A 144179-nucleotide genomic window follows, 5' to 3' on the forward strand; every position below is an offset into this window, starting at 1 on the left:
TATCTTTTTTAAATGTTCTGTTCTGTTTTGATATGGTTAACCTTACCCTCTTTGAGATGTAAAACAAATAGGTGGGACGGATAATCATATTATGGAGCTTTTGTTCGATCATAGGGCAAAATGGTTTGTAGGGTCACTTTTTTGAATATCATTCTAAATACTCTAATTCTATAACCTGAACAGCTATTTCGAAGATGACAATTTGTAACTTATCAACCGGCAATTTCTTACCTTTTGTTTGTCTGTAATTTTGTATTATTTCTACCCCTTTTTTTTTCTCTCCATGTATTTTTTTTCTTTCTCGTTTCCTTTTCTTTAAATAAATTTTTAAAAAAAGATACAACCACAAATACAAACACACTCAACCACCTTATCTTTGATAAAGAGCAAAGCAGGTTCACTGGAAGAATGACAGTCTTTTTAATAAATGGTGTTAGAAAAACTGGCTCTACATTTGCAGAAAACTAAAACTCGACCCAAGCCTATCACCATGTACTAAATTAAAATCTAAATGGATTAAAGATCTGAATATTAAAACAGAAACACTAAATCTGTTGGAAGACAAATTAGGTAGAAACCTTGAAGACATAGGGGTAGGTAGAGAATTCATGAACAGGACTCAAACCGCACAGGAAATACTTCCCAGAATCAATAATTGGGACTACCTCTTATTAAAAAGTTTTTGTAAGTCAAAAAAAAATCTCCAGCACAGTGAAAAGAAAACCCACAAACTGGGAAAAAATCTTAGTGAACTCCCTCTCAGACAAAGGACTTTTGTCTAAAATATATAAAGAATTAAAAAAAAATCAGACCCCCAAAATTCAAAGACCTCATCCAAAAATGGGCATCTGAGATGGATACACACTTCTCAGAGGAAGAAATACAAATGGCAAATAAATGCATGAAAAAATGTTCATCATCATTGGTTATTAGGGAAATGCAAATTAAAACCACACTGAGATACCATCTCACTCCTGAAAGAATGGCCAGGATCAAGAAAACCAATAACAACAAATGCTGGAGAGGCTGTGGGGAAAAAGGGACTCTCCTACACTATTGGTGGGAGTGTAGACTGGTACAACCTTTGTGGAGGTCAGTCTGGAGATTTCTCAAAAAGCTGGGATTGGAAGTCCCATTTGTTCCCACTATTCCACTACTACAGTTCTTCCCAGAAGAACTGAAAGCATCATACCAAAGTGATATATGCGCACCTATGTTTATAGCAGCACAATTTGTAATTGCTAGATCATGGAAACAACCCAAATGTCCATCAACCGAGGAATGGATAAAAAAGCTGTGGTACTTTTATACAATGGAGTACTACTCAGCTATAAAGAAGGTTCACATTGAGGTATTTATCAATAAATGGGTGCAGCTTGAAACCATACTCAAAACTGAACTAAATCAAACTCACATCTGTGAACTCCAAATAGTTTCCCTAGTGTAGGAAATGAATCAACTATATAAAAGTATGTGATAACCATGATTCCCCATTATATGACCTTGAAGCCTTATAAAATTGTCACTCATTACTTGGAATGGCTTTATTCTGGGCTGTTTGATATCATGGCCGGTGATGCAATGAACAGCCACTTTGAAGAAAATAAGACATAATAACAGCTAGTGCTGATTTAATAACATCTTGTCTTAAAGCCATACCAAACTATGGTTCTTCTGTCTCCATTGATTTTATTATGTTGTAACTTGCTGGACTTTATCGTATGTGGTAGTATAAACAAAAATTGTTATAGGCAAAGAGATAATATTGAAACCATTGATCATTTTTTTCTGTTAGCTGGTTCTAAATACTGTACAATGCTTTCATCCACTTGAATGGTATTACATAGTCTTGATATATTTGATGCTATAGCATGTGAAGTTATATTCAAATATTTCAAAGAAAAAGACACTATGGCAACTACTATTAAGTCGGGTTATTTGGCAGTGAAGCACTAGATTGCTGAAAGTGTTATGCTTTAACCTGTATTGTTATGTTGTTATGCCCCCTTTTATCTCACCCTCTCCCTTATTCATTAAAAAATCATTTAATTTTTTTTAAAAAATATATCAACCAATAAAAAATGCTCCTGGTTCTGTAGGGAAAAAGAAACCCTTTACAACTGTTGGTTAGAGAGTAGATTAGTACAAACACTGTGGAAATCAGTGTGGAAATTTCTCAAAAAATTAGGATTAGAGGTCCCCTTCAACCCAGGTATTCCCCTTCTGTGTATCTTCCCAGAAGGATTGAAAAACATCACACCACAGTGACATATGTGAAACCATAAGGTTCAAAATATACAATAGTCACTGTGAAATGGAAGGAAACTGTTTAATAAAAAGAAAAAACTAAGATAGGGGAAAAGAGAAAGGATAGAAGGGAAAAGAAAAAAATGCAAGTTAGTTATACCGTTAGTGTCACTTAGTTCACTGAATAGGAAAGGTTGTGCTAATATTGATTGAAGTAATTTTTATGCCCATATTTTGTACTTGAGTGACGAAAGATAATGTTGTGCAATTTATCAATTGTTACTTTTTTATTATTTTGTTGTGAAAATTTGTTTTACCTTTTCCTCTTAATATTAACAAATAAAGTAATAAATTTTAAAAAAAGAATGACAGTATTACAGGGTATTTAGAATAAACTAACAGAAAATGAACAATGGTTTCTGTATAATCTCCTTGTCTATAAAAGTTTTTGCTTATACTATCATATATAATAAAATCCAATAAGATACAACCTGTTTAGACCAATGGAGACAGAAGAACAAAAGCTTGATGAGACTTCAAAACAAGATAATACTAAATCAGTATTACTTCTTAAGACATCATTTTCTCCAAAATAGCTGTTCCTATCATCCAATCTTCTCTGCCTCATTTCTGTTGAGCTCTTTTTCTGTCATTAGTTGTCAGTTTGTCTTCTTCATTTTGTTTTCTGCTCCATTCATTGTGGCCTCTCTGCCACTATTTCTGGATTCTTCGTATTTTTCTTTTTTAGAATATCCTGCAGTATTCTTTCTCTGTAGAGTTGAATTGGTGGTTGCATATTCCCCTAGTTTCTCTTTATCCTGGAAGCACCTTGTTTTTCCATCAACTTCCAGGGATAGTTGTGCAGGATATATCAATCTTCGCTGGAGATTATTATCTTTCAAAGCTTGAATTATTTCCCTCCATGCTCTTCATGATTTGATGGTTTGTGCCGAGAAGTCTGCTGTAATTTTGATGGGTGTCCCCTTGTAAGTGATCTGTTTCTTATCTCTGATGGCTTTTAATATTCTGTTCTTGTATTGGATTTCTGGAATTTTAATTATTATATGCCTGGGTGTTGCTCTGTTTGGGTTGTAGGTGGCTGGGGTCCTGTATGCTTCATACCTCTGAGTATCTTTACCTTTTGCTAAATTAGGAAAATTCTCCTGGATTATTTCTGTGAGTAGCTTTTGTAGTTCATTTGTTTGTGTCCCTACTTCTTCTTTTATGTTCTTAATTCTTAAGTTATAGACCCTCTTATCATCTTCTAGTCTTTGTATTGTTGCTGTTTGTTTCTTTGTTATTTTTAAGAAGTTTTTCATTTCATGCTCCCATATTACAAATCTGCCCTCCAGTTCAGATAATCTGTCCTTAGTTTCTTTCAAGCTGTTATGCCAGTTTTTGATAGAGTTTTTAGTTTCCTGGTAATCTCTTTGAACCTGCTTCACATATTCTATGCTTTCTCTATTTTCTCCATTAAACAATTCTCCCCTCTTTTTCTGTTTTTCCATTCCACCATCTGTTTTTTCTTGGGTGGTGCTTAGCATTTCTCTAACTATTCTGCTTATGTCTAGCTTCAGGTCATTAATAACTTCATTCCTGAACTTGTCTATGAGGCTCTGGAGATAGCGCTTTATATCTATTGGTGCTGTGTCTGCTATTGCCTCTTTCTCAGGATTGGGGGCTGAGGAGCCTTTCTTGTTGCTGCCTCTTCCCATATTCTTTGTTCCTTATATATGCAAGCGTATATAGGAGGCCCAGCTTCCTTCTGTGTCAGCCACAGTCTGATTGAATTGCGCCGGCTAGGTGTTCCCACCCAAGGCAGCACACCAGGAAGTTGCAGACCAGGCAGCCTATTCGGGGCCCGCCCCTTCAGGTCAATCTATCTTCAGGTGCTGGTACCTGGGTTGTGCTAGCCTGCTGGGTCTCAGCCAGTAGCATCACGTAGGCTAGGCACTGCTCACCAATCCTGCTTGAGTGGGGGATACGTGACTGAAGTCAGTGCAGCGCCCTGTTCCCACAAGTCTGCCCAGTCCCAGAATGTCCTCTGTTGGAGTTTCCTAGATCGTGGAAGAGTCCCAGTTTCTCTCAGTCACCGCAGGTCAATGCACAACTCCCTGCCCGTCCTGCTTTCAACTCTGTTCACCAATTCCCATTCTCAGAGCTTTCGCGTGTCTCTCTCCCTGCCAAGCTGATGTGGATGCAGCAGCGGCGGCGGGAAACCCAAATCGCAGCTTCCAATGGCACGGGCTCCAGCTTCCACACTGAGGCTTTTCTGTTCCTGTTATAGCACCAGGATTGCATTCCCAGTTGGTTTCTCTCAGCCCAGTTCATTCTTGGGTCAGCAGGACATATCTCCTCTTGCTTATGATTCCTTACTCCGCACCATTCCTGAATTCTAAGCTGGGTCTTTCAGAGAGCCTCCGTAGCTGCTGCTATCTGTCCGCCATGTTCTCCCCAGCCTCTGAGCATTTCTTTTTTTAACATATGTATGCTAATACAACAATGCTGTGAAGCATTACCTACTAAAAATTGCACAGTGGAACCACACTGTTATATCCCATCGTCTTTCTATTACTACTTTTCTACTACTAGAAAAGTCCCAAAACCTTTACCACAGTAAATAAGGAAGTAAGCGAGAAAAAGAGTTACATTCTAATCTTGCCTACATATTGTATTTGGCTCCTTCTGCTGCCACTTCTTGCTCATCCCTTTGGCCCAAAATATCAAAAAGAAATAACAGCTAGTCCCTTCAGATAAATTAACAGAAAGAATTTCTAAAATGACAATTCCTAGAGAGCTCCTCCACAAACACAACTCCAGAGGTCAGCAGATGGCAGTCACTTGTGAGTTTTAGAATGAATTAATGTTAAGGGTCCAAGCCACCTTCACAATTTGCTGACCTCATTCTGCACCTTTCTTAAAGCCTATTTTGTCATTTAGATCTCCATGGATTTTCAGTTAAAAATAGCAAAGATAATTTTATGCTCTAAAACAAATGACCATATTTCATTCCTTCATTTTTACCCATTCTCCCCTCCCTGACATTCTTTTCTGCTCTTCCTGAGTTGAGATGATTACCGTGTATCTTATCAGAATTCATAACATACAAAACCAATTTGCTTCGATTTACTTCTCCAAATATTTGACTTCAAAACATTTAGAATGTGTGTGGGGAGCACAGATTTTCGTTTGTTGTTCTTATGTCAAGAATACCTATTGTGATAGTTTTATTCAAATAGGAGGCTCACTTCCCTTGTATGAGCTCCATATGAAAGACGAGTTCCCAGGGTTGGGAAGAAACAATACACAATGTGAGTATTTCCCATGGAACAGCCCCATAGAAACCTGCACACATTTTTAATAGAATTTGTTTATTTGACATTTCCTGACTGTCCTAATTCAGCTCCTCTATTTAGTCTCCGCTCCTTGCTCTGCTTTCTGTTCTTCATAGCATGACTCATTGTGTTGTTGTTAATATTATTTCTTATGCATTACGTTACTTGTTACAGCATGCCTCCCTCAACCCTGCTGGCATAGAAGCCCCCTGCTCTTAAACTCCACTGACTCAAAAGAGGTTTGAACAGTATCCAGTATTTGACAGTGTTCAGTACAATCGTCCTTACTATCTACAGGTCACTGGTTTCAGGATCTCTGGCAAATCAAATATGTTTGATCCTAGGTTGATTGAATCAAAGGATGCAAAAGCCATGGAAATCATGGACCAGTTGTATATTTGTTGAGTGCAGCACACATAATGGATGGTGTTATTGTCAATACATTTGTGTCAACTTGAGAAGTCTAGAAGCTTAACTAAGTTACCCAGCAGCTCCACATTTCTGGCTGTACAGAACAAGCCATGACTGCTCTAGTTCTTCCTTGTGTCAATTTGAAAAGGTCAGAAGTTTAAGTAAGTGATTCAGTAGGGTGGCCAGTGTGCTTACTTTGTAAACATCCTCAGCCTGTGCAAAAGGACGGCAGGCAGATGGTGTAAATGTATACCCACCCAAGCAACATAGCCTGCTGACAGTCCAAGGCAGGAAAAGAGGTTTGCTCTGCCCCTCCACCACCCCTTTCTGCTCCTGTTGCTTCGCTGTCTTCTGCTGACTTGAAGTGTTGCGCTGTGCCGTGCCACCCTGCCTTGGAGCCAGTTCATTATGGACTGAAACCTCTACAAACTGAGCTAAAGAAACCTTTCTTTCCTTCCTTAATTTTTGGTGTTGAGTATTTTGTCCCAGCAATGAGAGAAAAGTAACTGAGACAGATGTGCCTTCCTGATCCCATTATATCTCTGATATTTCTGTACATCTCTTTTGGTGCCTTTGGTACCAAAGACCCCATCCATTCTGTTGACTTTGTAGCACTGCTCTGGACTCCTGGAGCTGCTGGCTACCTCATGCAGAGGACTGGGGTCCATGATGCTTATGTTTTCTCTAGGCAGCCCTCAGCAAACAACTGACTGGTGTGTGACTCCAAGACCCTAATCTCCTGTCCACAGTCCTCAGCTCTGTCTCGGTTCTTAGGATATCGAATGTTTGAATGAGGTTTTACACAAACTCAAGTCACTTCTTGAAAATTTTCATAAGAAATTTTCCACCTCATCTCTCTTGGTTCTATTCAAAACAGTAATGGATTGAGATTACCACCTGAATCTATGGTATAATTAATTACTCAGAAAGCATTTCAGAAAGGACTCAGGGGACAAAAAGGACTCGGCTTCAAAAACAATTTCACGAACAGTAATTATAAACCACTGTAAAAAAAAGAAATGATTGAGTCAGTTCCCATTATTATCCAGAATAAAATTTCTTCAGATTAAGACTATGACTTGAAAAGCATTGCTCCTTTAACAGCTGTAACATTTGCTTCTCATAATGCCATACAAATGTCTTTATTTCCCAGTCAATATGTAGGTAAGTTTACTCTACCTCCTTCAGAATATTATTAGGAAAAACACATGCATATTTGCATAACTAATTTTAATTAAACCTTGCTTCCACTTAATACTCTATTTCTTCAAGTGACCTTTAGTTAGCTTGTCCTGTCTTGTGCAATCCATTGTCTTTCATTTTAGCCATGACTTTTCTTGGTAATGCACAGGTCCAAACTTCAATATCTGATTCAAATTATTTTTAAAAATCTTTGATTATTTCTTTTCCCCCCACCTTAGGGAGTCTATATTTCTTCTGGGAAGAATGATCCCTAGCTATTGACCCACAGAGATTTAACCCAAAGACACTCTGTGCTGTCAGAAACCAAGACTCGGCACCTGCCCTTACCATCGGGCTGTCCCTAAAGGGACACCTTGTTGCTCACTTGTGATGGAGTGATAAAACTTGGTGGTGCACACCTGTAATCCCAGCACTCAGGAGGCTGAAGCAGGAGGATCGCCTCAGATTCAAGGTCAGCTTGAACTACTTAGCAAGACTGTGTCTCAACAAATCAAACAAACAAGCAAACAAATAAAAATGAGAATTTAACAGATTTGACTCTCATGGTATTTGAGATATACAGTAAAAAGAAGCAGCTTATTAGGGAAGTGTTTATAACAGTATGTAAATAATTTATAGTTTTATGTACAATTTCGTTTTCTCATTAATGCAAAATTTAAATATATTTAGAAATGATTCTCACATGTTATATGTTCATATACATATGTGCATACAATATGTAAACAAATGATCAGTAAGAAAGTATAATTACTTCACAGTTATGATCAATCTTGCCTACTAATTTACCCTTAACATTTTCATAACAGTAAGTATAAAAATAAGATTCATAGGTTTAAGAGTTGTTGGAGCATGGCCAGGAAATTAACTATTTCAGCCACAAACCACAGAATGACTCGGAGATTGGTTTTTATTCAGGACTAGCATTATTTGATACCAACTAACTGAAAACACTCAAATCATCTCAAAAATATACCTCAGCTCTACTAAACAATATGAAGAGCCATATTATTTCTAAAATGCTGGTAGAAATATTAAGCCCCAGTGCCATTAAATTTTTTCAAAATCAGGTTCTCAGTTCTTCACAAATACAGTAAGAGTTGCTTACTTTTTTTTTCCTGACTATGTACAAGCCTTCCCCCAAGCCATAGCGACTCATTTCTGGGGTGATTTTTCTCTGAGGAACCCACTCCTCCCAAAGGGACACACAACTGAAGGGAGGACCTGGAAGGGCTGAGGCTGAGGCTACGGGGCTGCAGGCTGCACCGACCCCGCCAGCCTGGACTGACAGCATAAGGCTGAGCTAATGGATGGCTGAGCCGGCCTCAGGGAGGCAGGAAACCCTCCAACTGGCCCTCCTCTTCAATCCAGCGCAGGCCTGCAATTCCAAGACTAGCGATTTATTTTCTTAACATTAAGAGTCTCCCTGAGAGAGATAAAGTATTTGAAGTTTTCTGTCATTCGTAGCCAGTGGAATTGTATTCAGCAGCCTTTTCCCCCAAGATCACTTAGAGCCCCACTGCCTTTGAGAAGTATTTTTGCTCCCTCCTGCCACCTGGACCTACTCTGCACAGTGTTACAGTCACTTTTTCTTTGCTGGGACAAAATACTCAACACCCACAGTTTGAAGGAGGAGAGTCTTATTTTGGCTCACATTTCAGACCATGGTCTGCTGACTCCAAGGCAGAAATGGCGTGCAAGAAGCCCTGGGTAGAGGACAGCTGCTCATCCCGAGGGAGCTGAGAAGCACAGGAGGAGGAGGGCCGGGGAGGGAGGGTCTCCTCTCCAGGCCACACCCCACGAACACACACCCCCAGCCAGGCCTGGCATCCTAACAGCAGTCAGCCAGGAACACATCAGTGGACCAATGCCCTGAGTACAGCACTCCCAGGATCCAGCCACCTTCCAAGAGCTCCAACTCTGAACACATGAGGCTTTGGGTAGGACATTAGGTCTAAACTACAACAAGCAGTTTCATTCTGAGGTCCAGTGTACCTCTCGGGGTTCTGCCAGGAGGCCCTTCCTTCCATTCACACTCTTTCTCTTACTGTTCTCAAAGCACTGGGTTTCGGGGTAGTATTTTCAGTCTAGGAAAAAATCTTTTTTAATATTACTTCTGAGGTAGGCAAGTTGTGTTTCCCATAATCCTCTTTACTACTGATAAAGTTTGGGGAACCAAATTAAGAATTTCTGTTTTCTTACCTCAACATTCATCTTCTGAAGCAATGAGCACAAACCAAAACCCCTGAAATACACTCCCTGGTATCACACTTTAGCCATATCCCGTGATTATCAGGAACTCCAGGTCCTTAGCTGGCCCCCACTCCCAAACGCAGGTAAGGTTACCACGCGGGCCTCCCACCATGAATTGGAAGGAATGGAAGCTGAGTGCGTGGGTGATGATGGGGCAGAGCAGCGCGTGGTAGATTCCGACCCGCAAACCTAGAACTTGCTGTTATTGCTCTTATAGTCTTGGAAGTCTCAGTCAGGGACAGGTCATAGATGATTCCCACTGACACTGAGCTGCAGTGAACCGTTACCATTAAGATGCTCGGCTAGGCCCAGGGAATGGCTGCCCAGCTGAACAATGCAGACTCACCCTGAGCGTTTCATGAGCCATAAAGCAGCTCCTCAGCTCAAATTCTGAATATTTATTTTTTTGTAAAAGGTTTCTTTCTTTACTTCCTCTTTCCTCCCATTTTCTTCTTACCTCTCTCTCCCTTTCTCTTTATTTTTTAAATTTTATTTAAAGAAAGACAAAACAGAAAATGGGTAGAAATAATACATACTTTCAAAGTAAAAATAAAACGTAATAAATCACTAGTTGATGTTTACATATTGTCCTCTTACAAATAATTGTTCAAGATACAAAAATGGAACATATAAATGAGAATTCAAATAGCGAGACTGCAAATAGTTCTGTTCAACTATCTAATAAAAATGTAGTAACATGGCTATCAAACCTATACAATTAAACATACACACATTTATCTGTATCTTCATTTATGTTGAGATTAAATGAACCAAAGCAGACTAAAATCACTCTGAACAAAGAATAATACTATTGCTGGATTTCACATCATGACACTCTGGAATCAGCACTGGGTACTGTAGTGCCTTTTTTTCCTTCAAAATATTTGTTCATTTCATCATGTGTCATAAGATCAATTCTCGTAAATGGTTCTACGCATGCATGAGTCTTAACATGTATTTCTATCCTTTCTGTATTAGAGGGAGAAACAGAACAAAGTAGGACATAACAAAACATATTTCTATAGACATAAAACTAAAAAGACATATAAAACTGCTGTGCAAGGAGTTCTACCATTGGTTACTGGGTTGTCTTTTGTTATCACCAATAGAATTGGCTGTATCATCAGATATAGTATAATTGAATCTATCAGTACATAACAGTATTAATAGAAATACAATTTTGTAGATAGTGTAGAACTACAAAAACAAATATTAATCAAAGCAGAATGGATATCATAGTGAATCACTGTCATTTTCAGTATAGTTGTCTATACTCTCAGACTTAATATCAACCTTAACAGCTATAAAATTTGTCAATAACAAACAGCTATCAAACAAATCATATTTAACTAATATCAGTCATGATATAACAGTATAAGTTATATAGGGATCCAGATTAAGTTAATAGGAAATTAAAGATGATTACTGTGCTATATCCTGATATTTTTGGGACAGCTGTTTGTACTCTCAGATCTAGTGCTTGTATACAAACTGGGATGGAATAAGTTCTATCTAAGCAGAGTGGTGCAAGTAATATGGGTTTTAATTCCTGATACATTATTAGCAATATCTTCTGCTGTCTTTTTTAAGACTATTCCTCCCCTTTCACCTCCCCCCCAGGGTGTACTGTGCATTTTTGGGTCTCCCCAACACCCTCGGTTTTATATTGCGGGGGGCAACCTGCTATTTATCTAAGTGGTTCCAAAACTTCTTACTCCTGGACTTGATCTCTAGTTGTATTTCTTTACCTATTAAAGCCTGTTTTCCCAACCTATCCATATATACTGGTCCAGTTGCCCCTATTACTCTCTGGTTCCCTATCACATAGAGTACTGTTTTCTCATATTTGATTTTCGGTCCATATACCCTTTGTCAGGTTAATTATATTTCCTATAAAGAGCACCTTGGTGGACCTTATCTCTTGATCCACTCTGCCTGCGGTCCTCTCTTTTTTTCCTTAATTTAGTGTATCTAGGCCATCTATATTAGAAATTATATCCAACCTTCTCTGCCTCATTTCTGTTGTTCTCTTTTCCATCACTAATTTTCTGTTTGTCTTCTTCATTTTGCTTTCTGGTCCACTCATTGAGGCCTCTCTGCCACTGTTCCTGAAATCCTGGCACTTTTCTCTCTCTTTAGAATGTCCTGCAGTATTCTCTGTAGAGTTGGATTGGTGGTTGCAAATTCCCCCAGTTACTCTTTATCTTGGAAGCTTCTTGTTTCTCCATTAATTTCTAGAGACAGTTTTTCAGGGTACATCAATCTGTGTTGGAGGTTACTTTCTTTCAGGGCTTGGAATACTTTGTTCCGCACTCTTCTTGATTTGATGGTTTGTGCCAAGAAGTCTGCCATAATTCTGATAGGCTTTCTGTTATAAGTAATCTGTTTCTTGTCTCTGACAGCTTTTAATATTCTGTTCTTATATTGGATTTCTAGGATCTTGATTATTATATGCCTGGGTGTAGCTCTGTTTTGGTTGTAGGTGGCTGGTGTTCTGTATGCCTCATACATCAGAATATCATTTCCCTTTCCTACGTTTGGGAAGTTTTCCTTAATTATTTATGTGAATCGCCTTTGTAGTTCTTTTGTTTGTACTCCTGCTTCTTCATTCACATTCTTTATTCTTAAGTTATAGATCCTCTTATCATCTTCTAGCCTTTGTATTGTTACTGCTTATTTCCTTGTTATTTTTAAGAAATTTTTCCTTGCATGATCCCACATCAAACCTGTCTTCCAGTTTGGATAATATATCCTTAGTTTCTTTCAAGCAGTTTTACCAGCTTTCAATGGAGTTTTTAATTTCCTGGTAGTCTCTTTGAACCTGCTTCATGTATTCTATGTTTTCTTTATATTCTTCATCAAATGATTTTCCCCTTTTTTTATGTTCCTCCATTCTTCCATCTGTGTCTTCTTGAGAGGTGCTTAGCATTTCTTTTATTAATTTATTTGTATCTTGCTTTACTTGGTTTCACTTTTGAACTCGTCTATGGGTCCCAAAGATATTACTTTATGTCCACTGGTGTTGTGTCTGATATTGCATGTTTGCCATCCTTAATCTCCTTTGTATTTACCTTTCCTGGGTCAATGTTCTCAGGGTTGGGGGCTGGGGAATTTTTTTGTTGTTTCCTCTTCTCATATTTTTTGTTCCTTCCATACAAGTATATATAGGAAGCCCCAGTTTATTTCTTTGTCAGTTACAGTTTGTCTGAAGTGTGCTGAGTAGGTGCTCCTGCCCACTGCAGTGTACTATGGAGATACAAACAGGGGCAGTGTATGCTGGCTTCTCCCCTCTGGGTCAGTCAACCTGTTGAGGGCTTCAGTGCATTAGGGTGCACTGCCAGGCATAGAGACTTGGTTTGGGCTAACCTATTGTGTCTCAGCCTGGGGCGTGACCCAGGCCAAGCACACCCCACCAATCCCACTTGGGATTGAGAAAGGAACAACTTCTGAAGTCACCACTGCCCCTTGTTCTCACCAGTCTGTCTGGCCTCAGAATGTCGTCTGTTGGCGCCCCTTTTTCTGTGGATTGGTTTTATTCCTGTCACTCACCGCAGGTCGATACAGGTTCCTCACCAACTCAGCTCTTTGTTTGGCTCGCTGAACCCTGACCTCAGTATGAGTGCGTCTCCAGTGAGTTGAAGCAGGGGGCTTTTAGGTAGCTCGGTAAGTCTGCAGTGGAAGCACCGAGCCCTTAGTTGTTCCAATAGTAGCACCGGGACTGTATGTTTAATTGGCTTCTCTCAGCTTAGTTTGTTCCTGGGTCAGGAGGATCCATCTCCCTCTATTCGGGACTCCCCACCTTGTATTATTTTTGGAATCTAAGTTGTCTATCTCAGGGAGCCTCTGTAGCCTGCTGTTATCTATCCACCTCTTTTTATAGACAAAATTTTGAATTTTTAGATTCCATTCACTTGGTAGAAATTTAGTGCAAATATTACCACAAATGATTAAATGGGAAAGGAGAAAAGAGGGAAATATAGGAGGAGCTTACATTTTCTATCTCAAATGATATTCTAATGCAACAGCATGTGAGGAAATTAGGTAAAATTAGGCATAACATATGGGCAACCCAGACTGGTGTTTTGCTCAGGGGCACGATGAAATGGACATACTGTATTCTGAAAATTACTTTGGAATTAAAATAAACAGAACGTGAGGTCTGTTAGGGTTTATACATTGTAATGATTTGAAAAATCTAAAAGCTTAACTAAGGGATTTAACAGCTCTACATCCTGGGGTGTAGAGCATAAGCCATTGCTATTCTAGGATATTGTTCATTGTGTCAATTTAAAAAGGTCAAAAGTTTAACTAAGTGATTCAGCAGGGAGCCAGGGTCCTTAGTTTATAACATTTGCCTATGCAAAAGAAAAAGACATAGATGCTGTAAGTGCTACACCCACCCCAGGGAAGTGACCTGCATACAATAAAAGGCAAAAGAGGAGGGACTGAGGGCTGGTTCTTTGGAGGAGCTCCAGTCTTTGCCTTCAGCTTGGATGTTGGTTCCTGGCTTCTGTCCCAGACTGTTGGGCTTCCATCTATGACTCTTCAGGTTTCATCATAGACTCTTCTTCAGTGTTCCATCACAGACCCATTGACCTCCTGATACAGACTTACATGAGACACTACAATAAGCTCCAGCCCTTGGGCTGGGTCCTTCAGCTTCCAGCATATAAACACCCTCTGCAAGTGCCCTCATCCAACTTTGTGGCTGACCATTATAAACCAATCTTATAGCTTCTTATATGTTTATATATCTTATTATATCTGTCTCTCTAGTAATCCCTGGCTGATACTAGGTCATTTGGATGTGGTTTGTCAGAAGTAAGCAGGGTTAAAGAGAATCCCAGGTTTCTTGGCATGTGTGTCTAGGCAGATGGTGGGGTCATTAACTGAAAAAGGAAACACAGGAAAAAGAAAGGGTCAGAGAGGGGGAATGATGCACCTGTGCACCCCCGGTTCTGAGATGTCAGTGGGACATCTCAGCAGATTTTGAGGACCCTGCTGTGAATCTGAAGAGGAAGAATCCAGCTGTGAGAATAGTGGCAAAGACTCTTCATTCTCAACAGCCATAGAGGCCTCTTGAAGAAGGGCTGCCTGTTGAACTACAAGAGAGCAGAGCAGACCTCGTCCACAGAGTAGCTAGGAGTCACCAACAACTCCGCACCACTCTTACATTGACTTAAAATGAATCATACCTCTGGAAAGTTAAATACCAATTCCACATCTAATATAATCCTGTCTTTCCATAATATGTAGAGTGAAACAAAATGGCATTCAAGGGCATGTAAGCAATTATTCCATGCTACATCATATCAGAACTCATGGGTTTATTTTGCTGTTCATGTCCCTCGTGAGGTATTTCTTCCTCGATGTTCGTTAATCAAGCAGCCTCATTCAATCCATCATTCTAAACCCAGTCTAGACTGTGCTTCAGTAGAAAAGGTGTAGTCTAATGCTGTGTAGTATAAAACTCTTCTCAGTATATCTTTTGTCATATCCTCAATAGCAATGTCCCTGTGCAGACATGTATCCTAACATAATCACTTTTCTCTTGAAATTAAAAAAAATTATAAGTTGAAAAGTATTTCTATCATGCTAATATAGGGCAGCAATATCAATATTTCAATATTGCAAACCTTCCTAAAATGATTTGGACAGTCAAAATTATTGGAGTAGAAGTTTACAAGGTCATCTCTACAAACTCACTTCTACTGCCCATCTCCCTCTACAGGATATAAGTTCCAACAGTATATGCTTCAGCTATTTTGTCTGTTGCTATCAATCCATTGCCTAGCACACAATGGACTCATTTGGTGAATGAATAGGTTAGAAAGACCAGATGGATGGATGGATGGACGGATGAATGGATGGATATAGGGAAATGTCAAAAAGCAGAGTGGCCACAATTCAGAGATAAACTGGATGTGAGAAATAAGAAAGAGAAGGCACCAAGATCAGTCCAGAGTTTCCAGCTAAGTTGCCTGGGTTGCTGTTGATGCCATTGCCAAAAGAAGTAGAGCATACGTGGGAAAAAACGGGGCATCGGTGGAGAGACTGAGTAAGGTTTTGGATTTACCAAATTCAAGGTGCCTGTCAAACTTCCCACAGGAAGTGTTCAGAGGGCAGCTGGGAACATGAACATAAAGTTAAGGAGAAAGGAGCTGAGCATGGAGAGACCACCCAAGTTTGGATAACAGAGAAATCAATACAATTTTTCCAGGGAGAGGCATCACATAAGAATAAAACTATGGTGGCACCAGTAGAGAAGAAGCACTCTGTAAGGGGCTAGAAGAGAAAAAGAGTTTTATCAGTGATAGTCAGAGAAGAAGTGAATCAGAGAAAAATTAGGCCAAGGAAGTATATTTGCAATTGAGCAAATGCCAACAACTTCAGATGCAACAGCAAGCTGTAATGGAAGGACTGAGGAGGGACTCCCAGAGATAATTTCTAAAATAGTTCCATGGAGACTCTCGTTGTCTAACGCTGTACACAATTTAGAGAATTGCTGTGACCTCTATGACATCTTTTCTTCTTTAAAATTTTCTGCCAGCCTTATGGTAACGAGATTCTTAGATCTGAAAACAAAAATTCTATTTCCACAGTTGAGTGCCTCTGCCCTGTCTCTGAACAGATAAACCCACGCTAAAGGGGATAGTGGTCCGAGTCATTTTAACAACCACACAGTTACAACTACTTGGGCTGATCATAGTGTATACTGAGTAGCTGAAGAGCCCCTGCCTTGGGTAATTATGGAGACAATATGAAGTCATTTTTTGGAGTATGATTTGTGAACGCTAATGGTTTTCTCTGCGTTAATTGAAATAAATGAGGCATCTCAAGGGAGTCAGCTGTGAGGTCTTGGGTAAAGGTGGTTTTTAAAACTGCAGTCTGTGTTCTCTATTCTTTCACATCCACTCTCTTCTCACCGGGATATCTACTCCTCCCGAAACTGCTCTCTCCCCATCAGCACCAAACACTTCCTGCCTGAGGTCAGAGATCTGGTCTGCATTCTCATTTGCTACATCTGACTGACTGCCCGCCACCCCTCTGCTCTCCCTCGGAACGCTCATCTCCTCTGGTTCCTCTGATGCCAGTGTCATGGCCTGGAGGTTTGTGTTCCCATCTGCAGCCCCACCTCCAAATCCTTCTGCTGCAATCCTAACCCCGAGGTGTAAGGAAGCAGGGACTTGGGGAAGGGCTTGGGTCATGGGAGAAGAGCTTCATGAATGGAGTCAATATTCTCACACAAGAAGCTTTGAAGAACTCTTCTCACACTTCAGGCATGCGAGGACACAGCTAGAAGACAGCATCTGCTAACCTGTGCGCAGCACCCCTCAGCCCCTGCAGACCCCAAATCTGAGTAAGCTTTGATCTTGGACTATGCAGCCTCTGTAACCACCAGAAGTAAGTGTTTGTTATTTAAAGCTACTCAGCACATGGTATTTTGTTCTACAGTGGCCCAAATAGTTTAATACAAGAAGGTTCTTCTGATTCTTCATAATTATTTCTTTAAATACCTAGATTTCTCTTCTACTACCTCTACCAATATTTCCTACAATTTATTCTTCAGCATTTTCACTGTACACATTCTTATCTCCTCTACTTTTCTTTCTGAAGGTTTTAAAACAGATAAAAATACTTTGTACCTTCTTCAAATGTTGTTGCATAGAACACTAGCATGTATAATTATATACATAATATTATATACACTATACTAGTAAGAGGATGGCCCATTTGAGTACGTGATAAGTTTAGAAGATTTTTTTATATAAGAGCTGAAGACAATGTTCATATGTATATATATATATAATACACACACACACACACACACACCAACTTGCAAGGTAATAACTGAGGTTTATCTATGGATGGGATTGAGCAGAATTTAATTCAGACCAAGGACATTTCTAAACTAGTTCAATTAAGGAAAAAATTAACTCAGAAGGAAAATTACATTAAAATGAATTGCTAACTTTAGGGCATTTTGCTAGGTGCTCATTTATATACATTTTAAAATATAGTTGTACTGAAGCCAATTAAAGCTCTTTCTAGAGAAGTCATTACTGAGGTTAAAATTTCATTATTTATTTTACACATTTTCTTTAATAAGAATTTAATTACTCTACTATGACTTGTTTGTTTTGCTACATGGTAAGTATATCTTCTTTTTCAAGCCTGAAGGCTCTAAAGCCTTTGTGTAAATCTTTCAGAATCTGAAGTATCAGTTAAAACTACCTATTAGCAAAATTACTAAATTTTCAGTCCTTTCTCTCCTGTGCTTAGTTTAATCTGGCGTCTGCTGTCAGCAAATCCTCAGCGTCAAAGTAAAACACTGATTCGTTTGAAGAAACAGAACATGTGAAGTCAGTCAACTGCAGTTTAAAAATAATAAGTAAATAAGTTTCTAAAATCTTGAGCCCAAGGCGCATGAATAATGTTGAAGAAGTTGGCCTTCATTCAACTGGATGCCTTTCCCAGATTTCCCTTTTTTACCAAAAGTGTCATTTCCTAGGTCTGCAGACTTGACACTTGAGGGACCTTTTGTCTCTGTCCGCACCTTTCCTACTGACAGTGCTTGTCCAGTTGAAGGGTCAACACCGTCAGCATCTCCACACTGGGCTGCTTGGAGGTGAGGAAGGGAGATAGTGGCAGCTGATTCCTTCCTGGCTTCTTCAGTGTCTTTTCATTTTATTATACTGGAAGCAGACGGTATGGGTCTCTCCCCTTATTTTCTTAGCTCTTGAAAAGGTACACTGATATGTGAACAGATGTTCAACTTGTCAGGCCTCTGGGGAAAGGATCCCTGGAGGATCTTTGCTGTCTTGCCCTGCCGCTGATACTCCAATTTAAATGTGGTATGCTGGTTAGGGGAACAGATATCTGGAGGAACAGATGTATAGATAGACATAGAAATAAAGTATTAAGGGAGATTTATTGGGTAAACTTATAGGATCAGAGGCAGGATAGTCCTTAGTGGCCATTTGTACACTAGAGAGCCAGAAAACCAATAGCTGCTCCATCCAAGAAGCTAGAAGCCAGAGAACCAGACGAATCAAATCTCCAGTCCAAAGTGAAGTCCTGGGAGCTCCCTGGAGAGTCACTGTCCTGAGTGCACATTGAAAAGCTAAAGAAGCTGCAGCTTGCTGTCTACAAACCATAACAATAGCAAAAGATGTACCATTCAGGCAGAATGGAACCTTGCAAATAAATGCAGGCCAACTTTCTCCCTCACCCCCTTTCCTTTCATTTGGGCTCCAAGACTATTGGATGATGCCATCCGTAATCAGAATGGGTTTTCCCTCTCAGTTTGCTGGCCTGCATGCCAACTGTCCCTGGAAACAACTGTGCAGACTCACCAGAAGTGTGCTTTATTGATCTGCTACATGCTTCTTTAACTTAGTCAAATTGAGAATCACCATTAACAGCCACTGTTTAGTTTGTATCTAGATGTCCCCCAAAGCCTCATTCACTCATAGGTGGGGTTTAGGGGAGGTGGCTGGATCGGGGTGGATCAGTCCTTGATGAGTTTATAGCTTAATGTGGTGCTGAAAGGTGGAGCCGGTGAGAGGAGGTGGTCGCTGGGGCGCAGCCTGGAAGGGTATCTTCGCTCCCTCCTCCTCAGTCTCTGCCTCTCCTGAGGTCCTCTGCCAGGCTCTTCTTCCATGCCACTCTGCCGTGGAGCCAGCCGGCTGTGGGCTGAAACCTCTATGAGCCAAATAAACCTTTCCTCCTTTAAATTTTGGATGCCATGTATTGTGTCTCGGTGACAAGAAAGTAAGACAGTCATATACAGTAGTCATATGATTTTCAAAGCAGAACTGAGGAGACCAAAGGAATAAAAGCCCCTCTGGTATTAATTCCCACTACTTCAATACCATTAAGAAGGAGGACTTTCTAAGAAAACCCACACAGCACGCCTGTGGGGAAGCAGAAAAATTTCATGAAGACACAAAGATCTAATTTACTTTTATTTTAAAACTATTTCTAAAACCTGAAAATCATATCTCATTTAAAAGCTGCCAGTAAAAAGAAACTTGCTTATTTTTTAAGTGATAGCTTGATGATTACATGTTTGCTGTTTTTCTGATATTTATATAATAAAAAAGCTCAGAGTACCAATTTTTTATTAAACACTGTATTTTATAAATAGATCTTTTTATAACACTTAAAGTTGATTTCAGCAAAATCTTCACCAAAAAGACTTTTCAGTTCCACTGAATGAAAATTAACCTTGTAAAATCTAATCAAACATGTTATGTCAGCCTACTTTTTCAAAAAGAAACTTAACCTGTTATTAAATATTAAACTGGATTAAGGTTATAAAGCAGCTCAAAATTTCAGCAGCTTGACTCACTGAAGCTATATTTGCTGCTCGCAGATATAATCAGCCCAGGTCAGTGGGGGAATTCTGTTGATCTTAACCTTTCAGGAGTCTGGCTGACAAGGTTCTATCACAATCCCTGCTTTTAAATTCTCCACAAACAGAAGGAAGTAACATGGCACATTATGGCAAATTTTTTCAAGTTTTATTGGTCAAAGGAAGCACATTATTATCCCCAACTTCAAAGGGAGTATAGAAATATAGTCTTAGACTTGGCTCATAAAGAAAGAATTAGGGTATTTACAGCCAACCCTACCAGCTACTTCCCCTGCATTGGCTTTTTGTCTTCTGTTCTCCTTGGCACCATACCGTTACCCACACTCTTCCTGTGCCTGGAACTCGTATTATCAATCAAACAAATTTATATTATCAGCCCACCACCAATAAATATTTTAGAATCATTACATTAAAGCAAAGTCTCGTTTTCTTAAAACTATGGTCTCTCATACGTCTAAGCTGGGTGGAGTCAGAGTTCTATTAACAGATTTTTAAGAAAAGAGAAGTTGGTGGCTCAGCTGGAGCAGAGATGACTGGCCACTCACCAGAGACTGGTGAATTCCCCTCCACCTGGTCGCCACACACCCATCTTCAGAGAGTCACTGCAGAGTCACAAAAGGGGTTCTACTTACCAAACCCCCACCCTTTCAATAGGTGTAGTCAAATGACTGATTTCTAATCAATGAAGTGTAGATTAGGGTAACACTATGACTTTCAGACCCAAACCATAAAACCTCCTCTACTGCCGTCCACGATCACCCTGTGGATGGATGGATGCCCCTGCCACAGGCTACTTTAAAAACCATATTTTGAAGGTGGCAGAGATCCTGTCAGCCTGCTCTCCAGATTTTCCACCAGGCGTATCCAGCTGACAACAAATATAATCTTCTAATTTTAAAAAGTTTTATTTTGACAGTTCATAAAACTAAACTTTTATTATAATAAGTAAACTTTAACAGTAAGGGGTTAGAAAATAAATTAGTAAACCACTCCATAAGTGTGCATGCTAAAAAAAATATTCTGAGGTCGACCTTGACAATGACATTTACAAGTCTCTCTTCATTTTCTTATGCATATTCTCTGGATTACCTGCACTGCGTGATTAAGACAGAATTTCCTGCCAAGTGAAGGAAGAACTCCATTGTTGCAGAGAAATTGAGAAGAGATGACAGAGTAAGACGACCAGTTTCTGGCTTTATAAAAGCCTCTACTAATCCCTACAACTCAATTTAGAGACTAGATATAATGACAGCGTCAATGGCTGCGTAATGACTGGAGGACCATATTCTAAGTGTCTTGTGATAGAAATAATTCATGATGCATGAAATTAGATGTAGTTAGTACTTAGATTTTTATCATGCTCATTAAAATTTTATTGTCTATAGTACATCATGGTAAACACAAAATGCTATGGGTTTGCCAAATATATTTTCTTTCCCCTTGGGCACATAGACTATATTTCCAACCATCCCTAAGGTTAGATGGATCATGTGACAGAATCCTGGTCACAGTGGATCAGACTCTATAGAGGACCCAAGGCCCAAGAGGAAAGCACAACCACTAATTGAAAGGAAACAGGCTGTGACTGAGTCTTAGACCAGCACCTCCCTTACCCAACCTGCATGAAACTGCAGGGGAGACAGAAATACAGCGCTCGGCGTTACAATCATTAGCACCTGGCTGAACCCCAGTGAGTACATTCGGACTATTGTATTTGTCTCAGAAGTCTACACGAATGGTTAAAACCAGAGGGGATGGTGTGCTGAATACCCATTAATAAAGCCACTAATCTGGCAAGAAATCAGAGGAAACTTTAAAGATGTAAGTCCTACCCTATTTCGTTCATTTCTTCCTAGTTATTTATCGTTTTGTGCAACATAAAGGCCATGCTCCTGTCATGGAACGTGACATAAAGGCCATGCTCTTGTCAGGAATCCTTGATTTGGCTGTAGTACATCATCCCTGGACCTGGCCTAGATTCAGGACTTCTTAAGTGAATTTCATTCTTGTAAGCTTTGGCTGCATTGTACAGTTCCCTCTGTCAGGACTCGCTTTCCTGTGCCCTCTACCTACAGGAGTTCTGTTTTCTCTGCAACTGTTGTGGAGGACTTCCCTCTGGGAGGGCAGGCTGGAAAGGATGGCATCCAGCTCCAAACTCCTAATTTGGATGGGAGATCACTTTCCCTCTGATTCCAGGAGTGGCCATGTTTGTTTCATGGCATTCTGCTTAATGCCACAGCTCTCTGGCTACCATAGAGACAGAGATCAGAGAGGAGACAGGACTGCTCAGAGCTGACCTTAACCCAGAAACATCAAGATTCACATAGACAGGAGTCACCAAAGTGAGGTGGGAGTGGGGGACAGAAACATTCATAATTGTATAAGTGTACATGGGAAGGGCTGAACTTTTAGGCATTTATAAGTAATACAGCACATATTAAAATCACGACTGTAGATAAAACTAATTTTCAATATTGCCACATAAGATATATATAAGAAAGTGACCAGTGCTGTGCATCTTGCTGAATTTATAAACTGATCACAGTGAAGCCAGCATCCCATTGAGAAATCACAGGACAAGAGACCCAACCACCCTCCTCTCCAAGTCAGGGAATGCTGTTTTTAAAAGAAAAAGAAGGGAGGTACAGAGGGGAGGGATGCTGGGAAGGGAGATGCTGTGGCATCTATTTGAGAAAGAGAGGGGATAGAGTGAGAGAAAGATTAGAGAGAGAGAGAGAGAGAAAGAGATTGAGCCTTCCCTATGACACACCCAGCAGGTAGAACCTTCCCATCTGTAGAACCTTCCCACACCATGACACAGCCACATGCACACAGGGTCATTCCAAACAGAATGGCAAGTTTGGAGGTACAAAGGACTCCCAGGAATGGCACAGATCAAGCCAAGTCAACAGAGGTCCTGTCTCTCCTGCATCGCTCACCTGGTGTCCACCAGGTCACCTTTGCTGCTGAGCCTCAAAGTCCCTTGACTGCCCCCACAGGAAGGCCACACAGGGCTTTGGTTCACAGAGGCCCTCTGCCAGCACCACCACCCCTCCACCAAGCTCAGCCCCAGCCCCTGCCTGCACCCTGTGCCCTTTCTGTGATCCTCATCTTGGCTTCCTTCCCACGGGATGTGACTGCTGCCAGACTTTGATGAGAACCTCGGCTTGGAAGGAAACACATTCCTCAGGAAAGCCTACAGAGCAGCTCCAAGGATAATGTCCCTGGAGCCTCAGCTCCAGGGCTCTGGCAGCAGGCTCCATCTTAGCTGGCCTGCTAAGTCTTTCTCTCTGCTGCAACTCACAGCAATGTCCTTGCGCAGGAAAAATTACATGAATGGAGAACCACAGTTAGTTAAGAGACCATACTCTTACTACGGCTTGGTCTCTATCAGGATCACATCTAGTTTCCCCAAATCTTCATGCACTCAGAGGTGGGGCTTTTGGAAAGTGATAGGGATTATAGATGATCAGCAATTAGGAAGTGGGGTCTGCTCAGAAGAGGTGGGTCACTGGGGATGTGACCTGGTAGGGTGTCTCCTTGGCCAGCTCCTGGCTTCACTCTCTGTCCTCTGTCTGCAATGTGACCAGCTGTCCTCTGCCATGCTCCTCTGCCATGCCACTTGGCTTTGGGCCAGCAGCCTATGGACAGGAATGTGAGCAAAAAAAATCCCTCTCCTTCTTTAAGCTGTGAGTATAAGGCATTTGTCCCAGCAACAAGGAAGTGACTAAGTCAACAGTAGAGACAGGTGGGGTGACTGGGTAGGTGTGAACAGATGGGTTCAAAATCCTTGGCAGTCTACAAATAATTATGAAAGCAGAACCCAGGCGTTACCCACTCAGAGCCCCAGGGACCTCTCCTCAGGTCCTTGGTGTCCACACTCACAGAAGCAGCACTGAGGGTGTAGGTTTACTGACAGAGCGAAAAGGTGTGCTCCACAGGGAGACAGCAGGCAGGTGAAGCAGGCTCAGGAAGGCTCGGGAACCAAGGAAAAGTGACCTTCCGTGTCCAAAATACCTGGACTGGTCCCTGTCTCTGCAAATATGGCATAAAAGTGACAGCTGTCCTATCAAAAACTCATTTGGCCTCACATCAGATAGAAATTGTCAAATCAGTTTGTCTTCTCTGCAAATGTAAGTGAAGAATCGGAAACGGTGTCTTTGGATTGGTCTTATTTGTATGTAAATGACAGATTGGGAACAGTGTCTTACAAATGGTTCTTCAAACACTGTCAGATTCAAAGGAAGGATTGGGAACAGAGATTTTTCTGATTGATCCCATGAAGAGTGCTAAGGAACCCAAGCCTGGAGTCATTTTGCATCCTGGGTTCCATGTATGTCTTGTCTTCTTTAGAAAGCATCTCACTTAACCATTTAGCTGTGGGTTACTATAACTTCTGACACATTCCACCCGGTTGGTAGTCCGGGTTGTTCCAGCCCCAATCCCTTAACTCACAATGGGGATCTGTGTAAACCCTTATTTGGGAGGAGGTCTTACTTATTCAAATGTGGTGCAGGCAGCCTTTGAGCTTAGAGTTCAGTCAATATTAGCAAGGGCAAAACAAATAAAACTAAAATTCTGGACCCACAGAAGGGCTGTAAAGGGGCATTTCCTAACGCATTAGGTCCAGCTAAGTTCCCTACTAGATTCCACACCCTGCAGACCATTGTCCTCACAAGTTCCGTTTCCTGACATTTAACGGGAGGGGGCAGATTACAGGGCTTCCAGTAGAGTGGTCTCATGGAAGGGAGATGCAGTCTGGGTTTTGCTCGGTTTGGACAAGCTTTAGGAACACCATTCACTCCCACAAATTCAAAAGAATCCAGTGAGTTTCAAAAGACAGATACCCAGTACAAAAGATTCCATAAGTATTTATGAGTCCCAGTTTCATATATGCCAAGTCCTGGGAAAGAGGGTCTCAAAGAGCTCAATCATCTGAGGAGGACCCAGCTGAGAACACAGCTGCCTCCTCCCACCAAGGCATTACCATGACTGCTGCTGGCCAGCTGTGGACCCGAGGCAGCCACTTAACCTCTGCTTTCATCATCTGTGAATGGAGATCATTGTGGTGCAGGGCTCCTTGAGATGATTGGAGGATTAAATGAACACACTGAAGTACTTTGAACCACATAAGAAACAGAGCTACACAAGAGTATGTTTTTGTGGTGGTGATGTTACTGCTACTGGGGTGGTTACCAGTGGGAAAATCTTCCCTAACCCTGTGCTTTCCAAAACTAGAAAGCCTTCCCAGAGGAGGCTGCTCTATCTGAGTATTGACAAAGCAAGTTGAAGGGATGGAGAAAGGAAAGAGAGAAATGGGAAGAGGGGACAGGGCACAGAGGAACAAATGCAGGGGGCCTAGCAAGTGTGGGAGCAGAGATCAGCTCCATTTCATTGTGGAGGACAACGCAGAGTTAAGGACTGATCATAAACGTTCTAATGTAGCCAAGAAACCTGGACTTCTAAAAGTCAATTTACAGAAAAAATTGTTTCTAGAAGTGTCTACAGTGTTTCCTATGCTGTGCTGGCAAAGTTAAACTGAACAAGGAAACAGAGAAAAGTGCTCTTGATGACCACATTCTGCTAAGAATAAAGAAAGAAGTGGAATGTTCCACACACACTGGCCTCGCTGTGGAGCCTGGGTCTTCACTGACAGTGACTGATTTCCTGTAGTTTCTTTTCTCAGAATTCAGTGCTTCCCCTCTCCTCGTGTGGCATGATGACACCCTGCTGCTTAGTGGCATTTGAGGCTGTGGCAGAGTCTCCTGTGGGCCTCCTCCGTCCAGCTGTGTCCTTCCTGAGTCCTGAACTTTAATTCTAGTGGACATCATTCCCTGACAAGGCAGGAGCTCAGGCTTATGGTAAATCCTGATGAAATTAAATCATTACAGCAATTCTTCCCTTCTTCCACTGATTGGCTAGGTAGAATGAACACTTGCCACAGCTCTGGGCCAAGACATAAGAGAACCCAAGAGGCTTCTGGAGAAGTTTTCCACTCTTTGAAAAAGAAGCACATGCAATGACCCAGGCTCTTTTACCCCTGCGTACTGTGTCATTGGTATAGGACCCTGGAATTGTTTCCCTACAGCATCTAACACAATGCCTTACATAGTAGATAAGTTTTTTCTGTTAAAAAAATTGAAGATTTATAAAAACTTCTTAGGAGATAAGCAAGGTAGCTGCCATCCTTACTATAAATTAGGAAGCTGGGAGAAATAAGCTGGTATATGTTAGGCCTAAACAGAGAACAGGAATAGACCTAGTTACATTATGAATATCAGGGTACTTCCCTTTAATCTTATCAAATACAGTCCAAAAACTGTTGGACCTACCTTCATAAAGACTTGCTTTTGTGCCCCAAAACAAAGGAAGGTTATGAAGGCGAACTAAATAGTTATGTCAGATTAAAATGTCTTTCTACGTTTCCTAATGCAGTTAAATCACTGGGATTCTATAATGGTCACGTTGCTCATATTTTTTATCTGCATAATTTAAAAAGGCATCTGTATGGTGTGCTGCCTCTCCAACTGGACCATACATAATCGTTTTGGTCATGCTAAAAGCTTCTTTGTAGCAAACAACCAGTTCTGAACCTGCTTCTACATCGCTGACGCATCCTAGTGTGCTTCTGCTTTCTAGTATGTTCCATTTTGTCATTCCTGTAATAGTTAGATGTGAAATAGAAAGTCAGACTCTATTTTTTCAACCAAAGTGATTTGCATGTCCATGATGTATAAACACAGTGCTACAGATACGGAAATCCACAGAAGAGAAAAATTAAGAAACATTGAAAAACTGAATACTGATGAGACCTAACAGTCTATTAACCTACATATAGTGGGGAAGAAAATTTTTTACAGTAAAGACAGACTGGCCTGGAGGAAATACTAACGTAGAGGAAGGAGACACTTGCCATGACTTCTCTCTGAGAACAGTCACTCCACATAGTCAAATTTTAACGACTATATTAGGATTTGGGGGAGAGCAGGGTAGTTTTAATCACAAATCAGCCATAGAGCTTGAAGTATTTGCAAGTTCATACAGAGAACAGACAACATCTGCATAATTGAACTTAACTGAATAGTTCCTTCAGAAAAAAAGAAGACCCAAGAGCCTGAGACTAGCATTTTGGAGTTGTGTGTGTGTGTGTGTGTGTGTGTGTGTGTGTGTGCATTGCCAGTCAGTCTGAGAAGGAATCTAAGGAATCTATTGAATGGTCTGGGGACTGGGATGGGTCAAACTCCCAGTTCTTTTGAAGCCAGCCCTCCCACCAGAAAAACCCCTCCCACCTCAATCCAATCTATCACGTGAACCTTCATATTACTCAGTGCTGAAATCCAGGTTGGCAAATCCCTACATTGTGACTTGGTGGCCATGGTGCAGTGGTTTTCCCGCCAGACCAACTCAAAAGTCAGCCCCAAGGCTTCTGCAGCTGGTAGACTCCAAGGGAATATTGCTACACAGGACTACACCTTGGAAAGCTGAAGACCCCCCTCTAAAAATTTGGGAAGCAGCCTTTGAATAAGTGACTTTTCCTGCCGATGGCAACTACTAGGATACTATTAAAAAGTTAATACTGTAGGAATCTATGTGGAGGGAGATCAAACAATCATCTACCTTGATATAAATCCAGAAGACTTGTGCGGCCAACTCCATCCTTCTGTCTCTGGAGTTCTGTTAGGGCACATGAAGCCCAGAGCAGAAGACGACCTCTGGTGTTAAGAAGCCTGAGATGGAGAGAAAGGAGCAGTGGTCTAGGGCCTGAGTGTGTCTGGAAGTTCCGGAAGGAAGTGAGGTTATCAGGAAAATACAGAACTGCTCTAAAAAGGGCTCTGGGTGGTTTTCTTAATGAGTTCGCTACTCCCTTGGGAATCCCGTGCCATCCCCCAGTGGCTGCCTGTGAGATGCTGTGACAGCATTTGTCCCTACCCCAGTCTTCTCCAGGATACCAGCAACCTCCTCTTTGGTCTGCAGTATGTCCACCCGTGCTCATAGGCAGCCTCCCCCTGCACATACACCAACATGCACGCACACTGCAGGACTTTAGTTTGAGCTCATGATATTTTAAGTCTTAAATGCTCTGAAAAAAAAAAAAAAAAACAGAAATCTCTCACCAAGTAAAGGAAGTGAGTCCCCAGACACTGCCTTTGGGAACATCCAACTCGAGTACTCCGCCCTCTGCAGCACTAGGTTACTCAGCAGCATATGAACCAGGGTGTATTTGGTTTTCCATAAGGGTAACAAGTTTAATTGAGCTTTTAAAACTCTTCCTAACAAGTTGTCTAATATTGTGACTCTAGGCTTTTTCTTCTCCTTTTAACTAATCACAAAAATATTCGATTTGGTTTTTTTCTGCTATATTTTTGATCTGGATTTCTGTAATTTTTATTTATCTCAGTCCCTGATAATCTTTGGAAAATTAATCCAAAGTCAATAAATAAATAACTGAATAAGACAAACACTGCTTTCACCCTCCATCTCTAGGTCTCTGCTATAACAGGAAATGCATTTCTGACACTTTTAAAATGAGCAATCACACGTATAATCAACTTGGTTAAAACTTCCTTCCTGGTAACTGCAATACTTCCTCTGCATCTGGATACGAAAGGAGCCCAGAAAAGCGGAAGAACTGAGAAGCACCCTGGGTAGGTTTGAATCTGTTTTGTTTTCAATAATTAAACAAATGATCCTTCAGCATCATCGCCTCCGCTGCTCTATCAGGTATTCCTCCCTTCTATTTTTGCCCTTTCTTGGGTCTGATTCAGAACAGTGACACTTCCTTCTCAGCCAGCATATTTTTATCTCCAGCCGCTGCTGGTTCTTACTATGCTCTGACCAGTGAGTGTCTGAGTTTCCCTGTATTCCAGTGGAGACTGTGGACATCCACGGTGTTCCGGCCATAGTTTGCAGGTGCACCAGCTCTTTTCTGTTTTTGTTTGGGAGGAAGAGGGAGGGCCTGCAGCCTGTGAAACCCAGGCTTTGAGGGCTTACAAGTGTACACTTAGAAAATACTGTACTTAGAGTGGTTCTAACGCTTTATAAAAGGAGAAAGCATCACAGACTCGACCATGAAGGAAACCAGTGAGTACTTGCTAGCCTGCTTTCCTCTACATCTTGACTCTTACATGAGTGATTGGTGTCACTGAGGCAAATATCCTGGTATATTTGTATGTTGACTTACTTTGAACAAATTTTATTTCAAGTTAGTGTCAGTATCAATGCATCTTATAGTTCTCTTTTTTGTTAGTTATCCTAGGGTGTAGCTAAAGACCAAAGTGAATGTTTTAAACTGTAAGAGACAGTTGTTTGGGACAGTTGGTTTCATTTACTTACTAAATATAACCTCATTATGTTTTAAGAGAAGGAATATTGACTTTAAAAAGAAGTTAAGCCAAAATGTGAATATAAGTTTATATCCAATGAAACTTGTCTTTCTTAGATTTTAATCAAACTGTTTTTTGGTATCTAGTAAATGTGCCACTACTTCTTAATGGAATAAAAAATGATTGGTGTCATTAACATTAATTACTTAAGAGAATACATGATATATTCTGAAACATTAACTTTGTTTCAATGGTTGATTCTTTTTTTTTTTTTTTGGCAGGAAGGATATTTTTGAGACAGGTCTCTATGCAGTTTAGGCTAGCCTTAAACTGACTTTGTAGTCCAGGGTGGTTTTAAACTTACAATGATCCTCCTGCCTCGGCCTCCCAAGTGCTGGCATTACAGGCATGTGCTATCATGCACAGCCTAATGGTTGATTCTTATTAGACTGTATTGCACTGTTGTGATAGTAAATATTAAAATAAGAATACCTTATTATTTATCTTCCAATTTTAGTAATTTTCGCATTTCAGTCATTTGAAGTGTGTCAAGTATAAAACTTACATGCTTTGTGGAAGAAACGTACTTATTAAATATTTGCAGACAGAGTAGGTAAGTTAGTGAGTGGAAACAAACTTGTGAACTTTTGATATAGAGATGAAAATATTAAAAGAAGTCAAATAATAGTGGTATAGACAGTTTATATAGTCTGGAATCTTTCCTTCTAGTCTGCAGGTCCTCAACTAAGGCAGATGCAAATTTAACCACACGTAAATGAATTGGTTAAAGTTTAAATTAGCTAGATACTTACATTAGGTGAGGACAGCCTTGGGTGTCCCCACTTAGATGTAGCCCTAACATAGCAATGACTGCTAGAATCTTCATACATTTCACAATTCAGAATTTCATATATCTTCAAATACTTTCAGTTGCAAATTGACCAGTTCTGGTATTTCTGAGTTTTATGAATGAAATGACTAGCTTTCTTAAGTACAGGGTAAAAAAAAAAGAAAAGAATAGAAAGACAGGAAGTTGACTGGGGAGGGAGTCCTGGGTCCAGACAGTTTGAAAATAGAGAACATGAGGCTTGGTTGGGTAAAGCGTCTAGTTAAAAAAGACGTGTGAGACTGAGCAAAGGCAATAAATTAAGGCTTATTTTCAAAGTGTGTCGCTTCTGGTGTTGCATCTTCTAAACTAGGACTTGATCCGTAACGGTACTGCTTTACTTATCTGTGAATTTTGGTCCACGCTTGAGAACAGTTACCATTTGGGGCCCTTCAAACACAATGCTAGGTGACTGCTTTACCTGTCCAAGAAGATCCGGCCCTAGCCCCAGCCTGGCACTGGGGATCGAACCCAGAGCCTGCACACTGAGCTGTCCCCAGGACATTTTTTTTTCCTTTTTTTGAGACATGCTCTTGCCCTCTTGCCCAGTTTCTAAATTGCCCAGGCTGGACTCTACCTTTCAATCCTCCTGCCTCAGGCTCCCAGGGTGCAGGCACTACAGCTGCACCTCCATCCTCAGCTTCTTATATTAATAATAATATTGCCATTATTATTAAACTTTTTCAAACACATACAAAAGTGGAATCAACACTGACCCCCTCACCCATAAACCCATTGCTTTTAAGCCAGTGTACCCCCTTTTTCAACTTCAGCCTCCACCCTCCGAGGTATTACCAAGCAATCTGACAGATAAGAAATGGGATCGGAGACCAAATAGCCCAAATCACCTAGAGGAGTAAGTAACAGAGGGCCCAGATGCATGTGCCTAACTCCAAAGCCGGCTCCGACCCGCTGTCCTGCCTCAGCTCCACGCACCGGGTCCCACGCGCAGGTCAGCCTAGGACACCCTCCCTCCCCGTCTCGTGGGCAGATGCAAAGGGCAAGGCCTTTCCGTGACAAAGCCCTCTGCTTCTCCGCTGCAGGTCGCCTGGGGCATGGAGCTGGAGAACGCTGAGCCGCCTGTGATCCTGCGGGAGGACAACCTTCGCCGGCGCCGCAGGATGAAGCCGCGCAGCGCGGCCGCCAGCCTGTCCGCCACGGAGCTCGTGCCCATCGAGTTCGTGCTGCCCACCAGCCAGCGCCACTGCAAGACCCCCGAAACCGTGCTGCTGCACGTGGCGGGCCACGGCAACGTGGAGCAGATGAAAGCCCAGGTGTGGCTGCGCGCCCTGGAGACCAGCACGGCCGCTGACTTCTACCACCGCCTGGGCCCGGACCACTTCCTCCTGCTGTACCAGAAGAAGGGGCAGTGGTACGAGATCTACGACAAGTACCAGGTGGTGCAGACCCTGGACTGCCTGCACTACTGGAAGGTGCTGCACCGGAGCCCGGGGCAGATCCACCTGGTGCAGCGGCACGCGCCCTCGGAGGAGACCCTGGCCTTCCAGAGGCAGCTCACCGCGCTCATGGGCTATGATGTCACGGACGTGAGCAACGTGCACGACGACGAGCTGGAGTTCACGCGCCGCCGCCTGGTCACGCCGCGCATGGCCGAGGTGGCCAGCCGCGACGCCAAGCTCTACGCCATGCACCCCTGGGTGACATCCAAGCCCCTCCCGGAGTACCTGTCCAAAAAAATCACCAACAACTGCATCTTTATCATCATCCACCGCAGTACGACCAGCCAGACCATCAAGGTCTCTGCCGACGACACGCCCGCTGCCATCCTGCAGAGCTTCTTCACCAAGATGGCCAAGAAGAAGTCGCTGATGGACATTCCCGAGAGCCAGAGCGAGCGCGACTTTGTGCTGCGCGTCTGCGGCAGGGACGAGTACCTGGTGGGGGACACGCCCATCAAAAACTTCCAGTGGGTGAGGCACTGCCTCAAGAACGGAGAAGAGATCCACCTGGTGCTGGACACGCCTCCGGACCCCGCTTTGGATGAGGTGAGGAAAGAGGAGTGGCCCCTGGTGGACGACTGCACGGGGGTGACCGGCTACCACGAGCAGCTGACCATCCACGGCAAGGACCATGAGAGCGTGTTCACCGTGTCCCTGTGGGACTGTGACCGGAAGTTCAGGGTCAAGATCAGAGGCATTGACATCCCCATTCTGCCCCGCAACACGGACCTCACAGTTTTTGTGGAAGCCAACATCCAGCATGGGCAGCAGGTCCTTTGCCAACGGCGAACCAGCGCCAAACCCTTCACGGAGGAGGTGCTCTGGAACGTGTGGCTGGAGTTCAGCATCAAAATCAAAGACTTACCCAAGGGGGCTCTGCTGAACCTCCAGATCTACTGCGGCAAAGCTCCGGGGCTGTCCGAGTCCAGGGGCAAAGCTCAGCTACTCTACTATGTGAACCTGCTGCTCATAGACCACCGCTTCCTGCTGCGCCACGGAGAGTATGTCCTGCACATGTGGCAGATATCCGGGAAGGGCGCAGACCAAGGCAGCGTCAACGCAGACAAGCTCACCTCTGCCACCAACCCAGACAAGGAGAACTCGATGTCCATCTCCATCCTCCTGGACAATTACTGTCACCCAATAGCGCTGCCTAAGCATCGGCCCACCGCTGACCCTGAAGGGGACCGAGTTCGAGCTGAAATGCCCAACCAGCTTCGCAAGCAACTGGAAGCGATCATTGCTACGGATCCACTCAACCCTCTCACAGCAGAGGACAAAGAACTGCTCTGGCACTTCAGATATGAAAGCCTGAAGCACCCAAAAGCATATCCTAAGCTGTTCAGCTCAGTGAAATGGGGAGAGCAAGAAACAGTGGCCAAAACATACCAGCTCTTAGCCAGAAGGGAGATCTGGGACCAGAGTGCTTTGGACGTTGGGTTAACCATGCAGCTTCTGGATTGCAACTTTTCAGACGAAAACGTCAGAGCCATTGCAGTTCAGAAGCTAGAAAGCTTGGAGGACGATGATGTTCTGCACTACCTCCTACAGCTGGTGCAGGTAAAAGATGTCCGTTTTAGCAACAGAACCGTCTTTGTGTTTATTTAAAGGAGTTTATTTGCATGCACACAGGCACTCAGTTGAGTCCTCATCAGATACTCTTTCTTCACAGCTTCCTGAGTAGTCAGAATAGATCTGATGATGCCACCCAAAAACACAGTAAATTCTTCCATTTACTTTCTTACAGACTTCGAGGGTTTGCTGACGAGCATTTTAAAGGCATCAGTGCTGTGCTTCACTTTTTAAGAGAATTGTCTCTGGGAGAATATTTTGTTCTCATTGTTTTAGTGAAAGATGCGGCAGTCAAATGCTCCTGGTGCCTGGGTTCCAAGTGATTTACATGTTTTTTGTGTATTATCGCATTTAACTCTCCCAGCCATCAAATTAGCATTTCCTTGTTGTGCATAAGGAAACTGAGACACAAAAAAGACCAAATCATATGTCCACACTTTGAAAGAAGCAGATAATTCAGGAGATGTGACTCCAAGCCCAGCCCTTTTCCTGCCCCCAAATATCCCTCATCACTCTGGTGTCAGGATAGTGTGGGCTTGCTTACTTTCTGCCTATGTCTGTTATGATTTATAGAATAGCGTCTCATGGTCCGGATAGAATTTTGAAAACTCCTTGCTTTAGAAAGGAACAGAACTTTATTTCCACTGGGGTTCCATGATGTTCCCTGGAGTCCCAAGATGCTAAATGATGTGTCTGAGGTTTAGCTAGGAACCAAGAAGTAGCAGTGCTCCTGCATCCTAATGCAACCCTCAAATGATACTGTATTGCTTGAAGAGGAAAAGGAAGAGAAGGAATTAGAATAACAATGTGATCTTACAGCACAGACCTGATCATTTATTAATTCACATGTACCGAAAAGACTGACATTGAGTACACACAAAAAGCCTTTAATTACAAACTGTGACAGGCGCTTCAAGGAAAACCGTAGGGTATTATCAAAAAACAAAGTCAGCAGCACTTAATTTTAACAGTTTGGAGTAGGTGATGTTTGGTCTGAGGTCTGTAGAATTACCCAGCCTAAATTTTGGAAGCCAAACTGTCTACCCACTATATTTATAGGAAGTCCCTGGAGTTTTCTAATAAGCCTTTTTAATATTATGAACTTTGAATCTTTGCCTTCCCATTAGTCCAATACTTGAAACATTAAATCTGGGCTTCACTTTTATCTATAAAATATACTCAATATTGTTTTCTGCCCACTAGTTCAGATATTGGCATAACATTAAAAACTTTTACAATAATTAAAGGACCTTCCATGTTCTAGCTCTCTATAACAAAGTCAACATAAAGAAAACTTGCATCCACCCTATTTCAAATCTCAGTATTATTTCTTACTGTCATTTTTACAAGTAGATTTGCAAAATTAGAAGATAAATAGTGTTCTTCTTGGAAATGTTTTAAATGAAAGAGGTCAATAAGTTATATTAACAGCAAATTGTGATCTTAAATTTGAAGGAGAGTAGTCATTTGTGAAACAATTTAAAACACTGTCAGCTATGCCTAAATGACTCATTCTTGATTAAAATGTACTCTCAGTTGAATTCTGCATTGCCTTTACAGAAGCGAAACATGAAGAAACATTCACATTTAGCATAGAAACTTAAAACATATTTAGAGTACTTATGACCAAATAACCACATTCTCAGAATTAAGGCCTTAGCTGCAGCTAAAGTGGCACCTATTTGACCACGATCATGCAAAGCATGCTTAAAAATGTAGATATAATCGAAACATTATGAAGTCAGTATTCCTTTCTGAGCTGGAAAGTCAGAGTAAGCATTGCAAATCATACCAGCAAGACTCTGGATCCCAAAATATAAACCAGGATAGAAATGTCTCCTGTTCCTTGAGAAGAAAGGATCAACTATTTCTATTAATAAAAGGAAGATTCTAAGATATCTGATTTTAAGCCACTCTTGAGGTTTTGTATGACATGTTCCTCTAAATTTATTTTTACATTTATTAGTTTTGTTGCTAGATGTCTACCATGTATTCTTCCCTAGGCTGTGAAATTTGAACCATACCACGACAGCGCCCTGGCCAGGTTTCTACTGAAGCGTGGCTTAAGAGTAAGTATAGCATGACTTGTGAGGTCATCGGGAACTGCCTGGTAGCCCATTCGTCATGATAATTTCAACCTTCTTGTACCTACCTCAGAACAAAAGAATTGGTCACTTCTTGTTTTGGTTCTTGAGAAGTGAAATCGCCCAGTCAAGACACTATCAACAGAGGTTCGCTGTCATCCTGGAAGCCTATCTGAGGGGCTGTGGTGCCGCCATGCTCCAGGACTTGTCCCAGCAGGTCCACGTCATTGAGATGCTGCAGAGGGTCACCATTGAGATCAAGTCCCTCTCCGCTGAGAAGTATGACGTCAGTGCCCAGGGTACAGTGGCTACGTTTCCTTGTCCTCTTTCCAAATGCCGTCACTGCTATGATTCTTCCTTTGGGAAGCGACATTATATCTTCCTAAAAGGAGCCAGGAACACATATTTTAGTGTCTTATCTGCATGGAGCAAGCAGATTTACAATGGTTCTTTTGCAAATTAATGATTTTCCTGAAACTGTAAATTGTTATATTCTTAATAATGAGGTATGGTCATAAATATGAAGCTCTCTGAAAAATTAAAAATCACTATGTAGATTTTAGATGCCATCTTTAAGAATAGCTTCACACACAGAGACTGATTTCCAAATCTGTTCATTTTTCTTCCCATCTCTGAATATGTGCAGATAATTTTCAAATTTTCAGTCTTTTAATGTAATAAGTTATTGAGAGGCTATGTTAAATTTTTTGCATATATTCATATTTGTCTGTATGAGTAATATATATATCTTTTTTAGTTCTTTGTTTGTTTGTTTTTTCTTTTTGAGACAGACTCTCACTATGCAGCTCAGGCTAGCTTTGAGCTCACTTTGTAGCCAAGACTGGGCTCGAAGTCACAATGATCCTCCTGCCTCAGTCTCCCGAGTACTGGGATTGCAGGCGTAAACCACCATGCCTGGCAACATCTTTTACCTTTAAACACACACACACACACACACACACACACACACACACACACACACACACACGGATGCTCTTCCTAATTATCATCATCCTGTCTGTGTCCTAGGAAACTTAATCTCTCCGTGTGCCATAAGTTTAAATTGATACTACATTAAAATAGAGTGATTAGTACATCTTTCTGGTCTGACAAACTATATGAACCTTGAAGCGAGGGAATATTTCTTATTTATTATTTTCACAAACCCTTACCTAGTACTGAACTCAAAATCAACACTTGCCATTGTGTTCATCCAGTGTTTTAAACTTTGGATTATTTTAAATTTCTATTTCTCCCCTTTGATTTTTCTCTAGTACACAAATACTACTGTCTCCTAAAACTGATAATGGCAGTAATTTTATATTTCTAGTGACCTCCATTCTGCTGGCTAGAGTGTAATTTTTTACTTACGTATTTTGCCTTTAGAATTTTGAAAACATTACACTTTCTGTACACATCCTGATTTCCTCTTTTGAAACAAATTTACAGAACCCTAACCAACTGCTACTCAATGCTGGCTTTAAATCAGATGGCAGTTCAGAGTTTCATTTGTTGGGGTAAAAAATACAGTTACCAATCCTTTTGCACTACCTTTAAACAGCCCCCTTTCTTGGCTGCATGGTATCTGTGTGTCACCCCATACATGAGATACCATCACGTATTTTTACCACTCGTTGAGAGTCGGGTGGACGGTTATGTTGCTTTGCTAGTTTCCCCTTTTCTGCTGCTCCACCCAGACCAAATATGTTGAACGCAAATAACTATAGCCTCAGAACATGCTGCAGATAATGTCGGTAATTTCTGGAACTGACGTAACTGTCATGTGCTTTTGACAATTGCAGTTATTTCACAACTTAAGCAAAAGCTTGAAAACCTGCAGAATTCTAATCTCCCAAAGAGCTTTAGAGTTCCATATGATCCTGGACTGAAGGCTGGACCCTTGGTGGTAAGTGTCACCTGGATGTCTCTGCATGGTCTGTACGCAGTGTAAGAGACTGGCGTGCTCTCTAGGGCCCTGGCCTTCAGAATGACATGGATATAAAGGCAGAGCCCCTGGAGAGGCTCTGTCAAGCCCTTCTCTAATCAGTAGCCCTGAAAGCCTCAACACCAAGTAATTTCCTTTCTGTTCTATTTTAAGTCAGCTTACTGAAGTATGCTTTCTATACAGTAAAATTTGTCCTTTTCAAATGTATAAGTCTATAAGCTCTGACAAATATATGCTGCCATGTAACCACCAAGGTACAGATCATTTTTGTAAAAATATTACCCAAAAAGACCTCTCAAGTCATATAGCAACTGACTACAGTTATATGTGGGCCTGTACTTAGGTTCTCTATTTTGTTCCACTGGTCTATTCCAGTCCACTGTCTGAATGTCTGTACCCACACAATCCTGATTAAATTCAAATAGCAAGCCACTGTGAGTACAGTTGGAAATTCTGCAACAGATCCATTAACCCCTCTTGTCCTTTGTACTGTTTGTGGCAGACTTTTGACTTCCTTATATGTTATAAACCTCACAGCACACCATTAATGTTTTTGCTTTAAATGAAGATGCATTTAACAGACTTAATAGATTAAACCACTTAAAAACATTTCCTCCTGACCATATTTGTCATTTTTGGTTACTCTTCCCATTTTGTTTAAGCCCAGGCTGACATCTGGCAATGCTTTCCTTTGACTTTAAACATTTGATACTGCAGGTCTGCTGACAATAGATGATTCCAGTACTTGCTTACCTGAAGCATGTTCTACTGCACCTTCTGTTTGAAAAATGTTTTCACTAATGTAGCTTTAGATTAACTAGCTTTGTTATTTTGTTTTGTCTTCAGTTGCATCCTCTTCTGAGCCATACATTTTCTGATGCTAAGACCCTGTTCTTTTTATCTTTGATTTTCTCTACATAATGTGCCCTTTTTATTTAGACTTCTTTTAAGATTTTCTTTTTTCACTGTTTTTTAGCAAATTGATTGTGAGGGGGGTTGGTATGGGTTATGTCATTGGTTTGGTTAGGTTTGGGGTTTTTTGGTTGTTTTCTTTTGTGGGGGATTTTTGTTTGTTTTTTTTATTTTTTGTGGGGTTGTTTTTTTTCTTGTCTGCTAGAGTGTATTGAGCTTTTTGGACCTATGAATGTATAGTCTGTCACATTTGGAAATTGTTGAGCCAATAATTTTCCTGTCAGGTCCTTCCTCTCCTGTTTTTGAGACTCCATCAGTTACTGCATTTCAAATTACAAGACCATGAGCTCAGTCTAGGTCTCTGTTCTCTGTCCTCCAGCCTAGAGTCAGTCCCCCAGAGTAAATTGAGGCAATCCCCAGGCTCATTTGATTTGTCTCCCTTCTCCGCAGGTCACAGAATTCCACTCGCTGTCTGTGGCCCAGTGTCTGAAGAGAGTTGCTCTGTAGATCTTGCCTAGTTCTGTTCTCTTAAGCACTTAAAGCTTATGGAAAGAAGGGAAAGTTTCTCCCTTCATGCTTAATTTCACATCCAATTACCAATAGATGGCCTCCATAGCAAAAGCACACGCCATGCACTGTCCTTTATTTAGATAATAGCATGAACTGTGGCACATCGATACAGCTTCCAAATTGTTATCTTGTTTAAAGATCACATCACAGTTTCATTCCGTAGTGAATTCACCTTTGACTAAAATGTCTAAGGTTTTAGTCATTGCTAGCCACATTTCCCTTATCTTAAAATCTTTTAGATGTGGGAGGGACTTCAGCAGGGGGTTGTTGTTGAGGGCCAGACTTCCCATTTATTTCTATTAATTTTCATCCTGTTAGATTTGACCTGCTGCATCTGATTCTGCAATCATTGCTTCTTAGATCCTGTGGCAGCACCACAACTCTTATAAAATTTTAGGAGTAGGCTAAATATTTAAACAGACATTTGCACAGTTGATCTGAATGAGAGGTACCCCACAGGGGTGCAGGTGGCAGGGTGGGATCCCCTACACCACTTGGCATCTTCAAAGACCCTTAGGGTGCCTTGAAGTACTGCTGGTTGAAAAGTTGAGAACTTGCTGTCATGTAGCCTTTCCAGGTTTAATAAGAACACTATCTACATTTTCACCCAAATATGAAAAGCCGTCTTGTTTATAATGTTTCTTATAAAGTTGTTTATAATGATTCTTTGCAAGAGAATTTGTCTCCACAGTGTGTACTCATTGCATGGAGGCAACATGTACCCATTTCCTTACAGATTGAAAAATGTAAAGTGATGGCCTCCAAGAAAAAGCCCCTGTGGCTGGAGTTTAAATGTGCTGACCCCACAGCTCTGTCCAACGAAACAATTGGAATTATCTTCAAACACGGTGATGACCTGCGCCAAGACATGCTTATTTTACAGGTACACTGATGTTAAGGAACATTTGATTACCTGAAAAAAGCATTCTGCATTAGATCTAAAGCATGTTTTCCACCTATTGTGTTCTCATTTTCTTTCTTTCTTTCTTTCTTTCTTTCTTTCTTTCTTTCTTTCTTTCTCCTCTTTTTTGTATGGGAGATCAAACTCATGACCTCACGGTTGCCAGGTACACCACAGAAGTACAACCCCTAGCCCCCTATTTTCTTCTTTCATCTGATTAACAGTATTCATGTGTTTCCTAGCACAGAATTATCATTTAGGGAATACAGCTGTGGATCTTAGAGGTGTGATCTAATCCACATCACAGTTCTGTTCAGCCCTTCAAAGGTGCACAGCCAGCATTTCCAAGTAACCAGATACACTCTCTCAGCAACCTCTTTTTATGTTCCTTGTTCTGAGCTCAGTAAGGTAGACTGCAGCTATAATTACATCCAGAATCCAATTTATCTGTTACTCTACATCTACACATCCAAAGGCATTCTCCTTAGGTATATCTCTGATGCACACACAGATGTGCACATGCATACACACACACACACACACACACATGCACACACGCATGCACACAAACTCAAATCCACGATCAAATGCAAAGGAGAGAAAAGCTGAGCCAGTAGATCATGGAAGAAACTGTGTAGCTAAGTAATCAGAGTGAGTCTGTTACTAGGGCAGAAGACGAACAGCAAAGGTACCAGTGCTCATTGTTTCCATAGTTTCTGACATTTCTGTATAAATTTTAGCTTCACAAATCCATAAAGCAATATTGTCCAGATTCTAGTTTCTCAATATTGTGGAGTCAATAATTTCTGAAACTTAGTATAACTTATTCAAAACAGACAAATCACATTGACCTAAGGTAAACTATTTAAAAACTGGTTGTGCTTTCAGTTTTCTCTGAGATTGTCTTTATTTATTTATTTATTTATTTTTAAGACTTCAACTTTTTATTTTAGTAAAATAAGAATCAACACAGCACATGCGGTGCTACCATCTAAAACCAATACAATAAGCAATTAAACGTACAGTGAATTCAGATTCAGTGTTTACATTCAGCAATTCAAATCTATTATTTATTGAAAATATTGCTGGCTGATAATAAAACTGAATGTATAAATCACTGATTATGGAGATACACAGATAACATGTTTGAAGACCACAAATATGCCAGACAATCATTGCAAACCAAAGCAAACACATATTAAACAAAATTCAGAGGAACTTTGAGAATGCAAATGCCTCATATCGTTTTAGAAGTATTTTCATTAATTTCTTAAAGACAAGTATATAAAAACCTTGGCATATACTAATTTTGAGTTGCCAATTTTATTTTAACTTTGATTGTAGAATTCTAACCTCCAATGGCAATGTGAGTAATTTGCTGTAATAGGACTTAACATTAAAAGCTTAACACTACCCTGAAATATATTATTTCATAATGGAAACATTCAACATTCAAGGGCTGGTGTTTTTATATTGCCTTTTGGTCAAGTTTCTATAAGCTTTCAAAGAATCACTTTTAGGCTTACAAAAATAAATATTTGTCAAAATGTTCAATAAATATTATACAAAATAGTGGCAGAAGTATCTAAGGTCTATCCCATGAAAATAGCCCTTTTAACTATCATCCATGGTCCCAAGTAAAGTCTTAGAAACTAGCTCTTGATGAGTTCTGTTCAACAGTCATGAGACAAAATAAGATTGGAAATTTAAGGACTCACATACAAGACATATATATATAAAATTCTCTCAATGTGTGATAAAATAAGTACCTTGTAAAAAAATTATGGGCAAAATGTGTATACAAGAGTCTAAACCTACATTAATTGAAATAGCACCAAAACAAATGACCTCAATACTGTCCCTTACTTTGCTGTACCTTCAAGACTAGTATGTGTGTTGTCTAAGAAGCATTTTTTAAAAAAGAAAACCTTTGATCTTTTGTTAGATTAATTCAATTTCAAATAATCTGTAGAAACTTTTGAATTGTTCAGAGATGAGGACTTCAAAAACACAGAAATTATTCTGTTTTCCCTCTCAATTTGAGGGAAAGTTTGCATTTATCTTTTATGTACTTTGCTTCATTGTTTGGGCTCCTAGTTTGAAACTAAGAGCAAGTTATGTAAGCTCACAAGCTGTTATTCCTTTATCTGATGCAAAGAACCAGTAATCATATTCCCAGGGTAAAGTGAATGCAAAGATAACATAAAAAATTCAGTAAATATGAGCTATTCTTATCATCATTGCAGTTACTGCTGCTTTGGCTGGTGCCTAAAAGTGTCTTGATTCTAGAATAGTAAATACGTGAAAAAATGTTAGAGTTACTGTGGGAAAATATACATATTGGAATGGATTGTTTTGAACAAATAGGTAATGAGATATGTTTAAAATCTACCTCAAAAAAAATCCATTCATCCTCTTCCCAAAAGTCCATTCCTGAACTGGGATGGAAATTAACAGACTTTCCATGATGAGAAACTTTAAACACCAAGTCAATTAACAAAAGTTGAATTGTCACTTTCCTATTGTACATTTATTCATATATTTTGTGTGTCCAGATAAGAAATCCTGTTTTTAAGGGAGAAAATGTATTAAATTAATATATATATATATATATATATATATATATATATATATTCATAATAGAAATGTTTCTGTGTTCTGATACTCAGATTCTACGCATCATGGAGTCCATTTGGGAGACTGAATCTTTGGATTTGTGCCTCCTGCCATATGGCTGCATTTCAACGGGGGACAAAATAGGTATGTGGTCATCTCAAGAGATGAACGCACCACTCAGCTAGTTTCCCAAGATCATAATCCCTTAGGTGTGGCATTTAACAACTAAAACTTACAACCACAATCTATGTAAAAGTGAAGAAAATATTCCCCGGCTGGTGAATGCAGCTTGCAACTTAATACTGACACATAGAAAATACATGAATGCCCAATTCAAATCCTTATTACTGGGCATGGAAACAATTTTAGTAAGCAGTTGTTCCTTCTGAATCCATCTCAAACTCTAAACTCATTTCATCGCTCATTAAACTTTTCTCTTGCAAATAACATTTAAAATGAGACAGAAAGATCTGTCACTTATTTTTAAATTCCAGAAATCACATTATCAAAGCTATTACACACTCTACTCTTAGGTACTTTTATAGATGTTTAACATTCTAGTATCAATCAAATATATTTTTACTCAGGTCTCTGATGTGAGAACTGCACAAAACCATTTTCATTTGATGTTGTAATGTAAAAAAGGAAAGGGACAAATCACCAAATAAGCAAGGCTGTGCTCAGCACCTAAGTCCTTTCACTTGTCACTACTCAATGTAACCTTTCCTTTTCTCATTCAGTGGTACTGCAAGAATAGCCCTTACAACTTCCATACCCTCCTCTTCTTTCTCTTCCCAAAGCAAAACAAAAAGAGCAGTACAGACCTGGAAAGTAGCCACTGATTTAAAACAAAATCAGAGAAAGCAAACACCTTCTGCACGCCACTCAGAGACCTAGTCATTCCCCCTGTGTGTCCAGCCTTAGTCACCAGTCTCCATGCAATTCTCTCCATCCTCACCTAGGAATGATAGAGATTGTGAAAGACGCTACCACCATTGCCAAAATCCAGCAAAGTACGGTGGGCAACACTGGCGCATTCAAAGATGAAGTCCTGAATCACTGGCTCAAAGAAAAATGCCCTATTGAAGAAAAGGTGAGCTGGCACTTTCCCACACGCCCAGGTTCCATACAAGTTTCTGTTTACATAGCAGTAGTGTTCAGGTTTTCAAAGGACCATCCAACATCTTGCCTCCTGACAGATGGGTGTAGCGTTGTACTCGTGAGGTAGTAGGGACTTTCAGGGCTTTCCCACGATGTCACAGTGTCTCTGTGTACAGTGAGGGGCTCAGTGCCAGATTCCACTAGCATTCGCTTCTCCTTTGATTAACAAGCTTGCCTTGCATAGAATTTGGCTTTGTAAAACAGTCTCTCAGCGCTTTGGATGGCTATCTATTTTTGTTGCACAGCACAAAGATTTAGTCACCATGCATAAATTCCTCCCTACCTGGGAAACACTGCAGAGCCATCAAAGTCATTTCTAATTGATCACCGTGCTCTAATCTGGATGGTAAATTATGGATGCTGAAAATGTCAGCTGCACCAGCCTCTGAAGTGCATATGCTGAATCCTTCACAAGCTGTGTGGTTAGGCTGTCTGGCTGTCATCTAAATTTCTAGTGCACAGGATTAGCACTTTGCATTTGCATGGTTAGCAGCCTTTTGAACAGGAAATATAATTAGCAGCACTTAGTACTCTGTTAAACATGAGCACTTGTGAACCCAGGCATACCCCCAAGTGGTCTCAAGCAAAACGAGTTCAGTAATGAAGGAGAAATTGCTATGGGTTCGGTACAGTAGTGGGCAAGGATGCACGGAGAGGATTTGAACCCTGTGATTAATTTACTGCTGCCCCTTTGACTCTTATGTCTTTGTGAGATTTGATTCATTGAATCATCACCTAAATATAAGCAGAGCAAAGTGAAAATTGGCACTTAATAGATTCAATGCTTACGAAATCAGGCACAACTTGCTTGCTGTCTGAAAATGGTTCCCAAAAGTATTATTTCTGGAATCATTTGGAATAAATTCATGTCATTCTGTGTAGTTAGAAAACAATTAATATTAAGATGCATTTTAATCAGTTTCAGACAGCAGTGGAGAGATTCGTTTATTCCTGTGCAGGATACTGTGTGGCAACCTTTGTTCTTGGAATAGGCGACAGGCACAATGACAATATTATGATCTCAGAGACAGGTGAGTTTATCAGCAGCTGGTAAGGTTTTTATTGTGGTAAAATACACATAACACCCAATTTGCTAGCTTAGCCATCTTTAAGGATGCAGTTCTTTGGGATTAAGTACACTCCCCTCGGGTAACCATCACCATCATCCATCCATCCATCCATCCATCCATCCATCCATCCATCCCTCCATCTTCCCCATCTGAAACACTTGGTCTGCATCCTCATCATTAAACATTTTCCCCCATTCTCCCAGCTCACAGTGATTTCTAAAGGGAATTCAAGGTAGTGAGCACAAAGTTAGAAGTCATTATGATCTAAGAACACTAATGTGGTGAATGCTCCAGAAAGTACCTAGAGGCAGGAAACAGTTTTTAAGAAAGGAAAGAGAGAGAGAGAGAGAGAGAGAGAGAGAGAGAGAGAGAGAGAGAGAGAGAAACAAGGATAGTGCATGCCCCAGAATTTGATGAGGGTAGGAATGGTCAGTAATGTCAGACAATGTGGAGGAGCCACAACAAAAAGCCCAGAGAGTCGGTCTGCAATGTTCTGTCTCTCTGATCTCCTGCCTCCTGGCTCACTGCCCACTCTAATGGTGGCCAGTGGTGGCCACCACATCATGAGATTTTTCAACACGAAATCTGAACCAGTTTAAGAGTAGGGTCTGAAAAGACCTAGAGTGAGGCAATTGCTTAGTCCCGGTGAGAATAGGAAAGTATAAAAGAGGCGTCACATTTATCAACCACTGTATCAAAATGATAAGTAGCCAACAAGAAAAAAGAAATGAGGCGGTGGTGGTAATGGTAGTAATGGTAGAAACTGACCCAAAGGAGATCCAGGATGATTTATTTTTATTTTGTGCTACTCAAGAGTAAAAGGTGAATGCCCCTGCCCGGGCAGAGGGCAGCATCCATCTAAGCCGGGTTTCACCAAGGACATAAGAGAGTCCTGAGGCTTAATGCTAACATATTAGCCAGAGAACTTTGATTTATGCTTCTGAGAGTAATTTTAAGGTCAGAATCTTTTTTAAAGGCTTTGGCTGTCATCTAAAGAACACCAGAAGGTTACCAAAAAAAAAAAAATACTTGCTTCAGAGAATGCTTTGTGGTTACTAATACTTTCACACACCTGCTAAGATAGAAAATACTACAAGTTAATAAGCAGTGTAAAAAAATGCTCTCACCCAAGACAGCTCATTTACAGGTAACTCAAGAATTATTTCCAGAAATAACCAAGAGTTGGTACAAGCACACGTGCTAGTGTAATAATGTCAGGTGTTTTCTTTTCTCAAGGAAACCTATTCCATATTGACTTCGGGCACATTCTGGGGAATTACAAAAGCTTCCTGGGCATTAATAAAGAGAGAGTACCGTTTGTGCTGACCCCAGACTTCTTGTTTGTGATGGGAACTTCTGGGAAGAAGACGAGTCCACACTTCCAGAAATTCCAGGTATGTCTCCTCCCCTTCCTGGTCCGCGGAGAACACTTGCCTGGTGGTGTGTGTGACACCCTGAGGTCCATCTTTCCTCCCACTTGAGGGCTGGTCCAGCCTCTGCCCTGACCCCTCCTGGCATGACCTCTCTACCACCTCGGTCCATGCTCCCAGTGTAAAATGATGCTTCTGAGAAGTCGCCCCACCCAAAACCAAACTGCAAGAAACTCAATCCGTGAGCAATAGGGCTGTGGAACACCGAACACCAGGATGACCCTGGTACTTAAGAGAGAGCTCTGAGGAAGGGCGCCCAATGAGAAGGTGGCCACTGGGTAGTTTTCTGTGCAGTGCATTCACTACAAGACCCAAACTTCACACCTAGTTTCCAGGCCTCTCAAACAATGTTGAGCCTCACGTGGTTTTTGCTACACGTGTGCGTTTATTGCTTTGTTGACGGAGGGCCTCCTTGCTACACCATAAAATGATCATCTTGTTTCGGTAAAGTATAGTTCCTCCTCTCACTGGGAATCTTGTCAGCGTGACTCCAAAGAGCTCTGGTTTGAGCTGGGCATGGTGGTGCACCTCAGTAAGCCCTCATCTCTGGGATGCTGAGGCAAAAGAATCTCCAACTTGCAGCCCAGCCTCGGAAACTTGGCGACTTAGTGAGATGCTGTCTCAAAATTAAAACTAAAAAGGGATGGGATGTAGCTCAGTGTGAAAGCACTGGATTCAGTCTCCAGTACTGCACCCAAAAAAGGGGGGCCCTCCGTCCTTCTTACCTGTAAACAAGATCCCACATGCGTCTACCGTTTCCCAAGGGGATGGGGTTCACATTTGACTTATTTTTTCATTCCTGTCTGGTCTGTGTTCAGTTTTGTCTACCAAAGTCTCAAATAGATGAGAACACTTTACACTTGCAAATTTAATAACTGTTAATGAACATAATTCAGCAAAGTTGTAACTACACCTATTTTGTAGCAATATAAACACAAGACAGACGTAAAGAGTAATTACTTCTATGCCCATTTGCCTGGGTTGCCCTTAAATAGCCTCCTGCCTTAGTTAAGAAGACATGGCTTCCTTTGCATTCACATCTCAGGGACAAGTGCTTCTCCCAGGTCTCCTCTTGAGTCCGCTATGCCACTTGAGAGCTGGCATGGGCCTTTCGCTTCAGCAGAACGTGTACTCGGGTGGATTGTTTTGTAACCAGTGAGTTGTTTGTTCCCCTGGCTGGTTTTGGACTTGGTAATTACAAGACTCACCCTCCCACAGTTCCAGTGGTGTTATCAGAGAAACTGAGAGCTCTGTGGCCACGTGGTCTAAGGATTTTTAGCGTGTGTGTGTTTCTCTGTATCAACTCACTTAGGTTATAGACTATTTCCAGGGACTTGACACATTTCAGTCCTGTTTTTCTTAAAAGTTAAAAATGGTGTATTTTAACAACTTCCTGGAAGAGAAAAATGGTCCAAAAAAAGAACTTGGAAGGATTTTGCCATTGAAAGAGGGGAAACACTCAGTTCAACTCTCCTGGAAGGTGGGGTTCATCTGTCAGCTCAGACAAAGAACAGCGATACACTGAGGTTCACAGACTCAGCGGCACGGACTTGGCCTTACCGACTGGCGCTTTCTCTCTGGGGCTGTGTTCTCTTCCTTTGCCTGTGCTGTTCCCAAGGACACTGCCCCGTTCTGTGCTGTCCCCAGAGACCCCTGCAGTGCGCACATTGCCCTATACAATCCTAGCAGCACTTCACTTCCACTTTCTGTGCTTCTGCTTATTGGTGTGTTTATTTTTCAAGCTTCAAACATTTATTAATGGAAAGACCTTTGGTTTGGGGAGGACCAGGAGAAGTTGCCCACCCTTCCACGGCTTCCACCCAGCAGTCCAGGCGGAGGGAGCCTTTGCACATTCTGTCCTCTTGATCTGACCGTATTTCTCCATCCTTTGCGACCATCAGCACCACCTCCAGGCCATGTGCACCAGCGGGAAGGTACACCTTCGAGCATTCCGCCATTCTTGCATACAGGAGGTGATCAAAAAATATGGTGACTATTAAACCATTTTTAAATTTATAGTAAAAGTCACACTGCAAGAACAATAAGGCAAGTGTTTCTGAAGCGAAGGAGAGTAATTTAAGTATGTTAAAGGTGATAGTGACAGAGTGTCTTTCACTGTAATAAATTCTCATTGTACTAGTTGTCTTTTTTTTTAAAGGGTTCACCATATGTTAGATCACACCACGTGTATCTATGTTTTGGAGGACCCGCCTGCATTTTCAGTACCTCTGAATGTGCTCACATTGAGCCTTAAACGCAGACAGAGTGTGACATGATAGGTGAAAAGACAGCCCCTTGGGGATGCGCACTTGACATTGAATCCTGGCCTTCCTGCCCAAAAGCAGTGCGCATCATAAAAACTACTCCTCCTTTCATCTTTACAGAAGGAATTAGACCCACCTGGTGCAGTTTTTCCAGGCATCATTTACTTTATCTAAATTCATATATATATATATATATATATATATATATATATATATATATTTGTTGAAAAAAAGATATATGGAGCCTGGCCTGGAGGCTCCCGCCGAGATCAGGCAGCCTGGTGCCTTTGGGCCTCCAGTAGGAAGCACTTGGCACAGCACAGAGGGCTTTGTCTCAGCCAGGAGCCAGCGCTGGGGCTCATTTAAATGAAATATGCAGAATGCTTAGCCCAGCGCCCAGACCACACCAGAGACCCGCTGCCTGTGTATACATCCTGGGAAGGTCTCAGGCGATCCATGAAGTGTCACAAAGCAGCACGTCCCGGTTGAAGGGTGAACGGAGCCCCACCTCCGCCTGTGCACTTCTGCTCCCTCCCGTTGTCTGTTCTCCAGTCCTCCTGTCCCTTCTGCCACCTTTGTCACTCCCAAGGGAAAGCTGAACACATGATGCTAAATTATACGCACAAAATTTCCAGTCTCTGCTTGACAAAGATGAACTGCAAAATCTGCATCAATTAACTTTGACCTCATCAAGTGGTCTTCCTCTTTTCCTTTTCTTTCTTGTTTTTGGCATACTGCTAAACCAAGATTTTGTGTCTTAGTTTTGTTTCCTTTCTAATGTTCTTCAAGCACATCTCCAAATTCTCTCAACAGTGTGTTGGAATCTTGCATAATCAAGCTTCCACGCTGAGGCAAGCTGGGAAATGTTGTATATATTTCCATTTGGAATGAAAGCTGTCCTCCTTTCCAGTGAATTGCTAATTTTGATCTGATAATTTGAATAATTCCGGAGGAAAGGTGGAGAAAAGTTGACCCACTTGCACAAAGGGAGAGGTAAACCTGCTCCATGAAGAATTAACCCATGCACTGCCAGTGGCCCAGAGGCAGAAGCCCGGGGACTGAAAGAGAAATGCTATGCTTTATCTGTCTGCGACTATTAATGCCTAGAAGAGAGGAGAGTTCCGGACCAAACTATAATTAGGCAGACACAAAACAAATCAAAACAGGCCATGATTTGAATTTAAGACCCTGTAAAGTAGCATTTGACACAAGATGCTAAATACACACACACACACTCACACACACACACACACACACACACATACACACATAGTCTTTTTGAGACAGGGTCTCACTATGCAGCTCAGGCTGGCCTAGGGCTCACTTTATAGCTGGTCTCAAACTTGCAGCAATCCTCCTGTCTCAGCCTTCCGAGTGCGGGAATTACATCACACCCAGCCTTGTATGTATATTTTAATAATGACGATTTTGATACATTAATTCTCAAAGAAAATCTCTCTTTTATGGAGGATATTTAAAAATAGTATTTAACCCACTGGTAATTGTTTTAGACCACTTTATTTTAAATTTCAGTGAACACTTACAGATTATACATAACACAAACACATTTGTATCAGGGACAAATGACATTTGACCTCTCATGTTATGGCTTCCTTTTCAAGTTTCAACATAGTAAATGCTTTTTACTAAAAACAAAAGAGAGTAAAATATTTTAAGACATGTAAGGTGTCAGAAACTTATTGCTCTGCTTTCCAAAGATAGTGTCATCAACCTATCAGTGTTTTGCCTTCATTCTGTTGTTATATTCAGCCTTTTAATAAGTTATAGATTAATCAGAACTTAACAACCAAATTTAGGAATTAAGATGTTAGTGCCTTGCTTCAAACAGAGTAAAGTTCACTGACTTCCGGGCAATGATGACTCTGTCACTTTGCATAAACTCTGAGTGTCTCAGCTGGCCCCCACCGTGCAGCTGCTGCCACAGAGCAAACCTTTTGCTGCTCCAGCGGCTTGGTCTGTGGAAGCCTGCTCTCTGCCTGGCCCCACCTCGCCTGCTGTCTCCGTAGGGCCCTTCCACTCCACTGCTCCTAAGGCCTTCAGCTTCGTGTTATTTCTTAGGGTGGTCTTCTGAGATCCCCTCTGTCTTACTTTCTTTGTTAATTTTTATCAGTACATGTTTGCAGCATCTAACAGTGGCATTGCTCTCAGAGAGCTGCTGCAGGTACATAGCATGGCATCATTCTTACCCATCCATCTTTCCCCTACCTCCTCTCCCTCTGTCTCTTGTTCCCTTTCCCATTTGCAAAAGCTCTAGCTCCCTCTTTGCTGTGATCTGTCTTGCTTCCTGTTCCGGGGCCACCCCTCCCCATCCTTGCCTCATGAGTACTCCTAAGCCTAGCTTCAAGGACCTGCAAGACCTCAAGCCCTCTAACACTCCCCTGGGTATCTATGGCCAACTCACCATTGTCCCCTGAGTCCATGCTGTCTCCTCTTCTTTGGCCTCTGTGTGTCTGGACTTTCTCAGTTTCCTGTTCCATTCTGTTGTCTCCAAAACCCTATTCACCACATTCAGAATAAGACAGGCCCTGAATATGCACATATTAAATGCTTTTTATTTAATAAGCATCAAGTGTTGCCCTTGAGAAGGTGAGAGAGCTTTCCAGTTTTATCTCCTTCAAATATAATTGTTCTCCCCAGCCCTCCTGATTTTAAAGTGGTGAATCTTACCCAAGACTGAACTTGGCTTCCACACACGAAGCATCCTCCCACAGATTATTTATGGCATTCTAGGCGCAGGCCATACAGAGCAGAAGCAAGGCGAGAGACGGGCAAAGATTCCTGCCAAGGAATACTTTGTGCTGAGAGCAGTTTGCAGACGGAGCAATTAATCCCGCCCTGCAGGAGAGAACAGAAAGAGAAGTGTTTTTATTAGGCCTTTAGGGCCACATTCAATTTTATGTCGCCAGGCAGATACCAGGTGAGGAAGGAAGGAATGGCCAGGTAGAAAGAACAGTGTGAGCACTCAGCTGAAGTTAGAAAGTTAGGAAAGTACACACAGCCAGTGTTTGGAAACAAAAGGTACAATTGCTTGGTATGGATGGAGCACAGGTGTCTCCAGGGTGTGTGGCCGAACAGGAGTCAAGGAAAGAAACCGGGGTCTAACAGAAAATAGTTCGCAGGTTGGAGAGGTGGGGCAGAGGGAAACAATTAATTAACCACAACTGAATCTAAGTAAAGCCTATCATGGGCCAAGTGGGAGGTAACAAGTTCATTTGTCACGTTAGCCGTGGACTGAGCTGATGGAGGACTTCCCGCTGGGCTTTGCACCCTGACCCACTTTGGTCGGGCGGGCTCAGCCTCCCTCCACCCCAGCAGGTCAGGACCCACCTGCCGCCAGGTTGTCTATTAGAAGTTGCCCTCAGAGAAGGGTGAGTGTGTTCCTGCTACTTCTCCCTCAGCTGCAGGCTGTCACATTGTTAGGACTTGGTTGAGCCTGCTGAAATGAATCATCCCTCTTGGAAAAGAAATGAATCCCAGACGGGAGAGCCGGCTCTCCATGGTATGCATGAGTCAATCCACTAGTGTGTGGCACCATTCAGTGCCGTAGATAGCAGACTTGTATTAGTTTCCACATTGGTCAAGTGCTGCCTCTCATCTGGAGTCTCCTCTCAATGGCTTGTTTCTTTTAGAGAATGTTTTTTCTAACATAAAAATACTACCAAGGACAATGTGCACCACATTGCAAACTGTGCTCTTTAGAAAGATTCTTTGTGAACTTTCTATTGGTTTTTGTTTCTAGGAAGGCAGAGCTTCTTAACAAACAGATTTTTTAAAAAATCTACTTGATAGCGAAATGTATTAGAGTTGCCTTTTGGCTTAGAGATACCTTTAAAGGACCTTCATAGCAGCTACGTAGGATTTGCGATATGTAGGTTAAATTAGTTTCTTTCCCTTGTCTGTTGTAGGTCATTTCCTTTGTTATTCCCTCTCCTTTCTCCATCCACCTTTAATTCTATTTTGATTTTTATGTATTCAGACAGTTCACTTTAGATCTCTTTTAGAACAAGACTGGGAGATAAATGTAAGAGGACTCTACCTATAGGCTATTCAGATATTGATTAATGTACAACAGTTTACTCTGTGACCTTTTTCTCACTAAATATTTGAGAAGAAAGCCCTTTCCCGGACAGACAGCAAGTCTAAGAATAATTTCAGAGTTAATGAAGTAAGAATCCTAACTCACAGCCCATCAGTGCATAGTCAATGTTGGACTAGCCCACCGCCCGCTTTGACACTTTATTAAGTCACCTCATCAGTGACCTGCCTTGATTTTCCAAAATAGCTACTAACAACACTGGATAGCCAGCACTGGATTTTTTTTAAAAACAAAATATAATCCTTCACCTTGGGCTGGAGGTTTTTTTCACTATGTCCAGACAGAAGTCACATTGCTATTCAGGAAAAATTAATTGGGTGTGAACATATTTTTTCATTGATGAATATTTGTGAATTGTTTTTCTCTATCTTCAGCCTTGGAATCTTTCTCTGGAGTTTCTGTTCTATGTGCCTAATGTTACTTCTTCATTTTTATGAATATGTACAGTAATTTCTAGATAGAACAGAGGATGTTAGCTGTCAGAAAATGTATTCCCTGTGTCTTTGGACAGTCTAATGTTGTCACAGATCATCAGTAAGAAGTTAGACAATTATATATAGAAATTGTTTTCCTTTTAGTGAACTGATCCTGGGGGCAGTTTGCAAATCAAGTCAAAGTTTGGGTACAGAATTGGTAATGAATTCTTTTGTTTCCAAGACTCATGGAGGTGGTAGCTTTATAAAAGCAATCCTTTCTTTTGGTACTTGGATGCTATCATTAAGGCATTTAAATCAACAATGAAATCCAGAGCAGATGTACCATGTGGGCTCAACCTATTTATTAGCTACTAATGAATAGTGCTCCAGCTAATGACATTAATAATAATGTAGTGTTTTCCACATCCAACTCATTAAAATGTACATTAAACCAGGTCCCCAAATCAACTTCTTCCCCTTATCTCTTAAGTTTCTCTATTCAGTAATGCAAAACTTCCAACAGGCAGTTGAGAAGAATGTTTGAGAAAAACAACAGGCAGTCCTGGCCAAAGGGAAAATTCTGTTTGTGCAGTCAGTAACTTCTGTGTTCTGGGTTTTCCCCTGAGCTCCCAAGCCACATCCTCATGGTCCCTCAGACCACAAGCTCCTGGGCCCAAGCAGAAGGGTTAGGACACACTTTCAGACCCTGCAGCTGAGTGGAGAGCACAGAAATGAAACTTCTGGGGCTTGAGTGGGTGGAGCAGGTGGACAACCCCACCCCTGCAAGGTAGGAAGCCACCTGCAGATAGCCTCTGTTTTGCTGCGCCCCCACAAGGGCCCCAGGGTCTTCACCCCCCAACACACCACCCCCACTCAACTCACCACCCCCTAGGTCTTTACTGGGTAAGGAGACATTTTGAATAGATGCTCCAGACAAGAAAGTGACCTCCTTAGCATTGAGAAGTGTGTATGTTCCATAACACAGTTCTGTATGGGATTAGTAATGAGTCACCCAGTTACAGAACATTAAATCTCACCACAACCACCCAAAATGAGTATTGTTAATATTACTGTTCTCATTCTATACATAACAAATCTAAGGTCAGGTGGCTTCTTCGTTGACAGTTTATCAGCACGAAATCCCAAATTTGAATCCATATGCACTACCTACAGCAAAGGACAATTCATGCACACCAGATTTCCAAGTCTGTGCATTCAGGTAGGATTGGGCATTGTGTCTGAAAGCATGGGGCATGCAGGTCAGCAAGGACATTCCCGTTTCTTAGAAAAGATGTTGACGTATGAACATGAGAGCAAGCTGAATTAAATTAGCACTCATAAAAGTCACTCAGATGGGCTGGGCTGTAGCTCAGTGGTAGAGTGCTTGCCTAGCATATGTAAGGTTCTGGGTTCAATCCATAGCACTGGGGGGGGGGTGGATCTTATTGGATGACCTTCCAGAGAAGCAAGCCAACTCCTCTCCCTTCATGCATCTGTTTGGGTACTGCCGGGGGTGGCTGAGTCTGCCTGTCACCTCTTAAGTATTTACAGGAGCACCTATGGATCGGTGTGGTAAATGCCTTCAGGTTAATTTCCTTCCTTGAAAACGTTCCTTTAAAAAAAGATTGACCACACAGTGGGCTCCCATAGCAGGCAGCCCCCAGTGTGCAGAAGGATAGGAAATAATTAAAAATCGGAATGCACACAAATTCAAAATCAAAAGGCATCCCTCCCATGACGCCTGTCTGCATTAATGAGACCGTAGCCTGAGGGGCAGGCTGTACTTATGCTCCGTAATTACCAAGAAACGAGAGACCTCAGTGGGTCCTAGGTATGAGCAATAGAAAATGATTCCGGACATCAGTGACCTCATTAAGAATGCAAGAGCACTAAAGATTGAGGCAGCATCCAGGCGACAGCCGAGGCCTGCGCTGCAGCAGGAGCAGCCCAAACGGTCTCCTGCTTCATGGTAAGCAGGGAAGAGATGAAAGTCAGAGGCAGAAAAAGGACTGACAGGTCCCAGCCCTTGCTACAGGCTGGCCTCTGTGCCAGGCATTATCTATCTATCTGTCTATCCACAGCCTTGTTTAGAAGATGCCAGAATAGTCCATGGTTGGATTTGGACTTTCTTTTTTTTAACTTGGATGGGGAGATGCATCCAGAGTCCATCCCCAGTATACACCATGACACAGGCCTGACCCCTGTCACTGCTGTAGTTTCTCTACCACACAAATGATACAGATGAAAGATGAACTAGAAGCAAAAGGAAAAATCACTGTGAACCTTTGAGCTGCCAACATTTATTTTTTTTTCTCATATAAATGTCTTGGGTTAATTGACCAAAGTGAAATGATAACATGTTGCTGCTGTTGTATTGTTATTTTTCAACACAAACACATTTACATGCTTTTAAAAACACTTTTACAATATTTTTGCAACTGCAGACATGCAATTCATAAAGCTTTCCTTGTCTGTCTCCTGTTGAGGGCATTTCGGTGGCCATCCAGGTTCCACAGTTTTAAATGAGGTCCTAGTAAACTTTCTTATAGATAAACTGCTGCAAAACTATCCAGTTTTTCAAAAACATAAATTCCTAACATGGCAATTGCTGAGTTCAAGGATGCAGATTTGTTCTCGTCTCTGTCTCGGCAGTACTAGGGATTGAACCTAGGGCCTTTGTGCTCTGCCCTACCTCCAGCCTTTCTTTCTGTCTTTCTTTCTTTTTTGTTTTCTGATCTTGAGGCAGCCTCTCGATGAGTCACTAAGACTTGTATGCCAGGTTCCGACTTGCAGTTCACCGGCCTCAGTTATGCAGGGATGACAGGTGTGCACCACCACACCAGACTTAGTTTTAAAGTCACGTCTTTTGAGACTGAACTCATCTATTTCAGGTCTACAGTTCTTTCAGTGCTGACGAATGTTGACAAATGCCATCAGTTCAGTTGCTGCCATCACCATTCGGTTCTATAATATTTATTAGCATTGGAAAGACTTTGTGCAAGTTAGCAGATGATTGGCTGAGAAAGTTAGATCTGTCCCCATCTACCATGAACATATTAAAGCTGGACGTTGGGCATTATCTTTAAAGAAAACTCAAAATCAATTAAAAATTTTTAAATTTGTAGGTGACTATTTCCATCTCATTTGATGTTTCATTTATTTGATCACTAAGGAACTGGTTGTTTTTCACAGGATTGTTACCTATTTTTATGTCTTACTGTGTGAATTCTCATATATGTCCTTGGCCTTTCATCTTGGCCAACTATTTATCTCTTCCTTATCTGTTTGTAGTTATCAGCTTGTAATTATCAATTTGTAATTATCAGTTTGTAAGAATCATGTTGCAAATGTATTTTTTGTCATTTTAATAATTGTTTATAACTTTCCTTTTTCCCAAGAAGTATTTAAGTTTTTATAGCTTCTGCATGTTTTCTACCTTGGAATTCTTCTTCATTAAATATTTTCCCAATCTACAATTATTTAAGAATTTTTCCTTTTTTGGGGGGGGGTGGGTTTCTGGGAATCAAACTCATAACCCTGTGCTTGCCAGGCAGGCGCATGTGCCACTGAGCTAAATCCCCAGCCCCCCATTTTACATTTGAGTCCTTAAATTATCTGGAATTTATTTTGGCAGATCACATAGAGTAAAACTTTAACTTCTATTCTTCTTCAACATGATGAGCCAGTCTGGCTTCATTTATCAGATAATAAACCTTCTCCTTGCCAGTTTGAGAAACCATCTATAGATCAGATTTCCATGCCTTTGCACTTTTTGCTATGTTCCAAAAATTTTCTTGTCCTTTTGAACTAGAATAAATACTGTTTCATACTGTTCTGTGCTATATAGTTCTATAAAATGTCTTAATATCTGTGGTGGCAGGCACTGGTTTTTATTACCATTCTTTTTGAAAATATCCTCCCAGGCCCTAATGATTCTGGATGAACTAGAAACCACATTTGAGTTCTGAGTTTAATTGAATTTAATTGAAATTGTACTGTTTATAAATAATCTGAAAATATTTCACATGTTGGAAACAAGTAGTTTATTTCTAAGTAACCCGCCATGTCATTCGCTGCTGTGTAATTTCCTTTTATGTGACTTTGTAAAGTCTTATAGTTTGTTATAAAATAGGTTCTGTTTGTTTTTTGTTTGGGTTAATTCTAGATATAATGCTCTTGTTATTACAGCACTGGTTTTTACAGTACATTCTCCAGTTGATGGCTCCTATTTACAACATTGTATTTGTTAATTTTTATAAAAAGGTAGTTTATTAAAAAAAAACAGTTACAGTATTACTTGAGTTTTTCTTCCCTTGGTGTCCTAAGGAAATAGTTATGTCACTTGCAAATAGTAATGTTATCTTCATTTTTCTGATTTTTATACTTCATTTCTTTTTCTGACATTTCATTATGCAGAATTATTTTGATAATATTAGATAATTCTTCACATGGTTACATTTCAGTTTCACATGAATTTACATGTTACTTTTTTAAAAAAATAAAAATCAGAAATGGATGTTAATACAATATTTTTAATGAACTATTTTTGGTTTGGAGATTAATCTATCTGGTTATGGAATGCTATTCTTTTAGCATTTTATTCATTATTTAAAATATTTATAATCATTACCCTTAGTTCTCTTTGATATTTTGTCTTGATCATGTTATCACAATAAGGTTGGATTATTCTCATGTTACAAAGTTGAAAACCTTGCATCTTTTCCTATACTTTGGGACAATTTAAATGGTATAATCATACCTATTCCTTTAGAAGTGGTCATAACTCACCTGTGTCACGTGCTCCGAAGTTTTCTGCAGAAGCATCAGCTGTCATACTTTTTTAAAGCCCACCCTTTCACACAATGTTCAAAATTTGCATTGAAACTCCAAAGATCAATAATTTTGAGAATCCAACAGAGAAAACCCTAATTCATCTGTTTTCTTAGAAGAGAACAAAGTATAAAATAAAGATGAACATCTAAATCACAGGCACTCTGTTTCCTTCGTTGTTGTGGATTTCATTAGCTCCCAGCAATCATTATTTTTGCTTACATCAAGTTTATTGATTCCAGGATGATGCTCAAAAGTGAATCACTCCTCTTTAGAGCTACCGATAGTTCTACCCTCAATTTCCTAAGAAATAAATTTAAAAGGTAGGCTAAGAAATGAGGTGAAACTTAACTGAATTTTCTAGTTTTTCTTGAGCATAGCCTAGATCTACGTAACTACACAAATGTGTTTAAAAGAGTCTAAGAATAGATTTTATTCTCAAGTTTTTCATCTGTGGTAGAGACCTGGCTGGCATGTAATGGTTTCTTCTTGTGAACAGTAATGCCACATACATTCCAATAAACCAAGATGAAATAATCATCTTGCTGATAACAGAATGACAAAGGAATCTATTGATATTTATCTTACAGTGCACACGCGTAAGTATTTGCTTGTCAAATGAACCAGTTCTTCCAGCCTGCATTTACTGTAACACTAACAATAGTGGTGTCTTTTCTATCCAGGATGTCTGTGTGAAAGCTTATCTAGCCCTGCGCCATCACACAAACCTCCTGATCATCCTGTTCTCCATGATGCTGATGACCGGAATGCCCCAGTTGACAAGTAAAGAAGATATTGAGTATATCCGGGATGCCCTGACAGTCGGGAAAAGTGAGGAGGATGCTAAAAAGTATTTTCTGGATCAGATTGAAGTTTGTAGAGACAAAGGATGGACTGTGCAATTCAACTGGTTCCTACATCTTGTTCTTGGCATCAAACAAGGAGAAAAACACTCCGCCTAGTGCTTTGGACTAGAATGAAATAGTGTTCTACAGCTTCCATCAGCATGCCAGGCACCAAAGTTGGAATTAAAATGCAACCAAGCAAAGTGGAATCTGGCACTTAAGAAATACAGCTCTTTCCCTAGATGAACTCCTCAGTGGAAAAAAAAAAGTTGGTACTGCTGGTTGTTTGGTGAATATCGAGGCTGGGTCTACTTGCAGGTCTGTTTCTTCTCATTTACTGCAGCAGGGTTGGAGAATATGCTAAGTTTAAACAGACTGAGAAGTTCCTTTTTGTGCATGACCCTCTGACCATCTTACTACTGAGTCCTCTGTAAGTTCTTTAGAGTATTTGATGACACTTGTTTTCTGTCAATTGTGGTTATCTTGTATTCTTCAAGTTTGCCTTAATCACTTTTTTCTCATTGCTGAGACAAAATACCTGACACCCAAAGTGAAGAGAGAAAAGGTTTTGTTAGCTCACAGTTTGCAGAGGTTTCAGTCAGTCATCAACTGGCTCCAAAACAGGGTGGCATGGCAGAGGGGCACCACAGAGGAGAAACAGTTCAGGTGGGCAGGAGGTAGCCAAGTAAGCGAGACATGACCATAGCTCCGTCTGTCCCCTACATCTCATCCAGGCGGACAGCACTAACACCACGGGTAGGCCCCAGCGTCACACACGCTAGATCCAGCCACTTCCCAAAACAACCCCCGTGACCAAAAGAGGCTCTGGAGAGACAGCTAAACACAAGCCATAACAAAGCTCTTTAGAGAGACAAGATGTAATCTTTGTAACTTTTGTCTCATTCCTTAAAGGATGCTTCCAAACACTCCCATCCTGTGTCTGCAGGTATACTAAAGCCCAATAAGTCTTTTCGGTGTGTTCTGCAGTTAGCCTTTTACAGTACCCTGGGTTCAAATATGCAACAGAGAAGAGGCTTTTTATCTCAGCTCTACCAGAGTGAATTACCAAATGTAATTCCTGTAGCCTTCTCCTCCGTCCCCACCCCCGCAGGATCAGGAAGTAACTAAAGGGGCTTTACCTGCATATTTTCTCTCTCCCCCTTTTCCTGCCTGTCTTCTCCCCCAGTGGCCACTGTCCCACATCCCTGTATGGACTTGGGATATCTGCGAGGATGTCTTTCCGTAGAACTCAAAAAGTTAGTTGAAAAGAATCTCTACCCCAGGATTAAAAGTGTTGTAGGTTCATAGTTATGAAGACATTTTATGGATTTTTTATAAGAAGGATATTATTAAAAGAGCTAGTCTGGAAAATACGAATTCATTTCCAAATACCTTAATTTGAAATTTTTGGCATGAACATTTTTTTCTGTCTTTTTTAATGCAAAACGCTGTTTGGTATCTAAAAGGTATCCCCCGTTCAGAAGAACACTACTTGCTTTCAGTTTAAAGGACTTTTAAACTTTGATACATTCCTAAAAACAGTTATGAAATCTTTCTCTCAAAAATATCTTCATCTCTTAAACATCTTATCACTTATTGGAAATGTCTAGCAACCTTAGAGAGATCCTTAAATTATTTATCTGATATCATTACCTACTGTTAAGAAATTACATAGAAGTGACTATGTTACTTGAGTCTGTATTTAAGTATAATCAGTTGTAAATCTTTCACACAGATGACACTTGGCCCAGTGATATAGCCCAAGCCTATGTGTCTGTGTGTGGGTGTGGGGGTGGGGTGGGGGTGGGTGTGGAGGTGGGGGTGCAAAAGCCAAGTGCAGTTTAACGCTGGCTATAAACAATAAGAAGTTTGAGGGACACCTTTTAAAAATACGCTTGCCAGAGCTCCACTCTGAGATTATGACTTAATTCATGGGAGATGCAGCTAGACACAATACTCCGAGCAACTCCAACAGCCAGGGGACCAAGCCCGCGTGGTCCTTGAAGGTGCAGGCAGCTCAGCCTCCCGGAGCCTCCCCCAGCTCATAGGTGTCTACAGAGATTTACTCTTCCAGGCAAATCCTTCTTTCACAGTCTTACTTTACCCTTTGTACAGAGGACTATCCATGTAGTGAAATTTTATGGTATTTCTAGGCCATAATTCCCTACCATTCTTTTGAAGAAAGCCAGAAGGATTATGCTAATTTAAAAGAGCATGCTTTATTTTTGTTTAACTGTGTGACTTGACTTTTAGTACATTCTGCTTGGTGGTTGGTACTCGCCACATTTTGATCATATTTTCACCCCTGTCTTCCTCTCTATCCTCCCCAAAGCCCTCTTCCTGCCTCTACCAGGACTCCGTCCCTATTCCTTAAGATGGCTATTTATTTTGCTCTTTAAATCGTTTATATTTTGAGTCTCTCATATTAGAGATGGCATATGATATCTAACCAGAGTGTGGTCCCAACACTCTGTGAGGCTGAGGCAGAAAATCATAGATTCCAGTCCAAGCTGGGCAACTTGGTAAGTCTCTATCTCAAAATGAAAATTTTTGTTAATTTTAAAAGATTGAGCATGTGGCTCAGTGTGAAAGCCCTGAGTTCAACACCTAGTCCAAAAAAAAAAAGAGTAGCCTAAAGAATAGCTAAGATCAAATCTTCTAGATTCTGATTTTCATTTGAATTGCTGAAATAATCATCTTGATGATGAAGCAGTTACAAAGGACTGTGTTTATGTTTAGCTTATTGGTGTATATAAATATGTGCTCATTGTTCAAATGAACCAATTCTTTCATGAAGCTGAAATATTCAGCAAAAGGGAGAGATATGATCTCATCTTGAGCTTTATTCTTCCAGATTCCAGTGAGAGTGTAATTTCAACTCATCGACTTTTGGTTAAACAAAAATCACCTTCGTATCGTCCTTCCTTTTCTCGACAAATTTTATGACCAACAATTTTTATATTTTTTGAAGTGTTTTAAAACTAGAGTTATTCTGCTAGACAACTACCCACAACTCCATTTTCACTGCCAAATGAAAACACAGATCACAAGTCAAATTAGATTAAGGTAACTTTTATGTGTATTCAGGACTGGCCACATAACTTGCAGAGTTCAGTGAAACATACAAACAGGGACCTCTCATTCAAAGATGCTTAAGAAATGTGAGCTGGTCACAGATTAAACTGAGTCAGGTGCCCATGTCAGCGTGGGACACAGCATGGGTGATCACACATGTTCCACGCATCTGGTGCTGTGTGTCTGAACAAGGGCTTTGGGTCTGGTGCTGTCCCTGGAAACCATGTCTGCGTGAGTACAGATAAAGTCCCTGGTGGAACTAAAACACGTCATCTCTGTGACTGCACTCTGGGGCCTAAAACATTGCTTGTGGAGGGGAATTCGAGGCACTGAAAGGAAGGAAAGTAGAGGTTTTGGACCTAGTCCCGTAGGACTGGAACTGTCTGGCATTAGTGAAACTGGGGGGGAGAACGGAAGAGGATGCCAGAGATAAAATATATCAACCAAAAATAATCTTGATTTCTCAAAAAATTAACTATGATAAACATATCTTTTTCAGAAAGTGATTTTTTTAAAAAATAATGTTAGATACAGGAATTGTATAACATGATTTGGAAGCTATTGGTTGTGTATTAATAATGAATTATTTTTTGCAATAAACTCAAAAATTTTTTTTAAAAGTTTCTGGAGCAAATTTTTATCTTTGATGTGCTGGGTTTGCTTTTCATGATTATGTAATATATTGGTAATTATATTTAACAATATGAAGGAAACAAAATAAGTTGGGATTTCTTAAGGGTCCTGGTCTGTTCTGAGGACTTAGTTTCAGTTTCATCCAATCCGATAATTCTGTACCCCAACTTACTATTAACCAAACAAGTGCAAATTAAATTCATTTTCCTGCCAACTTAGCAAAGATCTATACTGCCCAAAGTTGGTACTAGAGAAAAGGCACTGTATCACACATTGAAAGCTTTAATGCAAATTAAAAAATTGATGTGTGGCATTTTGACAAAATTTATCAAATTGAGAAAGTAGCTACACAATGACCAAGCAAGTATCTATATAATAAAGTACACAACCACTCTGAAGAATTTCTCTTTCAGAAATGATTGTGCAAATGTGCAAACACTATGGTCAGAACTAGTTACCAGCATTCTAGGTAATAACCAACAAGGAGAAGAGCCTAAAAAATCTCTCAAAGGGCCTTGGTTAATTAATCACATTCATACCATGGACCATAATGAAGACTCTGAAAAGCCAAACCAGATCCAAACATACGAGCACCAAGGTAGATCTGTCACCACCTGAGGAGTGAAACAAGGTGGTTACAGCACAGTACCGCACTGTGATCACATTCGATTTTAAAGGTAGGTTTATCTGTACATTAAAAAGCTAAAAGGCCGAGTGCGGTGGCACACATCTGTACCCCACTACTCTGGATGCTCAGGCAAGAAGACTGCGAATTCAAGGCTAGTCTGGGCCACTTACAAGAGCTTGTCTCAGAATAAAAAATAGAAAAGGCCTGAGGGTGTAGCTCAAAGATCAAGCACTCCTGGGGTCAAGCTCCAGTACCACCAAAAAAAAAGTAAATTAAATTTAAAATGGGTTGGAGGATATATCACATCATACTATTAAGAGTGCTTTTACTTTGCATTTATTTTTATCTTGGGTTTAAAGAACTTGATTTTCATTATTTGAATTTCTTAATAAGGAGGAAAAAATTAAATATTTTCATTTTTTAAAATGTAGTCTGCATTCTAGTTATATCCTGTAGTTTAATTCATTCCTCATTAAAAGCTTAGAGAAATTTGTTTCTCAAATTTAAAAAATCCTATGGAGTCAGTAATTATCAAACAGTAGTATCAGAGCTATTGTAGTTTTTATTGTTTCTATTCTATTCTGTTCTGTTTGATTTTTACTATGTCCGAAGGTATCTGCAGAAAAATGCATTAGGGTTTTGAAGTCTTGTATCACTTACACTGGTTTGTTTAGATTGGTTTGGTTCTGTTTTATTATCCTTGGTTTTATCCTCTTTAAAATAAAATTTAAAAGTAAAAAATAAAAATAAATAAATAAATAAAGCTGTTGTGGGCACTTTGGGACATGATGACAATTGTGTTGGAGCTCCCTGCCTTACTGGACCCTACCTGACTGTGACCACATCCTGCCATGCAGGGCTGACTCCTCCCCCAAGAGTGAGGATCTGGGCCGCTGCCTGTTCAGCCCTGAGGACTGCTGCCCACCTGGTGTGACTCTGGGAGGTTCTGCAAACCTACTGCGGCTTGGTAGCCATAATAAGCCCTCAGCTCACATTTGGGGTTCCCGCTGGGAAGTGCAAAGAGCCTCATTCTCACAAATGTCAGCCTTTTCTGTGTGTTTGTTTGTTAGCAGGAACAATTATGGGTCTCTGCCTGCTGCTTTGCTAAGAGCCCTCCACTGCCCTTGGTATGCTGACTTGGAGGATGCAGTGGGGATCGGGACACCCAAAGGAACATGGGGTCCATTGGCAGCACCACAGCTGTGTGTCCTTACAGTTCACAGCAGATGAGCAGCTTCTGAGACTCCAGCTCAGAATCTTTTCATCACACTAAAAGTTAAAATAGGTTCCTACTCTCTAGCAGAGATCCATCCACCATTATCTCTAACTACTATTTATAGTCAAGTGCCAGGTTATGGTTGAATAGTGCCTTAAATCACCAAATGTATATGGTAGCCAAAGCCGTACTGAGCCCCAGTACCACTTCCCCCAACACACACACATGCACAATGTGCACACACACCCTGCACCTTTCCTTTGCATAATCACTAAGCCCTTGTTCTACAAAGCAGCCAGCCGTGTGATTCCTGAGGGTTTCTCCTGGGGAAATCCCCAAGCCACAAACCACTGCCAAACCTCTGACTTCTTCCTGGCTCTGCTCTGTTCAATCCTTGGCTCAAGAAAGCAGAGAAGACAATTCCTCCACTTTGAAGCAACTCCTTGCTCTTATTTTGATAGCCTAAAGGAGATCTGCAGGCTTCCAGAAAGTAGGTTGTCTTGACGTACTTAATCTACGTCAGAGACTTACAAAATCCTGGAAGAAATACAGAGTAAATGTGTGTGGCGGTAGACATGGGTAAATTGTCAGCCAGCAACTTGGAGACAATCCATTGTAGACTCTGAGAAAGATTTAGACTTGACGGTAGCTAAGTGACTTAGCCACATGATCATCCCAAATCCAAGCACTAATCGTCATCTGAATAAGCTGCCCAGCTTCTCTAAGCTTCTGTTCTCTCTGAAAACTGGAGAGGACAGCAGTACCTGCTTTATAGAATTGCTGTGCAGATTAAATGAAATAATAAAAGTGAAGCAGTAAGTAGGCCCAGGGTCTGCCCTGGAGTGAGTTAGTGCTCCACGAGTGTGTCTTTCCTTTTTAAGGACATCAAAAGTCCAGTGGCTGCATCAGTGGAGTGTGACTTTGAGGAGCACTTTAAAGTAGGGAAATCTTATGATTTTCTAATATGGTGTCATCATCCCAGCAGAATTTCAAGCAAAATAATTTCCATTCTCTGTGAACACCAGATACCAAGAAATCTTCTAAATAGCACCCTTCTTTGATGAGTTATTCTAATCAATGTAAATTAGTTCCTGGGTTCTCCAACTGTAGAAACTCAGCACAGCTAGAATGGGTTGACAGTGCTAACTCTGATTTGCTTTTCTGTTAAAATCAGCTTTACTGAAGATCAATTTCTGTAAAATTTGCCAATTTTTAAATATGCAAGCAATCCTGTGGGTTTTAATAAATGCGTATTTGTCACTATAGTCAAGATAACAATTTCATCATTCCAGAAAGTCCTCTTGTGTCTCTTTGCAATAAATTCTCTCCCACCTCTCTTAATCCTTGAAAGCTACCACAATGCCATCTCTGGAGTTTTGCCATTTTTAAAATTTCATTTCAGTGGTTTCATACAATACATTGTCTTTTAGGTCTGGCATCTTTCACATAGCTCAATGCTTTTTTGATCTATTTGGTTGCCTAAATAAAATATAATTTAGGAAGTCTCACTTTCTGGACACCTTAGCTGCAGTGCATTCTAGAATCAAATGCCAACTTTCAATTTTAATTGTCTATGCTAATTGCTCCAGGTCTATCTTATTGATAACGACTCCATTATTACCTTGTTGCTGCTTATACAAGATGAAAGGCAATAAGTACTTTCATTTCTTCTGGTTTTGGAACAATGCAGGGCCAGCAGAGGGAAGGACAGAGGGACATGCAACATTCGATCTTCGCAGAGAGCCCTAAAGAGGACATTGTCTGGAGCATTTCCCAAATATTAATGTGCACACGAGCTCCCAGGGATGCAGACTCCAACTCCATGCAATGGGAATGAGGCGTGAGAGTCTGCATTTCCAACAACCTTCCACGGAAAGCCAGGGCTACTGGCTCCAGCCTCTATAGGAGGGAGGGTAGATGCTGTGAGTGAGGAAAGTCAAACAAACAAGGAGGCTCAGGATGTCCCAATCTGTGCCTGAGAAATGCTACTCAAAGACATGAATTTTATCTTACATGATGCAGTACATACACACCTGTTTCACCTACAATCTCTGATTTTTCAGTGGTGCTTCAATTTTCTTATTCTGTAAAATGAGAAACAGACTGTCTATCTCTGCAGTAGGTAGATCTCTGTTACAGTGCCCAGTGATCACCACCTCCTGATATTCTTGCTTTTGTGTGATCTCCTTTCCTTGTGTATGGGATGGATCTAGCAACTTGTTTTTGATAAATATAATACATTATAGGTGATATAACATCACTTCCAAGATGAGGTCATAAAAGCCTCTGTCTTCCATCTTGCTGGCATCCCCAGCTCTCTCATGCTTAGCTTGATGGAGCTGCCTGTCATGTTCTGAGATTCTCTGTGTGTAGGGGCATTGTCCAGCGACATGTGTGAGTGAAATGGAAACACAGAAGTAAGGAACTTTTGGAGCCACACACTCAAAACCTCCTGGAATGCATGGTTAGAGGTAAAAAGAGAGTCTACAGGGCCACAAGTCCAAGTGAGATCAAGATGCACTGTCTTAAGAAATGACTGCTCTGGCCTTTGTCCTCTCCATACTCCAATTTGTCATTTAGATTAGTCTCAAGCTCAGTCATTTAACAGACCACCCTGATCATTCCTTGTCCTTTCTTTGTCTTCTACATGAGTTCCTGCAGAGATGCCCTTCTTTTTCTTTTATCCTTGCTTCCTGGTTCTGTCAATAAAAAGCCTCAGAGGCTCCGGTTCTCTGTTGCCTTTGAGATTTGCTCATGGTGAGGCATCTTAGTTAGGGACAGCCCCTCTGGCCCCTCTTGGAGTTTGGATTGGACATTAGCTTTGAGTATTCTTTCATCCATTGCACCATGCCACAGTTGTGAGCTATAACCCCTGTGGAGAAGTCTACGAGGCCGGGAAACCAGGAAGGTCTCCAGCCACCTGCACAAAAGGAGTTGACTTTGGTCAGCAACACCTCCGTACATGAGGACGTGTGTCTTTCCAGTACAGCCTTGTGAAAGATCCTGCACTAGAGAATTCAACCAAGTAATGCCTGAGTTCCTGATCTGTGGAAACGATGATGAGATAGCAAATATTGTATTTTGATGTCACTAAGTTTGAGGGTAATTCATTAGGTAGAAGAGTTGTTTGGATGATTAAAGAAGACAGAATAATTAATGTATTTGAAAGCACTTAGCATAGTGCCCAGAACAGAGTAGTTGCTTGGAAATATCAGTCACTCTAAAACAGCATAACCACAAACATCATCAGGATTTGTAAACAGCAGTCATAATCAGTAACGTAGTCCGTGTGTATAAACTCTACTAGTTTCAGCTCGCTGAGAAACCTTCCACCCAAAAGGCCATACTTATACAAATAAGCATGGAGATAATTATGTATCCAGTGTGTTTTACATAGACATGCAGACAATCCCACTTTTGTCTAATTGTATTCCATACAACCCATTTTTGTAGGATTGTTTTTCCTCAGTCTTAGAGCTGGACCAGGTACCTCTGCAGGCACTTGGCTGATGATGAGGAGGACAAAGAGGAGGTTGACAATGGTGACAGAAAAGGAGCTCCCATTACACTAAGCCCTGTTTTGCAAAACAGTGATCCCACATTTTCTTACTCTTCTGCTTCTTCTTTCTAGTTTTTCCAAAGGTGCAAATTCAATGTCTATTCCAAACCGAATAGAAACCATCAAGAACCATTTAAGGGAAACCAGTCCCCAGCTCAGAGTGCCACTTCTAACAGCTATGACAGCCTTTCATCTCAATGAGAAAAAGATGTTAATCAACACTCAAACGCCCACCTGAAGAGCTGCTGGCCATGCTTTCACTCCTTCTTCCAATTAGATTTTAACCTTTGCTCCACGGGTCTCTCAAAGGCAGCTTCAACTGGCGGGAAGCTAAGAGGTGGCAGTGAAGGGTGAGGAATCACAGCTGTGAACACTGAAACTGGTATTTGAAACCGGTTCAATACTACCAAAACCCATATGAAAATGAGTGTGGAAGCCCCTGAGACTAAATGCTCTTTTCTTACCATCCTTCGTTCAGTGTTACTATGTGCAAAACACTCAGCTGTGCTAGTGACCCTGGGAAAACCCACACCAGCCAGGCACCATCTGGTGGAAAGACCAGGTATGTTCACACCTGACTCTAGTGAAGGAAATCCTGTGCTAAATCACCACCAACTGATGCCTGCTTGGGCGTGGGACCGGAATACAGAGCAGCTCTTGACTAGGAAGACAAAACAGGATGGAATGTATTATAATAAGGGTTTACTAGGGTCTTGGATTTAGCTCAGCAGCTCAAGCACATGCCCGGTAAGCATCAGGTCGTGAGTTCAATCCCCAGTTCAAAAAAAAACAAAAACAAAAAAAAATTAGGGGTTTAGACAAAAAGTCACAAAAATATAAGGTAGCAAGAGTTTGTTCTAAGGCACTGGAAAAGGCCTGTTAGAGGTGATATTTGAGTTAGTTTTGATGGATGAGCATTCTTTATGGGGTGAGGCTGGACATATAAGTGCAGGGAACCATTCAAACTGCTTCAAAGCTCAGAGACATCTAAAAGACACCTAAGAATGTAACCCCTGTGTCTAGTGTAAGCGTACAGTGGGATACGGTTTTATAACAATGACTTAGCACAATAAACATGCGTGTGATGATTACAGCCCTATACCAAAACATAAATATATGATAACAACCAGTATAAGAACTATACAGTAAGATGAAGGCTGCTCTTGTGCTCTTGCACTGTGCTCTGTGCATTCTTTAACCTGGGGACCTCACCTTTGGAAAATCTCCTTTGGGCCCCTACTTGAGCTAACACTAAGCCAAAGGCAACATCAGGTAAAAATACAAAAGGAATCAAGAAATACAATGGCAGAAATATCTTCTGAGGGGTAAAAGAGTGGAAGCAAAAGGTAAAACAGGAAAAATCTAAAAGGTCCTAAAGCTGAGCAGAGGGAGTTGCATTTATTCTGTATGGAGTTAAAAAGCATAAGAAACTTTTAAGGACAATAATGATAGACCACACTTCAGATTGATAGTGACTGAAACTCAATTCAAAATGATCCAGCTAAAAAAGAATGTGTTGGTTCATTTCACTGGAAAACTCAGACATGCACCTGGCAGCCGGCCCAGCTGATCCAAGGAATAAACAAAGTCATCAGCTCTACTTTCCCTTTCTTTCTCAGGATTGTTCTTTCCAAAGATGAGGTCAAGATGCTAAATTGAAAGCTGGAGGCTATAGCCTAATAGCTTGGACTCCATGGGAGAAAACACTGCTTCCTTCTCACCGGTTTCATCAAGAATCCAAGGCTGAATCTCAGTGAAGACTCTAGTCAACCAATGTGGAGGTAAACACACTAATCAGAGGAAGACAGCGCCCATCCTTGGAGACAGAAGATACAGTCAGTGTCACCCAAACCCCTTTTCCCTTAAGAGGAACTCAAAGGAAAATCCAAATGCTGTTTTCAAAAGGAGAAATAGGTACAAAATCAACCCCTCCTATTATGATTTAGATCTAAAATGTCCTTACAACGTTTCATGTATTTGGAAAGTGGTTGGATCATGGGGGCATTGCAGTCAGCAGTGGATCAATCCAGGGGTGAGTTCAGTAGTTGAATGTGCTACTAGGAGGTGGGGCCTGGATGGAAGTGGATAACTGGGGGCAGGACCTAGAACATATTCTTGCCCTTGGTCCCTCTCTTTTCTCTCCACTTCCTGGTTGCCATGGCATGAGGGTTTCCTTTGTTATGACCTCCCTCCATGCCATTTCTGCCTTGGAGCTGACTGACCATGGACTGAACCCACTGGAAACTGCGAGAGGGATAAACCTATCCTTCTTTGTGCTGCAGGTACCAGATATTTTGTCGTAATAAAGTGACTAATATACCTGCAGAAAAAGGCTATCCACTATAACATAGAAAAGTAATTCTAAAGAATTATTGGAGAATATGAAGGGGAAGTAGACAAGGACAAACTCTACAATGGACTGTATAACAGAGAAAATAGAATGGACCTGGATGGTATCGTGGGTATAACATTGACAAAGCAGCTATGCAAGATCTCACACAGAGAAGTTCCAAGATGTACTGGGAATCATCTGTGCAATGAAATGACTCAGGGACCACGTGGTACACAGACAAAAGTTAGATTGAGCATATATATCATCTGCTTAACCATGTTAATTAGTTCAGGTGACCTTGGTGTGTGATGTCTCACAAGATATTAAGCAAGCAAAGTCTAAGATAGCTTGGTTGAAGTTAGACAAACTCTATACATACAGGATTAGAAAGAAAATAATCATTCACATTATCTGTAGATTCATATTTTTCAACTTGTTTTAAAAATAAGTGACTTCAATTTTACCGTGAAGACATAAAATCCAAGATACATACTATACTGATTTTTCACAAAGAAGAGGTGAAGCTGAACTCTATGAAAGCTTCCTTCCACATCTACCCAACAAGTCCTCCTAAGCCTTGAAGTCTCCCTGCAAAGACTTTGGATCCTGCTCTGTTTCAGTTCCGTGAAAAACCCCCTTGACACACACACACCTATCCAAAGCCACTCCGTGACTAGAGAGCAGCATTCCCGTGTCTTCTCTGCCCTATCATTCTCTGTGTGTTCTTCAGGATCTCCCCTTACATAGCTCTTTTCCCTTGGGTGAAGCAAGTAAGTCATGGCTGCCTCTCATCTCTGGTTTTATGATCTAGTTTAAACCCCCATCGCCTTTGTTTATTTTTGAGACAGGATATCACCATGTAGTGCAGACTGGCCTTGAACTCACTATGTAGCCCAGGCTAGCCTCAAACTCACAGAGAACCTCCTGCCTCAGCCTCCTGAGTGCTAATATTACAAGCATATGCTACCACATTGGACATCACCACTTTCGTATTCCAGGGAAATTGCACACGCTTGCTTGGTCAGGAATCTGCCTTAGACCAATCTGTTTTGACTGAACATGTGGACTTCCCAGGTAGAAAACACAACTGCCAGGTTCTACCCCAATCACAATGGAAATAAGAACAGGGGAATCTCAGATTTTTTTCACCATAATGGAGTCAAGTGGGAATTTTTTAGTCAAGTTTTCTGTGATTTCCTCACCCAAGTATTTCTGTGCATATTAACAAATGTCAATGAAGACCTTCTGGTATTTGCCTTGTCTACATAGTTTAACGTACTTAGGGCCTAACTGGGAAGATACGATTGCTCAGTCTGAACATGCCTGCATTCACCAGTAGCCATCGTAGGGACAGGGAGAGAAAGAGTTAATTCTCTCTTTCACCCCACAAATGAACCCAGGTCATTTCATTCTCCCCAGCTGAGTATGCAGCTGACATTTAGTGAGGAAGGCATAAAAACGGTTTCTGCACATGTGGGTGTGTTTCAGGCAAACACTTTTCTTCAGCAGCTTCTGATTTCAAATGAGAACCTCAGGCACTAGCAGGCACGTTCAGTGCTTAATACATTTGAAGAAAAGGAATAAAAGTTACATGGTTTCCCTGGAAACCTTTTCAGAAGGGCTTGCACATGCATCTTTTCAAGAAGCAGGTGCTACAGCCCGGGGACTGTCCCTGCCCTAGGCCATCCGTAAAAGGGTCCAGGCCAAGTTTCCTCTGCAGTAGTTCCAGAAACAGTGGTTGGACATGTTTTGCTTAAGGTTATTTAATATCTATTAGCTTCATGAGATCAGGTTTGATGAGAAAAATGTCCTCGGGTTTCTTTTGGCATCTCTGAATCACTTCTAAACTCTGACATAATCAAAGATGAGTGGAGGAAGTCCTTTTGTGACTATCAGAATGGGTGATGGGGATTCCTCAGGGGAAAAGAAGAGAGAGCTCTCTGATTATGATAAATTATTTGAATTTCAATGGAGTCATGTTCAGACTATGTTGGAGATTAGAATGAAAATGACTTGGAAAGGTCATTGCATGCACATAATATCAGTCCCAGAACTGTATTCACTATCTGTAATCTTATGAAATTCTTGGATAAGGTTGGAAAGAAAGAAAGGAGGAAACAAGGAACAAAGGAGATTGTAGAATTTAGGATATTATGTATTGATTGCTCTATTCCCAAAGTGCCAAGGGAATTCATTTGAGAATCATTCTTACTTGACGTAAATGGTGTAAGTGTCTCAGTCCATTCAGGCTAGTACAGTAAAACATCATAGACAAGATAGACTATAAATGACACAAATTTATTTCTTACTGTGTTGGAGACCACAAAGTCCATCATCAAGGCACCCATAGCTGCGGTCTAGGGAGGGCTCACTTCCCAGATCATAGATGACTGCTCGCTGTCCCTCACACAGCAGGAAAGAGGAGGGTCTCATTCAATAAGGCATCGATCCCATTCATGAGAGCTCTACCCTTATGACCTAATCACCACCCAAAGTCTCCGCTCCAAATACCACCAGGGATTAGGGTTTCCACATATGAATTCTGGGAGATAATAAACATTCAGACAATAGCAATCAACAACTCCTCGCTCCACCAAAACACTTCATGAATTCTCCTCCCAAAACCTTCCCCCTCCTACCTGCATAACAGCCAGGGTTTTAACCGGGAGAAGTCAGATAACCTCTGTGCTCTTTGCCTCTAATTTAAGGGTCCCTATTTTAGGAGGTCCATGTTACTTCTTCCTTGGAAATGCTGGCATTTTAAGGCGTAAGTTTAGAGAGCTTGGCATCAAGATCTCTGTCCTGCCAACATCAATAGGACACATGCAAATCATGTAGGAAAATCATCTAAGATACGGAAGAAACTGCACGACAGTACTAAAGAAATCAGGACAGGCAGTGCAGCTATAACACTGGCAAATCTTGGATAGACAAGGAAAAAGAGTGTTATCCAAGGAGCACATACTCCACACTTCATCGTTAATCAACACCTTCAAGCCAGCATCCTCCTTTCCAGCTGAAACCACGCTCAATTCTTTGGAGTCCATAAAGCTGCAGCTGAAAGTTCCCTGCGCTTTCAGAGCAAGCTCCCATCTCTAAATATGATTAGCAAACGCTTGTGTGCCAGGAACTATGTGAAATCTTTGGAAGTCAGAATTAACACAATTTCTTCAGGGAAGGGTAATTTAAGGTCTTCTGCCTGTATGTTTTCCAGGCTCGCTTTCAGGAAAAGTCAATCATGTTGCTTAATTAACCCGGGTAAAATATTACTCTCTCAAATCCTCTTTGGAATATTAAGCTTTCTAAAACACAGTCTCAAGTTCCTCAGCTGTTCATCACTGAAGAGTGATTCTATGTCTTCCAGCCTTCGCCCTTCACAGCACTAAAACAGAGCTAGAAATCCAAACCTCGGACTGGATGTGAACTGTTCTTGGTCCTCCTGCGCAGCTCAGAAAGGTTCTGTTTGTGGCCCTGCCCTCCAAATTCAATCCTCTGTCTCTACAGATAAATAAAACATGCCCTGGTTCACAGGAGAAAATTATATTCTCTTTTTAGCAAAATTCCCAGATCTGTCTTTAAGTCTTATATTTATCTTATACGGTAAGTAAAACATTTTGAATAGTTGGAATATTTTTTCTTAACTAAGTAGGTAATTGACTAGAGGATATTTTGAAGTTACATAAATCTGGATGTAAAAAATACAGAATGGAATGAAAGACTTCAGAATGTCTAATTAATTAGGCAAAATAATCAAATGTTCCATGTTTTCTGACACCTAGAATTACTGGGATTTAAATGTATGCAAACTTTACAAATCCTTCCTTTAACCTCCCCAAGGCAGACAAAGTATCCATAGACACTTCACCAATCTCATGTCCAAGAGTCCGATAATCAAAGAGCAATTCTTTAGCTCCCTAATAAATACAAATGATCACTTTTTATAGGAAGCCAGCTTTGAATCCAGACTTTGAGACCGATGTGAGGGTTGAGGCATTTAGCTAATCAGTGAGTTTTTCTGACCCCTGATAGTCTTATTCCTACTACTCATTTGTGTGTGTACCACTCCCCATGAAGTGAATTTTTTAAATGGAGTTTTCAAAAAAAAAAATCAATCCAACTAAATAATGACAGACACTAGTGCTGGCTAAAGCAGGGGAATGCAAAGTAAAGAAAATATAGGTAGTGATGATTCTAAGGTAAAATTATACACATAGATGTTAAATTGAATTCAACATTGGCTCGCTTGTGTGATGTGACCAACTCCGTGACCATAGTCCATTGTCGAGGTCGCTCCCGGCCGGCAGGAAAGACACACGACAAAGTCTGGCGGTGTGCAACCTTGCCTTTATTTATCTCCGCGTGGGCCCCGCGAGGCCTCCACTCTGCCACCAGCCCTTTCTCGCCGGTGGACTTTTTCTATCTCTCTCTGTGCTTCCTCTGTGCTTCTCTCTTGTGGCGGGAGAGGCATTTACTTTTATAGGGTAACAGTGGCCAATCAGTTCAAAGCGCGCGATGCGGGCTGATTGGCTAACATCAGTTGTTGCTAGGCAGACTATCTTACAGAGCGGGTTGTTTAAGTCGCCAGCGCAATCAGGGGGCAGGAAGCAGGCGCCAACTTGACTCACTCGATGGGAGGGGCAATCTAGCTCAGGCTCCGCTCCCACCCACAGGCCCTACGTCCGCCAAGTAAGGCGACCGGTGTCGGCGGCTCCCAACATCTCCCCCTATTTTATTTACTTTGAATGAATGTATGCATCGCAGCCCGCCCTGGATCGAGTGCAGAGGCTTATGCCCTGTGTTGAGGCCCACCGTAGGCCCTTGGCTTGGACCCTGGTCGGCCGCCCCCGGGTCTGCCAAGGCCTTGAGACCCTCGTCCTTTTTCCAGGGCCAGGAGTGAACTGGACGGAACCTGGATGCACATAGGCATGCACTCATGCCCCTCCGTGTGATCCCCTCGGAGAGGCATCTAGATCTGGTTAGATTCTAGTAATCCAGCGGCTTTCGTGCGCCATGGGGTAGGGCCTGGCTTAGGTCGAGTCGTGCTGGGGAGGCACGCTCTTACCCGTCATTGACTCACCCACCCTGCTGTGTAGTGTCAATAGGGAAGGAGTGCGGAAGACCCGCCACATCTAGACCCAGTCGTAGGCCAGTCGAGCGAGCCATGCGTAAGCCTGGGGGTCATTGTGCCCATCACGGGCTGCTGCCAGGGCCGCATGGGCAACCAGGCGTACTTGATGCCAGGCCGCCGCAAGGCGCCCATTAATAAATGATGTAACCCATCGGAGCAAGAATGGTCCTACAAGTAAGAGCAGAAGCAAGGAGCACAGGGGACCTAACAATGGTAAAACATAGGGGAGCAAGCCATTCCAGGCTCCCCAAAAAGGGATTGTCCTGCAGTTTTTTTAGGGCTCATCTTGTTGTTGGGTCTGCGGTTGGCCTCTGGTGGAACAGGCCTGATCTTTAGTCGAGGGACTTGTCGCGTCAACCTCTCTGGGACCCACAGTGGTTTTCGTCCCGATTCCTGCAGAAAAACACAAACCGCGCCTCGGTTCCAGCTAACCACCGGATCCGGGCCCATCCATTGTCATGCCATAGATAACCGCGCCTTTGGAGGCAGGCCTTGGCTTACTCCCCCTTTTTGTTTTTTATTTTTTATTTTTTATTTTTTTTTATTTTTGGTCTTTTTCGTTTTTTTTTTTTTTTTTTTTTTTTTATCGGTACCAGGGATCGAACTCGCGATTGCCTGCTTACAAGGCAGGCGCTTATGCCGCTGAGCTAAATCCCCAGCCCCCGTTTCCTCGACCGGCATTTTTCTCAGCCTGCTCGGCAGAGTAGCCGCCCATGAAAATACCGTCCGCCCCGCAGCGCAACGTCATAGGACGGCGGTCGCGACAGAGTGGAACGGGGCGTCACTTCCTGTGCCGGCTGAGAGAAGGGAGGGTTCCCTGTAGCGGCCTCTCGGCGGGGAGCCGCTTCTGGAGAAGAGCTCCAGGGCGGAGCGGATGGCTCTTTATCTCCTCCCCGCCAGAGAGCGCTCGGGGGCCCTTTTTCCTCTCTCTGCTTTTTTCGAGCGGCGCACGCACACAATTCGCGGCGCAACTCGGCATAGGAGTCAAGGCATGCATGTATCATTTCCCACAGGGGGCGAATAGCCGGCGAAATATCCCCTTCCAATTCCGCCGAGGCGAGGTCCCCGCCTAACTTCTCCCATGACGGCAGGTTTAAATGCCCCGTGGGTAAAAACCAGGGAGCCACTCTATCTATCTCTGCTATGAATAGTTCCAGTGTTTTTTGACCTACCCTGAGGTCTCTAGCTCTTAAAAGCTTTCTAAGGGCCTTTACCAAGGGCCGCGCCTCCGCGCTCGGTAAATTACCCATCCTCAACCTCTAAGGGCTGTAACTCACCGCGTGTGACTTAAAGAACCCGTCACCTACGCGTGAGCCTGAGGGGAGTCTAAAAGCCCTGTAGGTGCGCGCCACCCAGAGCCCAGGCTTATCCCCAACTCACCTGTCCGGCAGCACCACGCTGGAGCGTTGCACACCACCGCCGTGTCTCGGGGTTGATCAGTCCCCGTGCGGGTCACCAAATGTCGAGGTCGCTCCCGGCCGGCAGGAAAGACACACGACAAAGTCTGGCGGTGTGCAACCTTGCCTTTATTTATCTCCGCGTGGGCCCCGCGAGGCCTCCACTCTGCCACCAGCCCTTTCTCGCCGGTGGACTTTTTCTATCTCTCTCTGTGCTTCCTCTGTGCTTCTCTCTTGTGGCGGGAGAGGCATTTACTTTTATAGGGTAACAGTGGCCAATCAGTTCAAAGCGCGCGATGCGGGCTGATTGGCTAACATCAGTTGTTGCTAGGCAGACTATCTTACAGAGCGGGTTGTTTAAGTCGCCAGCGCAATCAGGGGGCAGGAAGCAGGCGCCAACTTGACTCACTCGATGGGAGGGGCAATCTAGCTCAGGCTCCGCTCCCACCCACAGGCCCTACGTCCGCCAAGTAAGGCGACCGGTGTCGGCGGCTCCCAACAGTCCATATTCTACTATTTATATCCAAGCATACCAAATGCCTTAATTGCTTTTCTCTCATTGCTGAGACAAATACTCAACAACCAAAGATAAAAGGGAAAGGTTTATTTAACTCACAGTTTGTGGAGGTTTCAATCCATAATTGGCTGGCCCCAAGGCGGGGTGGCTTGGCAGAGGGGCATCCCAGAGGAGAAAGAGTTTGTGTGGTAGAAGACAGAAAAAGCAACAAGAGAGGAGAGGAGAGAGAGAGGGAGAGAGAGAGAGAGAGAGAGAGAGAGAGAGAAAGAGAAAGAGAGAGAAGCCTCTTTCTGCCCTTTTGTCTTATCAGAAATGCTGGGATCATGACAGTGCCAACCCAATAAGTGAACTGATCCAGCCATCACTAACCCTTAATCCCAGCATTGTACTACAAATCAGTCGCCAACTCTAGAAGCCTGCCTCCATGACTTCACGAGGGTTTAGGGTAGGGTGGAGGGCATCTAGACGCAAACCATAATCCCAAGGATCTCTCTACTCCTTAAATTCAGAAACTTAAAGTTCCTTTTAGAGAAACAGATTATTTCACACAGCGATGAATGACTCAAGTAATATGAGGATTTAGGGTGCGATAACCAAATAGTCTCAATTTCTTTTTAAACACAACTAGTGGCTCCATTCACAATTGCAAAACATGTTCTGGATAACTTATAAATCTTGACATAAGCATGAGAAGCAGGCACAAGGGTGATGTCAGTATCTTTTGTTTATTGCTTTGCCATGATTAGTAGCTTTCTATATGCTTCTTGTAGTTGAAAAATCTATTCACTTGTACACCAAAGTTTTTTATAAGAAACTGCTATGTGTCAGGCACTGGAGATTCCGTAGTGGATGAATACCAATCAGGGAAATTTTCTATTAAGTGATAAACAAACAAAATAACTATGGATTGTAAAAATCATGAGGAAGTAAACTAGAGATGTGCTTCCAGTTAACTATAGGACAACCGTTGGTGGATGAGCCAGGAAAAGCCTTCTGAGAAAATAATTCTGAGTTGAGAACTGAAAGAGAAGAATTAGTATGCAGCGAGTTATTTGTTGTTGCTGGAGAAAGTTAAGTACATACAGAAATAAATGGTATCATTCAATATTCTGGGGTACTGTCTACAAAAGCCATCCACAGACAGATAGGGCATATTTAAACACCTTGACATTATGCACCTGTTTTTTAATGAGATATTTCAGCTCTCAGAATAAAGTAAAACAACTGTTTGGGATAAAATGTCTTATTCCATTAGCACAATCTATTTAAAAGAAACAGTATTTCTTGTAGCGAGCTGCTTTCTCTTACCAGTTTAAGACCAACTTTGGAGCAAAAGTACAGCAAGCAACCAAAAGCAATTGTATTTGAATATACTTGGTGCAATGAGTGATTTGAAAATGAAATCTAGAAAATAACTCCACTTATAATACTCAAAGAATAAATTACTTAGGAATAAATTTAACAAAAGAAGTATCAAACATATTTTTCAAAATAAAAAAAATTAGAATAAATTTTTAAAGATCAAGATAAACTAAAGGGCATCTATGCTCAGTGATCAGAGACTGAGTGTTCCCAGACTAACAGTTCCCAAACTGATGCCCAAATTCAATACAAACCTCATAAAATCCCAGGTGGCTTTACTGCAGAAAGTTACAGGTTGATCTTAATATGGAGATTCAAGGGACTCAGAATAACTGAAGCAATTCCAACAGCTAGAGGAGCAATGTTGGAAGAGTCCCACTTCCTGGTTTCAAAACTTACTATATAGTTGCAGCCACCAAGATCATGTAGTACCCACATAACACTGGCCATATACCTCCATGGATGAGACTCAAGACTCTGGCAATAAATATTCACCTTTCTCATTAAATGACTTTCAAGAGACTGGTAGGATAACTCCAAGGGTAAAAGAGTATTTCAATAAATTGTGCTGGAACAATTGGTAAATATATGTAAATATACGTATGTAAAATAATTAGATTGGACTGCTATCATATACAAAAATTATACCACATACCATATATAAAGTTATATGTATGTGAAAATTAACTCAAGATGGATCTAAAATCCAATCCTAAGAATAGCATCATAAAACTCTTAGAAGAAAACAAGTATAATCTCATGACATTAGATCAAGCAATTTGCTTTTAACTATAGCACAAAAAGAAAAGAAAAATAGATTAACTAGACTTCATCAAAATTAAGAACTTTTGTGCTTCTAAGGATACTCAAAGGCAACATGCAAGATGAAAGTGTTTTCAAGTCGTATATCTGATAAAGGACGTGTATTTAGAGTATATAAAGATCATTTATAATTCAACAATAAAAAGAAAAATCATTCAATTTTTAAATGAGTAAAGGGTTTAAAGAAGCATTTCTCCAAAGAAAGTATTAAAAAATCAATAGGTACATGAAAAATTGCTCAATATAATTAACAATCATGCAGTCCTTCAAACTTACCAAGATGGCTACACTCAAAAACAGAATAAGTGTTGGGGAGAGTGTTTCTCATTTCCTAAACAAGAAATTAAAAACCTTATGTGTTGTTGGTGGAAATGTAAAATGCTGCAGCTGCTTTGGAAAACTACCTAACTTCGTCAAAATATTGGACATCAAGTTATCTTATGGCCCACCGATTCTGCTCTTAGCTATACACAAGAGAAATGGAAACGTATGTCCACAAAACACTGTTGCATGAACAGCATCATTAGCCACAATAGACGAAAACTGGAAACATCTCAATGTCTATCAGCTGATGAATTAATTTATAAAATGCAGGACAGCCACACAATGGAATACTAATTTAGCAATAAGCAGAATGGAATACTGATGTATGCTACCACATCGAGGAACCTTCAAACAATAAGCCAGTGAAAGAAGCCAGTCACAAGAGACCGCATATTGTCTGATTATTTATATTAAATGTTTAGAATTGGAAAGTCTATGTATAGAAAAGGTAGATTAGCAGTTATGTTAAGCTTGAGGTTAAGGGTAGTTAGGAGGAAATAAGAGTAACTGTTTTAGCAGCTATCAGGTTTGTGGGAAGAAGGGGGTTAAATGTTCTAAAATTGTGATGGTTCCCCAATCCTGTAAACACACTAAAACCACACATTTTAAGAGGGTAAATTGCATGGTGTGCTAGCTGTATCTTAAAATTTTTATACTAAAAAAAGTCAAAGCAATACCAGGAAATATCAGTGCCCCAATCACAGATGCTTAAATTTAGAAGAGCCACTGAGAATGTAAGCTGATTTATCCGTCTCACTGCCAGGGATGCTCTCTGGGTATAACACTAGGTGACAATCTGCTCTTTGGGAACTTTCATTTAAAGAACATCTGTCAAGAGTTTCAATCCACCATTCCAGTCCCAACAACACCCAGAATCAAGTCTTGCTGAACCTCATGTTAGATTTTAGGCTAATGCTTGATTAACTGCCCTTGAGGAAAGCAGATCAATATAGTAATTACTGTGTTTCTTATTTTTCTGAATATCTTTCCTTCCATTCTAAAAGTGATTCTGGTATTAACATACCATACCTCTGTTTTACTGGTTCCTTTTCCAACTTTGTTGTTTATTGCAGAGAACAGAAGTCTCACATTTTAATTCAAGACAAGCAACACTGTACAAAACGACTTAATTTCCCTCTGCTTTCATTTCTCCCCTTGTTATTTCTAAATCAAGATCACTTGATCCTACCAACTTCATGAGGAACTATGATTAATGAGATCATACACAAATGCGCAAGTATTGTTCAATAGCAATAGTATATTTTTAAATGATGTAATATTGATTTCCACTTTACCTTATTGCCAAACCCAAAAGGTCCTTTCCTTCTTTCCATTAGTGCTTCTTCTAAGCACCTTAATTTGAAGTTATTAACTGCTCTTTGCCTAATTCCTTACTTTATTATCAACAGATTTTAAAATACCACAGCCTTCTGAAGGTCTGAACAAGTAGCTGGAGGAGGTGAAGAAAGGGGCCATGAAAACAACCTCTTTTCCTGGGGAAGGAAGCTTCTTTAAATCTTTATAGCCCAGTTGACACATTTCCCATTTTTGTCCCTCCCTGGTTTGTTTCCTCCATAGTGTTCATCAAAATTCATAATCATTTATTTCACTCCCTCATTAGAATATTCATTCCCTTAGAGTTGGGCCCATGTAACCCTAGCACCTGTGGCTGGCACATAATAGGCACATGTTTTTTTTTAAAAAGATTGAAAGACTATTGCTGAAGGGCACTCTTTGTTTCACAGTCTTAAATAAGATCCGCTGGGTTGTTCACCACTGCATTCCTGAGTCACACCGGAACATGGACAATACCCAAAATACTCACAGGCTTCTACTTTGCACTGTTTTATTTAGACTAGAAAGTTTTTTTGGCTTTAGCTCATAACAACTGAGCTGTCTATCACATTAGGGATCTTTTTGTGTTACAGCTGTGATGTTCTATCAGCCAATCGCTGAATATTTGGACTCACAGGGGAAATGTTCTTTGAGGATTTTTAGAGATACTCTCAGGCAATCTTATGCATGATCTGCATTTGATATCAATACTGATGACCTTACTAACTGGGGGACATGGCTTCAGTCAACTATCACTTTCACAAACCTAAAAATGTACTTCACGAAGAAATAATCTCCACTAATGGGTACACAGAATTCTTTACATCCTAGGCCCGTGTTCTGAATCCTTTTCATTCCCACACTTCCCTTGCCTTTTCAAAAATAAAATTATAAGATTTTTCGTGGAGCAAAGATGGCGGATAGACAACTGGTTACAGAAGCTCCCTGAGATAGTCAACTTACAATTCAACATAATACAGAGTGGGGAGCCCCAAACAGAGGGAGATGAATTCTCTCATCCCAAGAAGAAATTAAGGCAACTTGCCCACCATCTGAGGTCCCGCCGCAACTGGCCAACTCTGTGACTTGCCAGGTCCTGCCGTGACTTGCCTAGGTGCCATCGTGACTTGCTGAGCTGTCCGAGGTCCTGCAGCTTTGACTCACTGGAGGCGTAGTTACATTGAGTTCACGGGTCAGTGAGCCAAATGGAGAGCTGAGTTGGCAGGGAGCCTACATCGACCTGTGGTGAGTGAGGGGAGTGGAGCCATTCCATAAATAAGGACCCCCCCCCTCAGACAACATTCTGGGATTGGGCAGAACTGGCAAGTACAAGGGGCAGCAGTGACTCAGTCAGTTGTTCCCTTCCCCAACGGGATTGGTGGAGTGAGCTAGACCTGGGTCACCATGACCTGGCTGAGACCCAATGGTGATCTGAGGTCAAGTCCCAGCAGTGGGGCGCACACTAACCACAGTAGCCCAGTGGCTGGTCCGGACGAGGCCGCACAAAGTAATACAGTAGTGCAGGCCACAGCAGCTTGGCTAATCTGGAGGGGAGGGGACAGCATACACTGTCCCTGTCTGCAACTCACTAACATACTGCAGAGTGAAGGGTCATCTAGCCAGCACACTTCAGAAGAATTGTAACCAACAAAAAGAAACTGAGGCCTCCTGGAAGAAGCAAAAAAATATGAAGAGGAAGCAACAACAAAAAGTCCCCAGGCCCCAAGCCTGAGAACATTGACCCAGGACAGGTAAATAAAAAGGAGAAAGAGAACACCAAACATGCAATATCAGACACAGCACCAGTGGACATAAAGAGATAACTTCAGGACCTCGTAGACAAGTTCCAAAGTGAAATATTTAGCCAAATAAAACAAGATACAAGAAGATTAATAAAAGAGATACTAAACACCCCTCAAGCAGACACAGACAGAAGAAGGGAGGAACTCAAACAAAGAGAATCATTTAGAGAAGAATATAAAAAAAATATACAATACATGAAGCAGATTCAAAGAGATCACCAGGAAATTAAAAACTCTATGGAAAGGTGGCAAATCACCTTGAAAGAAACTAAGGCTAGATTATCCAAACTGGAGGACAATTTTGCAATGTGGGAGCATCAAAGGGAAAACTTTTTAAAAATAACAAGGAAATAAGCAGTAATAATACAAAGGCTAGAAGATGACAAAAGGATTTATAACTTGAGAATAAAGAATGTAAATGAAGAAGCTGGTATACAAACAAAGGAACTACAAAGATTATTCACAGAAATAATTAAGGAAAACTTCCTAAACATAGGAAAAGGAAATGATATGCTGATATATGAGGCATACAGAACTCCAGCCACCTACAACCTAAACAGAGCTACATCCAGGCATATAATAATCAAGATCCCAGAAATTCAATATAAGAACAGAATATTAAAAGCTGTTAGAGACAAGAAACAGATAACCTATAAAGGAAGGCCCATCAGAATAATGGCAGACTTCTTGACACAAATCATCAAGTCAAGAAGATCCTGGAGCGAAATATTCCAAGCCCTGAAAGAAAATAACCTCCATCCCAGATTGATATAACCTGATAAACTGTCTCTAGAAATTGGTGGAGAAACAAGATGTTTCCAAGACAAAGAGGAACTTGGGAAATTTGCAACCACCAATCCAACTCTACAGAGAATACTGCAGGGCATTCTAGAGAGAGAGAAAAGTACTAGGATTCCAGGAACAGTGGCAGAGAGGCCTCAATGAATGGAGCAGAAAACAGAATGAAGAAGATAAGCAGACAACTGATGGCAAAAAACCAGCAAAACAGAAATGAGGCAGAGAAGATTTTATTCAAAACTGATGTGATTGATAGTATCAAGTCTGAGAGTACAGGCAACTACACTGAAGATGACAAGACTCAATGATACACATTCTGGTTTGATAACTGCCAGTTTTTGACGTTCTATACTATATACAAAGTTGTATTTTTATTAATACTGTTACGTACTGACATATTCAATTATACTATGTCTGATGATATAGCCAATTCTATTGGAGATAACAAGAGACAACACAGGAACTATGGTAGAACGATTCGTACAACGGTCTTATAGGTTTATTTCATGTGTTTATAGGAATATGTTTTGTTTTGCCTTGCTTTGTTTTGTTTCTCCCTCTAGTATAGAAAGGATAGAAATATATGTTAAGACTCATGCATGTGTAGAATCTATAACCAGTTTATGAGATCTGATCATATGACACGTGATGAAATGAACAGATACTCTGAAGAAAAAGAGACACTAAAATACCCAGTGCTGATCCTGGAGTGTCATAATGTGAAACCCAGCAATAGTATTATTCTTTGTTCAGAGTAATATGAGCCTGCTTGGGTTTATTCAATCTCAACATAATTGAAGAGGCGGATAACTGCATATATGTTTAAGTGTATAGGATTGATAACCATATTTCTAAGTTTTTATTGGATAGTTGAACAGAACCGGTTGCAATCTCACTCTTTGAATTCCCACTTTTTAAGCTCCCTTTTAGTATCTTGAATAACTATTTGTAAGAAGATAATCTGTAATCAACTAGTGATTTCTTACTGTTTATCTTTTTTGTTTGAAATTATGTATTATTTCTACCCATTTTCTGTTTTGTTTAATCTTTCTTTAAATTACATTTAAATAAAAAGACACTGTAGTACCTAGTGCTGATCATGGAGTGTCATGATGTGAAATCCAGCAATACTATTATTCTTTGTTCAGAATGATTTTGACCTGCTTTAGTTTGTTTAATCTAAACATAAATGAAGCTATGGATAACTGCATGTATGTTTAAGTATGTAGGATTGACAACCATGTTACTAAGTTTTTGCTGGACAGTTGAACAGAACTGTTTGCAGTCTCGCTGTTTGAATTCCCACTTTACATGTCCCATTTTTGTATCTTGAACAACTATTTGTAAAACGACAATATGTAAACATCAACTAGTGATTTCTTACTGTTCATTTTTTTTCTCTGAACGTATGTATTATTTCTACCTATTTTCTGTTTTGTTTAGTCTTTCTTTAAATAAAATTTTAAAAATAAATAAATAAAATTATAAGATTTTCACCTCTGTTGTTTCCATCTAATACCAATGCAAGTGTCTCTGGTGGTAATGGCTCAATTTTCCTTCCCCAGGTTACAATTGCATACAGGAGGCGTGCAGTTGATGTTTACTAAGTCTTTAGAGAAGGAAAAACTGCTATTTAGCTGTCAATTTTTTATTTTATGAGGAAAATGAACAAACAATGTCACTTTTATGATTTTGTCGATAATGTATTTTTTTCTGGGTAATAACGTTTGTCAGTAAATTACAAAGTCCTTTCACTTTATTATTTTTAATGAGTCTTCATTTGCATTCGGTTGCCTTTTAATAGTGCATTTTCTCTTTACTGTGAAAATAAATGGTTCCACGTTCTTGCTTCAGTTCAGTGATGGTTCTTTATAACCGCAGTGGCTGCCCAAGATTACAATCACGCCTGGCCTGCCTTCGCGGGTTTAAGTAGATGCATTTGCAGACTCCAGCCCGTAGAGGTCAGAATTAACAAACTAGAAGTGGTCTCTGGAGTTTTAGCCTTCAAGAACCTTTGGCTCTAGAGAGTCACCTCTCACCTTTTGTGAGAAAATTGGGTTTTTCCTCAAAGGATGTTTTCACTTCTTCCATCTGGTGACACAGGAGTACATCTGGGTGACAGAAAGAAGGCAATGTCAAAATCATCGCGAGTAGGCTAATGAGCCTTTTGTATATTGCACAGAAATGTTCCTGCCTTGACAATTTAGATAACTATTTTAGTCTTTTCTAATCTTTTAGCAAAAAAGAATGTGCTTTACTGATTTTCCAACTTAGACCAAATAGACTCTGTTTTCACATTGACACAATGTATCTTTTTAGAAAGAAATTATTACAATATATGTATCTTTAAAATTATAATTGACAAAACCTCTTCAGAAAATCCTTTTCACAGAAATGCATGTCTACTGACTTTAGCTCCAGATTATAGCAAAGACAAAAAAAAAAAAAGAAGAAGAAGAAGAGAGAGAATTGCTTACTGATTCAAATGCTTAGAGAATTTTAATTTCAGGAGTTTGAAGCTCCTTCAGGACTCTTAGAGGATTGTTCCAGTTTCTGCAATCTGGTTGATGTCACTTTGTTCTACGAAAGCATAGAGAAGCAAAGGAGACTGCACTTGGGTGACAAGCACGGCTGAGCACAGCATTAACCCAGCCATCGTCAGCATCCTCAGGACACCACCAACACTGCAGACACTTTGAACTTTCCATATTCTGCTCTGAAATATTCAATTCTTCCATATTCTGAAATTGAGATTCAATTTCCCAAGCTTTCCCTCCTTCCTGCGTCTCACTGTCCTTTGGACGCCTCATCTGATGGTCAGAAAACTTCATCATCATCCTTAACCCACCCAAGAAGCATCTGCCCCGGATCGTCCTCATGCGGAGGGGAACTCCTGGCCCCAGCAGGTCACCACTCTGCAGGAGGGCTGTCCCGTGTCTTCAAGCTCTGCTGCTGTGCAGTGCACAAAGCCAAGATTATCTACTTTTGCTTCCTTACCACGCCTTCTTCTTTAGTTCCTCGCTGTCATTTGCACCTCTGACCTCACTCCACGTGTGTCACAACTTCCCTCCAGAGAACTTCACGCATGAGCCACCTCCTCACAGTACCTTGAGCTCACACAACCACAGCTGTCATTGAAAGACTTTCTCAAATGGCCTCACCTCTGAAATCTAGACTCCAATACCCATTCACGCCCACCACATCCTATTCTCCCAGATGACAGGGCAGCCACCAACCCAGCCTCAAACCTATTTGTGACCTCTCACTCTTTTCCACCCTAGACCCTGCTGAGTCAGTTCAGATCTCTGGCTCTCACCTCCTTAGTGTCTCCAGTTCCTCACCCATGTGGACTCCTCTCCACTCTGCCCTCTCCTGTTTTCTCCTTACAAATGCTGGCTGCAGGACCTCTGCTGCTCCTGTGACTTTGCTACTAAAAAGCTGAGGGTTGCGGGATCTTATCTCCAGCCAAATCTTCCCCCTAAATTCCAGAGTCACATAACTGAGTGTCTATTGGACGTTTCCATAAGCATTTCAAACTCAGCTTGTCAAAACCAAATTACTCATCCCTCCTCCACAGTGGGAGTGGGAAATGTGATCCTCCTCCAATACCCTTCATCTGCATGAGTGGTGCCTCATCTACATGGCCCTGCAAACTGAAACCCAAGAGTCATTCTTGAGCCTCATTCTTTCAGTCACCAAGTTCAGCCAGTTACACCCAGTCCTGTCTATGGATTGCTGCGCCCTTCTATACGGACCTGATTCATCTCTCACTTGAATGTGCTCTCAATTAGGAGCTTTGGTTGTGAATAGAAATTAGTTCTGGCTAATTTGTGTTACATAGGTATATGGGTATGTGTATGACATTGGAAGGACAGAAAGACACTGGATGGTTTCCAACACTGCAGAAAAACCAACTAGATCTTTCAAAGGATAGGAGCGAAGGCCTTGTGGAGGTAGGAAATCTTCTAAGGTATACATTAGCCAGTTCAGCTCCAATGATCTTGTGCCTCTGTGTCCCTCCTAACTAATCTCCCTTGTTTAACCCCTCCCACGTCACTTTGACAATTCCCAAATGTCTTATTCCATAGCCGCCAATAATCTCTTTTTCTAAAATAGAAATCTAATTATGTCTCTCTCCTGCTTAAAATTCTTCAATGGCTAATCAGAGCTTTCAGAATAAAACCCCTAAATCTTCAGCTCTGGTAAATTGTCTTCTTCCAGCTTCATCCTTGCTGACTCATTTGCCTTCCCTCCCTCCATCTCACTCTCTGACTCCGGGTCCTGTGTAACTACATTTAATTTCCTGCATATGCAAGAATCCCTCCAGTTCGGGTCCCTGTATTGATAACAGTGGCCCTGGCAGAAATCCCACCTAAGATGGTTCAAATGAAGAACTCCTGCATTGAAAGAACCCTTTCCAGAGGTGCAGGAAAGGTTAAACGAATTAACAATGGAAGATGGAGAGCCCAGAGGCCAAAAATGGTGGGAAGCCACTACCATGCCAGAACTAAAAAAGACAAGGGGAAAAAATATCAGAGCCCAAAAAGAGCTGGGTCGTGGAGGGCATGGTCAGCCCGTTGGAACTGGAGCTGTTGGAAGAGCAGCTAGTGTCAAAGGATTCCAGTGCCACCCCTACGTCAAGCTTATTTAGTCTATTTCATATGATGTTCCATGGTGGGATGTTTCACACAGTTTTGTGGTTTGCTCGCTTGTCTGCCTTCTACATAAGCCAACAAGCTTCCAGCGAACAGAGACTTTCTCAGCCCCGGCATCCCAAAACCTACATAGCAAGGTCTCTGGTAGAGATATCACTCAACAAGTACTAGCCAAATTAATGAAAAATAGTTAAATATTTTAAAAAGTGGAATCTGACACTAATGGCTTACTAGCAACGTAAGAAAAATGAAGTGAGCATTTTATGTAGGGTTTGGGGACATGCTTACTGAATAAGAAGGTTTCCATTGTGTTTGACTCTTTCTGTATGCAGGGTTAGATATCTCCTCTCAGAAGAAAATAATTAGGAAATTAAATGACAACATTGGCTTTTCACAGCAGCAATGAGCAGGAATCCTACCTTAACATAAGGCAAAGGTGAGGCAGAGCACCTGCCTTCTCTGATGCAAGAAAGGAAGACTCTATGAGCACTAACATGACTCCCCAAACATGAAGAAAACTGTAGCAATGAGATGGGAAAAATCACACTTAACTGAAAGTCAGCAGGCCTTTCTGGGCCCTATGTGTGGTGCATAGATGTGATCGTGAGATGCCCCATAAGAAAAATAAAAACTAGGTCAGCTCTCCAAGGGTAAACCTAAGTCAAGACTTTATGGATAACAATGGAGATATAAAAAGCTGCCATCTCTTAGAGCTGCAAAATTTACTACACTATGGTTAATTTATCTTTAAAAATGTATAAATTTGAGTATTGCATACAGTGTGTCAACAATCAATATCTGATTATTTCCAGACCACAGACAAGGCTGAGCTGGTGAGCTGGCAGGTGCAAATATTGGGCAGCCCCTGAATCAACGTGAATTTGCTAAGATTTAAAAAAAAAAAAAAAAAAAAAAAAAAAAAAAAAACGCTAGGACAGGCTGCTGGCGCCTAGCAATACACTATATCAATGAAGTCTCCAATGTGAACTTTTGTACAGTACTCTAAAACAGTACATTTTCTTATGAAAAATTCAGAATCGGAGTTGAAGATCAAAACAAAGTAGAATCCCTTTGATGAGACAACCACTGTGATGCTGCATTTCCTCCTCTGCAAAATGGAGATGATACACTCTGCCAGATTTGCATCTGTTATGACAACCAAATGTATGAAAACACACTCCGTAAACATGGAAATGACAGGCAATGCGAGCATCAGGTGATTGGGTGGCTGCCTGCAGCCTTAGCTCAAGAGCAGAGCTGCATGCTGAGTGTCGACCTCTGGTTTTCTTTTTCAATCAGAACAAAAGGTTAAAATTTCTGGTTAGTGTAATGAAATGAAAAATGGTTCAGAACAGCAGGAAATTTTCAGGCAATCTAAGCAGGGGAAGTCTCGGGTCAGGCCAGAAGGGAAACTTGGAAAAATAGAAGACAGGGAAAGGAAGAGGAAAGCAAATATACAGCTTAAAAAGGAAGAAAGAACCACAAATCTCAGGAAACTTTGGCTCCTTTTCCAAAGGCACTGGTCCATCCCTGAGTTCAGTGCCCCTGCCAAGAGGAAGAAGGAGAGTTTTGCAAAGAAAAGCATCTTTGGGGACGCTGGGGGTGCCAAGGAGCGGGGCGGGTGGGGGCTGCGTGACTGAACATCAAAGGAAGACAAATCACTTGCACTGAGCCTGGAAAGAAACAATAAGAGGAAAAAGGCTAACCGCCTGAACCTGGGCTAAAGTAAATTCCGTCAAGCATGATTGAATATACACAGTGCAGAGAGCAAAAGCAGAAGCTCACGGTCACACGTGGGCAGGCTCACCGCAGAAGCCTGGACACCAAAGTGCGCACGCGCAGCTCGCCCAGCCTGGCCAGAGGAGGGGACGCAGCCTGGGCCTGCTGGCGGTGCTGCAGACCTGGCAGCGCCAAATCCAGAGCACTGGAGGGAGCCACACAGATGAAACGTGAGCAGAAACCAAACAACTGTCAGTCAGCGTGTATGTGTCCAACAGGCTGTGTGGTCTTTCAGTTTCATTTTCATGGACTCCTTTTCTTCTCTATAAAATGTGGTTGCCATTCATGGTGGCCCTGAGAATCAAAAGAGCATTGATGAATGGAAAGGAGGTTAATAAATGATTCAGTTCGATATAAAATGCCCATAAAGCCCACATCGCTTCCTGCTAAACATGCATAGGGCTTTAGAGCAGACCTGGTCAAGGAGCCACTGGGTTCTTTCTAGCCAGCCTGAGCCCACTGTGGCCACCGTGAGGGGCAGGCCAGGGACCAAGCCTGTGCTTCTCTGTCCTTTCTCTCCTCTCGGCAGCCTGCCCGGCAACAGCATAACACAAATCCTCCAGGCTCCTGACACCCCATCCACCCCTCTGCTGAAGTTGATCAGCTCCCTGCTTCCCTGTAGAAGGCGTTACTTGTGGAAACCAGGCCTGCAGGGGGTCCACCGCACACCCCACCCACCTCTGCTGCTGAATGGGAGTTGCACTCCGTCCTCCTGCCGGTGTGGCCACGTGTGTTGACCTCGGCCAGGGTGGTAGGGACAGCCACAGCAAGGGCACTTTGCTGGGCTGGTCTTCATAAGCATCTCAGGCCCACAGGGAGCTCGGGGACCCTCTAGGGGCTCCTTGGGATGCACCAGAGCAGCTGGAATGCGAGGTGGAGCCTGGAGGAGGCCGAGTCCTGTCTTGCATTCCCTCCTTACCCACTTGAGTTGCAGCCCTTGGCTTGGGCATCGCCATCTGCCCCACCCTGGCGAGGCTCCCAGTCCCTGGCCTCCTGTGACCCCACTGCACCAACACGTTACCCCCTAGCTTCAGCTTTCCTTGGCCTCCTGCCTGCCCACTTTCCTAGCCCAAATAGAAGCCCAGGACACCAATGAATTCAGTGATGCAGATTCTCCTCCGGATGTGGCCTGTGCTGACTACCGTGTTTTAAATCTCTCTCTCTCTCTCTCTCTCTCTCTCTCTCTCTCTCACACACACACACACACACACACAAGCACACACTCCTACCCTCAGAACTTCTTATTCTGCCCTTTTCCTGCTTTAGTTTTTCTTCTTTATTCCGTCGCACATCACACCTTTTAACCCAGGGCATAATTTACTTGTCCATTACTTTTCTCTCTTGGTTTCTATTTCCTCCGCTAGAACATAAACTCCACCCAGTAGATTTCTTTATTTCATTAGCTGGTGTAGCCCAAGCACCCGGAACCATGCCTGACATGTTGCACTACTCTGTAAACACTCACAGAGCAACCTGATGAATTTGCATCGAACTCTGCGAGTCCCTACACAGACAGCCAGGACCCATCCCCTCAACACCCTTCCAGAGCCCTCTGAGATGCCTGCTCCGACCTCAGCGCCTCTGCCACCACACAGGCCTGTTTCAGAGTCCTTTCTACCTGTACCCAAGCCTGGCTTTTGACTTGAACCTCACTCACCTGAAGCCCTCTCATGAAGAGAGAATTAAAGGTCTCATCCAGAGTGGCCCCTTCGCACCACCCCATCTACATGGTAGCATCCTGACTGCTTCACGTAGACCATTCCACCCTTCCTTTCTACAAAGCACTTAAGCACACAGACAGGTGTTGAGTGTCAGAGGAAAAGAAGGAAAGCTGGAAAGGTGAGGGGATGGGAGGCATCCAAAAGACCCGAGTTTCCCCTTTTTTACTCCAAATTCTTTTGCTGTATTCAACTGCATGGGAGGAAATGAGTCTTCCATCGAGGCCTGAATCCTCTAATTCCATTTTAGACAGTGAGTCTAGCTTGAGAAGATTCAGGAGCTCTGGATATTAAAGGGACAAAGGAAAAGATGCGCCTGACCGTGGGACCTGGGCAGAAGGGAAGCTGGTCAGCAGGAAATAAGGAACATCTAACATCAAATCCAACCCTGTTGACTAGAGATTCACAATGGCTAATGCAACATTCATTCTATAGATACAAAAGGACTATCAGAAAGCTCACTCTTCCAGGGCAAGTGGGAGAGCATTGTTTTCCAGATTTCCCCAATAAAGCCAATTGTGTCCATCCAGTAACAGCAAATGCAATTATCAATGCCCTCACTTTCAGGCTGGCCGACTTGCTCCATTCCTTGCGAAATGCCCGTGCACCACTAAAGACTTCGGTGCATCCCTGTGTCCACCTTGCTCCATAATGACATCATCTCGCTCCCCTGTTATAGATGGTATCTGTGCAGCACACAGTGGAGTGTGGATCAGAGATCAGGCAGTCTGGTTCCAGATTGGAGGTGGCCTCACCTCCATATTTACTGCTTCTCTTCACAGCATAATAGAGCGACCTGTATGGTTCACTTGACATAGATAATCCAGCATTTCTATGCTCAGATCTATCTGATGACTAATTTTCAAAGTTGGCCCTGCAATTGCCAGTCCTAGTTCACAACGGTTAGTAGAGCTATGTTTAAATGGGTGGGCTGGGGTGTAGTTCAGTAGTAGAGTGCTTGGCTAGCATGCAGGAGGCTCTGGGTTCCATCTCCATTCCTAGGAGGAAGAAAAGAGATTCCAATAATTGCCTATGGGTGGCCAAGAAAAACTGTTTTTCTTGCCATTTTGTGAACATGAGAAAAGCCTCACAGTTCAGCAGTCGGAGTGCTCATGAGGTGCTTTCTTTGCTTTGAAGATCTTCCTGACACATCTACTGTAAAAAAAAATTCCATAACCGAGGACACTTTTTCATACATTGTTTTTACATTGGAAACACCTCTTCGTGCCTCCTTTGCTTCTCCCTTCCAAAAATAGGGCCTTATTCAGATCTACTGTGTTCTACTCCCTTCGCAGGGAGACTGCACCTGAATGGAAACCTAAGTCTCTCCTGCACCACTCTGGTGCCTGCGCACTAAGTTGTCTCTGGAGCAGAGGCCTGAGAGGGTGCGGCAGGAGTGAGCTTCTGAGCACAGTCATAGAAGATTCGTGGGTGGAGGAATTCTTGAAGACTCACTCAACTGCTCTCTCTAAAATCATGATCTTCCACAAAGAGGACACTGTCTAATTCTGTCCTCTTCCACAGATCTGGGCAGTATGCCAAACATGAAGTCATAAAGTACAGTCATGCCACGGTCCATGTCTGACTCAGTGAGGATACCTGTTAAGAATTCAGAGTGCTAGGCCCCATCTCAGAGCTACTGCTAAGATCTGAATACCTCCCCAGATTTCATGTTCAATGATATAGAAGAAAGGGAGAGACAAAACTGGCTGGGGAAAATGAGTGAGACCTGTTAATGGCAAGGTCCCAGGACAATTCCAGGACCCCATATGTGTAATTTCTTCAGATGCGGATGGCATAAAAGAAAACCGGATGCTACTAGAAGCCACTATCTGAGTCCCCACAACAGCCCATGCAGTATTTCTCGGATGTGGCATGTCCTATTATTTTTACTTTTATCTGCTTTTTCTCTTTGTTTGACTGAGTTCACTCTGCTAAGCTGGCTTCTTCCACATCCATTGGCTCCGCATTTTTAAAGTAAACATTTTGGCACCATTTCTGGTTTATCTCATCCAATTCTTTCAGGCAAGGAGGACCTGAAATACTTTTGATTGGCAAGCCATTTCTAAAAAAAACTACCCAATAACACAAGATCATATGTTGGTGGTGTTGGAGAGGTGGGATCTTTGGTGTTTGCTTGTTTGTAACAGGGTCTCGATTTGTAGTTCAGTCTGGTCCTGAGGTTACTATATAGCTCAGGCTGGCCTTGAACCCATGGTAGTGTTCTGCCTCAGTCTCTCGAGGGGTAGCACCTGGTGAGCACTCAGACTGCTAAAACTGTGAGGCTTTTCTCATTTTTACGTACTGGGATTACAGTATGTGTCACCTTGCCCACCAAGGGATGGAACCTTTAGAGGGCAACTGAGACACCAGGGCTCTCCCCTCATGAAGCCACTGATCCATTCACATAGGAATGGACTAATAGCTTCTTGCAAGCAGCTTTGTGATAAAAGCGAGCTCTCTCTGGCTCCCTTGCACCCCTCTTGCTGTGGGATACCCTGAGCTATCCTGAGACTCTGAAGAAAAAGTCCTCACCAAATGTAGCTCCACAGCTTTGGAGTTCCCAACCTCCAGAGCCATGACTAAACCTCTATTCTTTATAAAGTATCCAACCTGTTCACTTGATTTATGGTAACACTCAGTGGACTAAGACACCCACTAAATCAGATTTTCTGGAATTAGGATCTGAGTATTTGTACTTTTCAGATTGCAGGATTCTGAAGCACACTAGGGCTTGGGAATCAGTGGATTTGAAAATTAAAGATTTGGACTCTTTCAGAAAACTATGGCCCAGGTGAGATCACAAACACTTTATTGAGGTAGGGATTTTTCCTTTTTTTTCAAGCACCTGCCTGCCATTATGTTACCAACTAAGCACCCAGGGAGTTGCAGATGCATTACAGAACAAAAGGTCTGTTCTAAGAACTGTGGCAACCAGCTCCCTTAAATGCCTCTGCCTTGCTAATAATGCTGGCTGCTGCTTAATGGGAGTTTGCGCTGAACAAAAGAGCAGGGAGATGGGATGCGCAGGTGAATCTGCAATTGCCATGGAAACAGTAGCCATTATCTTGAGATAGGATCCCTTCGCAGGAACCCTGCTATTTCGTATGAAGTCCCTGCTTCTGCTTTCTGCAGCCTGGAAATCCTGCTTGCCTAGAGCATGACTCCATGGTCATGATTTATAAATGTGTACCCCAAAAAGCAGTAAATAGGGAATTGTGTTTTTCTACCCTTCCGTTTTCTTCTCTTACATCTTTCAAAAGCATCCCGGAATAATCCAAGGGAGATGGAAATTCTCATCTCTGCACAAATTTCACATTGCCTCTCATGTGTAGAGAAACAGAAGGGGCTGGTTTCAGGGTTGAAATAATTCATTTGCTCTCCTCCTTTCCCTTCTTAATTAGTAAGCCTAGTAAACCTACCTCTGCCCCAGGATTTTAATTAAGTTAAAATGTTAACACATTGTTTATTTTACACTCAGTTTGGAAAAAAATCTTTAAAAGGTCAAATGTGATGGAAACAATGTCACACTTCTGTTCCAAAACCTAGATGTTAATGTTCAGCATACCATGCGAAGCAACACTGTGTCTTATGTTATGAATGAAGCTTTTTTCTTTGCCTAAAAATGGTAAAATAACAGCAGTGAGGAGCATATGTGTTTATCACATAGGAAATAAGGCTCAGTGGGCCATGTCCCTACCGAGGGAATTTTCCACATTCCAGCTCAGACCTTGTCCCTTCCGAACCCCGAACCCCAGGGCTCCCTGAGTGATTAACCCCCCCTCCCCACCCGGGGGCAGACCCACATCTACTGATCTTCCACACAGAATGTCACATTTCTCGTTTCCAGTAAGATGTACCTCTCACAGAAACATGCACCCTCCTCTATTGTATAACCAGCCCTTTCGCTCTCAGCTGGTGAACTCACAGAAGAAGCCAAATAACACAGTGGTCAGAATGGCATTTTGTTCATTTATAATGCAGGGGGAGGCAGGGAACAGACCCTATTACAAGCAATGGAAAACCGAGAGGCATTTTAACAGATCCATATGGAATGGAATACTAAAAGCCCTTGTAACAGATCCACTTTCATAGGCAGAATGATGGAGGAAGTCAGATAATAATCAGAGATTGCCTGGAGAGCAGGAAATCAGAACAAACAGATTTCTTAAATAAATCCAATGCCTAATGGCACCAGGCTGAGATAGCCCACTGCCTCCACCTACCAGCTACTGCTGCTGATGGATTGATCTGTCCTTCAAAAGGCAGGCTGGACGCCCTCTGCCCTGTACCACGCTGTGGTGGGCTCTGCCACCAGAGTCTGATGGCTCCATTTGCTGCATTTCCGAGCTAATCACCACGCTCCAAGAGTCTCACATTATTTCTGTAGCTGTGCTCACTATTGGTCAGGTTGCTATCTGGCTAACTGTGGATCACTGTATTTTGCATCTTCCATGTTCTGTACCATTTTGCATTGGGTTCATAGTCTAACTCGGAGTCAATCACCTTATTTCAATTTCATGAGACCATCTTTTCCACAGCTTCCAACACATGCTAATATCTCTGAGTACAGTATTTTATTTTTTCTGATTTGCAAGACACTCTATCTTGAATTTGACAAGACAGGAATAAATTCCTGCTTAACTTCTGCCTTAGCATGGGTTTAGTTTGGACCAAACCAGGAGCTAGGCTGCGCCACCATTGGCTGTCATTGCGAAGATACCACTGGTTGCTTTAGAGATGCTGAGTCATTTGTTTTTGTTTGCCTCCTCTGGTCACCATTCATCCATCACCAATTATCCATCCATTAAGTGAATATTTGTGTCTTAAGCTAAGAGCTGGGGTCAGATGAGAGGCTGAGCAGTGAGGACAGAGAACAGATTGGAACCCCTAGGGCTAGTCTGCAGGGGCACAGAAAAGAAGCCAGTTAGAGAATTTTTATGTCAGTGTTTTTATTTGTGGGACTGAGCATCTATTGCATGCACATTCCTCATTTGGTCCATAATTTATGCATTTTCAAGAAAATTCTATTAAAGCAGAAGGAAAAGGAGGACAAACACTTTACAAAATCCCTAGGGGTAATTTGCTCTCTTTGGGAACCAGGGACTTAAATTTTTTCTGAAAGCTTTAGCCTGGAACAGAGCTACAACCCAGAAGTAAAGGAAATAACAATGTCAAAAACCCAGGGCTTCTCACCCCGTAGATTTCAAAGAGATGAGAGACAGGAGATGCAGAAAGGGCCACACTCACCTGCTCTGGGACTCCGTCTTCCTGAGCACCCAGGATGCAGCTCCTGCAGCTCTTTCTCCAGGGCCCGTGTTGGCCTCTGTAAGGCAAGTGTGAGCCCAGCATTCAGCATTCACCCTCTGCAGGCAGCGTGCTCTGGAATGGCCATTGCTGTCTCTGTGGATGCTAAAAAAGACTGAATGACATTTTCCGAGCCTTTATTAAACTTCTGGAAAATAAAAAGTAAGAAAAAGTCTTACCACTTAGTCTTTGTTGTTATTTGCTTGTTTGTTATCCTGGGGTTGAACCCAGAGCCTTCATGCTGAGAGCTACATCCCCAGCCTTTTTATTTTTCATTTTGAGATGGAGCCTTGGTAAGGTGCCCAGGCCACAACCTCCCGAAGTGCTGGCATTACAGAAAAAGAAAAGAACTACAGAATCATTGGAGCTATCAATTCTGCATTGGCTAGTGTGCGTGTGTGAAAAAGGCCCCAATATTAGTATATACCATGAAACAATATCCAAAAAAGGTAGCAGGTGGTACAAACTTCTGAATATTAGTTTAAGTTTTGTGAAATGCCTAGCTAAATGGCAATAGAGGCCCAATATATAAGTAAATCCTTCTTCAGAGAAATCAATTAAATCGTTAAATCTATTCCTGCATCTAACGCTCTAGTTGTGAAATATTTCCTGTTGCAGGTAAATTCACATTCGAATTTTAAAGAATATCCTCAATTCCAGTAAAAGAATAAAAGCAGTTTTAGGCTCACCATTTAAAACAAAGCCATCAATACATGAAAAATTCTCAGGATCTATACTTTATTTTACCCTTGAATTACTTGAAACTCCTTAGTGCACATGAACCAAAGGACAAAAACTAAGGCTTCTAGCTGGACAGTGGTGTCCTCAGTGAAACAGTTTTGTCCAGTTGTCTGGGAGGATGCATAGTCTAACAGCCCTGCCCTCTGACCCCAGAGCTAAGCCTGTCGCCCCCGGGCCCTCCTGCCGTACTCCACACTGACTCTCAACCTAAGAAGTCATTATATTGCCGCAGAAGGAAGCCATACTAGACACTCAGGAGCGCCTCCTTACACATGAGCAGGCAATTCAGAGTTGCCAGGCGTAAGAAGAGAACCAGCAGTAAGAAAGTAAGATCAAGACAAATTATTAGGAAAAAAGATTCAACAAATTGAGAAACAAAGCAATTGTCATTCAAATGCCCAAAGAAAGAAGAGATCTATAAGCCAAGGTAACAAGTACTAAAAAGAGAAAAACAGAATCATTAGAAAGTGTGAGTTAACAGATTTTTAAAAATACATAAAAAATGGAAAAGTCAAGGAACTTTCTTAGACCTTAAGACAAAAAGACAAAGAGATAAAGGTAAATGACATAAAAATCAGGACACATTTTATTATTTTGTATATTTTGCCACAGTTTTTAAAAATTAAAAGATAAAGGCGCATGTATAGTGATGCATACTGTAATCTCAGAACTCTGGGAGGCTGAGGCAGGAGGATCACCACTCCAGCCTGGACAATTTAGTGTCTCAATGAGACCTTGTCTCAAAAAAAAAGGATTGGAGGGGGTAGCTCAGTGTACAGGCTACGGTTCAATTCTAAGTACCTAAATAAATAAATATTTTAAAAACTAAAAGACAAAGCCAATTCAGCAAGGGCAGCATTCAACAAATCAAACTGTAACAGAGGACAAAGATGATAAAGAAGGCAAAATTACCAAACAAAAGATAAAAATACTGACGTCAAGAGTTCACAGATCTTCAGACTGAAAGGATCTCCTAAACACCAGGTTGAGCAATTTTAAAACACTTTCTCCCAGGCATGTGGATATTGGCATTTCTGAACAGCAGGCTAAAGAGGCCACCTGAAAATCCTCCAGAAAAATAAAGCCAGCTTGGTTACAAAAGAACAAACCACACTGACATCTGATTTCTCACTACTACTGAGTGTGGGTACAAAACAAAGGGAACTGTAATTTCAAAGGTGAGGGAAAAGAATAAACTGTTGTGATTGGGTTGACCATGACAATTCATCTGTTCCTCTGCCTTTCTTTTCCTTTTTACAGAATCACACCTTTAGGGTCTTTTCTTAAATTCTTCCATTCAGATGGACATGAGTCATCCACTTTGGAAACATCCACAAAGACTATAAAATTGAAACAGTGAAATCCGTAGCTCAAGGAACAGATGAAGAGATATGCCCACATGCTTTCAGAGCTGGTTTTTCCACTCCAAAGACTAGGTAAACTATGTATTAGGAAAAAGGAAGAAAAGGCAGCAGGATCACTTCAGGAAAGAATGAAGAAGGCTAAGTTTAACAGAGAAAGGGGAAAGAGGAAGTCATCACAGATGTCAGAATGCTGCTTGGAAACGATGCTGAGACACGCACACTAACTGTGGTCTCCAGTGGGGATTGTGTCCTTTCAGTCCCGTGGCTGGTTACCGCCCTCTGTGTGGTTAGTTCGAAGGTCCACTGCTGATGTGGACACCTCAAACATTTGCGAGATGCTGGTGGCATGAACAGAAAGCATTTTCCTCTGGTCAAGACAGCACTGGGAAGGACCATTGAAAACTGCCCCCCACCCCCCTGAGCAATTGTATTGCCAGCCAGACTATCCGCTTGGGCAAAACTAGGATATGTTGAGGCACTCCAATCTTAGCTTTGTGTCATTTGTTGAAAATTTTACCATATCACTTGTAGGAAGGTTATTAACCTATTTTAGCAAAAGGAGAGATGGAATCAAGAAAGATGAAGATGTGAAAATCAGAAGCAGTGGCTGCCACCCCAAAGGGCCCGAGGGCTCCCAGGATGATGGCTGTACCGCAGCCCAAGATGTAAGCAGTTCCTGCAGGAGCAGGAGGCTGGAGGTCTCCAGAAAGTGTGGAAGTTATAAAGGTGGTCTTGACAGAAAGATGATATAATCTGAGACAACACACTGGAGAGGATTTGTTGGACCAGGACTTTAACAAAGGGGAGAAGATAGGAGAAAAACGGTGAAAGGGGGGGAAAGAAGTTGTTTACAAACAAGGAAGCTCTAATAAAAAAAATAAAAATATGTAACAAGCACAAATGCATACTGGTTTTTGAGACAGAGTTTTTTGAGACAGGGCCTCTCTTTATCGCCTAAGCTGGCCTCAAACTTGCAGCAATCCTCCTATCTTGGCCAGCCTCAAATGTAAAATAGTTTTAAACTTTCCAAATTGTAATAAAAATGTGTTTGACCTGGAAAAAAAAAATCATCCCCTGGTCCCAAGTTTATTCCACTTGGGCCAGAAAAGAAGTAAAAATATTTCTAGTATGTAATTTGGGCCAGTATTTGCACAGGCCTAGTAATGTGAAAGTTGCTTTTTTTTTTTTTTTTTTTTTCTGGTTTTTTGATTGGCTTGCCAGGGAGACAAGTATGGTAGCAGAACAGGTAAAAGAAGAAAGATTATGGTGTAGGATTGAAGTAGATATTAAAAATGGGGCCATAGGACCTTTTCTAAGTCGATAACGCTAAAATGCAATGGGCCAAGAAACAGACTCATCTGGGCAACCCACAAATAATGTTAGGAATTTGTGCACATGGTAAATATGACATTATAATTATTCTAAATGGCATTAGGCATCTTCCTTTTTTTTTTCTTTTTGACATTACTTTTAAAAAACCTAAATTGCCTAGAACTATCTTTAGGGTGGTACCAACTTGATATCTCTCTTAAATTTTTGGCCAAGGAATTGATGATTTTTCCAGCTAACTTGGTATAATAATATTTATCAGGAGTATCTCTAAACAAAGAATAACAATTGTTTGAGAGGCACATATTATTTTAAACATGCAAAGATAAGCATATAATTTAAGCTTATTCTTTTTCTCCTTAAAGGAAAAAAGATGTCATGTTGCTGTCGCACAAAGTCTAAGTTAGGTGGACACACAGCAGCTGTGGGGAGCAGAGGGAACATGAAGGCAAAATATACCTTATTAAGCAAACTGTCATCTTGTAGTGTGGACAGCACTGTCCCTGTGCCCCATCTGAAATTCTGCCGCATATACTCCTGCCAAATGACTGGAAGCCTTTGCATTTAACAAAATAATATAAGGCTTTTTTTTAAGATCTAAATCTACACGAAGGCAGTCTCAGCTACCTACATATTGTAAGAAATTCAGAAGTCATCCAATCACTCACTTCCAATTATCTATCACAATTTTGTTAGCCTGTGAATTTTTTTTTTTTTTTGAGCTGTATAGTGAGTGGGATGCTGCAGTGCTGGCAATTCATCATGGGACAGAGCATAATAAAATTAATTTGGCTCAAACAGCAGGTAGAAAAAAAGAAAGGGGGAGGGAAGGAAAAAAGAAGAGAAACAGGTGGTAAATAAATTATCTAGGATCACAGGAGTAACCAATGGGAAAACTGGAAAAGAAAAAAAACACCTAGCATTGGCAGAAGACAGGAATATTAAATGTAAAAGAGGAATGTATTTTGAATACCTACTTAGTTCATGCTGCTTGACGATATCACCGACTGAGTAATGTAAGCAACAGGCTTTATTTCTCACAGTTCTGCAGCCTGGAAGTCCAAGCTGAAGCTGCTGCAGTCCCAGTGTCTGGAGACCTCTCTCCTGGGCTTTCAGACAACATCTTCTCACTGCACCCTGACTTGACAGAGAGGGGGAAGGGAGCAGCTCTCTCAGGTCGTTCCTATAAGGACTAATCCCCATCACGAGGGCCACTTTCGTGACCTGATTATCCCCCAAAGCCCCACCTCCAACACCACCACACTGTGCAACAGGATTTCAGCACGTTAATCTGGAAGTCCACGGGCGTTCAGTACTTAGTGTTGACTGTGGAAAGTGAAGCTGAGGTGGGGAAGTTATTGCTTTTTATTATAAATTCCTCTATGCTCCGATTTAGTTTGAATATATACTTTTTTACTAAAAATTTCCAACATGCATTTCAGAAACTCCCTCCTCTGTGAATATTTTCTGATCTCTCCCTCACGTCCCAAGCAAAGCTGGGCTCTTTCGTGTATGCCTTGGTTGTACTCATGCCAGGTGCTGTGGACTGAGCTGTGCTGTACTACCACTAAATTCATGTGCTGACACCCTGGTGAAGACACTGGAGGTAAGGCCGTTAGAAGCTGCCTAAGGTTAAGTGGGAGCTGATGGCGTGTTCTGTGTTCTGTGTTCTGATAGACTGTGTTCTGATTTGATCGAACTGGTGTCCCCAGGAGAAGCAGAAGACACCAGAGCTATCTCTCCACCGTGTGAGCACAGTGTGCAGGCAGCCATCTGCAAACCAGGAAAAGCTCCCTCACCCAACCCAATCATGTTGGCACCCTGCTCTCCAGCTTCTCAGAACTCTGGGAAGATTAACTTCTGTTGTTTCAGATGCACTCAGCCTACAGCAATGCATGGTGGCCACCTGAGCTAATGCAACGGTTCTAATGCCATGACTGGATACCTCCATTTCCCCTTCAAGACTCTACTTCCATGTGAGCAGAGGCCCATAGAATAGAACTACCATACTGAGGGTCTATTATGTGCCAAGTACTGCACTAGACATTAACAATTATCTCATTTTTTAACATTTATCAATTATCTCACTAATGTCACTAGACATTAACAATTATCTCATTTTTTAACATTAACAATTATCTCAATTTTTTTTTTTTTTTTTTTTTTGGCTTTTTGATACGAGGTCTCGCTATGCTGTTTCAGGCAGGCTGTGAACTCACTATGTACTCCAGGCTGGTCTTGAACTCCCAATGATCCTCCTGCCTCAGCCTTCTGAGTGCTGGGATTACAGGCATGAGCCACCACACCCAGCTGGAACAACTTCTGAAAGTCAGATCTATTAACCTTACAGATACAGCAAGGCTTAGAAAGGTGTGATTTGTCTAAATGCTTTACCTAACTCCTGCCACAACACCACCTTCCTTCTCATCTGTATTTCTTGCCTTTTAACAGTTTCCCCACAAAGACCCAGTTTTCAAAGATCAGTTGTTAATTTCCTGAAACCCTATCTCATCAGGGTGAAATTTACAGTGATGAAATTCCTGAATTTGATGTTCATTTGATGATTTCACCTCTCATGATCTTAGTGTTTTTTTTTTATTTTAAAGAGAACAAAAGAAAACAATGAAACAAAGCAAATCAGAACAGGAAAATGCAAGCAACACAGCACTTCACAACAAAACAACTGGACATCAACAGTAGCTAACAAAATGTCTCTTTTCTTGAAAATCATTGAGCATATCTTCACACACAATAGTATCAAACAACAATATAGTAAAAAAAAAACATTCAAAAGAATGAAAGCATTACAGGACTTCAAAACCAAATAACAGGAAATGAACAGTGGCTGCTATAATACCTCATTTTCCTCAAAAAAATTGTCTATAACATCACATAATAAAATCAAATAAAGCACAACAGGATAGAACCAATCAAAACAGAAGAACAAAAGCATGGTGGACTTCAAAACAAGATGATAGTAAATCAGCAATAGCTACATAATGTCTTGTTTTCTTCAAAATAGAGTTCATACCATCTCACACAATAAAATCAAATAAAACAAAATAAAATCAGACCAATGAATGAAAGCATTATAAGACTTCAAAACAATATAATAAGAAACCATGGTTACCATAATATTTCCCATTATATTCAAAATAGCTGCCCTTAACATCTGAAAAGCATAAAATCTAACAAAAGACGGAACAAAGCCGAACCTAATAAAATTGTGTAAATTCAAGATAAGACAATAAGAAACTGACAGTAGTTTCCACCTTTCCCCTTTTTTAAAAAATTTTATTTAAAGGAAGACTAAACAAAACAGAAAATGGGTAGAAATAATACATACTTTCACAGAAAGAATAAACAGTAAGAAATCTTTTGTTGATATTTACATATTGTCCTCTTACAAATAGTTATTCAAGATACAAAAGTGGAGTATATAAAGTGGGGTTTCTAACAGCAAGACTGCAACAAGTTCTGTTCAACAAAAACTTAGTAATATGGTTATCAATCCTACACACTTATACATGCAGTTATCCATATCTTCATTATGTTGAGATTGAACAAACCCAAGCAGGCTAAAATCACTCTGAGGAAAGAATAATACTATTGCTGGATTTCACATTATGATACTCCTGGATCAGCACTGGGTACTGTAGTGTCTCTTTTTCTTCAAAGTATTTGTTCATTTCATCATGATCAGTTCTCATAAACTGTTCATTGGTTCTACACATGCATGAGTCTTAACATGTATTTCTATCTTTTCTATATTAGAGGAAGGAACAAAACAAAGCAAGACAAAACAAAACATATTCCTATACACACATGAAATGAAAAAGACATATAAGACCACTGTACAAGGGGTTCTACCATAGTTCCTGTGTTGCCTCTTGTTATCTTCAATAGAATTGGCTGTATCATCAGACATAGTATAATTGAATATATCAGTACATAACAGTATTAATAAAAACACAATTTTGTATGTATAATAAAACTTCAAAACAGGTAGTGATCAAGCCAGAATGGGTATCATAGTGAGTCTTGTCATCTTCAGTGTAATTGCCTAAACGCTCAGACTTGATACTATCAATCATATAAGTTTTGAATAAAATCTGTCAATACCAAACAGCAATCAAACCAGATTTAATTAAGATTGGTCATGAAAATCCAGTATAAGTCATACAGAGCTCCAAATTAAGTTAATAGGAAATTAAAGATGATTACTGTGCTATATCCTGGTGTTTTGGGGATAGCTGTCTGTGCCCTCGAATTTAATGCAAGTAGACAAACTGGAACAGAATAAAATCTATCTAAGCAGAGTGGTGCAAGTAATATGGGTTTTAATTCTTGATACACTATTAACAATATCTTCTGCCATCATTTTAAAGACCATTCCTCCCCTTTCATTTCCCCAGGGTACGCTGTGTATTTTGGGGTCTCACCTAGACCCTCGGTTTTAAATTGGTGGGGGGGGGGCAATCTGCCATTTACCTAGGTGGTTCCAAACCTTCTCCCTCCTGGACTTGATCCCTAATTATATTCCTTTACCTATTAAAGTCTGTCTTCCCAACCTACCCACAAATACTGGTCTAGTTGCCCCTATTACTCTCTGGCTCCCTGTCCCATAGAGCATTGTTTTCCCATTTTTGATTTTCGGCCCATATACCCTTTTTCAGGTTAATTATATTTCCTATATAGAGCATCTCAGTGGATCCTACCTCCTGATCTACTCTACCTGTGATTCTCCCTTTTTTTAAATTTAGTGGATCAAGGCTGTCTATATTAGAGTTTATAACCAACCTTCTCTGCCTCATTTCTGTTATGCTGTTTTTTTTGCCAATAGTTGACTTCTTATCTTCTTCATTCTGTTTTCTGCTCCATTTATTGAGGCCTCTCTGCCACTGTTCCTGGAACCCTGGTACTTTTCTCTCTCTCTAATGTCCTGCAGTATTCTCTGTAGAGTTGGATTGGTGGTTGCGTATTTCTCAAGTTCCTCTTTGTCTTGGAAGGATCTTGTTTCTCCACTAATTTCTAGAGACAGCTTATCAGGGTATATCAATCTAGAGGATATTTTCTTTCAGGGCTTGGAATATTTCACTCCAAGCTCTTCTTGACTTGATGGTTTGTGTCAAAAAGTCTTCCATAATTCTGATGGGCCTTCCTTTATAGGTTATCTGTTTCTTGTCACTGACAGCTTTTAATATTCTGTTCTTATATTGAATTTCTGGGATCTTATTATATGCCTGGGTGTGGCTCTGTTTTGGTTGTAGTGGTTGGAGTTCTGTATACCTCATATATCAGAATATCATTTCTTTTTCCTATGTTTGGGAAGTTTCCTCAATTATTTCTGTGAATAGCCTTTGTAGTTCCTTTGTTTGTACTCCTGCTTCTTCATTCACATTCTTTATTCTCAAGTTACAGATCCCCTTGTCGTCTTCTAGCCTTTGTATTGTTACTGCTTATTTCCTTGTTATTTTTTAAAAATTTTTCCTTTCATGATCCCACATTGCAAACCTGTCCTCCAGTTTGGATAATCCATCCTAGGTTTCTTTCAAGCAGTTTTGCCATCTTTCAATGGAGTTTTTAATTTCCTGGTAATCTCTTTGATTCTGCTTCATGTATTCTATATTTTTTTTATATTCTTCATCAAATGGTTCTCTCCTTTGTGTTCCTCTGTTCTTCCATCTGTGTCTTCTTGAGAGGTGTTGTTTAGCATTTCTTTCATTAATCTACTTATATCTTGCTTTACTTGGGTAAATATTTCACTTTTGAACTCATTTATGAGGTCCCAAATATATTTCTTTATGTCCACTGATGCCATGTCTGATATTGCATGTTTGCTGTCCTCAGTCTCTTTTGTATTTACCTTTCTTGGATCAATGTTCTCAGGATTGGGGGCTGGGGACTTTTTCTTATTGTTACCGCTTCTCATATTTTTTGTTTTTCCCATACAAGCATATAAAGAAGGCCCCGATCCTTTTTTTTTTTTTTTTTGATTTTGGTTCTTCTGAAGCTCGCTGGCAAGGTGACCCTGCCTACTCCAGTGTGCTATTGATGTGCCTATAGGGATGGCATATGTTGGCCCTCCCCTCCAGGTCAGCCAGCCCACTTGGAGGCCTTCACCACACCTTAGTGTGCACATCAGGTAGAGAATTGGCCTGGGACACCCTACTGGTTCCCAGCCAGGGGGGTGACCCAGGCCAACCACATCTGACCAATCCTGTCTGGGAAAGGGACAACTGACTAAAGTCTCTGCAGTACCTAGTTTGTGCCAGTCCTGCCTGGTTCCAAGATGTTATTCCCTTTCCTGTGGAAAGTTCTTATTCCTGACACTCACTGCAGGTCAATGCAGGTACCTTAGTGCCTCCACTGTCTGTTGGTCTTGCCGATCCCCGACCTTAGGGAGCCTGCACCCCAGTGCGAGCACTGTCCAGAGAGTCCAAGCAGTAGGAACCCGGGCAGTTCGCTGAGTCGCAGCCATGAGAGTTCGGGCATACCAGCCAGTGCAGTTCTCTGGTTCGCTGCTCCCTTCTGCCCTTACGTCTCCTCACCAAGGCCTTCAGGCTTACCAGCCACCAGCTTCGCTGTCCCATGCAGCTCCGGGGTCCAGCAGTACTTTGGGCACATTAGGACCGGCTCTGGTGAGAGCGCCGCCCGGTACCGCCTTCTTCTGTTCAAATTTATCTTTTTTAAAATTCTTTCTGTGGGCTTCAGTTTTCACTTTAGTTTCTTCCTTGGTCAAGGGAATCTACGTCTCTCCTGCTTTTCCTTCTCCAGAATGCTATATTCCAGCATCTGGGCCATTTCTCTGAGAGGCTCTTTAATTTGCTGATTACTGTTCTGTCATCTTCCTATACCCCTCCATAGTTTTTTTTTTAATAGTATCATGACCAGTTTATTTATTTATTTATTTTTTATTTATTTTGTACCAGAGTTTGAACTCACAACTGCACACTTGCAAGGCAGGCCCTTATGCCACTGAGCTAAATCCCCAGCTATTATGATCACAGTTTTAATTAAAAACCTTTCTCCATGCATATCTAGCTGTGCAAGTTGCAGAGCTCAGTTAACAATGAAATTGCAAGACTTGCTGTTCAATGAGTATTAAGGATCCCAAAATGGTGACGGCAGAGCATTAAACCAAGGAGAGGGCCCTTGTTGTGCAATGGCGAGCAGAAACACTGAAATGACACCCAGGATTTGAAAGCAAATTTATTTATATGGACGGGCACTGGTCCTACAATATCAGGCCCTGATCTCTGGGGATCTAGGGCTTATACGGGATAAGCAAGCAGGAAGTACAGCAGCAGAATGGCTTGACAACCAGGGATTGGTTTATACAATGTACATCATAGTGGTGAGCTATGCATCACAGTGATCACTCATTTCTAAGAGATACAAGCAACTGGAACAAGAATAGAAACAATTACCTGGGCAACTAAGAAAATGAAGTATACTGGCTGGGAAAGGAGGGGAGGTGTCTTCTGCTGCAGTTGCACAGGCCATGTACCATACAGGCAGCCCTACACCTAACATTTCCACAAATCCTGTTTCCAGCCATCCCATGTGAAATTGCTTCTAGGACAGCATCAGGTAGGAAATGAGTACATCACACTCCCATTTTTCTTTTGCTTCTCTGTTCCCGAAATATGGCCTATCAGCCAGGTGAAGATCTAGCACTTGAGAGAATTCTCAACAGACAGGCAGAGTCGCATTACTAAAAGAACAAAAAGTACTTGTGGAATATGACCGATTAGCAAACAAGGCCGAGTACCTTGGGTCCGGGTTTTACTCCCAAAGGAAAAGCACATCAAACTTCACATAAACTTTGTGCTACAAAATGAGAAGACAGCATGATCACAGGAGTTGAAAACATTTGCCCTGCTGCCTTAAGATGAAATTAATCTTTTGAGTACATTCAGTTTTCATCAAAAATGCCAACCCTCAGCAGAAACATTCAACATAGAATGCTCCAGGCTTAGCTACTGGCTCTTCAGCTCTACTTATGCAGATTGGGCACCTGTGTGAGCCAGGCAGTCACTGCAGTGTGTGAAGGCCACCAACTGGGAACTGCAGATCCATCCTCGTGTAGCAGCTTCCTACCTCCCAGAAATGTAGGCCAATGTGGTCAGAGCTTGCAAATTGTCAAAAGAATAACCCAAATTGTAAATGTCAGTAACTAATTTTAATAACAAAAAAATCTATTCTAGTCAATAAAAAAATTGAGTGCTGGAAATAATCACAGGTACTTAGGGCATAACGTGACAAAAACCTCATTTGATCGTACAGAGTCCTAAGAAAACTATACTTGTGACTAGGGTCCCATATACAAATCTGTCATTCACAACAATGCCCTTAGTCTGCAACAGGTTGAAAAAGTTTATTAACAAGAAAGACAAAGCAGCCATGAAATGTACAGTTGTAAAGGCAAAATATATTCCTCAAGGACTGCCAATTAAAGTAACTGAAATGACAATGCATGAAATTAAAAAGAATACATTACAGATATTGCCACTTCATTGCATATTGTAGTAATTGGAAGCGCCTTTAAGCTATATAAAGTAATCTATATTACAAGTTTGTTTTGTTATTTTTCCATTAACGCTCTACAAATGTATTTAGAAAAATGCTGCCTGGAACCCTGCCTTTCTTGGGGGAGTGTAGGAAATGTCCCCTTCTCCACAAAGACCAACAGATATTCTTTTCTTCCTATCAGTCAGCTTAAACACAAGATGGGCTGCTCTTGCGGGTACAAGTGTGTCCCATGGCTGGAAGGTCAGTTATGTGCAGCAGCGGGGCATTGTCCCTAGAAAACAGCAGTGGAAAATTCAGCCCAAAAGCATAACATAGATAAGAGGAGGTCTGTTCTGTGGTTAACTCAAAAAGACTCAAGATTGAAGGTTCAAGCCCAGTCTGGCCAATTGAGTAAGACCCTTGACCCAGAATTAAAACTTCTTAAAAGGCTAGGGATGTAACCCAGCACAAAGACTCTGGGTTTGATCTCAACCACTGAAAAAAATTTTTTTAATTTTAAAGCTGCAAACCCTAACCAAAGGTCAGAGATTATAGAACTTCCTGGGTAATAAAGGCTTTGCTGCGCACACCAGTGCAAGCTTTTGTTTGGTTTGGTTTGGTTTGGTTGGTTAGTTTTGTTTTCTGATTGGCAGCACACAAGGCCTTTTTGCAGGCTGGCAATAGAATTGAACTGTGAAAGGTCTTCCTAGGTAGGATAAGGAGGGGCCCCGGGAGCCTGTCCACATGCCAGTAAACTGATCTTATTTACATCCTGTGTGCAGTTTTTTCCACTGCTTAGTAGAAAACCAAAGTAAAATCAGTTCCATCTAAGCCAGCTTGTCCTCACTGCCAATTCTCTGGGATCACTTAAACCCAGATGAGCTTCAGTGGTCTGGCTTAACTTGGAGTGAGGAAAAACTTTTGAAGAACACTGCTGAATCTTGGCTGAGTAGCCGCCAAGGGGGCTCACTGTGGGAAGCAGCACCATAACGCAGGTCCTACCTAAGTCCCAGTACAGAGAAGGCAGCCATTGTCCCTAAGACATCCGCAGTAATCACCGAGGGTCAGCCAGCCCTTGTTAGTCCTTGGGGTTATCATATCTGCTTCCATTAGCTGTACCTCTTTATCTTCCAAGGCTCTTCACCTCCCTCCCTTGAAACGAGATAGATATTAGAGCTCATTCCATCCACCGTTTTGTATTTTTTAAATAAAAGAGGTTGGTGTGGTGAAACTCTCTCATGTGTTTCCTTCCAGAAAGTGCAGCTCAGTGGCAAACATGCTTAACATTCAAGGGGGTCTAGGTTCAACTCTAGGCACCAAAAAGAAAAACAGGTTAATAATCCAAAGGAAGCGATCTCTAGAGGTAAATTTTCAAGGCCCATATCTTCCAAATGAAAGAGCTCTTACAAGCCTCAAGTCAGTTTATGTAGTCACCTTGAGAGCCACAAAGAAAGGAGGAGAAAAGATATGAAGCAGCCCCTGTAAAGGCAAGCCCTATTTCTCTCCATCTTTCAAATGCATCCAGAAGACAGGCCCTTGTGCAAACTTCTGTTAGGTAACAGCAAAGTTGGATGGCAATCCACCTGGACCCTACAGTCCAAATGCCTTTATCTTCAAAAATGACAAAGGCAAATTCCCAGAGAAGCAGACTCCTTTTCCATTGCCTTTACAGGGAATGAAGGGAAGAAAGAAAGCTTCTATCTCCCTCAGCCTCTTGCTAAATCAACTAACTGGTTCATCCAGAAAACTGAACTCTTCCAACAAAGACCATCACAGTGGTCAGTGATCTCATTGATGGATTATACCTCTGCTAATAACAGTAGTTTTAAAGCAGGCTATTGCATAGGGAGAGTTTTTGTTCACAGTAAATATGAAGCGGTAGATCTAAAAGTGGGGTAAAATACTTTCAAAATCACACAGAGAAGAGACATCAGAGAAGAGGAAGAGTTGCAGCACAGAGTAAAAGCATGACTGAGAACGGAGCCTTTTCTTGCTGCATGTACCATTTCCTGCCCTTCAGGCTACACAGTTCCAGCTGAGACAGGAAAGGGAGGGTGGACATCTTTTAACAGTTTAAACTGAAGACCATTTAAGCAACCAACCAGACCCTGCAAAAGAAGAACCTGGGGAGGCTGACAGAAGTGGATCAAAGATACACCTTATTTTATTTCTTATTTTTTGGAGTTGAGAAATAGCTCCAATTTTGTTCATAAAATGATTAATCAAAATCGTAAAAGTAAATTTACAGATCTGTATCTCAATAACAAAACAGGAAGGTGATAACACATTCCAGAGATAGATAGAAAAATTGCAGAGAAGCACAGGCTAGGCTGGACCCCTCGGGTTAAACCTTGATGGCAGGATAGGTTACATTCACACCTACATTTTCTCAACGAGCTCATCCTTGTATTTGCGTTTGTCTTTTACCACTTGGCTTTCCCTTGGAGAAATTTCTCTTCTCTCTTTGTCCAGTTTAGGTGATAACCACCTTGCTTGGGTAAATGCCCACATGGATGGTCATGCCCCTGGCCTTCTCAGGCTGCACTCGCTCAATGTGGATGATACGTCTCTCTCTGCCCACCTGAACTGCCTTCCCAGTTGACTGACCCCTGTAGTGTCCTTGAACCTCTCAGACCTCACCATCATTGTGGATGGGCATGGAGCAGACCTGGCACTTCTGCCACAGTTCCTGGGAGAGAGAGGGGGAGACGTGATCTTCCAGTGTGAGGGTGAGGGGGCACTGCCCTGACGCTATGGTTTGTGCCATGGTCCATGGTCACCGGCAAAGGTGAATTTCATGGTTGTGGTCTATCAGGAGCCAGCTGGCTCAGGCTGGGTGCACGCTGGGGTAGAAATCAAAGGTAAATTTTAATCATGAGCTAGTGGCTAGTAAGAAAGCTCAACCGTGAAGTGCAGAACAAGTGCTGTCTGTCTGCCATTGAGTAAACAGGTGCAGTGGGAAGCAGGACACACAGAAAGGAGCTAAAGGTTGAGCATCCCTTAGCCAAAATGCTTGGGGCCGAAAGTGTTTTGGATTTAGCTGTTTTTCTGATTTTTGAATATGTGCATATGCATAAGGAGATGTCTCAGAAATGAAGCCCCAGTCTAAACATAAAATTCATTTATGTTTCATATATGCCTTACGTGCAGAGCCTGAAGATAATATTATGCAATAATTTTATGCATCTGCCTTTTGATTGTGATCATACCAATCATACCAATGAGGTCAGCTGTGGAATTTTCCATTTACAGTGTCAGGTTAGTGTTCAAAGACTTTCTGATGATAGAGTATTTCCGGAGTTCAGATTTCCAGATTAGGGCTGTTCAAACTGTATTTTATTGTATTGTGTTGTGTTATATTGTATTTATTTGTTTTTATCTATTTTTGAGACAGGTCTTGCTATGTAGTTCAGGCTAGCCTTGAACTCACTACATAGCCAGGGCAATTCTCCTGCCTCAGCTTTCCAAATGCTGGGATTATAGGGGTGTACTCAAACTGTGTGTAAAGAGATAGATGTAACAGTTCTCAGTACCATGACTACTTTGCCATTCCCTGGAATGAATGCCATATGTGGACAGGAATTCTGTATTGTTCATTCACTTCTATACACACAGCATTTAGAGCAACGTGTGTTGCATATTGGTATTAAATAAGTATTTATCAAATGGATGAACGGATTCTAGTCTTGGGCAAATCAAGCAGCCCTGAGGGTCTATTTTATCACTGATCCATTCCCTACCTACTCACAGCCTCTGTTCCCAAGAGCATGCATATGCAAGGGGCCTGTGTGAAAGGAGGCAGACACAGTGAACAGCCTTCATGCTCAGGGGTCGCTTCCCATGGCTTGTGACACAGCAGTGAGCTCCGGAGCAGGTCAGCTGGTCAGCAGGGAGGTGAGACCTACGTGGGGGAAACACGCAGAAGCTATAGGAGGAAAGGAGAGCTGTAAGGGCAACAGCAGCCACCAATGACTAGTGAGAGTCTGTTTAAACAGAGCAGAAAAAGTGTGTAAGCAACACAGTTTTCTTCTGGCGTCAGCCAAGGAGCTAATGAGTATGAGCTTTCAGCTGCAAATGGAACCACTGAAGGAGACAAAGAACAGGGGGAAGCTGAAGAATTAGAGCAGACTCCTCAGAAAAGAAAGAAGGCTGATGCTAGACAAGCCACTTTGCTTTCCACTAAAAGGAAGAGGCAAAAAAGAGAGATAAAGCTATAGTTTGGACCTTGATTGTTCCCCCCACCCAGGATTCAGGTGCTAAGGGCTTTGTCCCTAGGAAAGCACTATTAGGAGGTCATGGGACCTTTAAGAGGTGGAGCCTATCGGGAGGTGTTTGGGCCATTGGGAGTGTTCCCTTAGGGAGGCTTGGGGGGTGGGGCATGAGCCCTGGCTCCTTCATTGCTCTCTCTTTTCCTAAACGCTGGCCATGATGTGACTGGTTGTGCTCTACTATGCGACTCTACCATGATGTCCCAAGAAAGTCCCAAAAACAAGGACAAACTGATCATTGACCAGAACCTCCAAACCTGAGCCAAAATAAACCTTTTCTCTTCAGAAGTTAATTATCTCAGGTATTTTTTTTTTCTAGTGACAAAAAAGTCACTAACAGTGATAGGGAGCATGGTGATCAATAGACAATCTTGTCCCCAAATAAAACATCTAAGATTTTCCACCATAGTTCCAATTTTGTGTGATCTTACTGTTTTCACTGCAGGTATCCTAGGCTGGGCTCTATAAGATACAGAGCCTTTGGAACTTGTAAATTGGCATTGCCAGAGACATCTTGGGCTGTATCCCTTCCAAGACCGCAGAGAGGCTGATGAGAAGCCTCTCTGAACTCCCTACCAGAGGGATGATGTGGGGAACTATCATGAATCCCTCAAACTCCTGGGTTAGGCATGCATACATGTAGAGTGGGTTCCAACAGACATTCCTTGTCTTGGTGGCAGTGGAGCCCTGGGCCCAAGAGCATCACCATAGAGCTCCTCATAGCCCACAGGAAGCACGGCAGTGATGGGAGCAGGAGGTGAGGCTAGGACATTTGGACATGGGGCACAGCCCAGAACTGGCTCCCCTCTGACCCAGTCCATCACAGGGACCCTGTCAAGGTAGTGATGTTACAACAAAACTGAAAGCAAAGGGGTTGCTGGGATGAGCTGCAGCTAGCTCCCAGGTCACTACTGACAGGTGACACTTACTTCCTTTATCATGCAGTTAGATCAGTTCTCAAATCTCACAGATTAGAAACAACTGTGAAATCTGAAAGTCTCCATGCATATGCTGTAGCTCAGACAATAAATCAGTACAGTGCTCTCAATTAGAAAATTAACATCAGTACAATAACATTCTCTGATTTACAATCTTACCCAAATTTCACCAAATGACCTTTACTGTCCTTTCTTGTCCAGGTCCCAGGGTCTCATATACTTGGTTGTCTTGTCTTATCCAATCCGTAACAGTTCATGAGTCTTTCCTTATCCTCCATGCCCTTGACACGTTTGAAGAATACTGGTCAGTTATTTTATAAAGTGTCCCTAACTGAAGTTTATGACTGGTTTCCCATGACTAGGGTGAAGCTATGCATTTTTGTCACAGAAGAAATACTTTACCCTTCTCAGAACACCATGACAGGTGTCCACTACTAACATGTCTTAACAGCATATTTAACCTTGTCACTTGGTTAAGGTAGTGTCTTCTATATTTCTTCAGGCAACATTGTCACTTTCTCCCCTTGTAATGAATAAACATCTTTTGGGAGATTCTTTGAGACCCTGAAAATATACTCTGTCCACTAATTTTAGCACTCACCAATGGTTCTCATCTGCAACAATTGTTAATATGGTGTTTGCCTGATAATTGATTTTTCTAGTCTTCATCCCTACATTTATTCATTAGAATTACAATCCAAGGAAGAGCAAGGTGGCTCACTCTTTTAAAACTATGAAAATTTGGTGGCCCTAGAGAAAGGGCCTGGTTTGAGGCTTGACCTAGGGGATAGATGAGAAACACAACTGCTGACATGAGGAAAATAAAATTAAATACTTGCTGTGGTTTTCATTTAGAAACTGATAATTTCACTTGACATAAGGAACAGCTGGAGAGGAGAGATCAGTAAACCATCAAAGTAGTCAGGAAGTGTTTCAGGTGTGAAATAGAACAATGTCTTTAGTACTTAAAAAAAAAGAGAGAAAAAATACTAGTAAGATGCATGATCATTGGTATGTACCACTCAAGTAAAAAAGAAACACATTTATCCAAAGTAATCAAGATAAAGAATAGTAGAAAGACACAAGAGCCAGCTGCACAGATGTGGAATAAAAGTCAAAGAGGATGTCAAAACCAAGAGATAGAGGGAGGGAGGGAGGAAGAAGGGAGAGAAGAGGATGAGAACAGAGTGAAAATGTGTATAACTTCCATGGGCCAACTCCACACAGTGCAAAAATGGACCAATAAAGATGTCTGAAGAGTCACAGAGAAAACATTGAGTTGAATATATCTGATCCAAAGGAAAGAGGGAAGTTCCTGGAGGTGCTTTTTAAAAGTGAGAGAGTTTTAGGAAGAAATGAGGAAGTGGTGATTTTAGGTCACAGTTGGTGACTACAACAACAAAGGAAACTAGGAAACAGCAGGAGGCAGAAAATGAATCAAGGCAAGAGGAGAAGCGGACTGTCCAGCAGCCCAGATTCAGACCAAAGGAGGGAAGGAACAGGAAAGACACGAAGAGGGTGACTCTGCTGGTGGGCTGGGGACTCATCTCGGTGGCAATGGAAATTAAACCTTGGGCGAGAGCTCGAATTTGTAGGCAAAAGCTATAATGGAGAACAGAAACTGGGGGAGGGACACCAGCTTGAGGAGAAGAGCAGCAGGGCAGAGCTGGGCAGAGGAAATCAGAGTGCCCTGCTGTCGCAGGGAAAGGGTGAGCTTTTGTAGGGTTGCTGGGATGGGCTAGGCGCTGGTAATTTTCCACGAGTTGTAAGATCAGAATTTTTTAGAAATCTTTATCTTGTGTGTTGTTTTATTTTTGCAAGTACTGAGGATTGGAAGGCCTTCACACTGAGCTATATCCCCTGCCATTTTTTTTTTTAAACAAAGGCTGGCTAAATCAGTTTCCTAGGTTGGACTTTCAACTTGTAATCCTCCTGTCTCAGCCTCCCAGAGTGCTTCCTGATGTTTTAAAGGATTTCTCCCCTGTGTTCAGTAGAGATCAAGGGTTATTACTGACCTGGGAAACCACTGCACCCATGTGCTGTTACAAGGCACCTGATCCTTGCAATAACTTTAGGGGATAAGGAGAGGTTGCATTTTTACACTGCTGGAAGAAGGGGACCGATGTGTGCTTTACCCTTTAGTGGGAACAAGTCCTAGCCTGAGAATCCCTCCTCTTTTGTCCCCATGGGGTTCTCTATTCTACTTCACTTCTTTCTATTTTAATGAAAACTCTGCTTAAACTACTATAAGCAAAACATGGGATTCTGCTGGCTTCCCAAGCTGCTAAGATCTGGATGAGATGGCTGAAGGTCAGCAGCCAGCCAAAATCACAGCCAAAAGGCTCCTCTCTCCTCCTCTCTTCCCTTCTCACTGCCTCTTGTTTGCTTTTATTCTGTACACTGGCCTTGTTGCTTCCCTCTCAACTGGGCGTCCTCTGTGCAGGCTGGCAAGATGGCTGCCTTTCTCACAGAGTTTTCAGCAGCCCAGCTTGGCAGCTCTAGCTGCCAAGACTGTTTTATGTCACACTGCCTGTGAGGACTCTGATTGGCTCTCCTTGCCACATGTTGAACCAATCACTGCTGTGAAAGGGATGACGTCCCATGATTGACAAGGCTTTGGTCAAATGTCCATCCCCATACCCTGCCATCTGGGCGGGACCAGGATTAGCAGAACCTTGAAAATGGCGGTTCCCCAGAATAAAGAGATGAATCACTACCAGAGAAGGGAAGGTAGGCTTACGACACATATCAACAGATTCTCATTATTGAAGATGCCCACAAAGAACTTCTGGAAATACAATTAGCATTCACTAGTATTTTCTATGAGAGAGGCACTGTCCCAAGGTCCCAAAGCCTTTACGTGTATTAAGTCATTTAAATCTCACAACATTATTACACTGCTGTGTTCACTGCACAGAGGAGGAAACACCTTGGAGAAGCAAAATATGTCCTCATCCAAAGGCGCACAGGGAACTAGCAGTAAAGCCAGGACATAAACCTGGTGGTCTAAATGGAGAGCTCATGACCTTCACCACAACACTGGATCTGGGAGAGGCTGGCATGTAAGACCTAAGAACAAAGTCAAACAACTAGAAACCAGGGGATGAAAGAAGCCAGAGTGAAGAACACTTTAAGTCCTCCAAGAGCAAAATAAAACCATCACAACTTGAGAAAATAGCCCAAAAGGCACTGAGAACTGAAAACATCGCTTGGGAAGTCTGAAAGGCCCCGGAAAGAAAGAAGAGGAGAAACTTGAGAAAGCCAGTCCACTGTGCCCATGGGGCTCTCCTTCAAGGCGATTATTGATTTGTTGTTGCACAGCACTACAACAGAGAAGATTCTAGATGTTTATTTTACCAGCAATAGCAATAAACAGGCCTGCAGCTACCTTTTTTTCCCTGAAAATCTTCTCCATTTTTTTCACCTTAAATTAATCGCAATAGGTCAAGAAAAGAAAGGAACAAAAACACCAAGGCTAAGCCAAGCACTATCTGACATGCGTAAGTGGTTTGGGTGGCATGTCTGTGTAATCAGTCTGAGAGTCTGGGAAGAAGGGACACCTATCACAAATCTTTCAGACATTTACAGTAGTGGAGAGAAGCCCAGCCTTGCCACTCTTCTAGGAGATCAGCTGCCGGACACTCCTGCTTCCGAATGTGCAGTCAGGATCCTCAGCCCGGGAGCCTCCTAGCTGAGCAGCAATGGCCCCAGGACAGTCTGAGCCAGATGTCACTCTGTCCACTGCCCTCTGCCTTTGCCACCAGTGGCTCTGAGCCCCATTACTCTTTGTACCCGGTAACATGTTGCAAGACAACTCAGATGTACCATGTGCCCTCTATCCCTCTCTGCTGTTTCCACAGCTTTGAACTTGCACCCAGTTTGCCCTTGAATTTGTCAAACGTAAATTTCCCTTGGTATTTTCCCTATCTCCTCTAGCCCCAAGGCCTCTCTGACCTCCTTATGGGTCATTGCATTTTCTACAAAAACCCAGAGGAACGTTCAGATAGGCATGCTGTATTCTGCCAAGCATACGACTCTGGCTGTAGCAATCTGCCCTGGGAAAACCTTTAAACTTTCCTTTAGTCCTGTCTTTTACGTTTTTTATTTTCAGATTATAGACATTAGGGTCGAGGCTGAGCAGGAGCTGTCTCTTTTCTCAGCCGATCTCATTATAAGTGAAGTATAGTTCCATTTTAAGAGATCCAGAGTCATTTCTGCCATTCAGAGTAACTATGTTCAAAAATTCTCAGAGAAAATTCTCACACTCTCGTCTAATCCTAAAGTACCAATCAGCTGCTTACTGAAGCCAGAATTGTTGGTTGTCCTCCAAAATCTTTCCCTTCTCCCCTAGTGCTAGAACCTTTCATTAGTAGACATAGAGGTTCAGTTTAACCATTGCATTGGTGGGTCTTCCTCATACTTAACTGTGGCCACATCATTAAGAGCTCATGACATTAAAAAAATTAAATTGAATTAAAAAGAGCTGGTCAACAGAAATCTACTTTGATTCACTTAAAAGAAAGATTACTTAAAAGAAAGATTACTACCTCTACTGCCCTGATGCTAGACAGCCTTCCTGATCAGTCCCTTCCTGTGTCCCCAGCTCCCAGTTCAAGGTCGGGCCAGGCCCCACACAGCTGCAGTGACAGCTGAAAAGGGGAAGTATCTTGAATTCTTGGCTTGTCAGATCTTGGCAGTCTTGGAATCTCAGTAAATCACAAGGTAAAAAAAAAATTCTGCAAACCTAAGGAATTTCCTAAGCTGGGCTCCCCAAAATAATATAAATGTCTACTATATCTGTCCTTAAGGAACTCAATCTAACCTCCTGTTGCACTGGTAAATTGTGATGAGTAGAAAAGTATTTGTTTTTCAGTTCTGAACATTTCTTTCTAGAAGTGAAACTTTAAATAGAGACATGTACTTCCTCATATGTAGAAGGATATGACTACTAGAAAATGCTATCCCTTCTCTCCCCATCTGTGACTGGTAGAGGTTAACTGCAGTATGCTGGGTGTACTGGAAATAGGTAGAGAACTGAAAGGGCCTCGTTCATAAGTTTTCCAAACTTTCCATCAAATAGTCTTCATAGAAAGTTCTGGTCCTTGATTTCTGCCATTCCTGAAAGTTTAGATGCAGGCAGATAAATCAGATGCAGCTGACTAAAATTCTTAATCTTAAATGAGTTTGAAACAAAGATGTTATAGTGGTCAAGAATTTATCTATAACATGGCTTAAGATATGATTCTGACCTGAGTCTTGAGCCTGGCCTTCCTGAAGGTTCTGTGACTTTCAGTAAATTGCCTTTTTATTTAAATGAGTCCGAATTTCTCTTGCTTGCAACTAAGAGTGCTAATCCACAGGTATAAATTAACCACTACATTAGATTGGATGTTTCATGTTTTACAACTCTTTGGCCTTAGAATAGATATACATATGAATCACCAAGATTACTCAGTATTTTTCAGGATTGCCTACAATATTCATATGATATTTCTTAATCTTCAATACTAAAACCAGAAGGAACTTTGGGGGCTTTCCAGTTCACTTCTTTCACTGAGGGAAATTGAGATTCAGAGCAGTTATTTCTTATTTGAGCAGGTGAACCTGATTTCTACGGATGGTTTCTACAAACTTCTCTTCCTAAATGCAACCCATTCCACAATAAAGGGCTGTCTTTTCTCATGCTGAAAATTCAGTTTGGAAATGTAATGAACTACGTCTCTATTCCATTATGCTAGCCACCAAAGGAAGTAAGAGCACCAGGCCCAGAATCAATCCTGAGAAAACATCGCTAGTTATGTTCACACCCCAACCCAGATTGGCATCTGTTCATCAATAAACTCAGTCAAAACCACATTTTTTAAATTCATGGATGAATACATTGACTGGAAAGATGTATCCAATGACTTAGATGTGAACATTTTCTAATTGGTGCTAAACATTTTTTTAAAACACCTTATTAAGCAACATTTCTTACAGCCTTTCCATGTCCCAATATTTCTAATTCACATGAGTAGAGATTACCTCTCTGGTTCTAACATAGGGCCAGGTGGCCTGTTTAGCTCTCCTGGACCCTGCCTAGGAACAGGATTTCTTACATAAAAATGACAGCTGGCTAGGACTGCCTGCCAGGTGTAGTGAAAGTCTAGAGAATTTGAAGACTTCCCGTCATACAGTCCTGGTGGAGGAACTGATCCTTGATTTTTGCCGTCCCCCGAAGCCTTGACCCAGGTGTGCAACCCAGTCACAGCCAATTGGATGCTGTGCCCAAGCAAAGACATCAAAATGAGAAAGGAAGGCCTCTATAAGCTTTCTTATTAAGACATCTGGGAAGTCTTATTTATCCCTACAAAACACAAAATGGCTTTGGAGCTTGCCTCCAATTACCTCCAGTTCATTGGAAAATATTTGGTCACCTGTAATATTTTAAAGGGGACAGCGCCACTAAGTTTTCCTCTTGTCCTTGAGCTGCCCTCAGACACCTCTTCTCCAAAAGCCATGTGGTTTGTTAGTGTTGTCCTGCTTCCTTATACTTCCACATAATTGCAACTAAGAAACATCTCTTCCACATTATTTAGAATCAGTCTCGGGTAAGAGACAGAAACCCCACACAACAATTCTTAGACCAAGACATAAATTTGCTTCTCTTTCACTTGAGCAGAGGCCAGAGGTGCTGTCCGATGACACTATGATGACTTTTGGTTGTCAAGACCCAGGCTACTTCCTACTCCTCAACCCCAGCATGATCCCTCCTGTTTGGATGCCAGCGATCCTATCTGCATGCCATCCACAAGAAAAAGTAACACTTTCTTTAAGGACAGTCTGAAAGTTACAATAATACTTTTTCTATCTCATTAGATAGAACACAGCCAAACTTAACCGCAAGGTGAACCGGAGAGTGCAACCCTTTATAGGTATCGCTATTCCAAATGCATTTGGAAGTGGGGACAGAATGGATGCTGGGTAGGCAATCAAAATTCTCCTGCATCTCCCTATTTTTATTTTTCTGATAGGCCTCAGATTGCTCTCCAATAGTAGATTTAAGACAAATGAAATGACAAAATATTGGAAAATTGGCATCAGATTGGCCCACTAGATGTGTCACTTTGCCCAGAACACTTCTTTAAGGTTCATTTCCTCCCAACTCCAGTGGAGACAGTGACATATACTTCTAGTGCTGTGTAGAGTAACTAAAGTTTTTTAATGATGGCCACACAGCCCTTGGTGTCCCTCTCATTGAGATACAAGGCCTGTGTCACTCTTCCTTGGACCTGGGTGAACTCTGACTACTCTGACCAAGTTTCCATCAGCACTAAGCACTGCTGGGAGCTGCCTGTACCTGGACACCCTCTGCTGAGTGACTTTCTGAGGCTTAGTACAGCTCACATTTGAATTGTGTCCCCCTGCATGGTAATCTCTGTCTAGACTAAGTTAGAAAAACATCCATATTTATACGCTCGATTTTCATTCTTGTCTTTTGAAACACTAGCTTTTGGGAGCCAGCTGCCACCTAAGACTTGTGACCACATTGAAGCCACCGAGCTGTGAGAAGCCCAAGGGGCCCCAGGAGACTGAGGTGGCAAAGCCCAGGGCAATCATATCGTCCAGTGTTGCCTTGGCAATGCCACGTTAGCCCTAATTGAATTGTCCAGCAAAGATTGCCCCAAATTCCTGCCTGCAAAATTATGAGCAAAATAAGACAGTTGGGAGCCCAGTTGTTTCGGGTCCAGTTTGTTTGGCAGCGTAGATAACCAGAGCACTGCACAGAGCTCATGGCAAGTGTTTATCTGTGATTCCGATCTCTGGGCAGCATACGGTGACATCCTGTGTATGAAACGCCTTGTGTTAATAAAGAAGCACATTTATTCCTTTACCACAATCTACATTTTTATCATTTTGATAACAACTAGATTCCACTGTCTTCCTTTGTAACACTGCGCGTTTTATTGTACAAAGTTGAAAACCTTGCGCCACGCTACTCTCCACAGATTTCATAGAAACATCCAAAAGAATGCACGGAAAAAAACAAACAAGAACCAAAAACAAGTTTAAGGGGCCCTGCTGGGGCAGACAGAGCCATCTGATGAGAGGAAGCAGTCCCTGAGTAATTGCAGGAAGCCAGGTTCTACCCTTACCCATCTCCCAGACTGAGAGAGGACCAGGGTGTGAGTTTACAATAAATGTGTTACACCACTGAGATTTGGAGGCTCATCTCTTCCCGGTGTTGTGTGCAATTGTAGGAGAAAACACTTACACTTGTAAAAAGAAAGCCTACCAACAGGAGAGCGTGGAGCAGGAGTTAGCCAGGCTGACGTAAGAAGACGAGAGGCTCCGAAGGCAGCGGGTTGTGACCTGTCTCGCAGACGCCTGTGGCCAGGGCCTTCTGCTGCCAATCCCTCACTGCAGGCACCCTGCTTCCCCTGACACAGACCAGGGCTCCTCCTCTGCTCTGCACCCTGACCCTTTGCCCCCGACTGCATCTTCCAGATCTGCGGAGGGACACTGTGGCTCAGTGCTGGCCTCCTGCTGCCTCCCGCAATAGCCTCTGCCCCTCCTTGGCAGTGGTTGGTCCCCTGGGCATCACCCTGGCATCACCTTCTTGGCTTTGGTCTTAACTCTCCTAACCTGGCTTCCAAGTTGGTGCCCCCTGCCCAACTTGGCCTTACCGTGGTATACAGCCCAGTCACCCTTGGCTGAGTGACCTCCTGAGGTCATTCCAAGGCTCGTACAACCCTCATTTGAATTATCTTTCCCTCCCCACAACTTCTTTTAGTACAGTGAGTTAGAAAAATACCCATATACGTACACAGATGTATCTTTTCATGTTATAGTACATGAAAAGAGAAAAACTCTAATATTTAGGAAGTTGCTCGCTACACGTGAGCCTGTGCTGAATGATCTTGTATCTCACAATAGCTCGCTGAGAGGAAAATGCGGCCACACAGTCCCAAAGGAACAGAACCGAGACTCGGCAGGATTAAGTATCTGCCTAAAGGTCACAGGGCTAGGGGAAAAGCAGCACTGAGAGTCTGCAGCAGGTGTCCCTCACCCCAAAACTTCTTCTCTTCCCACTACAAAGCACTGGCTCTGACCACCTCTAATGGGCTTCGAATTTACAAAGGGGTGGTTGGACTTAGAGGCGAGCCTGGGGGAATCACAGCGTGTGTGTATGGGATCGGTTCTCTTGACAGCTTGAATCATGGAAACACACATGTTCACCCTTTGCCAGTGACATTCACAAGCGCAGTGGTCAAAAGTAACAATAAAGCATAACAAGGACAAAACTTCAAAAGGAAAAGCACACATGCAAACTTTAGAGGACTAATTCTAATGAAACTTGCCTAAAAATATTCTCAGGTGTTTGGCAAGTCAGGAGTTAATTGTGATTCAGCAGAACAACGTAAAAGATACATCTGGACGTTGGCAAGGGTGGAGAGGGCTTTGTTCTTGTTTTTTTAAAGTCTGACTCCGGGAGTTGTTAGCAAAACAGGACAGGAGAAATCATGATGTAATCTTGCCATTCTTGTTCAGCCTTGCTCAGGATTTCATTGCATTATGTGGCTGTTTTGGAGTGACTCATGGTGATGGGCGAAGATGTTGGGTGTGTTCCAGGGGTAAAGCAATAAAAATTATTAGTTTGCACTGAAGAGCGTTCAGTACAAGGCCCGTGGACCGGGTTCACAGAGAAGCGGATGAGATAAGTGGTAAGGATGAAAACCAGGACTCGAAGTCACCACGTGGTAATCACACAGGGGCTGGAGACCACTTCCACCAGCAGCACCTGAGCTGCATAGAAGAAATACAGGGTTGAGGGTAAAATGTAAACATCCAGAAATCCAGACCTACTACACCAAATTTTTTAGGAGGTGGGGAGGCAAGCCTCCCTGGAACAACGCACCCTGAAATTGAAAGCCTTCGAGCTGGGGATTTTTAGCCTTGGCTGCTGTGTGGAATCACCTGCAGTCACCCCAGACAGTCTGATCCACTGGTCTGGGGTGAACCAGGGTGTCAGACTTTTAAAAGCTCTCCAAATGATTCTCCTGAGCGGCTGTGAGCAGCTCTGCTCCTGCTAAGATGTACCCACAAGCACCTGTCCAACTTCCCTGGAGGAGTGGAGGAATGCTGTGCAATCCTTTAGTGAGTTAATTTCCTAGCATTCGTTGTGAAGCACCAAAGAGACAAGGTTTTGTTTTTATAACAATGATTTGCCCGTCCTAGCGTCAGGACTCACACCTCAAATTCACTGTGAACCATTCGTCCTGGGTCCTGGAGACCGAGTTCTCCTTTTCCTGACAGCTCTTCTCCTGGCTGCTGTGAGAGATGACCAAAACAGTAATTAGACAGCGCTCGGAAGGAGTGTGTGTTGGAGAACGACCTGAGCATCTTGGTCTTCTCTGTGGCCTTCAACTGTGTCATTTGCATCCCAGAAATCTTGGGATCAGAGATTATGAAAGCTTACTTGTAAAGACAGCTGAGTGTAACTGGCCCCAGAGAACCGTTACTTTCACAGCTGAGGATGGGAGAGGGATGTCCAGGTAGTCATTGTGTTTTAAATCTAAGTCCCATGGCCAGTGGGATCTTTGCATTTTGAACCTTATCTAGTTGTGTGTGTAATGACATTAACTGAGTTTCTAGTAGAGGTTCTTCCCCTACATTCTTGAAATTATATTTAAGTAGTTGTCTGTTAGATACAGATTTCTGTACATTATCTTTTTGTCAAATTGTAGTAAAATAAGCATAAAGTTTACCATTTTAACTTTGTACAGTTTGTTTCTGGTTTTGTTTTTTCAGTACTAAGGATTGAACCCAGGGCCTCATGCCTAAGTGCTGAGCTATTCCCAAGCCCAAACAAACTTTAGGGTTTTTTTGAGACAGGGTCTCAATGTGCAGTTCAGGCTGGCCTTGAGCTGACTTTGTAGCCTAGGCTGGTCTCGAACTCACAACAATCCTCCTGCCTCAGCCTCCCGAGTGCTGGGATTACAGGCGTGAGCCACCATGCCCAGCCATTTTTTTTTTTTTTTTGTACTGGGGATCAAACTCACGACCTCAGGCTTGCCAGGCAGGCACATATACCACTGAGCTAAATCCCCAGCCTTAAGCCCAAACAATCTTAAGAGTGCAAGTCAATGTTCGGTACATTTGTATCATTGTACCACCAATCCCCAGAACTATTTTTATTTTGCAAAATCCCTCTCTCCAGCTGCACATTATTTTTTAAGCATGAGTGTAAACAATTTAATTTGTTCTTTAAGAAGTTTTACTCTAGTATTAGCCACCTTTGCTAATCAAGTTCTATCTATATCACAACATTTTATTTTTCCTTTGTGATTCTACATATTACTGAGCTAAGACAACATATACTCCAAAAGGAAAATACACTTTGATTTTTTTTTATCATTTTGCAAAAGCTTAGAAGTATAATCCTTTAAACTGTGTTTCTCTTCGGTAAAAATTTGAACTTAGTAATACCTCTACTAGAGAAATAGTAAGTCTCCAATATTATTGGTAGGAAAGAAAGCAGATTTAGCAAATTATAGTCTATCATATCAAAATTTAAAATGCAGACTTTTTCACAGGTGTTCAAATGCTAAGTCATCACAGATATACTGAAAGATTAAAACAAACATTAATACATTGATTAAATATTTATAGCATACTATGCAATGAAATAGTTTATAGCTATTAAAAATAATGAGCTATAAAAAAACTATCTTTACAGACATGGTAGCTTCATATATGCTGATATGAAAATATCTACAAATATAAAAAAGAAAATACAAATATATTATTAAATGAAAAATCAAAAGACATAATAGAATAATACACCTTTGTGAAAAAAAAATCCTAATGATATATATAAATACATTTACAGAAATAGATAGATAGATATAAAACAAGTAAATATGTGGATACATCTATGGAAGGAGAAGCAGGTAATCACAGCTTCTCATTTGGGGAAACAGACTGATCTTTTGAAGGAACAAAGAGAGAAAAAGAATGCATCTACTTTTCATTTACGTCTCTCAGTATTATTTTCATTTTTAAGACATGCGATGTACTACTCTGAAATTCTAAGGATGTCAACAGGGTTATCTAGTCAGTGGGAGTAGGAACCATTTAAATTTTACCCTTTATCATTTTTCTTATATATATATAAAAAAAACTTTTTTAGAACTATACATCCAGCCCCAAATATTTTTAAAAGAAAATCTCTGTTTGAAAGGAAAAATAAAATATGAAATCTTATTTTATGGCGTAGGCATGTGGGCAAATAAATTACTTTCACAAGTAGTGTAAGTCATACAGTTTTTCATGCTCTCTATCTCTATGATCAAAACTCAACCCCAAAAAACTGCTTTATTTTCTTTTTGACAGGAGAGCAAATGAGATTTACTAAAAACCCCTTCCATTTTCTCCTTTGTGTTCTGAAAACAGTCTTTGTAATTTTGTTTGTTATGTTTTCACCTTAAAGCTTTAGGGCAGGATTCATCATTTTCTATAGATTTTGCTTATATTGTTTTTCTCGAAGCTTCTGTTGTTCCATTGAGTTCAACATGTATGAATCTCTCAAGGCCTGAAACACTTGAAGAAGTTCTGTTATAATAAGATTGCTTTTTCCCATCAGTTCTGGCAGTAAAGTTGCAGTTGAAAATAATCTGCTTTTCTTAGGTCGGAGAGAAATTGTCTTCCCATCCATCTTCTGACACCCAGTGCAGTAGAACAAGACGTCTTATCACCTCTGGGAACAGACTCAAGATTTCCACATATATCACACTTTAAAAGTTAGGTGGAAAAGTTTCCTTTTTTTCTATTAAGTGCAATAATAAGCAATATGAGCTTTCTAATGATTATAATTAACATAATATGCTATAGTGAATGAATGTAGTTACCTCTATACAAGAATAAACAATGAGCAATTATACAATCCAAAACTATAAGCCGACACTCTTGATTTGTTATAACACAAGGCATATCTTGTAAATCAGTTCTTAGTGACTTTTTCAAAATGTTTTTGTTTAAAATATATTACTTTGAGAAACAATAAGCAAAACCCTAATTCACTTTCAATCAGCAGAATGTTAGACTTACTTTGAAAAGAAAAAGAAAAAAAGGCCCAGGCTACATCATTTAAAATGGTGTTCTTTACTGAACTGACCCCTACCATGTCTACCAGCATAAAAATGCAGAATATACTTATTTAGAATTGAGTAATACTCATTGGAAAATAAAGTCCTGGCAATTTTGCAAACTATATGAGGTTCCCATAGAATTAAATAAAAATAGATCTGCTGAAAATAACATTAAAAATCCCCTAGGCTGACTAAGATGGCTGGCACAAGCCGAATTCCATTGCAAAGGCTAAAGAACAACTTTAAATACCATAGCAGAGTAGAGTCATTTATCATCCTTTGTGAGGATGGCAGCCATCTTGGAACTGTCTTGGTGCCTGGGGCTAGGATAGGGGTTCAGCTACTGACTGAGATGGAGGAAACGAAAATTGCTTCTTCTATATTTTGGAACTTTAGAAAACTAACAGTGTGCCGGTCCAATACCACAGTTAAGCATGGTGCTGATCACAGAAGAATTACACTTTATATCTTCTTGTGTGCTTTGTGTTAACATTTCTAAAACCCTGTCACCTTCACTGGAAGTTATTTCTCACAACCAGATTCCACAGTAAGAATATATTGATCTTTAGGTTTTTTAACATAAGGAAGAAAACCATCATTTTAAATTCCTTTGTATAGTATAAATGCCGCATCATCCCAAACCACTACAACTGTCGGATAATTTTTACTCTTTGCAGTAAAAGCAGTTAATTTAAAAACCATAACTAAGTGGTAGTAGAAATTTTATATCTTTGTAAGACTTTTTCCCATACTCAGCTTTACAGTTAGGTTTATTCAAAGTGTAAGTCTTGGAAAATATATGCCTATTTATTCTATGAGACATTCAAAGAAGGTTCCAGTAGGAAATCTGAAATGCAAACCATTTGTGTATACGCACAAATGTTAGTGACCTGGTTTGCCCTTGGGAATGGCTGGATGGGATTACTCCCCACTCTCCAACCCTTGCGAGAGGAGAAGGGGAAGTGGCCCAGCTGGCCGCTGTTACTAGGTCAGGTCAGCCTGTCCAAGCCCCAGGGACTGGAGAGTAGTTCTCCACATGGACCTCACACCTGCTGGTGTGCAGGGCTACAATATTCCCCCTCCAGTGACCTCTGAATGACCACATAAAAACCATCACACTGTGATATTTTACTTGGATAACAGTCAGTTCACATATTCATCATGAAATTTTCACTGCATTTAAAATGACTATATTTTCTAAGACAAGTATTAGGAATACAAGCTTTTTCCCTGATAGCCGAGCTTATTATATGAAAATTCTTACAGTAATATAAAAATTGCACAGCTATCACAGATTTATGGCTGGTATTGAAGGGATAGTCTCTCTGAAAGTGTCAAAATGATTTGGACATCATTACATCATGTTCTTGCCATGTATTGTTCCTGCAGTACTATGTAGCAGAGGAAAAAGAACATGGGTTTGATGTTAGACAAAACCAAACTTAAATCTTTGTCAACCTACTCACCTTGTCCAAGTCATGTTATCTGTCTAACCTCAGTTTCTACATCCTTTAAAAAAGAAGAAGAGTTTTCCACACATGTTTTGGAGAGGTGTATCTAAAGTCAGGCTGCTTTAACAAATACCCCACATTTATTTCTCGCAGTCCTTGAAGCTTGAAAGCCCAAGTTCAAGGTGTTGGACAGGATGTAGTTTTGCTCCACAATAGCTGTCTTCACATAGTGGACAGGGAGCTCGTGTCTCTCGTGTCGCTTAGCTTTAAGGACAGTAATCCCATCATGTGGTTTCCATGCTTATGACCCAATTACTTTCCAAGGGCTCAGACTCCAAATATCATCCCCATGGAAATTAGGGCTTCAACATGTAAATTTTAAAAGGACACAAATATTCAGTCATAGCGCAGAGTAAATAACATGTTTAGTGTATCTTGAATTTAATAAACTCTTACAAAATTGTAGCTGCTCCTGTAACCCTTGGTGTTACTGTCAGTATAATTACCTTCCGTAATCCCCACTCTTAGAACTTACATTCTTGCCAAGCCAAGATTTCATTGCTGACTCTCTTAATGACGCCAGCATTTTGGTTAAACAGCTGCTCCTCCCGCTGCTAGGTGGGAAGGGCAGAAGTCTGATTAACTCCATGTCTGTATCTCTCCTTCTAGCCTAGCATTCCCCGAGTCAGCGGTTTTCTGTGCGCTGAGTTGAATATATCAGAGCCTAATAAAACTTTTTTGAGTTCTTTCCATCTGAAATTACTAAAAATGTGTCAGTAATTCAAAAAGCCTAAATTCTCCTCCAAATATTCTTGTGAAGTGAATTTCAACGCATACAGCTGGTGCCAAAACTTGCTATAGTAGCAGTATAAATACACAAAGCAGCGCCTTACACTACTACTTATCAGGAATTAGCCTCCTGCATTCATTTTTGTTTGAAATTTTCCCATGAAATATACGATATACAAATACTATTATACAGGTAGAAAAGGCAAGTGAAGGAGGTTGGTGCCTTCCGTGACTTCCTCAAAGCCTGTTCTTCAATCACTGACACAAAACCATCCTGAAATTCTCCCCCATTTGAAACAGAACATTTCCATCTCAAAATGAAGCTCTGCTGGATATCTGACTCCTAACTGAAGAGCTGAATAAATAGCAGCTACTGTGATCATTATTCCTGTCAATACAATTTCCTCCCCAAGTTAGAATTGATTATTTCCTTCTTTCTGTTCCAAAAACATTTCGTCCAAATGCCTGTAATGGCACTTATGGTAGACCATATTCCCTCAAAAACAATGTGATTTTTAATTTTTCATCTTAATACACCCAGAGTGGCATTGAAGGAGTAACATGATATCCTCTGAGGGACCAAGTGCCTCAACTGGTGGGTTTGTCAGGGAAGTAAGACTGTACTGATGTCGCCATGGTTTTGGGGGGACTTCCTCGGAGGCTAGTCTACAAGTTTAATGAGGATGCAAAATAAGACAAATAGTCTGTGCTCCACAAGAGGGGACCCTGCTGTTAAGAGAGGCCTGTATTTTCTGAGTAAATCAAAGAAGAGCAGTTTCATACTTAACTGTTTCTTACTATAATCTGCGGCAACTACATCACAAAAATCGTCTTTTGCTTTGTTTTATGACAATCATTCTGAGAAAAGACAGAGACTCTCCTCGGCAAACAGCTCTCTCCCAGGTACGCTTCTGCACCCCTGCCCAGGACGGGTGTCAGCTTAGAAATTATTCAGCTGCAAAGTCGCATTAGACCCAAGACAATGCCAGAAGGGAAATGCCTCCTCCTCACAGCCGTTTACTGTGACACCCAGCATAGACACACAGGTGTGGTTTCCCAAGGGGATGGAAGGGAGCTGTCTGCCATGGTAGTGGGCACCCAGCAGGACCTGCCTTGGTCGGACGCAGAAACAGCTATGCAGGATAAGCTCCTCACTGCCCCGAATTCCTCCTCAGGGTAGCTGGTGCACGCAGCTGCAAGTCGAGTTTATTCCTTAGTCTCCTACTAAAAATCCTCTGGAGAAAGAGAACACATCAAACCTTTTTTCGTTATTTGCTCTTTCTGCTTCTTTGGAGAAAGAAGTTGATCAGATCCTTTCTGGAGAGCACTTAAAAGAGAACGAGGTCTGTTGGGTAAGGAAAAAAACAGAAGAGGGAAAAATTATTACCTACTTGCTTTTGGGCTATGTGGAATAGTTAAGTTCCTTTGTCCTGGGGACATCTTTAGCATTATCAGAAGAGGAAAGAAGCCCTGAATTAGTCTTTTAAAGGAACTTTTAAAGTTGTGCACTAGAGGTGGAGATAAATTGTCATTTTCTGCAAGTCTCCATCACTGAGTTGCCTAGTTCTCAAGATTCTGCTATAATAACTCACATCCTAGAGGTTTGGGGGCCAGGGACTTAGTTCAGTGCATCTGCCTAGCAAGCATAAGGTCCTGAATTCAATTCCCAGTACCATAAAAAGCCCCAAGCTTGGTTTCTAGAGGTTTGGGGAAGATGTGCCTATGAAGTGTTAATAAGAGCACTTTTCTTTTCGGCCTGAAACACTGGAGAACAGAAACCAGTTCACCTCCCATAACATTGTTCAGCTGTTCTTGAGAATGTGCTGGTGAGCCTTCCAGAGTGCTGTTTTCCTCATCTGCTGGCAGAGCAAGAGCTTCTAGACTCAGGACCTCAGGCGGGTTTGTTTCTCCCTGCCTTATCTGCAGGCTGCAGCAGTTTGCTTGGGCTTCTCCGTCTCTCCCCCGCTTCCCTAATTCCTAACTTGTGTACAGTCACCCTTTCCTTGGGAACATGACAGCTCATGCTGATGTGTTACTCCAATGCAAAACTCATTCTGCGATACTCTCGCCAAACGAGAAAGCGTTCCAATAATTCAATAGTATTTGAAGTTTCTTTGTAGAGAAAGCCACAGAAATAAAGGAGACCCTTGCTTTTTAAAATTCCGGATGGTTGATATGAAGTGTAGAGAAATCATAATAATAACATAAATTATGAGAATCCATCTTCTATTTGATTAGTGGTCTATGTGAGATGATCTGGGTTCTAATCTTTAGCAAACAGGACAGGAAAAATTACAAAAATTAACGGTCCTGTCCATACACCAATGCCCCTCAATAAATACATTCCTCACATGCTGTAATCAGTGTGTATTACAAACATGGACTGACACAATTTTTAAAAATCTTTTGCAATATTACTTTTTTCTCATTGTGTCCAATATTAAATAAGTTGACATGGTTTGCAGGACATCTGGTGATTTGTATCTCATTTTTAGCCATACTTCTAGAACTGACTTCCATTTTCCACAAGAATGGAAACATAAAATGCAGGCTTAGCTGCTTGGTAGCCCCACAGTGCCATGGAAAACAGAAACAGCCTGTCCAGCTCCAGCCCAGCTTCGCTGGTGTTTGTGCCCTCAAGCCCCTGGTTTTACCTTTCCTTGAGTCTTCTCCTCCAGTTACCCAGTTCACTGTACCTCAGTTCTCTAGAGATGACATCACTTTCATGCAGGACCCAGTTATCTCCAGAGACTCTATGTGCTTTACAGGCATTTTCTTAGTCAACCTGCATCCCTTCCAATAGACCCATGGGAAACAGTGCCATTATTGCAGTGAAGAAAATTAGGTTCATATAGACAAAGATGTTTGTACACGGCAGGCTGATGAAGCTGAGACCAGGAAGCAAAGCCTAACTCATTAAAAGATGATTGCTTCATTTCTCAAAGACCTTAGTTTTTTTTGTTTTTGTGAAAGTATGGGTAAATGGTACAAAGCACATGCAAAAAATCACTTGAGGGCAGGTGTGGTGGCGCATGCCTGTAATCTCAGCACTTGGGAGGCTGAGGCAGGAGGATCACTGTGAATTGCAGGCCAGCCTGGGCTTCAAAGTAAGTTCAAGGCCATCCTGAACTGCATAGTGAAACCTTGTCTCAAAAAGACAAAAAAAAATTACTTGAACCTTTCTAATAAAATTCAGCAGCCATTAGATTGTCACGATTAGAGTCACTTGTCTTTTCCAAATTTAGGTGACCTTTTAAAGTGAAGCAATTGAAGTCTATTTAAACACAAAGAAGTCAAAGTTTCACTCAAGAGCCAATGTCTAAGTTCAGAGATTATCTTTGTGCCAAGACTCTGCTTACTTTTGACTTTAAAAAAAATAATTGGTAGAGGTTTTTTTTACATGTTGAATATGCACGATGAAGTTCTTGACGCATTCTCCTGAACCATTCTTTAATGATTTTTATTAGCTACTTTTAGGTATCAAAGTATAAAGGACTTGAAAAATAAAGTCACTAGCAATAAAACTGCAGTCAGTTTGCATGACAGAGCAAGTGATCAGACTGTGAAGAGAGAGAGAAAAATGTTCAACACCAGATCACATTTTTCGTTATGACATAGAGGAAGAGTAGGGATAAATGACTGACTTTATGGGCAGTGTCATCTCCAGGATCTCCACACAGGATTATCAAAAGATGATCTGGAAAGACCTAACATTTTCTTTTTCTTGACCTGATAGAAGCAAATGAAAAAATGTCTTCAGGTCTTATGTATACATGTTTGCCAAAATAGCTCACAGTAAGGGAGTTTTAGGCAGACAGAAAGAATAATTCCTATACTTCTACAGGGCTTCAGATGTGTCCCAAACACTGCCATGTGCATTCTCATTTTGCCCTCACTCAGACCTGGAAACCATTATCTCCAGTTTCCAAACAAGGCACAAGTAAGTCTCTCTGAAATCCAGGCTGCCCTCCTGAGGTCCGATCCGGAATCTGGGGAGGAACAGAGAAGAGCAGCTGTGCCCTGCACCGCCCCAAGCCCTCCAAGGCTGACGGCAGAGCTATCACCAATCAGCAGCAGGAAGCTCTTACAGGTGCTGGCCATCAACTGATTCGCAGGTGGGCGGGCGTTGAGGACAGGCCTCTGCACCCTGGTTCTGTCTGCAGACTCCCCTGCCCAGGCTGGGTCACTGTGGCAGGTTAAGCAGGCTCCTGAGGATGCAGACAGTCCAGCTTTGCGTGCCCATCATCAGCATGCACGCCTTGGAAACCACTGCGGGTACCGCACAGCAAGGCTGGCTCTCCTAGGAGGCCATTTGCAATACACACTGTAAGGTACCATTGTGAGGTCTAGCGGGGCAAACTTTATTATCTGACTTTAAAATGTCCTATAGTGGTTAACTGCATTTCTGACCACATTAAGGAAAAACAAAAGACATTCAACATTTCCAAGAAACAAAAAACAAAGTCTATTTTACAGATCAACAAATGCCAAGATATATTAATTAGGCAGTGAGTTCCAGAGAAATACATCTCTGTCACAAAACTGGGTCAGAATTCACATTTCATCTTCCTGCAAAAAGAAAAAAATGGGTTTTTTGGTTTTTGGGGTTTTTGTTGTTGTTTACTGAAGCCAAATGAAGTTTTTATTTAGTAATTTTTAGATTTTTTTTTAATCCAATAATGGAGAGTATTGCTGTACGAGGGTCTTTGTGCTGAACTACATCCCTGGTCTTTTTCTTATTTATAAATTTGAGACAGCACCTTGCCATGTCACTAAATTTCCCGGGCTGGGCTTAAATTCGTAACCCTTCTGACTCAGCCTCCCAGAGTGCTGGGAACTGAGGTCTCCATCTGTGCACTCAACTTAGCCAATTCCTGCTTTTGAAGTGCAGTGGTTAAGTGTCAAATCCAAACATCCAATTTGGAAAGACAACTTGCTTTAGAAGCCATGGTGCTTCAGACACTATCTTATCTCCCAAACACCCAAAGGAAAAATTTTGTTTGTTTGTTTGTTTAATGTAGGTTTCTGCCAACACTGTGCCATTTCTCATCTGATGGCTTCAGGCCACTTTGAGATACTACCATTATCACTTTTTACAAAATGGAAACTGAATCGTAAAGACTGCCCAGAAGTCCATGTTAGTTTGGGGTGGTTGTTCTCCATGTGAGTGAGGGCAGGGGATCCCTGGGAGTTCTTCGGACCTGATGGCACTGGCCAGTGTCCTTCCTTTTCCGTGAAGCAGTATTTTCTTCAGATGCCTCAGTCAAAACAATCAATAGCAACATCACCACTGCAGAACACCTAGGAGAATTCTTAAGCTAGACATTAAAGAGATTTGCAGAAATGTAAAAAACAGTATCACTCTCCTCACTAAATTTTGCTTTGCAAAATATGACTATCTTTCATAAAATACATTCTTTACATTAATACAAAGTAGGTATCATATTATGTATTTAAAATGCAGTGTCTAATATGGTAAACAGCAGTAGGTGTGGCTCCCACAAACAAAATCTTTGGGATCCTCAATAAAATTTTAAAGAGATTTTGATACTGAAGAAGTTTGAGATCTACTGAGTTAGGAAATAAAACTCCCATTAAAAGAGAAAGAGAAAAATATCTATCAAAAGTATGTAAGGAGAATGAATTTGCAATTAAAATAAAGAGATAAATTTATAGTGAAAGGGAAAAAATTCGGAAAAATATTTCAACAAAATCAAGGGGAAAAAAGATTTTTTAAGCAAAAGATTTTTATGCAAGTCCAAAGACTATGAAGAAAGCAAAATTCAAGCAGGAATCTTTTCCTTTTGAGGCTATTATGGGAACTTGTCATGGTGGGGATTTGGGTGAATCATTGTAGCTAGCTGACAGCAATAATATTGAAAAGCAAAAAATCATGTTAATAGTGAAATACTATGGATGGATCTAAATATTTGTAGGTCTAAAAATGTGTCACCTAAATTAATACAAGGTCTCAAATTGAAACATGAATTGATTTTAATTAATAGATGATTCACATCACAACCTAAGTGTTTATTATTTATGAATTTGTTTAAAAAAATTATATATCCTTATTGTGGCATATTCGATTATATTCAAGAAGAATATTTAATGACCTAGAAAAATGTTCACAAGTGAAAAACCAAGTTATAATACAGCACTTGCAAAAATATATAGAGAGATAAAAGATGGGAAGGTTACAAACCAAAATGTTAATATGGCTTATTTCTGCATAATATGAGGGACTATTAATATATTTTTGTACATTTAAAATTTCCCCAAGTAATAGTAATTGTATTACAACAGAGTATTTTTTTTCTTTTCTTTTCTTTTCTTTCTTTTTTTTTTCTTTGTAGAGCTGCCTAACATACCTGCTTTCTTCAGATGGTCCCATCTTGGACCTATTTCTGCCCAGAGAAGTCACAGCCAAGGAGTCCTCCCAGGTTTTAATAAGCAGCCACAGAAAGCCAATCTCTTCCTTCATCTTTCAAAAACTGCCAGAGCACTCTGTACTGCTTTTTAATCCAGCAGCTCCAGGGCATGCTAATTGATTTTATTCTGCAAATTGAGAGTTAGGTAGTTTGGAGCAGGATGATGAAACTCTCACTGAAATAATGAATGCAAATTAATGTGAAAGTGTATCCTCAGGATTTCCTGTAAGAATCTTTTATTACCTTGACAGGAGTTTTCACAAGTACTTATCATAAATAATTTATTGCCTCCAGTGGCATGCTAGATACCTGACATGACTGTTACTATGGGAACATCAGTGTTCATATATAGTTTCATTCTACTCCACGAGCTGAAATGAAAGTTGGCATTATCTTAATGTTACAGATGTGGCAATGGAGGCATTCAGAAGCTAAGTAGCTGGCCCCAATCCAACAACAAATCAGAGGACGGAGAGCTGGAATTAGTCTGCTGACACCTGACTTGGGATACTCATGAACAGCCCGAAAATCATTCCTACAGTGGCTTGATCTGACACCAGGAGAGCTTGTCACAAGCTCAGGGTAGCTGCTGTCAGTCTGGTTAAGTGGATCCATTTTGGAGGAGGAAAAGCGTGCAATTCCAAAGCTCAGAATCAGTCCTGTGGGTGCAAGTTAACAAAGCAAACCACTGGGGAACTTTCCACTGTGACCTTTCCTGACCAAGCCAGAGGAGCCCAAGCAAGCAAAGGAAAGGCAGTGTCAGAATGCAGCGATGCAAGGGAAAGTGCCAGGGAACCCTTCGACCTGAAAGGGAACTGTTTTATTTTTAAAAATATGGCTCAATAAAGATAGGCCGAGCATGTTTAGAGGGAACAGCAGAGCTCTTTAAGCCATAATTGCTGAAGGACAAGAGGGATGGCAAAGTGGCCTCTTGGTTTCCTTTTTCCATCCTCCTAACTTCTGCAGGTTACCTTCTAATGTACCACTTTTGGAACAGGCAGGGCTAGAAAAATCCCAGAGGAGCTAGGTACAAAAGACTCATGTTTTATATGGAAGACATAGTATAAGAAAACAAAGTAATAGACAGATTCCTTACAAAAGAGAATTATTATCATAAAAAATTGATGTTAAAAAATCTACTCCCTCACTATCATCACTTTTTACACTTTAATATTATTTGATAATCATGGGAAATAATAATTCTTTACGTAAACATCACATCATTAATAAATGGCTCTAATAATCGTACGACTACACTGTTTACTCTGGGCTGGATGAATGGCATAGACCGCTCTCAACCAGAAACCAGCACATATGTTCTTTTAAGGGCCAGATGGTTAAATATTTTAGGCTTTGCAGACTACAGAGGATCGCTTTAATAATGTGAAGTCATTCCTAGCTCAGCAGTACAAAACCATAATTTGCGGCCTCCCCTGCCCTAATCTGTTGCTCTGAAGATACGGGCCATCATGGTAAGAGGCTGGGACGGAGAAAAAACATCATCCAGCTGGTCCTTCCCGCAGCTTGGACCGTCTCGTTTGCACTGTATCATCAGCTCCTAGAAGAGTCCCTGGCATGTATTAGGTTTAAATATATACTTGTAATTCAGTGAAGACAGCTAGATTCAGAGGGCTGGGAAGAAATCACAGCTTCTTGAAAGTCTGCAGATTCTCTCTTCTTTATCCTTGTTAGATAAAATTACAAAATAATTTGGTGTTGATTTTTCTCTGTGAGTCTTCATGTTGAGAGTCCACAGTAACTGACCTTTGCTCTCTCCTGGCCAAAAAACATCTTATAGATACAGAAATGACTAAATATTATGACTGGAGACAGTGTGTTTGACATGTATAAGCTTCTAAGTGTGTAGCAGCACTTGGAGTAGAGGTGTAGCTGATTCAGAAAGAAGTGTCCTAGTATGCGTGAAACCTTGAGCTCAGTACCAGAACCGAAAAATTTAAAAAAAACAGTAATAGTAATTTTTAAAGTGCCTGACAGTATTTAAAGGGAGTTAACATGTAATAGAGACCTCTTTTCTGTGCAAATCGTCATGGAGGGAGGGAGCTAGGCATCCCTGGAGGAGTAGAAAGAAAACAATTCCTCAGCCAACTAGGTGTTAATGCATTTAATATGTTACTCAATGCAATCCATATGTCGTTACAGGGCAGAGAAGATTATATTTTATAGATAGAAAACTGAGACTCAGAAAAGTAGAATAATTCCGTCAAGTTCCAAACATTAGGAAGTTAATAAACAGAACTCAAACCAAATCTATCTGTTCCTTAACTTTGGGCTCTTTGTGCTGGTCGAAGTTGTATTTCTGGCTCTGTCAACCTTTGCTGGTAACCTTTGTGATGTTCACTTCACCCCAATCATCAAACAAAAATATAAATAGCTACCTAATTCTCAGGAAGCTGAAAGAATTCATGAATCTTACGAGATAAAACACACAGCAGCACCTAGATCTCTGTCTATATTTGCTAAATTTAAATGATGAAATGCCCAATTTATCACCCTCTACATGAGTCTCTCCTTGAGTATGGGGAAAGGAAAGGAAAAGAAAAGAAAATGTAATTAAATGATTGCATAATGGGGAGTATAACTATAACCAAAATAGGACTAAACACAAGATTCAGAGATTAGAAGAAGTTGGGTTTCTGGGAGCACTAACAAAAGCATTATGTCAGTGAGTTCCAAAGAATTTGTATTTTTGCTTTTGTTAGCAACACAGCCTTTCTCCAGAAGCCATATTTTGGAGCTCAGTATAGAAAACAAACACAAAGTTATTTTTAGCATTGTTTTTTGGTTTCCATGGAGTCCCCTAAGGAACTTTTATGGAACCCCTCAGACCAGCTCAAAGAATGATTTGAAACTTTTTCTTTCATCTTCCTGCTCAACACCCAATCAAACATGATGTTTACATTTAGAGGAGGGGTGTGTTCTTTTTCTCTTCCCAGGATCTACTCTGCAGAGTGCTTTCCTGTTGGTGGTGATATGGTCAGAGGCAGAAGTGATTTTAGGCAGAAGTGATTTTAGGTCAGAGGCAGAAGTGGATCCTGGCTTTAATTAACAAGGCAGGAGGATGTATTGCTCCATTTCCTGGTATTGCATTCTCTGTGAAGGTTCTATTCTTGGGCAAGCTCTTTACACGTGTGGTAGAAATAGCCAACAGTGTCTTCAGTCTTGCATCATAGTTGGTACCCACAATTTCAGAACAGAGTGACGTGCTTGATAGTACCAATCTCTGAAAGGATTTGAATGGTTCATCATCGGCCATGTGCCAATCTGGATCCAATCTCAAGACTGGAATAATTTCAAATTATGAAGGGTCAAGCCTAGTTTATGTGCTTGTTCTTAGAGTAGGGGGTGAGGCCAGTTACATGGTGGTCATAATCTTGAAAGACACAGTTCCCATGCCCAAACATTAAAATCCTAAGTGACTAAAATCTCCCAAGTGTAGCATCCTGAAAATCACAGTCCTGGAATATTAAAATTCCATACATTGAAATCCTGAGAGCTGAAAATCCCTAAAACCACAAAACTCCTTTTAAAAAGCAATGTAAGTGGAACAAAGCAAAATTTGGGGGAAGGGAGGCACCAGAAAATCCAAATTTCTAAATTTTCCAGTTAAAAAATTTCAGTGTAAAAATGTGCCATTTCTCTGCACTAACATTCCTTTCAGCTGATGACTCCCAAGAGTTTTTAATGAATTAAAGCCACATTTGCGCAAAAAAGCCATCAAAGTTACTGACTGGCTCCAAAATAATTATGTGTATAGCAGCATAAGAAAACACAGAACAGTGCTGCTGTTCAATCACCAGGATCATTTTTGCCAAATTTGTGGTCCACATATGAGTGAATGCAGGATAGATTTCTGGAACCTCAAAACATACAGAGCACGGCACAAAACATGAGAACACTTAGCACGGAATGTTCATATCTGTATGCATTCAATTAAAACAAAATTTCAGAAAGGAAATGAATGTGAGTATATTTGCTGAGGAGACCCAAGCCTTAAAATTTTTAAAAAGGAGTTTCTTTTTTTCCTCCAATGCTGGGGTTTGAACCACTGCCATCCAAAATCCAGCTATTCACTATGATGCAAGACTTCAAAATATAGCTAATAATCCTAAAAACTGGCCAGCTCTTACAGATGACCTCTGTGTAACTGCCTATAACCTGTCTCTGGAACACAGATTTTCATTTGTCAAATTTATTTTTGGGAGGGAGAAGTATTTTCTCTTTAAAAAAAATTTTCCTCTATTTTAAACCATCAGAATTATTTTTTACAACGTATTGTGGTATGTTATTTCATCTTTGTATCGCTTTCAACACTGAGGGTGCATATTATGTTAAGAGTTTTAGACAGTCCTAACTCATTTTACACATTTTTTTTTCAAATTCAACCTTATCACAGTGTTGATTTCTTAAGTACAGTGCATAGTCATAAAAACACTGAAACTTCCTCAGTAAGTGATGTCTTTTTTGTAAAATTTCTTGAGATTTTGGTTTCTTGGGCAACTGGATATGCACTGGTGATTCATTGAGGTTTCTGATCCATTTGGTCAATAGACTTAGGTTGCCTGTGCTGGTATTTCAGATGGCCACAGTTAGATGCTTGATACACACAATTGTCACTCGTGGTTTATGCATTTATACATTTTACTATTTGACCTACTTCTTTATGACTATGTTTCATTTTTGCGTAAATATTATAACCACGTAACCTTTATTTGTACACCTGAGTGTTTAATGTTTGCAAAAATGTTATTATCGTCCACTTTATTATGTAAAGTGGCTTATGTGTTCTATCATGTTTTTATGTTTTTCAAATAAATTCCTCTTTAAATATATTAATAAATATATTTTAAATAATTTTAAAATTCTTTTTTCCTGAATTTTATTTTTGGTGTTTTGATCTTTGGGGAGTTGAGACGCTAGCGATTTTGATCTTTGGGGATTGTGGCATTTGAGACTCTCTTTCTGGATGACAGCCCAAACCCAAGCCTGTTCCACCACAACCCATGCATGGACTGAGAATGGTGAGTGTGAAGGGTGACAGCCCAAAGCAGCTGAGCACAGAAAAGTTTGTGTCCACTCTGGCAATGACAGACATGAAGGGATAAGCAAGCCCAAGATAGAATGGTTTAAAACATGCCTGATTGGAGTCATAATACAAGAAAAAAAAATTGGGAAACAAAAAAGAAAGATGTGTCCTGTTAGTGGTGTGGACTTTTGCTTCCACAGCAGCCCCGATTATAAAGCTCCCCAAAGAACTACTTGTCATCAGGATAAGATGAACAATAGTCACCGAGCGCCTGCAGGAGGACATTGTGTGGGAACCTAGATTATAAAGTCACTAGGGAAGACTTCCAGAGACATTTTTGTAGTGCGTTAGCTGCCAAGGGTGAAAGGGCACAGCAAGCCTTAAGCTTTACAAGTACAGCAATTTCTTATTTATTTTGGACAAAGCCTCTAAAGGGACAGATTTAGAGCTGTTGACTGATACAAACAGCACTAAGCCAACCCAAGACAAAGACCACCTCTATGATAGTAAACTCCTGTATCACTGGACAGATGATTTTGACAAGTTACTTGTTTTCCCTAAATTGCGGGCTCCTCGTCTGGAAAATGAAGTTTATAACAGATTCTGGGTGGTGCACACCTGTAATTCCAGCACTCAAGAGGCTGAGGCAGGAGGATTGCTGTGAGTTCAAGGCCAGCCCAAACTGCCTAGTGAAGCTCTGTGTGCAAAAGACAAAAGCAAAGCAAAACAAATTTTTAAAAAATTGATTCTAGTCCCTGGAGATTTTTGATTTAGGATTAAAGAGATAACGTCTGCAAAGGACATTGTACAGTTCCTGATACATGGTGCTACCTAAATGTTGACATCATCTCAGTCTGTTTTGTGGTGTTATAACAAATACCCAAGGCTGAATATTTCATAAAGAAAATAGGTTTATTTGGCTGGTGAGTCTGGTGCCTGAAAAGTCCAAACATCAGGTCACTCCTCTGGGACCCTCCCCTAACATAACAAGGAAGCAGACGGGGAAGTGGGCCAGAGTACAGAGAGCAGGAAGGTGCTGGGCTTGCTCACAGCAACCCATTCTTGTGGTAAGCACTGAAAGCAGTAGCTCATTGCCTTAATTTTATAATGCAAAGCCTTAATCCCATCTGGGGGCAGTACCCCCATGGCCTGCCCCAGGAGGTCCCACAGACACAGCCATGCCTGGGCCCAAGCTCCCAACACACCAATCTTTAAGGACATAAAGTATATCCAAGCCATAGCAGAGATAAATATTATTTAGAAACAAAATGGTTGTAACATGCAATGCAGTGATCGTATCAATGACACTAGCAGAGCATGTAACCTAAATCAATGGAGGGAAAAAACTCTGTAGTCTCAGAGAAAAAAACTGGAATATAAATAAGGGGGAACAGCCCCAAATCGCTGCTTTTAATTTGAAATAGAGATAAGCTAAAACAGTTTATTTATTTATGAACTTTTCCTTAAAGACAATTAAGCACCAGGCACTGTGTGCAAAATGGTAACAATGCAACGATAAAGATAAAACTCCTGTACTTAAAGAACTCACAAGAAGAGAAGAGGAGAAAGAACACTTAGCATCAAGAGCAGGATGTAAAGGTTCGCTCAGTGTGTGACAGGCGCAGAGCTGTAGGCAGCCAGGTCTACCTGGAAGCTCTGTGGCTCCTCCGAGAGCTTGGAAATATGATCCGCTTCATGCTTGCAGGTTGTCGGGCCAGAGAAGAGGGGCTCAGTGGTACACTAGCTTAGAAGTTCACGTCTCGAAACAAAACTAGCAAATGTTACTAATGGTTGACGCCGATAGGGGTTCTTTTTATTATTCTTCTTACTTCTATATATCTTCCAATATTTGCATTATAGAACTTTTTCATGGCATAGCACATCTAATTTCTCAAAGCCAGAAAATACCAGCAAGTCAAAAAAACACTTGGCAGCAGCCATAAGCAGGAACTTACAAGCTTTTAAACAAAAAGGGGACCTTGTGCCTCACTCAATAGAAGATAGAAGAAGGTGGGTTCACGAGGCGGTGTGATGCTAAGATGTCACAGGGCAGAAAAGAAAAGATCAATGAGAGCCAAAGATGAACACTAAACGTCAGAAATTCTGAACACTGACTTACAAAACAACAACCACCAAGGAGGAATAAAGGAAGGAAGGAAAAAGAATGTAAGATCAAAGCAGGCCGAGATCGGAGCATTAGAGCAGAGCTGAACAAAAAGGCTAAAGCACAAGCAGAAAATTATGAGATGAAAAGGGTCTCGGATGCAGCTTCAAACAGCACAATGGTAAAGATGAAAGAGAAGGATGCTTTCTGAAGAAACCAAGAAGCAATGCAGCAATGCAGAGTATTTGCAGAGTGAAGCTGGTCAATTTTAGAAAGATCCTTCCACATATTTTGTCAAGTTCTTTCATTCATTCACCTCGACGAATAGTTATCCGGATGGTCCTTGTCCTCACAGAGATGGAGTCAGGCACCTATAAAAGCAGTTATAACTGACAGGTGGCAAGGCAGGGTGAGTGCAAGGATTGGGAGACAGGTGCTCAGAGCGTCGCCTTCTTTTCCATACTCAGTGTCCCCCAACCCAGAGGCTGGTCCTGGGGCTGTGGAGGTGCAGAAATCTGAGTGCCATCTCTCAGGGATGGACATATGTCAGCCAAGTTACAAAGACACAACCTCAAGATCACACCCAGAAGATAAACTTACTAATGGGTAGTAAGAAAAACAAACAGGAAAGATCGGGGTGTTTGTGTACTTTGATCCAGGCTTTTTTTCTGGTAAACATCAACATTGGGGCCAATCACCACCAAAGGATCTTTCTAAGAGAATGGGTCACCGGGAAGGAAGTGGGAGCTGGGTGATTCTCAGGCGCAGGGCCAGCGGGGTGGTGACAACCCAGCGCATACAGGTTGGGGAGTGGACTGGGGTGCCCAGGAAGTGACCAAAAGAGTGGGCGTACATCAGGGAGAGACAGATCACCAAAATTGAAGAAGAAACGAGCAGGAAAGTTTATGGAAGGTGAAAAATGGCACTGACACATGCAAAAACCTTTCTCAGAGACACAGTACACTGTCTAAGTAAGATAAAGATGAAAACAGTAGAAGAGTTTACATCGTGTCTTCCTCCTCCTGGGAAAAAAGAGAAGTCGGCAAGAATTGTGAGTGACACCAGGACTCCTACAGAATGATTAATGGCCGCACAGCCCAACTTTGAAAAAAAGGCTTTTAAGATTATACAAGAGCTAGGTTTGGAATAGGATGCCTTCTGATGCTCCGGGATTGTACAGTTTATCTTCCTAGTAGGAGACAAGGTTTTAAGTGGCAGAAGCAAATGTCCGAGAGTTAGAAAGCATAATAAAGTTCATGAGAAAAAAGAAAGAGTTCCTGGAACAGACCGGCTTATCAGCTTATCCCCCTCCTGTTAAATAAGGCTTTGGCACATATATTCAGTTTGATTCTGGGGAAAGGGGAAATAATAAAATCCATGACACTAGTGTTTTTTACAGTCCCATTTAAGGAAGCTAGCAAAGGACCACAGACCTCACAGGGAATTAATGTGTCTGAATTTAGACT

General features: G+C 41.4%; 1 protein-coding gene and 2 long non-coding RNA genes across 5 annotated transcripts; 1 reads left to right on the forward strand and 2 right to left on the reverse strand.

Moving 5' to 3' along the window:
• The first annotated feature begins 28401 nt into the window (after nucleotides 1–28401).
• Pik3cg (phosphatidylinositol-4,5-bisphosphate 3-kinase catalytic subunit gamma) lies at nucleotides 28402–61921 on the forward strand. Of its 3 annotated transcripts, none has more exons than XM_013152482.2 (11): nucleotides 28402–28469; nucleotides 31077–33053; nucleotides 35069–35134; nucleotides 35223–35448; nucleotides 36952–37055; nucleotides 39313–39459; nucleotides 42147–42237; nucleotides 43056–43186; nucleotides 44174–44285; nucleotides 45561–45718; nucleotides 58065–61921. In XM_013152482.2, exons 2-11 carry the CDS (start codon nucleotides 31089–31091, stop codon nucleotides 58341–58343), a joined length of 3279 nt encoding a protein of 1092 aa, XP_013007936.1. In that variant the 5' UTR covers nucleotides 28402–28469; nucleotides 31077–31088; the 3' UTR covers nucleotides 58344–61921. The 3 variants fall into 3 exon arrangements, with proteins under 3 accessions (XP_013007936.1, XP_003469846.1, XP_063094299.1); XM_003469798.3 differs by having other exon boundaries at nucleotides 28420–28545; XM_063238229.1 differs by lacking the exon at nucleotides 28402–28469 and adding an exon at nucleotides 28576–28905.
• LOC134473558 (uncharacterized) lies at nucleotides 49529–67681 on the reverse strand. The gene is made up of 4 exons (XR_010043866.1): nucleotides 67572–67681; nucleotides 50707–50874; nucleotides 50441–50534; nucleotides 49529–49664 (listed from the first exon to the last, which is right to left on the reverse strand). It is a non-coding gene; the product is annotated as an uncharacterized LOC134473558 (long non-coding RNA).
• Nucleotides 67682–83377: 15696 nt separating this feature from the next.
• On the reverse strand, nucleotides 83378–101195 carry LOC111756868 (uncharacterized). Its single transcript, XR_010043868.1, has 4 exons — nucleotides 101025–101195; nucleotides 96557–96761; nucleotides 89617–89882; nucleotides 83378–85265 (listed from the first exon to the last, which is right to left on the reverse strand). It is a non-coding gene; the product is annotated as an uncharacterized LOC111756868 (long non-coding RNA).
• Between the last annotated feature and the right edge of the window lie 42984 nt (nucleotides 101196–144179).

The sequence above is a fragment of the Cavia porcellus genome, unplaced genomic scaffold, assembly GCF_034190915.1.
Source record: "Cavia porcellus strain 051 isolate PalLab524CR breed Dunkin Hartley unplaced genomic scaffold, mCavPor4.1 scaffold_2, whole genome shotgun sequence".
Classification (NCBI taxonomy): domain Eukaryota; kingdom Metazoa; phylum Chordata; class Mammalia; order Rodentia; family Caviidae; genus Cavia; species Cavia porcellus.

What these genes read in the sequence shown, in the direction of transcription:
- Pik3cg (XM_013152482.2), top strand. Translation starts at nt 31,089, where the DNA reads ATGGAGCTGGAGAACGCTGAGCCGCCTGTGATCCTGCGGGAGGACAAC. An exon ending in TATTATGATCTCAGAGACAG is followed by an intron (nt 44,286 to 45,560) that starts GTGAGTTTATCA and finishes TCTTTTCTCAAG; the next exon opens with GAAACCTATTCCATATTGAC. An exon ending in CACACTTCCAGAAATTCCAG is followed by an intron (nt 45,719 to 58,064) that starts GTATGTCTCCTC and finishes TTTTCTATCCAG; the next exon opens with GATGTCTGTGTGAAAGCTTA.